Here is a 144,179-nt window from a genome sequence, read left to right as displayed (position 1 = left end):
TGAAATAGCTAAAACCATTAAGAAAACATACAAATCTTTTTTTAGATATATCAATGATAATATGGGTGCTACTATGGGAGCACAGAAATTAAAACTTGGGTGACCTATTATCCCTCTTTAAACAATATGGCCAAAATCTGGTGATCACACTTAAATAAGTTTGTTGGACATCCCACTTCAAAACCATAGGCAATAAGATAACATTGATTTCTCACCATTTGCAGCCATAATGGACTTCAATTGGCAACTAAGAGAGTAAATGGGAGTTAAGTGGAGTAAAGAGAAAAAGTAGATTTTCCTTGACCACACAAAACCTCACTTTCCCAAATAACACACCACACCAATTTTGCACTTAAAATGTCTGTCAAGCAGTCGATTTATTAACACATAACATAAATAAATGACTTTATTAATGCATCTAACTTAAATCAATAACCTGTGACTTAACATGTAACAAACAAATGCATAAACAAACTCAATAAATAACAATTATGATTCAAACTTTCTTAAATCACTTGTTTAACCGCATAACATTAACTTTAATTATTATAACCTAACCACAAATTTCCTGAGATAAAATTACCCAACCATGTTGCAGGTCTGATCCAGCAAGGCCCATTCCACCACCATCTTCCATTCCACCATTTACCAACAGGCCCCTAGCCACCCAGCACCGCCTCAGGGGCCACTGACCATACACAAATTTTAAGGGGGACCCTTCCTCCGAGAATCCCGCTTACCATCATGCACTATTTACCACCATCAGACCCTTGCCTTTTCAGACCTCAACCGCCACAGCACTCAGGTGAGACCCCCCACACCACCACACACGTAGTGCCCTTTGGACTCCATTTAAATGCACCCAATCATTCCTTAAATACCTCCATGTCTATTCCTACAACTCCCGATGCCTCAACATGATTCCACCATTTCTATCAACAAAATGGCCCACTTCCTTATTTACTTTTACCTGGGCCGTATTTATTAGCTTAATCGACCGCACTCCCCTCCAACTCCTCCTCACCACAGTGTCCGACCAAACCACAATTTACCCCGGAAACTCTATTTTCAAATGCAAAACATCCAGCTTCACATCTCTGATTAGCTCCCCCATACCTCTTATCCCAAAATCATGTCCCACTGCGTGTACCACCACCACCCCTGGAGGCCTATCGACAAGTGCATACTTCCGAATCTCCAGAACCACCCTGGTCCACAACATACCAGGAACATCAATCTACCGAAATGTAACTTTCTCCCTGGATATGCAAGCTGTCGACCATCCGGCATCATCTCTGCTCTCTGGGCACCCCACCATACGTAGGAGTGCCCTACGATCCACACTAAGCGTGACAGACCATCTACAAGAGAAAAAGCGTGAAAGAACAGGTACACTCCTACTAACACAGTCCTTTCCACCACAACAACTGAGGCCACACATATAAACGGAACCTCCTAGGCTCCCACCTTCCAATTTTCGGAATTGCTTCTTCACCCAACCCCCACCTAGCAGCTCCAATACGAAAAGAATGTGATGAATAGCCTGTCTCCTTCAAACCCAACCTCACACAATTCTTAAAAATTACCCCAAATTGAAAAGAGGACAAAAACTTACCATCCTCATGAATCAACAATGGGCTCTTGCCCTCCAGCCTCCAACCTAGCAATTCTTCCACAGCTCAAACCGGACAAACCCTCGACCATTCCAAACGAAACAAAAATACAGTAAAATCCCTCCCTGGCTTGTCAGTTTTTGACTGCCGGATCAGCAAACTCACCTGACATCCTCGGCCAAAATCCCCCCTGGGTGACATTTTGACGGGCTTATCAGCTCCCTGATCCTCACAGCCCCAAAAAATGCCAGCACGAAGGCCGCCCTAAACAAAACCCACTTATACTCCCCTATACATTCAACCCACAACCCATCCACCAAACCCTCCAGCATTTGAAACGACACCAGTCTCTTCACATCCGGTGTCTTTCTTCCCCTGTTATATTTCTTAACTGCTTGCTTCACCACAAACTCTTTAGTAACATCCTTAATACCCTGCAATTTGCACCAAAACGTCATACCCGCCAACTTTTTACTTAAAACCGCCCCTGACACTTCCGCCGTAAAGTCAATGACCAACCAATACATTAGCAGGTACACATAATCCTCCACCCTAACATTTGTCCCCACCTGCGACAAGAACACCTTCCATTCCCTCCAAACCATAGAATATGCCCTCCACATTGCCACACTCACCGACCCTTCAATCAACCCTCCAATGTTCCCTCCGCAATCCTCCACAACCAATCGGGACAAGGACAACCTCGCTGCTCTGCCTCCGATGCCAACTCGCAAAATTTGTCCCACTGGAAATGAGACAACCCATAAACCAACACATTAAAAACCCCTGGAATATGCCTCGCAAATACAAAAATATTAAACTTTAAACACCTGAACACCAAATGTCTCATCAAACGAATTGCCGGCCCAGAAGAAACAGATAAAGCATTAATGGCCTGCACCACCCCCAAGTTGTCACAATGGAAGCAGACCTTCTTATTGGCCAACTCAACCCCTCACAGCTCCACCGCAACCACAATTGGAAACAGCTCTAAAACCACTAAATTCTGCACCATCCCCGACTCCACCCATTCCTTAGGCCATCACGCCGCACACCACTGTCCTCCAAAATAGGCCCCAAAACCCGTGGACCCCATCGCATCTGTAAACAGGTTCAATTCCACCGAGTCAACTGGCCCATTCAACCCTAAAGCCCGACCAATAAACTTCTCAAAAAACCTGCGCCAAACCAAAAGATCAGCCTTTACCTCTTTATTGAGCTGAAAAAAGTGATAAGGCGCCTTCACCCCCACCATGGCCACCACCAAACGCCTGCAAAAAATCCTGCCCATGCGATCTACCTTGCATGCAAAGTTCAATTTGCCTAGTAAAGAGTGTACCTCCTTCAATCTCATCTTGTGCCTGCCACAAGCCCCTTTTACCTCTTCCAACAATGCCAACAATTTGTCCTGTGGCAGTCTGATCTCCATTGCCACGGTGTCCAACTCAATCCCCAAAAATACCAACGCTGTAGCAGGCCCCTCTGCCGCCAACGGGACCTCAAAACGCTCCACCACGTGCTGGAGATTGGCCAACAAAACCCTGCAAATCGAACTGGCAGCCCAATCAACAAAAAATCATCTGGATAGTGGATGACAGAATCCACTTCTGCCACTGTCTGTACCACCCACTCCATAAACGTACTAAACTTTTCAAACAATGCACAGGAAATAGAACAACCCATTGGAAGGCAACGATCAACATATTATTGCCCCTCCCACTGAATACCCAACAAACGTAAACTCTGGATGCACTGGCAACAACCTAAAAGTGGCCTCAATGTCCGCCTTGGCCAACAAAGCCCCCCTCCCATATCAATGCATCCATTGAATTGCGGCATCAAAAGACGTGTATGCCACAAATCTCCGGATCGATGCCATCAATCACTGAACCCCCCGGCGGGAACGACAAATGATGAATCATCTGAAATTTTCCTGCTTCCTTCTTTGGTACTATCCCTAAGGGAGACCCCACCAACCATCCAGCGGAGCCACCGGAAAGAGACCACACATCCTACCAAGACTTACCTCCTTAGCCAGTTTTTCCCCCAAAACCTCAGGATGTCGCTGACTTTAAATTCCTCGGTATGCCCTCAGCTTTTCCAAAACCGCTCGGGATATGAAAACCCTGCCTAAAGCCAGCCTCCAAAACCTGCGCCGCCTCCCTATCCGGGTATCTACTTAAAAAGGGGTGCATCCTTTCGACCCTCACCAGGGTCATCCCTCTTTCCACTTGCATCTCCCCCTTTTCCCCCCATGCTTAAAGCAGCGTGACAGGCCATGGGTCCCTCTGCACCCTGAACACTCTTTGTGTTTGCATCCCCCCCAAATTTGCATCCTCCCTCAATAAATAGCCAGCAGATTCCCTTTTCCTTGCTGGCCAGCGTGCCTTACCTGCCAAACCGTCGTCATTAGGTGCATCCACAAGCCAAAATCTTTGTAGTCCCAGCGCAGCGATGGACGAACAGTCTTCCTCTGACGAAATTGTACCTCACATCTCAACCAGGCCACCCCCCCATACAACCTGTATGCCTTTAAGAATTGTGTCCTCATAGGAAAACAGCAGAACACACTGGTCTGGCTGCCTCTCTCCAATGACGCTGACTAAAATACCAAAGGCCTGAAGCCAATTAAAGAACGTACGCTGGAAAAACTTTTACCACCGCAGTTCACTTTCCTCTTTGCGCGCGAATTAAACCTCTCAACCGCCAGCAAAAAAAAAAATTTCCACATACTCACCGCTGTAAGTCTTTTCCCTAACATCCTCCTTTAAATGAGCCCCCAATGGTTCCTCGTAGGAAACATAGACCTCCCCCTAAGCATTGTCCCTCACCTCCCCCCTCATCGTGGTTGCAACCAGATCTCCCCTTACCTGCGACCCACCACTGGCATTCCCCCCCACCAGGGGTGTCCACTCCAGATCCTGAGGATTCCCCCACTCCAGCCCCCCCAAGTGCCTTCCCCCCACCACCCCTGTCCACCTCCCGCCTGGCTCTTCCCCACCCCATCCAACCTGCAGACCACTTCCTGCAAACCCTCCAGGACAACGCCCATCCCCCTTTCCCAGGTACCAAAACCACAACCCGCTCGCCTCCTGTGTCACATCCGTCAGCCTGGGACATTCGTGGCTACTTCTGGCAGCTGCACAGCACCTCCTGGGTCCCAACCGACTCCCGGATGGAGCAGGGACTCTCGCCACAGCCACCATCGAGTTTCGCCCGATCCCCGGGGCCTCCTCGGACACACCCTTGGATGGGCTGGCCGCCATTCCCCGTCGCCGAACCCGCGCATTACGCGAGGCCCTGGGTTCAGGTAAGGCCTCCACGCCATAAGCCTCCTGCCTCGACGCCCGGGTGCTGCACCCCGTGTCAGCCACAGCGCCCGACTCAGGATCAGTCCTCCTATGAGAGGCCACAGAACGCGTGCCCCTGTCTTCTGGGAAGGGCTGCCCCATTTAGGCCTCACCACGTAGTGAGTGGGGGTTACACTCCCTGACACCCGCAGCCCCCCTAAGAGAGCTCCACCTAAGAAGAGGATTCTTCCCTAGCCTAACCCCCGCTCGGGTACCACCAGACCCAGCAGGCAGGCTAGTAGGGTCTCTGCAGGGGCTTCCATCATGGCCCAGAGCCCTCTAAAAATGATCCGGGCTCCGGCACACCGGAGCCTACGCCTCCGAGGCCGCAGCCCCACTACACTAGCTGAAGGGGGCTAACAAGAGACCCCCCCAGCACCTTAGATACCCTATCCTGCAGCCAGGCTTCACCCCGTGAAGCTGCTGCCCCTTAACTGCTGCATAAGGGCCTCAACAGACTGCATCACAGTAACCTGTGTCCTCGCTAGGCTTTTCCTTCCCACTTCCGATACAGCCCACCTCTCTCAGGCTTGACCAATCCCCCTCATACTCCCTCTCTCCTCACATAACCAATCCTTAACCCTTCCTTCCCCTGGGCTTTGCTGCGTGCCCTATCATGCCACCCCTGCGCTTATTTTAAAGCTACGGGTCTCACTTTCTTTTCAACTTGTGGCCTAAACATCAGTTGACTAGTTCACATTTACCTTAGTAAATTGCTCTTACTGAATGCTCAATCAGTTTCACATTACACTGGATTGCTTTGTGTGGTTCCTGTCTCTGCTTTCTCGGGTTTTTAAATGTGTTTTGTTATGTAAAAAGGATCTGGGGATTATATGAAGCTCCTGCTAGTAATATAGTGTTTCTTCCACTACAAATTTACTTTCACAAAGAAGTGAAAATAGATATACCAGATACATGAAAATGTACATCATGAAAAAGATAGCGTCCCTTTTTTTCACACGGCTGAATTTACTTCATCTGCCACTCCAGCCAATTTGTAAATTCTCTACTCACTTTGTCATATTTAAATACAGAGTATGACATTCTGCAATTTCCCAGGTCAAGGCTGTTTTCAGATAAATATTGGTTTATGTCACCAATTCAGAGCCATGACGTGATAGATCAAACTGTAATGACTCATAGGGTAATCGGAGATCAAATCTATGTAGACATTTTCCATTAATACAAGAAACTATTAATCTCAGTCTGGAAAAAAAACACAAATTAGGTTATTACAGAATATGTGAAAATGTGACCTAAAAATGTAGAACTGCCATGATAAAGAGAACACCTGGGAATTCATACTAACAACTAGTAACCAGAGAAAAACTAATGAGAAGAAACTCAAGAAAATAGATTAAGGAAACAAGATCTTCCTGTGAAAGTCTGTCACACAACAAATGCATGAGGACGGTTATTAACCAGACCACATTTTAATTTTGAAAGTTCTTGGTGAAAGGTGGAATGGACAATTACAGTGGGTGGAATATGATGTGAGTCTAAGAACAATGTCATGAGATACATATTTAAGCAACGTTGTTCCAGAAATTTTTGTAATGACATGGTAAAGTGGATTACCCACATTACCTCACTCTGCAAAAATATACAAGACACAAATGTTTTCTGCTTAATGTGCTTGTCACAAGTTCATTTGTTAATTGTGCTTTAAGAACAGTTTACATTACACTTTACCCTGATAGTTATAGAAGTAAAAGAAAATAAAAGTAAGGTTTTCAAACTTGCAATGAACTAACATGATATCCTTTTGCTTTATGATTGATTACTTTTAAACAATCTCAGAGGGCATAAAAGGAGCATGCCAGCAAAACACAAAAGTCATACAAACAGTATGTTTATATATATATATATATATATATATATATATATATATATATATACTGGCCTGCTAGCATTTGTATTTTAAACACTTAAAACTAACATTGAAAAAAACCTGACATAATAGAAGAAAACTAACTGCACTTTCAGGATTAGCATACCTATTTTAGTGTAAATAAGCTTAAAAATTGAAGTCAACAAAAAATGTGTTCAAAATTGTTCACCAGTGTTATTAAAGTTGTGTAAAGCCAAAACTTATTTGTTTTTAATTTAGGATAGAACATGGAAGAGTTAGAACCTCTATACAGTTGTTTGCTTTAGAAATGTTTCCCTTCTTACGCGTCTATTCTGAATGATTAAAACTGATGTCAAAACCAGGCTGCATTTCCCTCCAATGCCTGCTTGTTAATATTCTGGTGACCACTGTCTTTAAAAAGGGAGAGAAATCCAAATTTTTGTTTGGGGAGGGGTACCCTGTGGCCTTTAAATTTTGAACTTTTTAAGAAAGTATAATCCTCATGTTCTGAGATTTCCTCTCACTTCCTTTTTTTACTATGGAACAGGAAAGGTAAAACAGAAAGAAATAACTTTGTCTTTTGATATACTGTAAGACTGACTGCAGTAGGAAAAGAACGTGTTTATAAGTTTTCCACACTGCATTGTATGAGTGGTTACCATGATTGTTTTTTTTGATGCTTCTAAACTGCTTTTTTTACAGCGAGATATCAGAAAACGATAGTTGCTGTAAGTGTGGAGTTTCAATTTTTTTGGGGCTAGGTAATTAGGCTAAAATTAGTTACTTTGATTAGGGTTAGCTGTACCTTAACTGCCTTTAAGTGTTAGCTCCAGAGGTCATTTATAGATGGGTGACACGCACACTTGTTGCTCTATTTCCTATCCAGTAAAGTTTGGTGTTAATATTTATGGTGTGTGGGGCACATTGTTTGAAACTTTATGGCTCAGCAAATCTAAACCTGCATATTTTTCATTAAAACATTTCAGAAATGACAGATCATATGACAAATTTGTTTCCAATTAGGTAAACCAAATGTCTGTGAATTGCATTGATCTTGGTTTCATCTTGATCTATATAACAGTTTACCCATCTGTTCTAACATTGATAATCCTATTTTTGTTGCCTCAAACTGGGATTAGTACCTAAAGGTGAACTGTTAAGCCTCATTTTTATACACATTGTTGGAGGAAGCTGCCCAACCTAAATGTGGCAAAGGATTTCCATCCAAGAGAAGTGTAGTAAGCCTACATTTGGATGTGATACTATATAAAACATGATTCAGTATTATGTACATGATGATTTAAACCACTGTTAGGTTTGTTTTTGTTGTGTTCCATTGGGTCAATTTTCATTTCCCTCCTAACCAAGAGACACAATAGCAAATTACTCTTTGACAGTTTTAACATTTTAGACTTCCCATTATTTTCTGTCATGGGGACAGTGGTCAAGAAAGTAAGAGAATCTTCCATGACAATTTTTTTTTTCCCATTTATTTTTTTCTTTAGAACATAAAAAGTTTATTAGAGGTTGGAGCGTTGATTGTAAGCTCTTCGGGGCAGGGTCTTCTCCTCCTCCTGTGTCAGTGTCTGTATCTGTCTGTCATTTGCAACCCCTATTTAATCTACAGTGCTGTGTAATATGTTGGCATTATATAAATCCTGTTTATTCTTCCTCTACTTTTAAATATTATTATGTTTGCCCATGAGCCACATTGCCCATGCCCATGGCCATGAGGCTCGTGTCTATGTAGACATGTTCAGTAATTGTCGTTGAAAACTATCCTTCACAATCCTTTCCAACAACAAAAGACTGAACAAGTGCTGTACATAAAGCGCAGTTCTGCTCTATGGAGAGGGGAGAACGCTGGAGTGGCACCCTGCTGCACCTTCTCCCTTTTACTTGTATTAAGATCGTTTGTGGATCTGCCAGGATGGATCCATGGACGACGTTGGACGAGCAATGTACAAACACCAGATTCTCATCTGATAGTAGCTCTGAGGCGATTATCAGACAATCATCTGATGTGTGTACGTATCCTTACTGTTTGGAGCATGAAAATTTATTGGGTGTGCATTTTTTAATAATGTTTGTATTGTTTTATACTGTTTGCATCCTAAATCGGATAGGAGATGGGCTAAAGCCTTTAAGTAACAGCCACTGACCAAAATTATTTTTGCAAATGATGAACAAGCTTACTACCTGTTGGTTCTCACAACTTTATTTGCTTCTCAGGATTCCAGTCTGTGGTTAAGTTAAAAAAAAAAAAATTAAGCCAAGCACACAGGCAGAACAAATGATTCTTACATTGTGAATACAAAAGCGGAGTTAGAGGAGAATCTCTTATATAGTAGAACAGCTTTTCTCACTTATTCTGCAGTACACTAACCTATATTTTAAAATAGCTCAAATTTTCCTATGTAGGTTATATTAAATACTTAAAAGCTGCACATCAGTAATCACAGTAAGCATTACAAAGTTTTGCAGGAAATATGAAAATCAGAAAACACAACCCAACGCCCTGCTTAATCTGATCAAAAACATCTTTCCATCCAAGTAAGAAATGGGTCAGACACACAAGAATGTGAGTGCAGTAAAATGAGCCAAACTCAAAGAATCACTTTTTTTTTATATAATTTCTGTATTATCGATAATCTTCCCTCCCTCCTTACCACACACACACTATCTATCTATGTATATATATATATTGTACTGGATCGTAGGGTTGGTTCCTTGATGGAAGGTACATTTCCACTATATATGACTGGTGTGTCAGGAAAGGAGTTCGGGATTATTTTTATGTTAGGTAACTATGTTGCTGTGTTTTTCCTAGTTGTCACAGGACTCTGGACTGAAGGGGAAGGATTGGGTGGGCCTCTTCAGTCCATCCAGGTACACACCAGGAGTTGCACCTGGCCAGCAGGAAGGTGGGAATCTCATTACAGCTCAGGTGTGCAAGAGGGAAAGGGAGATGGAATTGCAGGAAGTGGCCTGCAAAGAAGCTTGTGGGGAATCAAGCTCAGAAGTGTTGTTGCTGTTGATGCTGACTGGACTTCGTTGATTTATGGACTGTGGAAACCCCAGGCTGGACCCCTCACAAGAGACTTGTATTGGACCTTATAATGGGGACATTCTGATGGACTATGGACATTTACACCACTAGGCTGATGTAAGCCATTTTCTCTATTGTTTATACCTTGCTGAGTTGCTGAAAAGAAGCTGTTTTTTTAGTTATGCCAATAAAGACTTGTGTTTGTTACACCCTTATGGTGAAAAGCGTGCTGGCTGAGGTCTGAGCTAATCCCCAGACTTTGCAATATATATTATATATGTAATTATTACTATTATGCAGTGTTTGTTTAGCGCTGACACATTACACAGCGCTTTACAAAGTCCATATTCCTGGCCCTCAAAGGGGCTCACAATATATGTCAACCATAATCCGGTCTTCATGACCTTATCATCTAAATAAACAAAAAGAAGATAGAGAAATAACTCCAATATTTTGCTGTCATAATGAATACAAAGATTTTGTAAGTGAAATCAAATTCCTACTATATACAAGTTCAATGAACCATTTGCTTTTGGCATGGATACTTTAGAACAAATTGGTATACCTTTTTGTATAAAATTGTCATTGTCATAAATTGATATACTACCATAAAAGTTTTGTTTGGGCTTTTGAAATGCTTGACATGATCGCATAAGCTGAGCTGTTATTACCATAATGATGTCAACAAAGGGGTAGGACCTAGTGGAAAAAGCTATAGCTTAAACAGAATGGAACTCCAACATGTTAACAAAATGGTGAACAAGTATTTAATTTGTCCAAACTGAAGTGGTGAAACATGAATGAAGTATTAAGATATTTCAATTATTTAACAGTGAGTGAAACAGCCCGATATATTGACAGCCTGGGCCTGACATTTATTCTAGCTCCATAAAGATAACAATTTTGGAAACATAAATGTGTGAACATGCATCTTTGTATATATGTGTGCCATCATTAGGATTTACAGCCACCCTATATAGCTTTCTTTTATGAACTCTGTTCATCAACTTGTCAGAAGCTCTGGAGTCTGAAAAGGCCTGCTCTATTTAAACATATGTTTTTTATGTGAGAAGTAGCTTTAATCAAAATAATACCTGGTAAACTTGTCACATGCACCCCTAATGGAGACTAAAAGTGTGCGGGCTGACACTGGGGATTGGGTAGGCATGGTCCACCACCACTTATAGTCTGGAATCTGGTTTAGAACAATAATAGGCGGCCAATGATGGAGTGTGTGCATGTATAGGTGAAGTGGCCAAAGGAGGCTAGAAGAAATCAGCAGCACTGGAAAGTAAAAAAGGATAATAAAAGTAAAAACATGAATAGCTAAAACCTCTGGGAAACTATTGTGAGTTCTACTTTATTATTCACTGAGATTTTAGAATGAGAGTCTTCTAACAGTCATTAAACCAAAAATATTAAAAAAGAAACCTCTGCACCAAATGCTTATGTTTTATTATATTTATTTTATACTTTATATTGGAAACAGAAGGCTAAATGTGGATGTTACTGTGCTAACAGATGATATGCGTTTATGCACAAGGGTGAGGTAAAGTATGGGCAAGGGTGCCTGCACTTCCTTGAAGATGTAATCCGTCAGGTCACGCTCAGATGTGTGAAGAGGGCACAGAGAATTTTGTGTTACGCTTTAGGTACCTCTATAAAACAATGGCATGTTTGCCTTCCTTTTAATGTTGTATTCGTGTGCTGGAACATTCTCTAAGTGATATTCAAACAGAATCATCTGGCTCAATAAAATATTTTATAAACTGTTAAGATGATATTCCTTGGAACGACAGTAAGGCATTTTGAAAAGTCTTTACCTAGTACACAATGCTGGACAGTATCTCTGTCAAGTCTTAAGAGCTTGCTGTGCTTCTCAGCTAAGTAACCCTAAAGAAACAACAGCCCAAAGATAGAGCACAATAGAAAAACAATTATTATTTAAAAACTAAACAAGACAACTTAGCTAAGGACCATTTTAGATCCTGGTCAATCACATCTTTTCAGCTGCTCGCTCAACCTCTCTAATTGAAGTAAATAGGAACGTTTGGGAGCCCTTTTTGGCCGCAGCATCAATTTACACTTTTAGTCACATGTTTGCTTTTGGAAGAACAACACTCAGACTCCAACCATGTGCAACAAAAAACTAGAGTGCCCGAGTTAAGGACATCGGACATACGGATGACTCCAGGGTACGAATGGGGCTTCTCTGCTCCCTCGTGTACAGGATGAAGGCTTGATGAGGGCAGGGGGGCAGTTTGCATGACTCGCAGAAGAAATCTTTTGCTAAACACAGCTAAGGTTGTGGGTAAACTTAAGGGCTGAGCTGATCTGTAACAACTCTTTAATGACCAAGATAAACTCTGCAGTTGTTTTTTCAACTTTTTGCATATCAAAGAACAGCTTGCTCCAGAACTTAATGAATGAATGTCTAGACCAGGGGTCGGCAAACTTTTATGGCCACTAGGCCATTTCAGGGTTGGGCGGGAGCACACTAGACAGGAATCCGGAATGTCGGAGCTACGGGTTGCCAGGTGGCATTAGGCCGGATCAGCCAGGAGGCATTAGACCAGATACCAACTGGTCTAAAGGGGGCATTAGACCAGAACGTATCTGGCCTAAAGGCCGGGGTTTGCTAACCCTGGTCTAGGCTTTCTAAAGTTTTTTTTTTTTGCTTTGTTTGTGATTAACTCCCAGTAAGGATTTTTTACAGTAACTGACACCATGCTGCCTAATATTATGTTGAGACAAGCATGTAATTTCATGCCTTTCTTTTAACAAAATTGCCCACTTCAGTAAACATTCTATGTAGCTTGTTTGAACAGGAAAGAGGAAGGCTATGTAGGTACCACTCTGTTTATATGCTTAGGAAATGTAAATGTACACTGCAAGCTATTCGCAACACTTTTTGCCCCAGTAGATAATAGACAAATGTTTCTACCACTGTAGCACATACATGCTTGGATCAACTTTAAAGTCTAGTCAAAGAATGAGAAAGCATGCATTTTTTTTAATTTAAAGGTTCATTTAGTATTTAGAGAGTGATTAAATTAAACAATGAAAAGCGCACTCTCAACAAGATGAAACAGTTCAGTATAAAATTCAGGACAGACAAGTTTAAACCAATTCACAGATAAAATTGAACAATACCCAAGATAAACCCCAAGTGAAAATATGAAATTGTGCTAACTGACCTAGACAATATTTCAGAACCCCACAAACTCCAGTGTTTCCCAAAAATATTTAATAATTTACCCCCACCAAAATCTAAGTAGGGAGGTGAGGAAGAAGGAGAAAAATACAGCTTAGCCAGTATTAGCAGTAATTTATTTTCCACCAGGGAAGGTTTCAGAGACTGTCTTATTCGCTGCTATACACATAGGCCCTGATTTATTAACGTTCTCCAAGGCTGGAGATAATACACTTTCATCAGTGAAGCTGGGTGATCCAGCAAACCTGGGATGGATCTGGTCCAGACATGAAAACATTTGCTAACAAATAGCTAATGACTTAAAGCAAATCCATTTCAGGTTTTCTGTTTCACCCAGCTTCACTGATGAAAGTGTATTCTCTCCAGCCTTGGGGAACTTTATTAAATCAGGACCATACTATTAAAGTAAAGGATGAATTTTAATTACTTGGATGCATCGTTTATCAGGGCAATCACTACTATATAGCCTAATCCCTAACAGAGCGCACAGACATCCCACTACTAGATTCTGCGCTAAAGACAGTAACCATAAGGACAATTCCCTAAACTCACCTCTACATTTCTTGCATACTCTTTGTCTTACCAAATTGAAACAAATGCAGGTTGTAGTTGTTTAGGATGAATGACAAATAAGGGTAAACTAAACATTAGTAGGTGAATTTTATTGTAAGGTTAGGACCTATGAGTCATTCATTTGTTGTAGCATTACAGTGAAATAGAAAGTAAATTAAAAATAATTGATTTCACATGCTGGGTCAGGGCTTTTTTCAAACTGAAATCTTACACCAAGAATTTGCTCTGTTGGTACAACTAACACAAAAAAGGAATCTATATCAAATTATATAATGACATAAAATTACAGAATGAAGTTCATATTTTACTTTAGTTAGCAGTAGCACAGTGGGGTCATTAAGTGTTTTTTATATTTTAAAAAAGATGTAATAAATATACATAAATTATAATATATATATATATATATATATATATATAATAAAATTATTGAAAGAGCAAGGAGGGCTTTTTTTTCAGTTTGACTTCTAGTAGGTAAAAAACAACTAACTGAAAAATGGAGCAGTCTGCTTTAGCCATTGAGGTATTACATTTACCTTTTAGCCTCCTCAAAATAATGAATACAAAGTTGTGCACATATAGGTTAACTTTAGCACATACCTGTACAGCAGAAATGTGTGTAAGAGTGACATCTTACATAGATTACTGAGTTCAAGCACAAATGATCATTCCTAAATGTCAAGAAGAAGAGATAGTTCCAATGCCTGAAGAAATTGTGGTGAGTGGCCAACTTCAGCCTAAATACTCAGGAACTATCCCCAAAGAAATTTATAAAGATCTACTATCTATGCACATGCTGGGCAAGGGTGATTTTTACCTAGATATTCTGAAGATTTTTGCATGCCCCAGTCATTCAATTTAGGGGATGTATCTAGGGCAGAAGAAGTAGGATTATATAAGGTCAAGATTAGGAAAAAGTCTAAAAAAGTACGGTTATACTTTAAACTTTAGTCCAGGAAACTTTATCTCCTAACCTTTCTTCTTAACTGTGCCAACCTATATATCAACTTTTAGGCCTACATAATTATAACATTTTCCTTTGCTCAGAAAATTAGTCAGTACATCTTCATAATAAAGCACATGCCTATTTCTGTCAATAAAAGACTGTTAGGTAATGACTTTTTATTCCTGCAAAATAAAATAAACAGTGGTACTAAACATTTTCTAAAGCTGACACAAAGAAAAGCACACTCTTCAGTTTTGCTGTAGAAAGGGATGGTAATCAGGTGTCTATTTTTATTCTACAAATTTGGCCATTGTTAAATATATCAGTCCTATTCTTTGGGTATTGATAGATGTGTGCAATAACATGTCAGGTTCATATTTATAGGAACGGTACGATCTTTATCTGTTTTTTGGCTTTAACCACTACCACATTCCATCTAGAAGAACAGCTGGATATAATACAGAATAGCTAGCCAGATGATCTCTGTAGTTTCTTTAGCCAGACACTAAAAATAAAATACAGTATTCCAGTAGACTTTCAAGCAGCCCAAGACAACTCTTTAACAAAATATCAACATTAGAGATAATCGAACTTTTATTAATCTACTCTGCCAATGATTTTAATCATTTAGCCCATTGATCTGCTTTGTGTTAGGAACATCTGCTGCAAGTCCTAATTTTGTCACAATGGTCTTTGCAGGGGTAATATTTTCATATTTTATAGGTTATAGATACAGTCTTATTATTGGACTAAAACAATGATTTTCCATGAAGAGGACAAATTCTACTTGAAGAATTTCTGGGAATAGGTAGTTTTCAGAGCCTAAAGACTTTCATCAAAGGCAATCTCCCCTATCAATTTTACCTTGAGGATCTTCCCCCTTCTCTTTAAAAGAACAGCAAATAATATGCAAGGCAAGCCTTCTGTTATAGGCAGCACACCAGCAATAAATCTAGGGGAGAGACTTGGGAAAGCCACTGCTATGTGAACCCATATGTCACCCAAGCAGCACAGACACTGACACTGGCATTTGAAGGGGTAGATAAAGAATGGTAATAAGGCCACAATAACTGCTAACAAGATGAGACCAGACTGGTCAGAGGAAAGATAGGGGTGGGGGGTGACAATCTATGATCATTTATGTGTTCATATTTAGATTATCATAGATTTCCCCTTTAGCCCAACAATTTACTAAATACCCAGCAATGGTGACATATTATTACTATTAATATTATTATTATTATTATTATTAATAATAATAATAATAAATAGGATTTACATAGCACCAACATATTACACATTGCTGTACATTAAATAGGGTTTGCAAATGAGACGAATACAGACAGTGACACAGGAAGAGAGGACCCTCCCCCAAAGAGCTTACAATCTAGGAGGTGGGAGAAGTATCACACAATAGGGGGGGAGATATGGAGTGATGGGATGTAGTGAGGGTTTTGGGAGACAGAAGATGGGTAGGCAAATTTGAAAATATGGGTTTCAAGTGTTCTTTTAAATGAGCAGAAGTAGGAGCATGCCCAATAGGATTAGGAAGAACATTCTAGAAAGTCGGTGCAGCGCTAGAAAAGTTTTAGGGCCATGCATGTGTAAGGAGGTTATTAGTAATTGGAGGAGCGGAAAGAGCTGCTAGGGGAGTATTTTTCTATCAGGTCAGAAATGTAGGTGGGACAAGAACTGTGGAGGGATTTGAAGGCAAAGCACAGGAGCTTGAATTTGATTCTAGGGTGAAATGGAAGCCAATGGAGAGAGCTACAAAGAGATGCAGCAGAAGAGGAGCGGAGGGAAGGATGAGTCTGGCTGCAGCATTCATAATAGATTGTAGAGGAGAGAGTCTTTCCTGACATTTATTCATTGTAATACATATATTAAAGCAGACCTACCAGCAAATTTTTAACATTATAGAAAAGAGTGGCCAACCTTTTTATAAAATGATTTATTTTAATACTTTTTTTCTGCAGGCTGCACTTTTTGTGCATGGCAAATCTCACGCATGTGCAGTGGGATCAGCACATTTTTTTTATATTATAAAGAAGGAGCGGTCAATCCCTCCGCAATCCTTGTCTAGTTGGTCCTGTCCTGTCTTCCATCTTCTATCTGACATGGACGGGACAACAGACATCACCATCTTCTATTGTCTTCCGGGTGACGTAAAAAAAAGAACCCGAGAGACAACAGAAGAAGATGGTGATGTCTGTTGCCCAGTCCATGTAAGAAAGTAGAAAAAAGAGAGGACAGCGCAGGACCAACTGAACTAGGATTGCGGAGCGATTGACCGCATTCCACCCATATTTTTTTTTTTTTTTTACTGAAAGTTCTACTATAAGCAGTGTATCTCTCATTTATTGAAATTCGTGGAAAATCTTCATGTCGACGTTTTTTAGAGGCAGTATTTCATTTTCTTCCAGGGAATGTATTGTTAATGTCAGATTCACTGTTTTATAAATAAACGCTTTTGAGTTTTTTAATAATTTAAATCTATTAAAAAGAATTATTTCTTTAACACTGAACAACAAAAAAGCAATTCCAGAGCATTTGGATGTTGCCATTGGCTTTTACATGACATATTAGAGGTTTCATTGTAGACTAAAAGTTCATCTTCTTAAAGAAACAAAAATGGCATCTGGCAGAAATCTGACTTTGGTAGGTGCATATCGACCCATTGAATTAGTTGAATTTCTTTTTACTTTAATTTTTATTTTATGGTAAAGCTTATCAAAATCCAAAATCATAAAGCAGAACTAAACCTAAAAATTTTAAAACTGATTAGGAATGTCCTTTATTGCAGCCTCCGCCATCTTCTTGCTTTCTTAATTGGTCCATCCTAATTGGCCCGTTGGGATGACTTAACTCATGCACAGGCATAGGGTATCACAGTATCCTTTTTTTATAACAGCTTAGAACGGTGATCAGGCAGAATTCTTATTGCAGAAGGGACATTTCAAGTTCCTTTTTACAATAAAGTCCTGCCTGTCCTTAAATTTTTGATAGAATGGAATAGTGGAACTATAGCTCCATTTATTATAACTGCTTCAATCAGCTTACTAGATTTTTACAACATCAATATTATTTTTAAATTTATAGATAAAACAAAACACTTCCAATAGTATATATAATAGACCTAAAGAGAACACATTTCATTGTTTCATTGTTAGGCATTGCATACACTAAAATATCACATATTGGTCCTTTATACAGCAAATAAAATCAGCACAAGGCAGCCAGAAGTGAATTTTCTTCTACAGTACACTTATGTATAACTGGTGTCTATTTCCAAGCACATCTTAAGAATTACACAATCTAAGCCATTTAGAAAAATAATGTGACAGAACTGTATGGCTACAAAAGTTCAATATGTCACGAGAAACAAACCTAAATAAGGAGCAGGAACAAAGCTCCATGGTTGTACCAGACCTCAATTTTCGATATCCTTGTTTTACATTAAACAAGCCAGACATTACACTCCCCTCTAAAATAGTAAATGTAAGATTGATATTTTTTTAATGACAAATCAATTGTACTGCTATCAATGAATAAAAGCAAAAAAAAGTGTGATGAACAAAAACATTCCATTTGATAGCTGTGTTGTGTCTGTGTGTCACAGAAAAATGTGGACAAAAAAGATATTACTACAGGATCTTCTCTGCTCTAACAAGCGCATCCAATAATTTTACCCTAAAGCAGGTAATATATCATTTTATCATAGCTGATGAAATGTAGAGTACTTTATGGCTAATTGTATTCTTATTGAGCATCACTATATATCTTAATCTTATCCAAAACAAAAATCTGATTTACTTTATTTGGAAAAGAATTGTTGTTTTTTCTTTTTTATAGTCTGGTCTTGTTGAACCACAATTACACCCACTATATTTATTTTTGTTTTTACAACAAACCTAATATACTCTTTCCTTACATGCTCTCCTAAAGCCCAGAGAAACCCTTCATTTTAATATAATTAGACTACATATACTGTAATCAATGTCTATCTCTTTTACTTGTTTTTTGTTTGTGTGTTTTTTTTGTTCAGTGCTTCAGCAAGATTTAAATTACTACGTGCTGACAGCACGTTGGAGAGTCAGACTGCTGCTTTCACACACAAAACAATAGTCATGATCTTCAGAGGTCGAACATCCCCTACTGCACACTGCTCCAACCAACAGAACTGCCCAGGCAGTGTTCTTGCAGCAGTGTGCAGGGGGTTTCTAAGACTGCTGTGTATCATGTGTTGTTAATGTTGCTGCAGCACTTAGCAGCTTGGTTCTACTGCACTGATGTCATAAACAACAATGAATAGATCACGGAGCGAATAGATCACGGAGCCCTGCTTTTCAAAATAAACTCTACCGATGACAGGAGTTATTAAGACCACCTTTTTATTGTTGGTAGATCATTTTGACTTGGTCATTTTAAAAGTAGCTTGCAAGCCAAAAAAGTGTGGGCATCCCTGGCGTAGGCGATTGAGAATAAATGGGAGTGCAGAGCCTCCCAGGAATAGGTATGTCACACATCCCGGGAGGCTTTTGGCTACTCCTTCTGAGCATCTCAGGCATGTGCAGAAGGAGCCCTTTCATCAATAAGGAAAAAAATTGCCAATCTCAAGCATGACCATTGAGACTGGCAAATTTTTTCCCAATCTACGTCACCCAATCTCGCACTGTGGTGGCAAGATCGCGTGACGTAGAAAGAACATGGAAGAAGAGAGGAGAAGATGTTGGCGCCTGGCACTCCCCCTGCACTGGGCTGAAGACGGATACTGGGACGACGCAGGGCCCGATGGAAGAAACCTCCTGACAGATAGACTGATCTGCGGGAGTGAAGGTAAGAGTGAATTTATTGTTTTGGGTTACTTTTAGGTTTACTTCCATGAGACCTCGTAGATTCTTCCATGAGACCTCGTAGATTCCTCTTCACTGCTGCAGCGGTAAAAAGCTCAGGAAGTAGGGACGAAATAATTTTTTTACATTTTCAGGTCAAAAGAAGGGTTAAAATATCAGATAGATCAATATAACTTATGTTTTATTATAACTTATATTTTGAAAGTCCAAACTGAATATTTGAGTTTAGATCAGCTTTAGGCATATCGATGTCCACTTCTATGTGAGGGTAAGTTGAGCTTTTCAGTTGTTCACTATCTGTACTTTCCCCATTTTCTGCACAATTGTTGGGTGTTTATGTATCTTTATTCTACCTATAATTTAGAATTTACACGTTTAGTTTTGTTTTAGCTGTGTTTTATATATTTCCTCATTAATTGTGTTATGTGTTGTCTATTGTACAGCTCCATGGGACATATCTCTCTATAAATCTGTAAGACTATGATATGTCTGTTATGAAAGTTTCTGAATTCAACTCAATGTCCACCCCAGATCAACCATTTTTCAGTGCTGTTTTGAATCTACCAGCCTGTGTTGCAACACATGCAGTCCTTACATTCAATACCTAGTGACATCACAAAGTGAAACATGTTGGTCTGGGGCAGCAGTCAAGGTTTAATAATTGAAGAAAATTTAAAATGCCATTATTAAAAGTCATATGTTTGCCCAGCTTCATTGTAAAGGTGACATAAAAAGTTCCTATTTAGTATTTTTTTGAAACCTCTTGCAAAAAAAGACCACACATATCATTAAATTAATATGCTATAATTGTTCTACTTTCTGCTGTGCTACAGGAAATCTTGACACATGCATTACAATTTTTAGCTAAGTCTATAAAGGTAAACTGAGAAATTTGCAAGTTGTGTGATTTTTCCAGTTATGGTGTCTTTTTTGGACAGAAAGATGTATGCATAGCCAAGAGTTTGTGTAATTTACAGGTGAACATCTGAACGTATAATTAGCATCTGCCAAGCAAATTTGGTACAATGTGTTAAATACATTATGTTGTATGAAACAAAGCAACACCCTATTCAGTTCAACCAACAGATATTTCAATTTGTTTTACGTTAGATCTAAGGAAAAATGGTTTTCTAATTGGAAAACATCTGTCCTAATGGTTAAGGGTAAAAAATTCAGACAAGAACAAGGCCTTGAAAGAGAAAAGTAAAAACAAATTCCTTAACATATAAAGAAGGAAATAGAGATCTGTTAGAGCCTCAGTGAGTTGTTTGAGAGGCTTAATTTGGCACTGTAAGCACGAAGTCAAGAGCAAGATTTCCGAAGAGGATTCATTCAGTCCAAAATCATGGATAACATACTGACAAAATCATGGATAACTAATATCGACAAACTTTTAAAGCAAAGGATTTTGTCCATACCACACAAGTGATTGTGTGATGTAAGCATACAGATGTGTTGTGAAATTTATTTTGTTAAATCTCAAATCCCAGTTACTATGTAATGCACAAGCCACATAAACTAAACAATAAACTTCCTTTACCTTCCTTGACTAAGCCAAATCCTTCTTCATTTGTGTCTCACATGCTCCTCTTCTTAGACACTGCAGGGAGGGTTTCAACAGCAGATGTACAACTGTGAATCTTGAAACCAGTGGGTTTGACTTGGTGATGATTGACCAGACAATGACCACAACCCTTGCAACATTTTCTTATATCACTGTAGTGTACGGTGGCACAAAAAAGATGAGAGTGGCAACTCTGCTCTGATGTCAGGAGCAGTGCAGTATCATTGCCATCACAAGAAGCTGAAATAGGTGGACTTTTCAAGAGGACCATAAGAAAACCGTAGGCACTAATGAACTCGTAGATAAGTGATGAAGCATATTTTTAATTGGGATGCCAAAGTCCAATATTAAATGCCCCTTGCTAATAGGGATGAGCAAGAAGGCCTCTGACAGTTGTCCGATGGGTCTGCAAAATTTCGGCGAACCTATTTTGTGAATTTCGTTAAGTCAATGTGCCGACTTTAAAAATTAATAGCAAAGCCCCTATACATGTTATAACCACTAAATTTGCTAGGTATGTTCAGAAGAACAGTGGCAACAAGGGAAAAAAAGTTCCAAAAGACCTTGTGGTTTTCCAGAAAATGGCAGCTAAAGTGACAGCAGGCAAATAGGATTTTTGCGTGATGGACAGCGTACAGAAGGCAGCATAAACATTAGGAAAATGAGAAAGGGTGGCGCTAGGTGTGAACTCAACCCGTTAAACCAGCAGGAGACCTCATTGCTAGCTGGCATCATGACCTGGATGACATGTCTTAGAAATGCAACCCATAAAGTTGTGGAGAAGTAGCGTGGTGACATTACGCAAAAGGTTGGAGGACCAGAGACGGAGCATGGGTAAGCAGTAGCATTGTGTGGCCTCTGGTCAGCTATCACCAGGGAGACCACATTGGTAAGTGTCATGGAGAGCTGGCTGTAGTGCATCGTCAATGCCACGCAGAAGTGTGTAATACAATTTTAGTGAATGGACTACCGACAGGCGGCAGCAACAGCAGCAGGAGGAGGAGGCGGTGGGTCCTGAGAAGGAGCAGGGACCGCATTGATAACTGGCATCTAGAGCTGGGTGTAGTCCATCGCCAGAAATATAACTGTACTAAACGGTCTTCTTTGGTAAATAGGAACAGGTATCAAACACTAAAATATCTGTATTTGTTTTAAAGTAGGACAAACATTTCACTGTACCACTGCAATTGATTTTATTTAGCGTTAGTGAATGTACAGTGTGAAAAAAGATGACTAACAGTGTCTTCACTAATACACAATATAGAATACACTAAATGTGCTGACTGCTGACAATTTACAAAACTGACTAGCTAGTAGCTCATGTAAAAGAAAATGCCCTATAAAACACTGATCTATGCAGGTACCAATGAACTGATCTATGCAGGTACCAATGAAGAGGCTCCTACACTGTCCCTGTCACACTACATGTCCCTCCCTGTGTCTATTCTATACACAGAACACAAGATGGAGTGACTAACTCCTCCCTCCTTCTCTGTATATATATATGCCTGGCTCTAATCTCCCCTGATTGGCTGCTGGGCCTTGCTGTGCATCCTGGGAGTAAATGATTTGCTCCCAGCCACAATTTCCGTCAAAATTTCCCGGCATTTCCGCCCCCTGCTTTTTCCCTCGTTAGTTTGGCGAGAACACGACCTCATGGCGAATTTAAGGCCGCTCTCGTTTACATGTTCGGTAAGCGAGAAAGGCCTGATTTTCCGTGAAATCGAAATTAAAAATCTTGCTCGCTCATCTGTAGTTGCTAAATAAAATGTTTAACTATAAAGTAGCACAGCTTCTTCTGGGTTGTGGTTGGAGGTGAACAAGTCACATTGTACATGCACATTGAACAGAGAGAACTACACAAGGCTGGAAACTTACATTGCTGACCTACTTTTAAAATAAATGGGCCATGGCGTTGGTAAACCTGCAACAAGTAGTAAAAATTCTTGTGTCCATCCTCTTATCCGGTTTGCAGAGGTTTATGGTGAGATAACAAAAAGACAAATTTCTGCTAATTAGTTAGCTGTACTTTAAATGCATACAAATAGTCTGAAATGTACTGAGATTGTAATTGAATCTTTGGTTTTTTGGGGCTTTCATGTTAGCACTGCATATTGTGGGTAAAAAATATAAATCTTTCTGACTGAACTGTGCAGAAAATACTATAAAGCCCATTATGGGAGGGGGTCAGGGTTAGGTTAATGTTCACTAATAATGATTTGTACTACTTATACGTAGACTTAATACATTTTCTCTATCTGCTTACTATTAACTTAGGCATGCAATGGCCAATTTTTAAGGATCACTAGGGTAATTTCAGTAAAATTGATTTCACTTTCTGTAGATTTTTGCTGATTTTTTAAATCTCTACTTGTTGTGCTGTTTACCCAAACTTAAAAAATGTTTTGTCTTGAAAGAAAAAATTGGGGGAGAGTGGCTAGGAATGGTTTGAATTGTAATTGCACTTTCGTTTATTTGTTTTAGTATTATTTATGCTTTTTCATTCACAGTTTTGTGAATTTAATTCTTACATACGTACTCTTGCTTCTCTTGCTTGCACTCTTTCCTCAGTCCGTTAGTTTTTTTTCCCCCTACAAATAATACTTAGAATAACGAGAAGCTGTTTTTATTTATTGTTTTAACTTGTTAACACAAGTTTCTATTATACTCAAGAGTGTCCGAAACCCTAATTTAATCTTTTCAATTACTAGTGTGTATTTCTGAAAATGTAGGGAAATTTGTTCACATGATACATATAAGTTAAAATAATAATACAAATGTAATTATATTATTAACTATATAAATATAATACACTGTCTAATATACATATATTAATCTTATTTAGATTCTTTGAAGGTAAAAAATATTTCTTGTTTATATTGCAAAGGTGAAGCTTAATTGTTCAGGGTAATGACCTGATTGACTAAGAGAGTTTATGGTACTTATCAAAGGATTGAATAAATGAATATATAAGGCAGCATGGTGGCCCAGAGGTAAGTGCTCTGGCCTTTACAGCACTAGGTCCCACGTTCAAATCTCAGCCAGGACACTATCTGCATGGAGTTTGCAGGTTCTCCTTGTGTCTGCATGGGTTTCCTCCCATATTCCAAGAATATGCAGTCAGGTTATTTGCCTTTTCCCCAAAATTGACCTTACACTATGGTAGGGACATTAGATTGTGATACACTTTGAGGGACAGCTAGTGACATGACCAAGGACTTTGTACAGCGCTGTGTAATATGTTGGTGCAATATAAATACTGTGAAATAATAATATGCCATCCACATAAACATTACCTAGTGGATCAAAGAAAAGTTGGAAAACCCCTTAATACACATATAGCCTACCTAAGCTGAGTGTGGCAGAATGATGGCTCTCAGCCTTGATGAGATTCCCAGTAATGCTGTGGCTTTATGTAACCACAGCTAGACGTAGCGGCAGCTTAACACATTTCATTACAAAGTCTCAGACACTGCCAACTGCACTATGGCACATCCTCATATTTCCATGAATGAATATGCAATGAGGCTGCAATAATTTAAAGCACATATTTAAAATGTGTGCTAAGTCCATTTGGCTCAATCTGTTGGCTTCCCTTTGTTGAAGATGTCTTCATAAAACTGAGCAGAGCATTTTAAAATGAGTAAAATCCCACTTTCTAGGCCAAAGCCTCTTACAGACCAAGATAATAACTACTCAAGAGAGATCTCCTGGCAAACAGCATTGAGGAAAATACTATATAGATTCTGCCTCATTGTTATTTATAAATACAATAATAGGAATATTTCCATTTAGTGTAGGCAGGCTGCACAGGACAGTTTACCTTTGGGACAAACTAATCCTGAGAGTATTTTTGTTGTATTTAATTGTTGCTTTTTGTGACACAGCATTACAACTTTATTGTTTTCTTTAGATGTTATGCCGAGTCCTGAAATAACAGAATGTTTATAGGAAACAGCAATGTGAACACACTCCAAAAAAATACCATACATTAAAGAGAGTAGCTTTTAATACTTACATTTGCATTAAGGAGCACTTATCATAAAATACAAGAGGAATAGGAAAACCATCTTGAAGCAGTTAAAGGATAGTACTCACTATGGCCCGAACTGTCTTCAGATTTCAGAGGATCTTTATGCAGGTCTAATTTCCTTGGCATTCAATTGTTCCTATTTCATACAGCCAGCATGGGTGCTTTAAAACTAGCCATGGCCACTGGTTGTTTTAACCCTTCAGAATGGTTACTCACACTAATGTGCAGGCATTAACTCTACATGTGCACATATATGTGTAAAACACTCTGTACAACATTATAAAAAAAGAGATATTTTTTGGGAGTATATAATAGCATCAATACCCCCCCTTATAAAAATGCTGGTTTCATAAAGCAATGATACATTCAGACCCTAACCTAGATCAAGAATGGAAAATTTCAGCACACCATCAGAACATAGATCACTGTTTCTCAACCAGAGTTGTATGGAACCCTAGTGTTCCTCCAGAGGTTTCTAGGGGGTTCCTTGAGATTTGAGCAATTTTCAAGCTTAGTCAGTTTAAGTGACACCAATGATCTTTTTTGCTGTTTGGGTGATGTTCTTCCCAATGTCCAGTAAGAGACATTCTTTCTTCTGACCATTGTGCTAGTGTAGTGTGAGTTGTGGATATAGTAATTATAGAAGGGGTTTCCTGAAGACCTGAAAGTTATTTCTAAGGGGTCCTCCATGTTAAAAAAGTTTGAGGCTGCTATAAATGCTAATGTTATAAACTCCTGACAGTTGTTATACCTGTTTTTAGGTAATCGTTTGTCAGTAACCGCCGGTCAATATGATCAAACATTTGGATTTGGCTTAACAGTGCTGTCTATGAACTAGAAAAAGGCACAGATGCCTAATCTTAGTTCTCTGCTGCAATAATACTTAACATGATTATTATTTATTGATTTATTAACTTGTGTGGTGGTAAAAAAATGTATTTATTCATCAATAGAAATGTGCAGCCAAAAAACTTTATTGGACAGCAGACAAGCAAAAAATAATAAAACAAATATTGCTGTTAGAAAAAGTGTTGTGTTATTCACATAAGGCTGAAAGGGGAAGTGATGAAATCCTCATAAACAAGGCTACTGCCTCTGGACCACATTTTGGGTTCCAGGTTCTTCTAGTACAGATTTTGTACCTTCTACAACAAGCAGCAACTGTATAATCATCACTACTAGATAAATAGATATTGTAGTGTTTGTTTTCCCCTGGCACATGTAATACTTTTAGACACATTCAAAATAATTTTATAAAAAAATGAAAGTCTTCATATGCCATCAGGTTGCAGTAAAAATCATTTATAGTACTGAAATGCTTGCATATAGCTCCAAAAATGTAAACCCATATACAAAGGTAACAGCACTGCCATCTGCTGGTAATAGTAACAATGTGCTTTAATAATAAATTACATCTCAGTTATACTATACATATATTGTTTTATTTATTCCATTTGTTACTTAAACTTCAAAATAGGTAGGGATTTGCTTTTCCTGACAAGAGTTGTAATAGCATGTAACAGTATACACTAATTGATTAGTTATAAAAGCAGAACGGATGACCCACAAATAGGTGTGTAAAATTTAAATAAAGTGGAGAGGAAAAAAAAAGAAAAGTACAAAAGTATTAGTAACTTTTATTGCCATGGTTGTTGTGTAAGCAGAAATGATGGTCTGGTGTTTTCTGCAAAGCTGTGCAGTAAGATTCAGACATACATCTTCACAAATATAGATTGATTGTAAGAGATCTGTAGAATCATATTGGACACTGTAGAATGAACATTAGTGCCACATGCTGGAACAGTAGCCATGACTTTAAAAGTATGGTAAAATAATGCCTAAGTCTGCCTTTTGTGTACACTGTTATAAGTGAATCTTGCATACACACAACAATCTCAGGACGAAAGAAAAGTTTTTATAAAATGACATACTTCACTTACACATACTTTTCTGCATACACAACATGTTGGTATTAATGGTAGGGATGCTGATTTTTATATTCGAATGACCATGGCATGAAAAATGCCACAGCATAGGTGTCAGATGAAAGAGGACTGTCTCTTATAGTCCAAGGGCAGTCTAACAGTGACATCAGCATTAAAATGATACAGCTACCATTGGTCAAAAACAGGCTGTAACATTGGGCCTCATTTATTAAAGCCCTCCAAGGCTGGGGAGGATACACTTTCATCAGTGAACGTGGGTTATCCAGCAAACCTGGGATGGTCCAGGATTAAAAAACATTTGCTTGAAAATAGCAAATGACTTTTGAGAAATACATTCCAGGTTACCTGTATTACCCACTGCTGAAATTGTATCTTTGAAAGTCTTGAAGAGCTTAAATAAATCAGGCCCGTTGACTCCATCTTGTTGGGTATCACTACCTAGAAACCATAGAGCAGACCCCTTAGAGAAAGTAATTTTTTCTTATATAAAAAGCTTTTAAAGCTGAATAAAAAAATCTTGACAATTGACCTTTTTTTAAAAAGTATAGAACAGACCTTCTAAGTTTGGCCATTGCTTTTCCATCAGACCACTAACATAAATTTTGCATTTTGGTAAGAACTTCAGAGTATGCTTTGTAGACTGTGTTGTATGTTACATACTCCTAAACCTGCATTCTGTAATCATTGCTGTATGTTATATACTCCTAATCACTGACTCTGTATTGGGATTTGTAGTTTGGTTTTGAAGGCTGTGAGGAATAGTTACAACTACTGTTTTTTTAGCTGGGTCTTTAGTGATCCCAGGGAGATGTTTTTAATGCTGTCACTGTGTACAACCAAAAATGACCTACATATTAGTTGTATTTGTTGCTACTTATCACAGTTTTTTTCTGTAGGATACAGTACAATGCACTAAATAAATAGCTGCCATACTGCTAATGAAAGCCAGCAAAAACAAAAACATTTCAGTAGAATAAAAGGATATGGGAACCCAACGTGGATATTTTGTTATAGGTAAAGCCTGATGGGCACCATAGTTCTTATATATCATAGATAACCCAAATGTAAGCTCAATCTGCCATAACAATCAAGTCGCCAAGATGTTCAGGGTATAAACTTCATGTTAAAGAGCTAAATACACAGATGAATGAAATTAAATACATTTATTTATACAGATTATAAACTCTTCTAAGCAGGGTTCTCTCCTCCTGTGTCATTTTTGTGTATCTTTCTGTCATTTGCAACCCCTATTTAATGTACTGTGCTGCATAATATATGTTTGCGTTTTAAAAATCCTGTTGATTATTATTATTATTACTAATATTATTATTATTATTATTATTATTATTATTATTAATAATAATAATAATAATATTAGTAAATATTTGCATGCAGTATACCTCTTCTAGTTTAAATCTTCTTAGGGAAAAATAAAAGACTGATACCAAGTCAAATGTATGTATTTACACTAGTTACTTTTAATTAAATTATTTTATTGATTTATTAATAATATCTAGTTGCAGTATTCTACATATCTTATATCTGCTGGAGTTCACTTTTAACTCGCCATCATCCACCAAGAACTAAAATAGTAGTTTTGGGTTAACTGCCTTTATAAAAATTATTTTCAGAAAACCAGTCCTGATGAATCCATCTGACTGTAAACTGAGCCAGGTCATTAGTTATATTAATATTCTAAAACAAACCCAAATGTCTTAAAGCAGAAACACAAACATTGAGATACATTGTTGGGGAAGACACATAGATCTTGGAGAAAAATGCAGAATGGAAAGCATTACAGGAAAGTATTCTCATCATTTAGTAACATAATGATTAGCTCCATAAATATTAGCTCCAGAAATATTTCTTACCTCAGGCTTTCACACATCCTTGTTCACCCTCAGCTTGGATCAAGTTGTAAAAACTCCAGGGAACCATTATCATTTGGTCTGGGTATAATCTAAGCAATATGTAATATGCAATGGGCCAAATTCCCCTTAGACTCTCCTAGTAGATGTAAATTCTTATGTTATGACTAGTCCACCTTTTAAATAGAATCCATCCCACTAAACGACTTTCCTTTGTAGCTGTGACTACTAGCCAAGGCCGGATTCTATCCCCAGAGCCTGTAGGCATACTGGATTTGGCTCCCTATGTAGCACCCTTCAGTTAGGACTCCACTTTTTTGTTGCCATAACCTGACTTGGAATATTATGAAAATGAATAATTAATTACATCTGAAATTACTATGTTTTGTGAATAATAAAGAATATGGTGCCTATAGGTAAATGCCTACTGTGCCTAATGTTAAATCAAAGTTTAAACTCAGCATCCAGCAGACTCACATATAGCACTAGACTCACATTTTGATAATCCACATAAGGTGATTAGCAAGGTGATTAGCAAGACATTGGGTGCTGCACATGCCTTACTTTGTTGCTGCATCTAATTATTATTGTGCTTATTCACATAAAACTTCTGCATCATTACATGGTATTTTCAGTCTATTCTAGCCTTAAGGCTCATAATTGTAATTAGACAATAATGGGGGAAGCCGATTAGCACCCGATCTAAACCTGTATTAGAATTACCCATGTTTTCAGTGTATACAATTCTTTTCACCTTTTTTGGCCTTTATTGGATTTCATTTCTACTGATCTTCAGCCTTTGGTGGCCACTTTGCGTCCTTACACAATTGTTACATTTTAGATGTATGTCTAGATAATGTGAAACATGTTCACTATATAATACCTCTTCTCTTACATCTATGTATCCATCTTCTAATTTATTTCCCTTTCTAATCAAGATGGATATCATCCTTTTTCAGCATCATCATATGTATGCTTGCCACCTTATACCTGTAAACCAAACACAGCTTTTTAAAGGAATGAGCTGATCACCCTACTAAAACATACCAGAATCCTGTACCTGGATGAACAAAAGTCTTTCTATTTTTGGTTGAATATGTAGTCCGTCACACAGATCAGCCCCTTGCTGCTACCTCTTATCTGGTGTGCTGCAGTAAAATTACAGTGTGCCGTCTGAGTTATTATTAAGATAGAAGCTAGTGAGGGCAAGCTCCCTCCAGTCTGCAGCAAGCTGATAACATTTTTTCCAAGACTGCATCACTCAGAGATACATTACCGTCTGGAATTCAAGAACTTAAAAATTTTAAGTTAAAAATATAATAATAAAAAACTGTATTTGTATTTGACATGTAGACAGTGATTTATTTAGGTGAATTTGCAAAATTACAGATAGGTCTGCTCTAAAGTATATGTCCAGCTAAAAATGTTTCTTTTTTATTTTGTATGGAGTAGGGAAAGGTTAAAACTCCTATTTGGATTTTTTTTGTGTCTGTTGTTTGCACCCAGCTAGAAAGAATTCTCTTTACTTCCTCTTCTAAAAACAAAAAGGAGGTTAGATAAATTCTCTCCAAAAAAAAAACTTTTTTTTCTTCGAGAGCTGTCTTCAGATCAGATGTCCCCAATGGAGGATTTTCCTTCACCTATTGTCCTGAAGACAACTCAGAATGTTGGGTTTTCTAAAACTTTTGGTCCTATTGATAATGTTCTGCAGTAAAATTGAAGGGGTGAGTCCAACCTTTCCCTGGTTTATCCAAAACTTCTGCATCATTACATGGTATTTTCAGTCTATTCTAGCCTTAAGGCTCATAATTGTAATTAGACAATAATGGGGGAAGCCGATTACTTTTCCTTAAAGTTGCCTGCCAGATGAAGTCTGTTTTAACGGTATATTTCAGCAAAGCTTGACATTCAAGTCTGAATTGCACACGAAGTTCTTCATCAGTGTTTCTCAACCATTTCAACATGGGTAAACGTTTTATAAAAATTTCAGATCTCCAGGGAACCCCCTACTATCATTTTTATATCCACAGCTCACAGTATATTGTCTTAGTGGTCATTGGGATGAATGTTTCTTATATTGCTGGCTGTTTGGAAGGCTGCAACCCTTACAAAGATCATTGGTGTCAGTGATAACTGACCTGAGAATCCCAAAGTGTTAATTTCTCGAGGAACCCCCCAGCAACCTCTGGAGAAATCCTAGGGTTCCATGAAACCCTGGTTGAGAAACACTGATTTAAATAATCTGCCAATATCCCTAAAACCTCAAAATGTCCTCGTTGTCAAAATCTGGGATTTCTGCCATGTGTCCTCCAGCATATATATATCAGCAACCCGTAGATCCTTCCACACTGGTGCTGGAGCCCCGAGCAATGCCCCCATTATTTTTTTTAACCTTTGCAGATAAATCTAATAATTTAATACAGCATCATCTGTAACCTCCACATTCTATAAGAATTAAACAATGCATTTCAGCTAGTGACAACAGAGACATAACCTTTCACAGCCTTGGGTGGAAATATTCCAGCTAAAAGCTGTAAAAACTTGTCCCTCTCCAATGAAAATAGAAAGAATGATTTAATGTAACAAACACTGTGTTCACTGTCACATATATCAGAAAAAATTAAATATAATTTTAAAAGTTTATATAAAAATCATTCAGTTACATTGATAAGCTAATTAATCATTTGAGGCTTGCAAGGCAAAGTGGTAACATATAAATATTACTGAAACAGTGTGATTGGTACAGGTTTATTGTGATTATAGATTTGTACAGCAATAATTTATTATTGGTAAAAACTATTAAAATATTTTGTTTCCAAATCAAGATCTTTACACATATAAAATAAATATTAAAGTTATATAAGAAGCTACATGATTGGATTCAATTCTTTATTTTCCTATACTGTTTAAACTGATCTGTGCATAAAAATAATCTACATAAATTGTATGTATCTTGGATCCACCCTTTAGCTGACCTCATCACACACAGGCATGTTTCAAAGCCTTTTTCATCAGGATAAAGTTTCCCTTGATTTAAGAAATTGCCTATAATAATTAACATTAACCATGGCTAATATGAGTTCTACTTATGGATGATTCAGTGTACAATTGAATCATACTGGAATGCATGTCTAGGTTTTTTTTTCATTATATTATTTTTCAGAAAAGACAAAAAAAAAAAAAACATGACTAGCTATTGACTCTCTATATCGACATCAAATTAACTTTTTTTTAGACCTCTATTTTTATAATGAACACATCTTTGATTGTAATCCAAAACAGGTCAAAGTACAGAACTTCACTACTACTGAAATCACATGTTGATCAGCTAAAAGTTGAATAGAAACAAGATTGTAGATGTTGTGGAAGCATCTGTGTCTTCACTCCTAGGGGGCAAGGAGTCCTCTTGCCACCCAGCAAGTTTTCTTACCAGTACCACCGTGTAAATAAAACTCCTACAGAAATATTCCAGGAGGAGTTCTAATTCTTTAAGTGAGGCTAACTTAAAAATGCTGTAATGTTATAATTTTTGTGTGTGTGTGTGTGCAGTGCATATGTAGGTCAATGTTTACTCTCATTCTTTCTGCCTCTGTAAAACGAAGAAGGGAGCTGCTGGGTACTGGGATAATCAGGGGTGTAATGGGGCAGGCACGGGTAGGAACGCTGTGCCCTCATTTTTTTTGGGAGTGGGCATGTGTGCCCATTCTTTTCTTACAAGGAATTCATCGGTGGTCCATGGCTCTGGCCGGTCCACCCGGAGGGGGGGGTGCGCTGGCCAGAGCCGTGGAGCATGTCTCCCGTATGGAATTGCAGGCTCAGGGCGGTGGGTAGGTTGTCTCTCTGAAAACAAACCCACTCTCCTATCGCAGGTCTGAGCTAGGTGGGCGGGTTCTGGTATCATGACGTCACTCTGGGGGAAGTTTTTTCCCCTTTGAGTGGCACAGGCAAGGGCGTAGTGGGGTAGGCATGCCCCCTCTTCTTTTTTTACAACTACACCCCTGGGGATAATATAACACCGTTGTACATGAACAGAGGTCACATCATCAGGGAAACAGGAAATATGAGTGGCAGCCAAGGGGAGGTATTGATTACACATTATAACATAGGCTGCCATTGGCCCCTGTGCTCCAACTACTTTTCAAATATTATTTCTTATTTGCAGTTAACCCTAGCAGCTAAATAGAATACATTTTCTTAGTATCTCAATTTCTTTCTCAATTTATCAGTCTTTTAACTGAGTATTGTCGGACTGGCTGCTCTATTTTTAATGGAGCTTTTAGTTCCATTCTTATCCCAGTAAAAGCTCAGATCTGCAATTATGCCTCTTTTTTTTTCAGCGTGACTTTCTCTGGTTTAAAATCAATCTCCATCATTTAAAAAAACTGCACTTTTAATGAAGGTGCTTGATAAATATACTCAAAATAGGATAAATACATAAAGTTATTCCTTATAGTAGAACTCTATATGCCCATTGTGGAAATTTCGCCAAACTTTGTTTCAGTAAAAGAGCTCAGAGAGTTTTGAGGTAAACCTAGAATGTTACAGTTTTTCCCCGCATCAGACAAGGGGTGGATATCCCAAAGAGCACCAATTCTGGTAAAAACTGTCAAAGGCTGGACTGTCCCTAAAGCTGCGTACACACGTCAGATTTTTCTCGCCCGATAATCGGCATCAGCCAGATATCGGGCGAAAATCTGGCGTGTGTACAGTCGGCGTCGTCCATCGTCCGAACGACCGTCCTGGCGGATCCACGGACGATGAACGACGACCGATCCTAATGCAAGTTAAGGGGGAAAGCGCGCAGCAGGGTGCCCCTCCATCGCTCTCCCCCTCCCCTCTCCATAGAGCAGAACGGTGCTGTATGTACAGCACCGTTCATGCATCGTGTAGTCCTTTGTCGTTGGAAAGGATCGTAAAAGATCCTTTCCAACGACAAAAATTGCACGTGTGTACGCAGCTTTAGTTTTGGAAATGTCTTTTTACTATAGTATACGTCTGCAGTGTCACTGATAACAAGAACAACCCTTCCCCACAGTACTGACGTATTCACTGACAATGGATTTACCTTGATATTTTTCAACAGCACTTGTCTAGTAAAGCTGCCAGATTACCAATGAGAAAATTTACTAAAATGTACTAATTTTGTTACTTTACTTTGTACTAATTTTCTCAACAAAATGATCAGTTCACCCACTAAAAACCAGTAGTGTAATATAAAGAACTATTGATTTTAGATTTGGATAGATTTAGGGATGTTTTGATGTTTTTTGCTTTTGACTTTCCCATTGGAGAGATTTCCCTTTCTAAAATCATAGTGGGTTGTGTAAGAAATTTCTCAAAAGTTAGAAGAATTACCCACTTAGTTGTGCATGTACTTCCATTGGAGGATTTCTAGTCATCTCCTGTTCTGTGAAACCTATAAAATTGTGGATATTCCATTACTCCTTTTCTTACATTTTAAGCATTTTAACTTTTAAAAATAATTATTCTCCAATCTTATCAATGACCAATATATAGATAATATATGTTACAATGACATTTTTGCAGCATACCGATGAAATATCACTGTTTTAAATAAGACAAAAAAGTGAGTTTTCTATGTATTTATGGATCTGATCATGCAACTCACTGCGCATCACAAGAGCTAGAACTTCTATATTAGGAGCGTCTGTTAATTTTTTTCAAAATACTGCACAAAATGATAATGGATGAGGAAAATCTTACTGATTTGTGCAATAAAACTATCGTTAATAAAAGGTAATGAGATTCAACAAGGTGTTATAAACATTCCTCAGGGATTTTGTTCCATATTGACATAATAGAAACATGCTGTTGTGCAGCTGCACCTCTGTTTTGTGAATCTTTCATTCCAATACATCCCAAAGAAGTTATATTAAATTGAGATGGAGTGAGTGTGGAGGCCATTTGATTCTATTTTGGGCCATTTGACATGGAGCATTATCCTTCTGGAAATAGACATTAGCAGATGGGTACACTGGCTCAGGAATAGACATGGTTAGCATCAAATCTAAGATAGGCTGTGGCATTTAAACAACGCTCAGTTTGTACTAAATAGTCCAAAGTGTGCCAGGAAATGATCCTCCTCACCATTACACCACCACCACCATTGTTACAGCATGATGGATCCATGCTTTCATGTTGCCTATGCCAAATTCCCACTCTACCATCTGAGTCACAAATCGGGACTCATCAGACCAGGCAACATTTTTCCAAACATTTTTGGGAATAGTAGCCTCACGTGCCTGTTCTTTGCTCACAGGATTACCCGCCAAATTTCCTGCTGCTGTAACTGCTATGAAATGTTGTGTGTTCAAGGATGCTTTTCCGGATACCTCTGTTGTAATAGGTGGTTATCTGAGTCAAGTTTGTCAATTCTCTTTTGACCTCCGACATCATCAAGGCTGTCCAGTATTCCAAGTGCAGAGGTCCCAGATCCACATAAAACTTTGACCCATGAAGCTGATTAGAATTAGGAGCCTACCTGCAATGTGTAGTAATTAATCAGTTCAACATATTTGCTTATTTGAATTTTGTTAGTTATTTGATTCAAATCCTGTAAGTCTCTTACTGTCTATATTAGTAAGCATCAACAAACAGATTAGCACTTCTCCAATCCATTTTAATGTCTGGTGTTCTACGTTACCAACCTCTTTACTCCTTCACTGCTGTCCCACTTTGCCAAGGTTTATACTTGCTGAGGATCCATTTAAACTATCTCTAACCTACAAAGCTCTCCATAAGCTGTCTATATCATACTTTATGAGGCATTGCCAAAGGCAAAAGTCTCCCTTCTCCTTGATAAATCATTAATCATTTAGTTTGTTTATGCATAATGTAATGTTATGTTTTCAGCCTAATATTTTGTCAATATCAAATAATGTTGCCTATGAGACATTTGGGTCTGGTACATAATGACATCATTTTTTTTTGTTGCACTTTTTTTTTTTTTTGCACTTTAAAACAAGGTATGTATGTGTGTTGATATGTTATCTTGCTGCAAACACATTCCATGGTGGAAAAAACATAAATACTATACATAAAGAAATGAATCAGCACTTTACACCATGAGGCAAGTGATGTATTTGTTACAGGAGAAGAACATTTTATGTTTATGGTTATATTCTGGGAATTTAAAAGAACAGTATACTGATTAAACTACTACAAGAATGTGGAAATGACACATCTTTCCTAAAAACCTGCTCACAATGATAATAAGATTTATGAATGTAAACATGTTATAGCAAGCATGCTAAAAATAAACACTGCTTATTTTTCTGTTCATACCAAGGACAATAAATGTGACAATTAACTTAACTGCATGTTTTGGGGTTTAGAGGAAAACCACGTGAACACAGGGAAAGCATACATACTAGTAGTGTTCTGGACAGGTTTTTTAAACCTAGGTCACGGCACTGCATAGAAAAGTAGGCCATTGTGCCTCCCCAGCTGAAGGAATGTTAATTCTGTAAAACTACTTTGTTAATATTTATAAGTATGAGTATAGCACAATACACATCCTTATGTTCAACCATGAACAGTAAATATATGCACTATGCACCACCACACCAAAAATGTGTTCTAGTGCACTGCAATGTTCAGATGTGAAACGGTTTGTATAGCTTGTGCTGAAAAAAAAAAGTAACACAGGCGAATTAGTAGCACATTCAAAATCAACTAGGTGCATTACTGCACACTAAAGTGCATCAAGTAATGCACTGCAGAGGCATCAACCTGGTCTTATGGTATAGGAATACTGGCGTTTCATTTTCCTGGTTGCAGCCTGCAGATTGGATTGAGAGGAGCAACAAGACATGGTCAGGTCATGAGTTCTACCCACACTTCTCTCTCCACCTCAGCATGTTCCCTGCCAGCACCTGTACATTCCATAGAGCTTGATTAGCACCTACCTCTGTCCCTGCCTCTGACAGTCTAATGTATTATGGTGCAGGGTGAAACATATAAAAAAAATGATCTAAAATTGAAAGACAATCTAAAAACACGGTTCTGGCATTAATAAATAGAAAAACTCACATGATCAAAAAGGAGTATTTTATTTTTTAACATGTTTATGCAATCTGTGTAGAGGTTGCAGTTGGTATTCAATATTTTTGACTAGGAGTATGGGGACATTTTTCAATAGGAGTATTATATTATAATCATATATTATATTACAGTTTTGAATAGGAGTATTATATTTTTTAACATGTTTTATGCAGATGGTTTTCACTATTTTTGACTGCACACTAGAGGGTAGTGGAACTCCCTGCTTATAAGAGCACTATCCTATGAATCATTGCATTGTGTATTATGGATGTGGGTGGTCTCAGCTTCCTACAGCTGAAAGAGGTGGCTACAAATGAAGACATTCTGAATGAAACATAAATTGTAGCCACAGACACTAAACATATAAGGTATTCGTGGGGACTAATTAAACACATATTTTCACATGAACAGGAGAAAGAAATGTATTTTCATTGTATTTATTTATTTTTACTTTAGTATTTCTTTACCTTTAGGCTGTTTTTCCTGCAAAAGCAAAGTCTTTAGGAAGCAGATGTTCAAATGTAAATGTTTGAACTGCTTAGGGCAGCTAGGATTACAGGTATGGGAGTACTAGGCATTATTAGCTGCGGTTCAACCACATTAACAGTGCAAAGGAGTGGTGGGCCTGACATGATAGGGCAACAGAAACTGTTAGATTGAGGGTTGCCACCTTTCCAGATAAAACAAAATGTAGTCACTGTGGATGAAGCGTTTCCATAGGGGTGTGGCCTTAGCTTGGTTTTTTCATAGAAATGTTGTATCTGCTATAGCGGAGGTCCCCAGCCCGTCTGACAGGTGGGCCGTGGCTCTGGCCGGTGCACCCACCAGCGGGGTCAGGAGAAGACCAGAGCTGTGGACCACATCTCCCTTACGCATCGCAGGATCAGGGCGGTGGGCGAGTTGTGTCTCTGGAGGTTTAGACCTGCGATGGCAGAGTGGGCGGGATCTGACATCATGACGTCACTCGGGGAAATTTCTTCCCCTTTGAGAGACACACAGCTCCCCATGCATGCACGATCCAAAGTCTCTGCATTTAGTGGTCCGCGAACTGCAAAAGGTTGGGGACCACTGTGCTAATGAATACTATTGTGTATTTATGAACTTCACTACTTTACAAAATGTGAAAATGTAATTGAGCTGGTCTTTATACACATACTAACTATTATATATATTATACAAACAGCTGCTTCTAATCATTTCTGCCAAATGTATCTTTTTTTCACTAAAAATATAAATTTGTCAGAAAAGCCTAGAAACAGAGGAGCCATTCATGTTGTAAAATACAATAGACAGTCTTGTACACTCCAAGGGGTTCAGGGGTCAGGAGTATAGAACAGACAGAGTACTGGGGTAATGTGATGGGGGAAGCTTAAAATGCATTGAGTAAAGAGGTCAGGTGTACAAAACACATGGGCCCAGGAGTACCCAGAACACAAATACAGAGACCATTCAGGTAACGGATGCCCAATGGTGCAGTCATGATAGTGGCAGACCATAAGGTGCTCAGGTGCCTGAATACCCCGGACCCAGCCTACCCACGCCCCTACTTTAACTGTCTCCTTATTATAAAGATTTACAAAGCTTCAGCACCACAGCTCTGCTGCACTTACATTAAGCAATAACATTTGCAGGTCTCTTCCCCAGTTTCCAAATGCACAGTGAAGGTAAATGCAGCAAACTGAGCATTTCTATGTCACAGAAAGGACCTGAACTGGAACCCTTACTACTGAATCCCCAAGTATTATTGTAATAAAAGATACAAACATGTAAAAAAGTGACTTGATACTTCATTAAAATGTTTTAGCTTTTTGAGATTTTAGTGATTTAAAAATTGTATGTTTTCAGAAATTCCACGTAGAATGTATTTATCAATACATATGCACAAATGAAGGTTTGAGGATGTAGAGACAGCACAATTATTCTGACCTTATGTAAACAGGATTCTGGCCCTGTTAGCAATTTTGCACACACACGGAGTATATAGACTGGCCATATAGGAACCCCTGGGGCTGAAGGAAATGTCACACAGATACTTTACTTGCTGTAGTTTTAGGAAACAGTTTAGTCCTGAGTCAAAATTAAATGGGGAACTCGGCTACATCGGCTACACATACCAAGATGCCATCACAGAAAACAACTTAAAAAAGTAGAATTGGGGGAGTAGTCAAAGACTGCATTTCAATCCTGACAAAGAATCCTAACAAATCTTCATTAAAAAGAACTCCCCTATAACATACATAAATGTTTAATGAATCCAGTCTTAAATTGTAAGCTCTCTCAGACAGGGTTCACTCCTCCCGTCCCATCTGTCTGTCATTTGCAAACTCTGTGTTGGCATAATAATGATAATATTCATGCCATCTCAATGGGCCGGTATATAAATGACCCCACTAATACATTTTGATTTTAGAATCTTCTAGTTATATAAAATATTTCTAAATTTTAAAACAGCCAATAGGAAAATCGGACCTCACCTTATGCAGACAATATTGCCCCTTTACAGTAGTATATAGTAAAAAAGCCTGACATGTGCTGTACAAAATTGTATTTTGGGCTGCCAGTCACACAATAAAACCCATGGTAACATGATTTCAGGTATAGTAATATTTAGGCAGCTAAGCAGCAACTCTTTCTGCACACTGATATCCCTAGCAGCCAGGATCATATGGGAGTTAGTAAATGATGGTCTCTGCTGGAGCCTAAATCTTTTGCAGGTCACTTTATGTGGGTCAGTGCTAATAAAATGTGTCAGCAACAGCACAGATTGTTACACACTACAGCTTGTACAATCATAAAACAATCTTATCAGCTTCTTTATTTATATACCTCTCAAAACTACCTCAATGAGTTTATATCTGTTTGTTACCTGTGTAATCACATGCCATTTCTAACACTGGTTTCCTTTCCCATTCTTCAATGCATCTTTGCTCAGGGATCATCCAAATCCAGCATCTACTTCCTATAGATAGGCTATGTCACCACTTTCTCCCACAACAACTGGCAAGCAGCATTTATTTTAAAGCAATTAAAAAAAAAACTTTAATAGCTAAATAATCTTAAACATTTACAAACATTAGCTCAACCCCTGCAAACAAAAATATAATCCACTTTCACTAAGCTCCCCTGACGGTAAGGTCCACAACAACAGAATTCTCTACACCCGACCAGCAACACTACAATGACCACCTCAAGGACTATAACCAATATTTACTTAATGGGCACCACACAGAAATGGTTTTCCCAACACCATAATTACCACCCAGGACCCTTGCCCTCCAAGACACCAAACCACCCACGACCAAATACTTTCTACAACAACACACAGCCATGAGGATGGCGTGGGCGGGAAAACTTTTCCTAACTTATCTAGAACCTTCTTCTCTCTACCCTTTATCCTTTTCCTTTGGCTCCTCCCTAAACCTTTGGATCCCACCAATCTCCCACTGGCCTTTCACTGACCCCTATTTTCTCTGCTTAACCCATACACTCCCTGCCTCCTCTTCCTACCCTGCCATGTTGGCCCTACACCTATCTTATCTATCCTATTATTATGCTTTTACATGCAATGTAGCCCACTTCTATTTTCCTATTTCACATATCATAAATTGATCATGATTTTATAAGTAGTGTGGCCAATTTTTATTGACTTACAATAGTATTTTTATGATTTAACTGGCAGTATGGACCCTAGTCATTGTTTTTATATCTGTGGTCTATATGTACAGTTTTGCTTAGTACAAAGCACAACATTGGTTGGTCCTCCATTGGAAGCACAGCTAATGCCCATGTGTTCAGGTCATTCAAAATATATTAAAAAACTTTTATGCATGAGGCCTCAACTTTTGGGACCCAAGCCCCTACTGGAGGAGCGTTATCCCATGATTTTGTTGCTGAAGAGGTCTTTGGACATCCAAACTTGATGCAGCTGTACAACCAACAGACCCTGGACAATACAAAGCAAGTTTTTAATTACGGGCTTACCCATCCAAGACTATATGTGGAGTGCACCTTTAGAGCCCTTGTCAACAAGTGTCTTGTACACCATTTATCTATAATGCTACTTCCTGAAAATGCTGTCTGGGTAGTGAGGGCAACATGTGTTCTTCACATATTTGTACGGGGAAAGGAGGATTGGATACAGATGACATGTCTGATCACAATTGGAATCTGTGACCTTGCTGTTTGCCCGGGGCACTAATCAGGCTGTCTTCATACCAGACAAATTTGCATCACACTTCATGCCACCAGAGGGAGAACTGCCATGATAATACAATCTAATTTAGTTCTCCCAGAACACCCAGCATCAACACTTATCTCCCATGTTTTTGTTTTGGTATTGTTGGGTTCTGTTTTTGTTTGTATTGTTTTTGTGTTGTGTTTGGTCTTGGTCATCAGATTTCTGTCACATCCTTTGTTTGTTGTGACCAGGACCTGTATGCTAGTGACAAGGCGTTGTTTCTTTTCCAGAACAGACTGGCACAATATCTGAGCACTTTAGGATGGGCATTGAGCCTAGCATTACTGTATAATAAATGTTTCTTGCCCAAAGCCAGTTTGGGTGTAAATCCCAAAAGTCAAACTTTATTTCTTTTCCTAAACAGCTTGGAACAATATCTGACAGTAATGGAATACTTTAATTTCAATGAACCAAATACAGACTACAATTGTATTTAAAATATAGTATGTTTGGGATGAAAAACATTTGCAATATAAAGTTCTTTAAAGGTTTATTTATATTTTGTAACATGCCTGTACTTTTTTAGAAAAGGTAAAATTATGTTCCATTCATGATAGTAAGACAAAGTTAGGTATATTTGAAAATAATTGGTATTGGAATAGTTTATGTATCCTGCAACGTATTGCCCGTGCTGGGCTCCTACAACCAAAACTATGCTATTGTAAATTCATGGGATCCTGCTTATTTACAACTTGTATTATACATAATTTTTGGGTTGGGCATTGCGTCTGGCTGTTCAGGTAAAGAAATGTCTTCAAATATATTTTGTGTTCTGTATTTTGAACTCTTTTTTTTCACTTATTCCTACTACTTGATAAAATAAAGTATTTATTTGTTTCCATGAAAAGACTTGCATAATGTCTGAATGTTTTGGTTGGACTTTGTGCCTATCTGCTCAGCAAAAAATAAATTCCTGCAGTATGTAATTGTGCAAGTGTAAAAAATCTAACCTATATTCCTAAATTCTTTATAGTAAAACAAATCACATATTTTTATAAATAACAAAATTACTTTTATTACAACGGTGTATAACTATTTTCATGATAAGTGGGGCATATATCTGTGTAAATATGAAAATAGATTTATAAATTAAACAGATCTTAGGAGCTGAAGGAATAGGACAGAGAATGGAGGGAGCTAGGGAAGGTCTGGGAGATGGAACGTATAGGATCTGGGATGAGCTGTATGTCAACTGTTGAGCCCACTGTCTGACTTAAAGCAGACCAATTGAATCAATTATGTCTAGAGTGACAGGTGACTTTGCAGAATAAAAAATCTACTATATACCATATACACTGTTACTAATGAATTCTGTTCTAATCAAAGTCCCCCTATAATCCATCAATCTTTCCAGCTGCCAATGCTCCACAATGACAGAATGGCAATGGTGAGCAGAATTCTGCATTGTTTACCTCAATGTCTTAGTGGGGTAAAAACTGGTAAAGAATGCAGGACTCTACCCACCTGTGCAGAGCTCCCTTCATTTCATTTATTTATTTATTATTATTATTATTATTATTAATATTACACAGTATTTAAATAGCGCCATCATATTACGCAGCGCTGTTCAAAGTGCAAAGTTGTGGAGCAAGTGCGGGCTTAACCCATATGGGAACAACGTGAAAGTGGTGGATGAGGCTTGTTAGCAAGGGAGCTAGGTGCACATTGAGACTGAACCTACACGTGCACCCGGGTCTCTTTTTAGGAAGCCGTCTTTGCCCTGACGCCTGACTCCCATGCTAGTTAAGCCTGCACCTGGCTAGTGTGAAAATTTGCATGGAAAACAGCAAAGTGAGCCAGGTGTGACAGAATAAATTTGCCAGCAAGTGTGCAAGGTGCATATGGCGCCTGAACCTACATATGTCCCAGCTTCTGGCTAGCCTGGACTACTCTTGCACCTAACTGCTCTGCTAGTTGAGTCAGAACCTGCAAATGCACCTGGTTGTTCAGCAAACGAGCCATGTGCAAAGGTGTGCATGGCAAAATACCAAAGGAAGCCAGGTGCAAGTGGCAGATCAGGCTTGCAAGCAAGAGAACCAGGTACACAGGAAACCTAAATCTACATGTACACATGGTCCCCTTTCTGGTTAACCTGACCTACCTTTGCTCCTGGCTTTCTTTCTGACATTAAACATCAAAGTTCTAAGCACATTTCTTACAGTGACCACTACAAACCGCCTATGCAATGTTAAAAGACTCTTCTTTTGCTGCCAGGTGTCCATATCCTTGTTATGCGTCAGCAAAATTTGCAGCTCCAAGGTCTCCCAAGCCCTCGGCTATAGTTTTCAGGCAAGAGTTGCTGGTGTCCCACAGCTACGAAAAGCCACAGATAAGGTTGGTTAGAATTGTAGAAGATTGGATCTTCTTCAGTGTGCTTTAAAGCAAAATAAAATAGTAAAATGCATCCAGCAGAAGTTTTGCTGCCCCTACCACCGTATGCCTCTTTCACAGTCTATAATGTGAGCAGATAAAAAAAAAATGTTAAGCTTTAAAAATAGAGGGTCCCAAAAATGCTTGAAAACTTACTTTGGTAAGCAATGTTTTTGGGAATTTTTGGAGCCTAAAAAGCTGCTCACATATTACTGTAGAGGTGGCAGGGGTGAAAAACTGCTCCTGGACACTACAATGTGCGCCCAAACACAGTAATGATGCCGCCTGTCAAAAACTGACCCATTCGGTCTTGTTCTCACCTTTTATTTCAAACTTTGTTGAGCAATACCACTTGGGACAAACAACAATGCAAACATAGCCATAGCAAACAAAGGATTCACTAATCAATATCAATCAGCTATCAATAAGGATTTGTTGGTGGTTTCTGTACAATAGGCATAGCCATTCCCAGAGGGAAATCCCCCATCCTTGTCCTGGAAATCAGGGACAGGTCTGTGGGATGCAGAGATGTTCAATCATTGGAATTGTAGTAAGATATCTTTGGTGTAGAACTGCCTCCATACCAGTGACAAGAAGGAGGGCTGAGCAGAAGGAGGAGGAGAGACTACACACTACAATCAGAGGATGAGAAGGAGGGAGGAATTATTGTGTGAGTGCTTTCCCTTCTCACACTCTGCATTAGACCTGCCATCCCTGCTATTACTGCACACTACAGCCTGGATTCTCTCTATTCTCCATTGATATCTCCTTATGCCTGGCAGAGCTGCACCTCCCCCTGGGCATCCTGTGCCCTATAAGCTGACACTTCATTCTTAGCCCATTTCTCCTTCCCATCTCCCCATGCTGGCATTACTCTCTGCTGGGCGCAGCAATCCTGTCGGATGACCAGTTTTCTGAGACAACTTACTTGGAAGTGGCTGATGTTGGGGGGCTTGCTGGACTGAGGGAGGCTTTACTGGACCGTGTCTGCCACAAGCATCGGAGCATAGCCCGGACTGGAAAATGCACTTGCTGGAAGTAGCGCTACTCTTTCTTTACACAGTTTTGATCCAGGGTGACACAGCTTATGAGTCAGGACAGGGCTATTACGACGAGCCGGACTTTGGGGGCTTCAAGGTAAGGGGATTTGGGATCCATAACCTATAAGTAACCAATCTATTAGTTTATTGATCACATATGTGCTAATGTTGTCCTGTGCGGAGTATCAAAGCACCAGGGGCAGCCAATGTAACAGCAGGTAGACCTGGCATGACTTATACCCCATGAGGACTTTTTATAGCCATTTATTTATATAATTATGAACCGATTCTAGAATGATCAGTGAATGGAATACTGATCGATACTTGTTCCAGCCACTCATTACTATTTGTATTGCAGCTCCTTATGGGCACTTAGTGATCAGCAGTAAGAGTGGTGTAACAGCACTGATCACTATTCTTCCTTTGGCAATACCTGGCAATGGTGGTGATAAAGCTGATCAGTACCCAATAGGTAGGGTGAACAGGTAAATATAAAAGTGATCACTAATAATGATGAACATTTTTACCACTTTAACAAATAGGTGAACAAGTAAAGCCTATGTGCCCTGTTTATACATTTGTATGTTATTTGTATAATTAGGATTTTTTATTTTGATTTATTATACAAGGAGCTTTGCTGCCAGTGCAACATCACCTTGACTTTTTACCCCACTGGCAATTAGAAAAGCCCCAGAGAAGTGCAGAATTAATGGGCTAGCTTTGCAAGTGTCCTGATTATTATTATTAATAAACAGGATTTATATAGCGCCAACATATTACCCAGCGCTGTACGTTAAGTAGGGGTTGCAATATATGAAATGTATTCCTACATTCTAGTCACGTCTGTATATGTGCAGCAGCTAACAGGTTAACACACATTTTATGACATCCTAGGAATTCCTTCCACTGGACCAGCACGTGTTTTCACTCACTCCAGGCTTTCAGAGACAATTTGTTTCTATAACCTACAAAACTTTTATGTTTTGGAGAACTTTGTGACTTGAGATTGATTAGTCAGCAAAACAGACTACATTGAGATGGCATGGGGAATGGTAGATAAGTCTTTAGGTAGGTAGTGTATGTATGGATGTAGGGGATGGTACTTGGTGGTTCCCATTTAGAGCTAAGTGAAGTTGTTATTCTTAATTACTATTAGATAAACACAGACATGGGTAGATAAGGGCTATTTACTCTACTGTCCAGTAGCTAGAAATTTGGATTACAGATTGTTCTCTTAATGTTTACCTCTTTTTTGATCTCTCTGCGCATTTTGCTATTGACTTTTAGTAAGGTCAGCTTATTTAACCTTGCTTTGATGTTGCTGTACAAAACTCTTGCCAAAATATCTAAATATATTGAAAAGGTTTAGCTTTAGTGTAATAAATAAAAATAAGAATATTTGTGCATTAAGGAACAAATTTACAGTTTCTCCTTATATATTGCAGCATTTTGTTTGATTGTCTATATATTGCTTTAGTGTTTTGTTGTAATGTCACTGTTGGGTTTGATAAGATCTGGGGAAGTTTTATTAGTTCATGGTACATTGCATATGCTGTGGGGAATTTGTATGTAAGAATAGTGGAATTTCGAGAAGTCTCCTAATCAGTCAGATTGCACATTGTCACTGAAACAGTTGTGTTTATGTGGGCAAGTCTCCCAAATGTCTAGTCTTTGTAACATAGTTAATGTATAGAAATGCTATGTTTGTCTGATGCAATTATTTGTCTCTTTCATGTATAATGTCTGAAAGACCTTGAGTTCCAAAGTGCTGCTAACTCATAGCGCGCTGAAATATGCACATTTGCTTTTTTTTGTGACTTCCTCATTTGTGTCAGCGGTTTTATCGTGACTGGCAAAGTTTTCGGACAATGTCTTGGGTCTGATGTACTTTTTGTAACCATGTTCTTCCTGGAAGATATTTGTAAACCATACATGACTGGCACCCTTCAATTAGGCATTTCTTATCTTTGGAGGTATTTAATGACTTTAAAAGACATCATCAAACCAAATGGGTGAAATCTTTTCATAGATGACAGTTGGATGGCTGTATCTGGCATGGTCTAATGATATTGTTAAGGATGTATATGTCAGTCGGTTATGAGATTTAGGGGGCAACCTTCATCCACCCACACTTGGCCTGATATTTATTATGATTCAACCAATCTAAGCTTTGGGGTTGACACCTGATCTCTAAACCAATTAGGTTTTTTTTTTATTTGCACTTGCCCCTTGTAATTTGCCCAAGTCAGATGCATTGTACTATGGCGGTCATTCCATATATATGGTACCCTGTTTTACTATACAAATAAATAAAAGTAAGAGACAGAAATCCATGTCTGTCTGTTTCTGCGGCACTGTGAGGAATGGTGTATCTGTATTGGAGCATGAAATCCACACGTTTAACAGTTCCTAGAAAAGAAATGTGCTGCAATCACCTGTCACCAAAGTCAGCTCAAAAGTACCTGCAGGTCCGGTTGTTCTGTGATCACTACAAAGATGAGTAAACCTAATCACTCACAGTTCCTGGTGAGAAGTCTGTCCATCTAAGGTAGTTATAGAGTGGAGTAGAGTGGTTTTATGATGGAGTAGAGAATGTTTCAAAACTATGCCAGGTTTTTTTGTGGTCTGCCAGGACATTGCAGTTTGCCTCTCATTTTTGTCATGCTAACACACACTAAAAAAGAAAAAAAAACTATCAAAACTAATAGAAAGTCCCACCTTAGTTGGCAACCCCTAACAGTAAGCTTTTCTATCAAGGTAGATTCAGTTTTCACAGTAGGGGTACAGCAATAAACTCTTTGCAGATGTTCTATACTTCTCTACTATCCAAAACTGAGCTTGACTGCCTTTTGGTTGCTTACAGTGCACCTGTCACCAGTTATAGTACAGTACAAGGCACTAGAAGGTGTATTCATGTACCTTTTGACAGTTCTAGGTCTTCTTTGTGTGCTGTGGAGGCTGCTAATGTTCTGTTGCATGAACTTCATGGAGTTTGTAAGTTCTCTACTTGGTTTTATCAGTTTTCTTTTTAGTCCAAAAACATGGAATTGTACTCGACCCACCCCAAAATGCATGAAATAGGCATCTAATAAAATAAATGAAACACCAGACACATGAATGTGTAAAAGTTTTGAATGTGGCCCTTGTATAACCAACAATCTTAGTAGCGCAAGACTCAAGCACCATAAATAAAATAGAACCAATGACCACCCACAAAGTGGGCAACACTGCCCAACAGGCTGGGCTTTGAAAAGTCTGAAAACCAAACAGAACAGATCATCAAAGTGGACAACATTACCTGCAATGAGGAAAACTGTGATAGGGTGGGCAGGAAGTGTGTATCTTGTTGTTTCGGATAATAATGCCATTAGGACCAAACTGACAGCCCTGTGTAAATGGAGGACTTTATGATTGGATGTTTACTTTCCCACCAAAATGTAAGTATTCAGTAGTATTCACACCTCATTATCCAATATACTCCTCTGGGGCCATGTCTTTATATTTAAGGCCCTGACATCTTGTAAGTTTATTAGCTTCCTCCTAATGCATTCAAAGTGTGTGCATAAGTGTGGTACAGCTATGGGAGTGCAGGCACTAGTGGTAATGTTTTATGTACTTTGTAAAATGCTATATAGTAAATTACAGTTTATAAATACTGTATGTACAAAAAACAAATACAAATTAGACCTGTCAGCAACATTTTAATGTAAAGCATAGACGTGAAATCGTCATGTATTATGGATAAAATCTACCACATTGTATAAAGGTTATCTTATTTCCATGAGTATATTTAGGGAAATGTTGCTGTAAAACATCTGAATATACTGTTACACTATGATTGCTTTGTGGACCTACAAACAATAGAATGTATCATCTGGTGGATGTAGCAGAAACTCTTCCACTTTCTATTTACAAACAGATGACTCCATTCTCCCATTCCAAACATTTCATGTGTAACTAGCCAGGAGCAAAATAGTAAAGTGACAGTTTGAAGGGTGGCCTGTGGAGCTGTCAGACTGAACCGGTTGCTTAAATCATGCTTTTTTGTGTGTTAGGCTGCAGGAACGCGCGCATTTTAGCAGTGGAAATTTGAATAAACTGAGATTAGAATGCTTACAATATAGTACAACCAAACCGGAGGATTATTCCAAGTCTTCTGACCCCTGTTCACATTTTTGGTAATGCTTACAGTCCTCTTCCAAAAAAAGCAATTTGACATTTAGCAACTTTTCTTTATATTCTTGGCAGATCCAAGCATCCCTAATCTCCAGTGCTATGGGTTTATGTGTCATTTGGCGTTTTCAAGCTTTCGTATGATTATCATCTCAGATTAATCATTTTACATGCAAAAACAAAACGGCTCTTAAGGTTTTCAGCGAATGTGAAATCCCTTTTCATTTTACACTCGTGTCTTGCTGACACTTCACTTTATAACCCTGAAATGAAATGCATGTCTTTCCTCTATCTCTACTCCAGAATGACTTCAACACAAATGGGAGTGCCAACTGGTGTCCAGTACAGGGTTGTCTCCTTTTATTTTCCTTGGAGAATAAAGGAAATCAAGCCATTGAGGAAATTGTCCAGGAGCTGTAAAATAGTTGGCAGGAAAGGAATGACAGGAACAATGTAAGGAATAATTAGGAGACAAAAGTCAGATCTGAGTCTGAATACAATTGTAACCAGCAATTGTCTTTCATTATGGAGTTGTAGCTAAAAGTCAGTTTTAACTAACAGCACAATGTTTAGTGAGCCAGAGAGCGAATGTACTAAGGGTAATGACCCGCAGCAACAATTCAGCAACCACTTTTCATTGTTCCAGCTCTGCTTCATTGATGGCAGGTTCAATCTGTTTGGCTGCTATAGATTACTACATTAGCATTGCTCGAAATAAATTTAGTGATGTGAACAGAAAACATTTTTGGCAATGTATTGTCAGATTAGCAGATTAGATTTTTTTATTGCATTATAATTACTATGTCATTGCTATCCCTTTAGGTTATTATTTATTGAACAGGTGCAGTGGAGAAATGTTTATCTAGCTCTAATCTATTCATTACATATGACTGATTCAGCTGATTTATTAGGGTTGGTAAGAGGTAAAAGCAAACAATCAGACTCTTCTCTAAGTTTAGTGACAATTCCAAATGATGTGATGTTTGATCTTCATACATCATTAAGGTTTTTGGTCAAAGGTTAAATTAGATTAGCGTCGGAGGGCACTCTATATATGCTTATATACTATCTCTGTCCTGGTGACCATTTTCAGTAAGAGAGAAAGTAAGGGAAAATAGAAAAGTTTTAGGTTGATTAAACATAAAATAAAATTGAAACAGGCTTTTTTTTTAAGACTGTATCTCTTCCTCCAATAATGTTTCCGATCTTTTGTGTACACTGAGCCAATACCTATCAAATAAACTTTAAAATGAATAGCTGGGACGGATGGTGGCTCAGAGGCAAGCACTTTGGCCTTTGCAGAACTTTTTAGTGCTAGGTCCTGGGTTCAAATCTCAGCCAGGACACTATCTGCCCTGTGTTTGCATGGGTTTCCTCCCACATTCCAAAACATGCAGTTAGATTAATTGGCTCCCCCACCCAAATCGCTCTTAGCCTGTGTTAATGACATATGACTATGGTAGGGACATTAGATTGAGAACCTCTTGGAGGGAGAACTAGTGACATGGCTATAGACTTTGTAAAGTGTGGTGGAACTATATATATACTGGATAATAATAATTGATGGCAACCCACTTCTAAAAAAAGAGTCAGCCCAACTGACCACCAGTCAATGGGAATCATACTGGTTGTGTACTTATTAGCCCCCCGGGAGCTGGGCTTCTAATGTGAATAGTGGGTGTTGTTTCCAATATTAAGTGGCAATGCCCATAACAACCACCAGCAGAAAGCAATGCTGCCCTCAATTTACTTTGGAAAACCACATGATGGCCAGTGTTCCTATTGGATGGTGAGTAATATCGACAGTATTGCCTCTGACATCCACCATTTGCAAAATAAACAACAATCTTCTCTGTATTTGCCATTTGATAACGTGTTTGGGTGCAAACTCAAGCTAGAGCAAATATGAACATGATCTCTACTACACAAGATGCAACAAAAGTAATTATGGATATGGAAAGGCAGAGTATACATAAAGTTATGGGCTCACTGGACAGTATACATTGTTAGGATTTACAAGCACTTTACAAACATCATAGCATGGGTGGCTCAGGGTATTTTCACTGTATATAGTACATTGTAAATCCGGAGTGATCTATAATAAAAGGAAGTGGTACCTACAAAAACAGACAGGTAGTAGGGGATTAGCTGCTAAGCCCTATAATGTTCTGGCCATTTTTCCAGATCAGGTTTGAAAATAGGAGACTCTAGCCAATTGTTTCCTTTGGATTACAACAGCAACCGCAAATGTCTGCATATCCAGTTTTTTAGGGGGCCTATTTATCTTGCTGCAGACATCCTTGTAGTTGTTTTAGAATTTTTGTAAATTTAAAGCATAAAAATGCTCGGATCTAATGTTCTTTTGTTGACTTTTAAACCACCTGATAACATAGCTTCACCATCCAATTTTAGAATAATTAGAAAATTGGAAGCACCTAATTTATGTGCCTAGTTTGTGCCAAGTAATATCTTTGCACAATCAGAATTCAGCAATTTCTGGGAATACTTGGCCAAAACTTTTCAACAGATCATCTTCCCAATCATGATGCAAGGTACTGCTAGGAATGAATGTAATATTCAGTTTGTATTTGGATATCCCTGTATTACTTCATCATATAAAAAAAGCGAGAAAGCACAAAATGTATCCTATGAGGAGATTTGGTTGAGATTTGCATAACATGTATTCTGCAATGAGGCTGGTTTGAGATATACATAAATGCATCCTATAATGAGATTGGTTTGAGGTTTACATTTGGAGGTATTAACAAGTAATTGGTTTACAACATGAAAAATGAATTGGCTACTGTCTTCATCAATGTCAAATTAGAGTGTACATCATGACATGGAATAGTAGAACAGATTAGGCCTATGCATTGATTCTTTTTTTCTTTCATTTCACTTTTTACTTTCATGCTGCTACGGGTGAGCAATCAGCAGTGAACATTCAGCAGTTTTCACATTTTTCACTTTTCACTTTTATCTTTTTTTTTTTTTTTTTTTTCAGACACTGTAGAAAACTGTGTAGAAGTTGTTCCAAAGCTAATTTGTGTGTCTGAAAACTTTACATACTTGTTCAGCATAGTGTAAATGTTTTATTACCTTTCTGCGTGTCTTGAAAAAAAATTATCCGCAGTTACTGTTTCCTAACTTTCCTTTAGAAAATGCTAGCTGCCTGGCTGCCATGATGGCTATTTTACTTCAATACCATGATTTATGGGCCCAGAACATGTATGCATATTAAGCTTCAAACTTTGTATAACTTTCCTTAACAGCATACTTGGCAGTAACTCAGAAAGTAATGGCAAATTACAACAGCCAAAAAACTAATTTTTTCAGACAGAGGCCAGTAATGGCAGCCTATGCCTCTTAAATTACAAATGTAATTTACTGATAATACTTAAAATTAGCAACTTCAACCACCACTTCTTAAATGCCACACAGCGGAGCTCCACATTCTCATCAGCATTTTCCTATAAGTCCAAGAAGGGGGGTAGTGGAGCCTTGATGCAATGTAAAGTTGAGCGTCATTCAGGCCAGAAGAAGAGCAGGGTCATCTTTCTGGAGTAATGAACCTGCAAAAGGTGAATATAGCAGCTGGAATTGCTTTTTTTTTCTTTTAAAGTTAAAATTAACCAGGTTTATACTCATCTGTCCCCATTCTGTTGCAGGCCCCTTCATCATCCACCCTATTTCGTCCATCTTGAGTGGTTGGGCTGGGATGACATAACTCCCGCACAAGCATGCAGGAGTTCTTTATGTCCCGGCAATCGTAGGGGAACCCAGCATGTGCTAGCAATCCCAGATGAAGAGAGCGATCAGGCAGGTAAGAATGCTTACTGCAGAAGGGACATCGTTTGGCCCACTTTGCAATAAAGCCCAGCCTGATCGCACCTTTTGAAACTTAAGGAGCTTCTGGGTAAAGGTCCAATGAAATGCTTTTTTTAGCCAAGAAAACTGCTTTTCCTAAAAACTACTTGTCATTAAAAATGAGGGGAATCATATTACTGTCCTGAAAAAGATGTTCAGATCTCACTTAACTCCTGTATTTCCAGCAGGACAGGTTTACTTAAATTAATTTCTTTGCTGGTGACAGGCTTTTTTTATTTTTACTTGAGCTATTTTGTTCTGTCTTCTGGTGCTGTTTTTTATGTTTTGTTTCTGATCTAAGACAAATTCCTGGCATAGTTTATTATGATTTGGATGTTACTCAGTACTATTCAACGTGAAACGTGTTCAAACTCCATAGACTAGACAAGACAAGATAAATCCGGCTCTCATAGCAGTAGTGCCATCTGCTGGTTATTCCACCTCTTTGGAGCCTTTCCATCGCTCTATCATTGTCCTTTCCAAAGCAAATTGTGCAATGCTCATCTTTGCACAGCTCATTACTATTCTAAACTATCCATACTGTAAAATACATCAGTTTTTTTTCAGTAGCTCACAGATCTAACAGCTAATTTGAAGATAATGGATCTTGGACATGTGTTGTCCAAATAAAACTAAACTGTTACTGTACAGTATTTAATGTAGAGGGAAATTAATACATAACTTCCAGCTACAATATGTACAAACTGATGTTCTAAATGTTAATAGTGGTGGGACCGGAATTTTGTCTAGGTGAATGTGAATATTAAGTATTAATGATATTGATGACTGTGCAGGGTGTATTTACTGGCACAGAGCACTCTTACTTGCCATGCTTCTAAGAAACTTGGCTTAAGTATACATTTTTCAGCTTGTACTGTTTCCTTTAATTGGAACAAGTATTTGAGTGTCTGATGACAATAATTGCTTGCTTGTGGCCTTCTTTGATGTTCTTGAGGTCCTCCTTCACAAGCAAGCAAGAAGCATGAGGTGGTAAGCATTTCTTTAGTGCAAGAAATGTCTGGGTTGCACTGCTGTCTGTGGATGCAATTCAGCATTCCCACTGTTAGGTCTTTATCTTATTTGGAAGGGGATAAGTCTGTATGCTTAAAATATGACTGGGTTTGGTAAGGTTGGAGATGATTTTAATTGTAAAAGTCTTGATTTTAAAACAGGGAAAACCTGTAGTTCATACATTTAGTGGTCCATGAGCTCCAAAAGGTTGGGGACCACTGCCTTAAAGTGCTCCCTAACTCAATTTTTTTAAATTGCTGTAGGTGTTTTTTCATGCCATCTTTTTCTCAGGGAGATTTGTTTTCACATTCTCTCCTATAAACTCAACAAAATGTGATTTGGATATTTTTCCAGTTCTTGTTCACAGAGAAAAGAGTAAAACAAACTACTGTGCTGGCAAACTTGTAAGTACCATTGGGGGTAACTAGATGATATGGCATTTGTGGACTGACCATCCTGACTATTTTGGCCTATTCAAGAAGTATTGCCCTTATAGAGAATGTCTATAAGCTGCTGTTGGATTTTTGGGCTGCTTTTTCTTAATCTTCCTCTTTGCAATAAAACAATAATAATCACTATAAAGTACCATGTTATTGGCATTATGACCTGTACTCTCCACCAGGCTAAGCAGTGTTTTTTTTCTTATATTTACGACTGTGAATTCAAATTGCCTATGTATCAGGAATAGACCCATCCATATTGTTTAATGATTTTTTGATGCTAGTATACATTTAGTAGTTCCTCTACTGTAGCATTTTGTGGCTGTGACTTTATTACATATCCAACTAATACCTTCTGTAGCTAACAGATACGACAGCACCCCAGAGATTGGTTTCATAGGAATAACCGTACACAAGGTATCATAAAGCAAACCGGCATCACATATGCAATGTAAGATATCAATTTTGATTATAGACTAGCAAACTGAAAGTCCTTAAAACATATATTCAATGGGTTAATAATATCTGGTTACCATCACAAGAATCTCTGATAAAATAGAGGTTACAGAACCGTCTCCAACAGCCTTTATCTATTCAGCTGACAAATAGCAGATGTTTTGGACAAAAAGAAAGAGATACCTGCGTGCCAATTTATTCAACCTGTGGTTTGCGGTTGTAATTTAAACATGATACATAAATCCACATCATCTACTTTTATGCCCCATTAGAAAATAGTAAAAAATTTTAAATGGGTTTTCCAACTTTTTACAAAAGAACATGTTTTCTCTCCTTCAACTGGCCTCCTCAAAGCTGAACTCCAGCTTTTCCTTAGTGTTTGCATGCTGGTAGATAGTTCTCACCTGTGCTAAAAAGTGAGTAGTCCCTTTTTTGTTGCATGCTGTGACTTTCACATAACAAGGGTTAGAAGCTGCAGCAGATATACTGAGCCATCCTCATTTCCTGTCTGATGGAATGCAAGGATCATCCAACCCACGTCTCTCCATTTGTGCTGCCCCGGTCCTTATCTTTGATATAGCTGACAGTTGTAGGATGCTGAACTTGGAAAGCCATAGAAAGTGCTTTCCATATTTTCCCTTTACTGAGCTGACATGGCCCCATAACTCCGACGGGTCCCTGGCCACAGAACCTGACCAAGGCTGTGGACACTTTCTCCTGGATCATGTAATGATGTTGCAGGACAAAAGAACATGGTCTAAGTAATTTTAAAAGTTCCATGTGACACTACCCGAGACAGAAGATGACTATTTGAGGGTCTTTTAGGTGTTGAATAGTGTTCCCTTTTGATTGCTTTTTTGAATAAAATAGAAACAGGAATTACAGTTTTAGTCTTTAGTTGCAGAACAAACAGCAACAGCATACCTTTGGCACCATTCTAATTCTAATAGTTGTATACAATCTGATTGCACAGATTCCTTACAGTACCTTACAGCAAGAATTATGTTGATTAAGCGTGTACGTTAATAAGCATTTCATTTATATCTGAATAAATATGCACATACCCTACTTGATAATTTCTAAAGTAAATGGATATTGTACAATCAGATTGTAATATATTTTAACAGTTTTATTGTACTAATAAAAGCTTCAATTTAGAAGTACATAAATCCTTACTCAACCTAAACTTTATTTTACGATTGTATAGTGAATGTGATTAAGCAAGATTTCCCAGCTGTGAATTATAAATTATGTAATTTCCATACCCCACTCATTTCCATTTTTCTTTACCCACACAACATAGTAAAAAGCTAACCTCAAGGTAGCTAAAGACATTAGAAAATTACTGCCAATTTTAAAAAGGATTGGGTGGTATGTATATAGTTTTTTGGAGTTGAAGTTTTAGCTGGTCACAGTTGTTTCCTAAAGGATAAGGTTGGAACTGGAGTTGCTTGTCCACGTTTCTATATTACAAAATTGTCGTAAAATGACAAACTGATATGACAGTTTGTGGTAGATGAAGTTTTCATGTTATCCAAAAACTATTGGTGAAGTCCATGAGTTTCATTGTTGAGATCCCACTACAGATGATAGTGCTTCTACAGTTCTAAATTTCATTTTTTTTATATTGTTAGTAATGTTGCTGGAGTATTAAATTATCATGGCTATGACAGAAGGAGTAAGGTTCCAAATTCTAGCATTCTATTCTAGCATTCTATTCTATTCTATATTCTATTCTTAACACTACTGGGAACTGTGATGGATAGATCTTTCAAAAGATATTTCAAAGGGGTATAGGAAGGCAATGAGTAAATCAAGCAAGCAGATTTTACCTAGAATATGAATCCTGTGTGGACTAAGCCTAGTGCTTATAAAATGAAAAGGAGAGAATGGGTAGTATGGGAGGTAACCAATAAATAGTACAACATTAAGAATGATTAAATTCTCATCCAGCATAATGTTATATAACCAACATACAGGCAATTTTTCACACTTAGAGATACCCAGTAAAAAAAGATTTTCCTTACTTTCTAGTATTGAATTCCAGTAAACAAAAATGCAAAAATGCACTACCGATGCAATTCAGGACTTAGATTGTATTTTGTGCCTGACTGTTATGTTTCACCTGAAAGGCTTTTTCAGCATAATACTCCATGTTTCACTTTTGCACTGTATCTTGAGGTGGTTAATATGATGGTTTATCTCCACAGTTGTCAGTACCACCATATAACTGCAGATGTTGTAAAATTATGTAGAAAACCAGTATAAATGGTCGATCCTATTGTAAGAGAGAACATTATTTGCAATGCCCCTGTGTAAAGAGACAGACCTACCAGGGCTACTGATAAAGGAATTGACTTCCTTTTGCAAAGTGAGTTTTTGCTTTGTAACAGAAACATTGCCAAGCGCCTTTAGTAAATTACCCTTACATGAATAGGTGTTTGGGCATCAGTTTAATAGGGGGGAGAGGGTAATATCCTTGACTAGGGACCATGTAAAGAATACATCTACCACTGTAAGTAGGCTGTTGGCCATTTCTTCTGCTTGACACAAGCTTAACTAAAGCTGATCTTTTAATTTTGCATAGAGTTACTCTTTATTTTCAAAGCAGTTTCCTTGTTTAATGCAATAGGTTAAAATGCATACTTGTATCTTTATTAAATGAGCACTGTTACCTGTATCTGCTAACTAAAATCTGCAACTTTTGTGTGCTTTTACTTACATTTTTCTAACCCTTTTAAGTACATTTACTTTGCCATGGTGAAAAGCAGGCTTAGGTAAACAGAGACAAACAGCTACTGTACCGTACTTTAGTCACTGAGGAATTAGAATACAAGATCACTATAGCAGACTCAAAGTAAGTGGGCCAAGTTTCAGTGACCGTGCTGAGATTTATGAAGTATAAGAGGAAGTGGTCATGTACTGTGAGAAATGTGTTACAGTCTAAAAGAGAGACAGCTAAACCAACTGTATGACGACAAATGTGGTGAAGTGCCAAATAGTTTGTATTGTGGGATTATTGCTAAAGCATCCAAAAAAGAACCTGACTTCTAAAATAAAAGAAATGTCAACAGACTTTAAATAGTTACACCTCAAAATTATATTTTGGTAGATGATAGAAAAATAAACTGCTAACAAATTCTTGAGGCTCTGTTGGTCAGATCTCCCTACTTAGGTCTACACGCTAGCCATGACCACTAGAACAGTGGTTGCCAACCTTTTGGACGTCACAGACCACTAATTTCACGGACTTCGGGCTGTGCATAAGTAGGGAGCCGCGTGTCAGAGTGAGTCTGCGATCCATACGGGAGAAATGGTCCGCTGCTCTGTTACATGTTCCGCAGCTTACTGTTCAAGTATCCAAGACCATTAGTCTTCCCCTAACATTAGAATATTACTGTAAGTTGGCATGGCCCTTTAAAAGAAACTTTGCTCTGCCTATTTTGCCTATATTTCTCACAACAATTGTGAAAGGTGTCAATAATGTTCTAAATTTATATATAGGCTTAAAACAACCCAAAAAGTAAAAAAAAAACTGTTTTTTATTAGCTCACCAATATAATATGGTGGGTTGCCTTGGCTAAAGGGTAAAAAAGCCCTGCACAAGCATGATTTGTTCAGGACTTACACAAGGCTAGGAATTCTCTCCCCCACCCCCATGTGACAGCACTGGAATATTTGCAGTGTTTTTGTGTGTTTGTGTATTGGGGGAAGGGGGTTTTAATGGCCTCATTTGCTAAACCTTTTGACTGAAAAAAGTTATATCAAGCATAAAATGCACATGTATATATTGATGTGCATGAAAACTTCCAAACTTCTTTGAGCAAAACCCTTAAAAGGGATTGTACAAGTAAATCCAAAACTTTTTTTTAGGTTTTGGATAGAATGTGAAAGTGTCAAACTCCTATAAAGCTTTTATTGTTCTTTGTGCCTCCACTGAAGAGATTAACCTCACTATTGTTCCTGGTGATCCTTGGGTCCAGTACAAAAAGCAAATCCAAAATTTGTGAACCCCTGTTTCCATTAACAGGATTGATTTCCATTCAAGATGGCAGAGCTTAGCAGCAGTCTCAGGGCCTTTAGATGTCTACACAAGAAAGGCTTTTACAAATAACTTGTAGAATACATTGTTGAATTGTCTGGTGACAGATTCTTTTAAATGCCCTTGCATATCCTTTCCTATCATGCCAATGCAGTTGATTCTTTTTTTAGAATACCTGGTAAAATAAAACTTAATAGACCATGAAATGACAGCATTTAATAGCTTCTGTATTTACTTCTAATTCCTTAAAGTGAAACTAAGCTGGTTAGTTTATATTGCAGATTGAAAATGATTATTATCTGCTCTAGTTGTATAGTTAATAGTAATAACATACTATGCCTTCTGAGGCCTACTCAAAAATCCTAATATTAAATTTCACATGTGGCATTTTATATCACCTTGGCATGACTTTTATTGCAGCATAACAAATAGTTGTGTGCAAGCATACTTAAATTTTTCCCACATATGAAGCAAGACAAATCTCAGTGACAAAACTTTGCATTGGCAGGTAATAGAGCAAGCTGCTGTAGATTAACAATATGAAAAATGTCACTTGGGGACCAATCCAAAAGAATTATTACATTTTTTTTTTTTGCTGTGATGGGAAATGTAGCCAGAAATAAAATAAAGGCCTAAAATGTATACAATGAGTGCAAAATAACCATTAAGTAGGTCTGTTTTTTTTTTACTTTTAGATATTATTGCTCTCTATAAGTCTTTCGACCATGGACAAACTCACTGGTGAACCCAGTTGAAACCTCTTGCCAATGTATCACATTCAAACTTACACAAGCATATGATAGGTGATGCTATGGATGTATATTTCTACTGATGATGTATAGAGATGTGTGTGTTACTGTGCAGGGAATTACACAGAACTGAGATTAGTGGTACTATTAATAGTTTACTTAAAGTTTTTACAGGATTGTTCTGTAATTGAGTGGAACTGCTCTTTATTTCTAGACTTTCCATGTAAACCCTTTAGGCTGGAATTGTAAACTGTTGTTTTCTTTACTTTTAGATGGAATTTAAGTTTGTACAGTTTATTGCTCTTACAAGTAACTAGTAGGGCTCAGTTTATCTAAGAGTTTGATGCCCAGTTCTTCATTGGTGCAGTAAAAGTTCTCTTCACCTGTGACAATAGCCATGTGACTATAGTTGTTAGGGGTGTAATCCCCATTACAGATTGTTTTATTGGAAACTTGACTGTCTGCATTCTATGTTATTACATCAGTAGTTTGTACATGATTTATGACAAAAAGTCCCCACTTCTACAGTTAGTTACCATATAAAAATATATGCATGGAAAAAAACAGAGCATAGCAGACATACATTTCCAGTGGTCTGAAATCTTGCTAAAACAATTAAGTTATTAGATGAAATTTGGTTGCAATGTTAACAAATACAACAAAACATATTGTGTATTGTACATGTATTAATTCAACCAAAACTAATATCACATGGTGATGTGACAGCCCTCTGGATGTCAAAGATATGAATCCTCTTCGGGCCTGTTTTAAATTATGAAGACTCTTCGGAGATCTTAACTTTTTCCTTGCTGCCTCTGTAGCCAGCCTTGTTTGGCTTCATCCAGTGTGCATCCAGCAGGGTCAGAATGGGGCCATAAAAAAATAAATGGATTTAACAAGATGGATTTTTTCAATTATTGAGAGGGTCACTTTTCGTGAACACCCAACACTTCAGGGGGTACGGAACACTCTGCTCCTTGCTTTTCTTATTACTCGCCTGGCATTCAAGCAAATCCTTCACAAATGTTTGTTAATCAAGCTTAACAAAGTGCAATCAGAAAAACAGAGAGATGTTAGAGAGCAGAGTCGTTTACATTGATTATGGGTCTGCTTACTATGTAAGAAAGCAAGTATGGACCAGTAGGGTAGTCCCATTAAATACAAAAAATAACCTTTGAAAGACAATACTATCACTCCCCTATGCACCCCTGTCAGCCCTTTGTGAGTTATTGTCATCTTTCTTTGAGGATCCTGTTGTTATTTTGGCTGCAACTATGTGCTTTGTATTAATTCTTGTATCTTTTGTCCCTTCCAGTAAAAGAATACATTCTGTATTATGACATAATAATCATAAAATCCTAATTCCGAATTGTACTAATTATTCCAAAGGGTAATACATTATTGTGTTTATTGGTGTGTTTTTTTTTTTAATCCATCTGCATGATTCTGACTTAGTGCTGGACTTTAACACACATCATTTTGACCCACTTTTCTCAAATGATAATTTGTGGCTAAATGTGATTTAGAAAGTGGGACTTTCAAAAGGCTACATAATTAAAAACAGCAAATTTTATTTTAAACCAAAATTTTATATACAACAATTGGTAAAAACAGGTAATGGCGCGATATTTTTCACAGGGTAAATTGATCAAAATCTTACTGTGAATCAATAATACAAAATCACCTCCCTAAAGGATATCCCTTGAGTAAATAATTCAATAGAGGGGGAAAACGTTTTTTTCATTCGACGCATTTTGCAGCACTGTAGCTGCTTCTTCAGGAATAAATTATAATATTCAGGTTTATAACCCCCTGTATCCAAGAGATATTGGTTGTAAACTATGCATGCAACACCATTACAGAAACAGATGTCAGAAGCTCAGACACAGGAGATTGCAGTACTGAGGTCCAATGACTACCCTTAAGATTGATAGGGAACCACCAAGGGAATATATTTCACTGTCAATCTGTTATAAGCATTCCCAGAATGTTCCAAGTGTTCAAAATGAGAAGATCAAGGTAAGTCAAAAGGTTGCCACTGTGTTCTTCGGTCTCCTGGGTGTTTTATATTTGTTGGATTTTTGATTCACAGCTAAAGTTGATGTAAATTAGATTTAAAGTCTTGCAATGTATTTGCACAGTAAACATGCAGTTAGGTTTATTGGCTTACCCCCAAAGTTGACCTCATACTGTATTAAAGACATTTGACTGAGGTAGGGACATTTGATTGTGAGCCCCCTTGAGGGACAGCTAGTGATATGACTATGGGCTTTGTAAAGTGCTGTGTAATATGCCAGCGCTATATAAATACTGTGTACCACTACTTATAATAATTAAACTCAATTCATCTAAACAAAAAATATGGGACAAATCTCCTTTTTTCATGAATGTTTTATTCAGGGTCAAATGACCACTGGATTCCCCTTTCTTACAGTTGCATGTGATGGGGCAGAGTTTTAACAACTATACTACTCTCCCACTGACCACTATAGCCATAATCAATAAATTGGAAGGAAAAAGGTATGCTGATAATGCTGAATGAAAGTGGAATTCAATAGTAACAATATACTGTTTTCAACCTGCTAGAGGTCATCAACATGGGCACCGAGAACTGGCAGGATCATTTTAGAATTATTGAGTATAAGTTACAAGAATGGTTTAAATTTAAAATCATGTACAAGCCGTGTACAAGGCGTTAGATATATTTTTTTGCCTGGAATTTCACTCTAATGTAACTCTACTGTTTTTGACTTTGTTATGTAAAATATTAATACTTGTTTTGGTTATTATTGCTATAATATCTTTAGTGTCCTTTGCTGTTGGGTTGTTGAATCAAGTTCTTAGCATTTAGGTGCAGAGGATCTGGTACTGGAGTGATCTATAGTTATGAAAAAACTGATGGTGATTCAGGTCACTAGCATTTAAAATTAAAATCTCAGGTTTGATCATTTGGCTAAAATAAGTTTGCTTCACAAAATCTTGAAAGGAATTCATATTTAATATTCAATATGAGAACTTGCAGTGAAGACACGTGTATAATACAGTAGTTGTTCATGATATTTGGAAAATGATGTGCATTTGGTCTCCAGATTTAGCTATGCATTATCTATATGTTCCATGTATTAGTCATAAACTTGACTGATGAGTTGATGGCAGGAATTTCCAAAAGAACACCAATGCTTTAAATTAAAATGTCATTCTGTAGTGATTACCACATACTTATAGTGTCAGAATCTACAATACTTTTTTCTATCAGGTTAAAGGGTTTGCTTTTCATTCTTACACACCCCAGACAAGCAATGGGAGTCATGCCATGTAAACTTTAGCACTGAACTAACTCTTAAACTTCCATTGATAGTCTAGCAGTCTTGGACTTCATGCGGAATTCCCCATACCTAATGCAGAAGTACAATATCAATGGACATTGATAACATTTCCCAGGGTCCCAACTTGCTCAGGGTTGGTATTTGAGGCATGTGTAATTATTCCATGTGTTATGTGTAAATCATTTTTCAGGGAGCCCTTGTGGTTAAAAATTCTGGCTTGAGTTCTGGTCCTACGTTTGAATTGCAGCTGGGACACATTTACATTGAGTTTGTATCTTATCCCCGATTGTGTACATTACCTCCAAGTGGCTGGTTCAGCCCACTCCTATAACAAAACATGGAGGTAAATAATTTGCTTTCCTCCAAAACTGGACCTAGCAGCCTTGATTTATTAAAGCTCCCCAAGGCTGAAGAGAATACACTTTCATCAGTGAAGCTGAGTGATACGGAAAACCTGAAATAGATTTCTTAAAAGCCATTTAGTTGTTAGCAAATGTTTTTAATCCTGCACCAGATCCATTACTGGTTTTCTGGATTACCCAGCTATACTAATCAAAATGTATCCACTCCAACCTTGGAGAGCTTTGATAAATCAGGCCCAGTGTAAAGGTGCGTACACACTTCCAATTTTTATCGTTCAAAACGAACGAACGATCGATTGGGCAAAAATCCTTCGTAAAAAAAGTAACCAACGACGCCGACGAACGAGGAAAGTCATTGGAAACGAACGACCGGACTGGCGGATCGGATTGGACGACGATCGTTGACCATCGTTCGTGTGTACGATCGTTCGTTGATCGTCCATGGTCTGAGCATGCGTAATGAACGAACGTTCGTTCACTTTCCTGTCGTGCACATAGTTCCTCTATCGCTCAAACGATCGTATCTATTGTGTGTACAATATCTACGAACGATCGTGTCGTTATCTCTATGTGCAGGATCGGTGCTATACGATCGTTCGTAGATATCGTGCAGGATCGTTCGTCGTTCGTTTTCCAACGATAATGATTGGAAGTGTGTACGTAGCTTAAGTAGTAGTTTAGTGAGGACTTATAGTGGGAGTCCCTGCGGAGCACAGAGACTGATGTGAATGGTTCTCTTTACGCTATGTACTCTGTAAGTCACTCCATCAAGTGTTCTATATAAATACTGTCAATATAGAAATACTGTTGCTTGCAAAGTAAATTAGTGTGTTGTTTGAAATGTTATCTATTCCGTAAGGTTCTGTTCAGAAGTACACCGATGGTGGCCACTAACCCAGCATTACCCATGCAGCACAACTCTAATACCACCAGCACATTTATCTCTGAGGTTTGGATGCCAGTATTTACCACCTATCTGATAACTCATGAGGATTTCTTCTCCATATAAAAGGAGAAAATGTTCAACATTGCTATGGAAGACTGATAATAGGAAAGAATTTTACCACCAATTGACAAACAATGAAGTTGTCGGGGGCAGGTTTATTGTGTGCTACCTTAGGCTTATCCTTCACAGACGTTTTCACCGACATTTAACCTGAGGCTTTTAAAGCCCATGTTTGAAATTCCCATGCATTCCAATGGGCTAATGTACACCAGTACGTTTCCTTGAGACACGTTTATGATCCTTATCTTAAACGTTACTTGCAACGTTTAAAAAATTAAAACACTAGGTTAAAGTTTGAAAACGCCCAAAAACACAGGAAAACGAGGGTAAACACTCCCATTGATTTCAATTGAAAATGTTCCCGCATTTTTAAGCACTTAAAATGTAAATGAGTTAAAAACGCAGGAAAAAACACGGCATAGGCATTTTCCAGCATTTTAAAGGCAAGCTTTAAAATGCTAACAGTGCATTAAAATGCATATAAATGCAATAGGAGCATGCATTTTTAAAAACGTCCGTGCAGACCCATCCTAAGATTGGGACAAGTTGGACAAATTTTTAAGTTTGGGCTGCAACCTTTTAAAAAACATGTCTCATAATCTTTCTCATTGCTCCTGTTTAACATTGCCTCACTGTGCAACAGAATTTAATAATGTTCCCCAAAGGTTTCTGTTATAATTCTACTCTCATCTTCTGGTTTTAAAAAAGAGGACTAATAATTTGGTCTAAAGTTGCAATCTATTTAGTATTGGCCTCAAGATTGGCATCCCAATACAAACAGTCAATCATCAAATTGTGTTACTGCATCTCATTACATAAATATATAAATCTAATAGGTACGGTCAAAGGGTTATGTGGTTCAATCAGACTTCAGAATGGAGTCAATGCATGATCTAAGTGACTGAGGCATGTTTGTTCATACTGCTTCTAACTTCCATATTACTATCGTCTCTAGAGTTTACAGGGCATGGTGCAGAGAGCAAGCACTTTTGACATAAGGGCAAACAGATTTTGATTACTGATATGACATGTGGACTGCAAGGTCATACCTGGCATACACAGCAATCCTTTGGGAAACAATGGTATGTGAGATTCACAGAATAAAATGCATGGTTAGACGATATGCAGAAACTGCTTTTAAATCAACCCGAAATCCCATATGAAAATGTTTAGTACTATTTTGAATCCACTGAAACTTAGCTTGTACTGACAAACATGGTACTATTAATATTATTATTATTATTAATAATAACAATTTTAATGAAAATAAACAGCATTTAGATAGTGCCACTATATTATGTAGAGTTGTACATTAATTAGGGGTTGCAAATTACAGATAGACACAGACAGTGACACAGTAGGAGGAGAGGAACCTGCCCAGAAGAGCTTATAATCTACTAGTTAGTAATAGAGAGAAGTATAAACCCTAAGACATTGAAGCTGTTTTTCCATACTTGTTTTTTATATGCAAAATAGCTGTTGATTTTGCCAGAGCTGATAACTTTCTGTCTGCACACAAAGAGAAATTATGAAGATGAAGAGGGGGAGCAGATGAAGTCTTTATTCTTTATTTTTCTGTACTGTACTATTTATAGGGATCAAACATGGGGAATGTGCATCATCATAACAATCGTAGCAGATATGTTTTAAATAAATATACTACCTACTTTGAACCACAGCTCTGGCATTTGTTTGGGTTTGAGATTTGGAAAAGTGGGAAAGGATTAGAACCTCTGTTAGGTTTCTGTCACACTTTCTGTTCACATTGTGGTGATCTAATACCTTGTGTGGTCACCAAGTCAGGATTTGAGGTGAAAACTTCCCAAAAGGGACATAAACAGTAATGAAGAAAAACTTAAAAATATAGTTTGGTTTTTATTAAAGCTGTGAAATACACTTACCAACCACTTTATACAGTAGGCCTTGCTAGTACCAGATTGGACTCCCTTTTGTCATCAGAACTGCCATAATTCTGCATGGCATAGATTCCGCAGGGTGCTCAGGGATTTTGGTCCTTATTGAAATGATAGCATCATGCAGTTGCTAGAGATTTGTCAGCTGCACATCCATGACTCTCCTGTACCATCACATCAGACAGTGAACTAATTGTCACATTGAAGAAACCAGTAAAGGTTGATTTAGGCTTTGTGACATGGCATATTATCCTGCTGGATGTAGTCATCAGAATATGTGTAAAGTGCTATCATAAGGGGATGGACATGGTCCATAATAGAGTAAGCTGGCATTTGAATGATGCTCAATTGGTACCAAAGGGCCCAAAGTATGCCAAGACAATATCTTCCACCACCAACAGCCTGACCCACTTATCTGGTTGAATAGATCCATGCTTTCATGTTGGTGAAGCCTAATTCTGACCTTACAGTCCAAATGTAGCAGCAACAATTTGGACTCATTAGACCCGCAAACATTTTCCTTTCTTTTCTTGTTGACTCACGAATTTTGGTGAGTTAGAAATTTAAATGATAGTTTGGAAACGTTAAATTGGTTGTTTAAACAAATGTATGCTTTTTGGCTCTGCATTTGGAAGTATATTATAAATATCAAAAAAAGTGTTGCTCCTTATAGCATATGTAAGAATAATGAGGTGAACTGTCATTTCTACAAAAGAACTATTCTGGCAGTTTTCTCTTTGCTGTACTGAGCTTTCATTCTGGATGTACACATATGGCAAATAAGTCAGTACGGCGTAGCTTGGATTCATTAATGTAAATGTCTGGTTCGTGTTGTACTTATTATGAATTTACTTTAAAGCAATCTCTTCATTATTATGTTTAAGGAAGAGGCAGTTGCCATGAAGGTCATTTATGAGAGGAACTATACATTCTTATTAATACACTATACTTTTAGGTATTACTGATAGATTTCTAAGTAATATATCCAAGGTACGTTTTCAAGTCTATGTTTAATAGGAATCTTATTCCCACCCCAGGCCCTCCAAGTACTGTTAGTCATTACAATCCTCACAATGCCCATCTTGGCCAAACCCAGTCAGTGCTTTTATGGCCGTAGACCCAGACCTTTCACCATACTCCAGTCTCTGTACTCCAAACTGTACCGCTTTACATTTCACATGCCTGGGAATTCCACATGAGAAGGGTCATTACTTTCCACAGATGTTTTTTAGTGCACAAGCATGCAGTTTAGTGTACAGGACCTGGAGTGCATTGGAGAAAAAGTTGGGTCTGTCTAATGAATACAGAACACTGTTCAGCGCCGGGCAAATCCAGCAACAAGGCTGGATGACTAAGTTGCTCCTATAGTTTAAATAACAGTGATAATGATGGATATTAGGAATATCAGGAACAATATTGTACGTTTAGACGCTACATATGGGACTTTTTACTTGAACATTGATGATTTATTTTAAACAGGTGCTTAACAGACATCTGGATTCTGTAATATATTAACTATTAACTATTAAGCTAGAGTGGAAGAAATACTGCTCTTTGATTAGACAATGAGGTGGGCAATCTGTCGGGCACACATTATTCGGTAGTTGCAGTAAATGTGTTCAGAAAGCTTAAATACCAGTAAAGCTCGAGACCTATCAGAATTCTTCATGTACCTAGAACATCCTTTAGGAGGAACCCCATTAAAATTGGACTGCTAGTCTCACAAGTGTATGAAATTTCTAGTTACTGTGATCTGTTTATGTGTCCAGCATATGTGCTGGGTGCTAAAAAACTGACTAATTAAAATATCAATAATAATAATATGTATACTACATGTATGCAATATGTATGTGTGTGTGTGTGTGTGTGTGTATATATATGTATATATATATATATATATATATATATATATATATATATATATATATATATTTTTATGTATGTACAAGCATTCAAATTACATCAAAGTACTTTGCAGTATGCAAGCTTGCCAGATGCTGCTGGTTTTATCCTGACAATAATCTTTTGCATTCATTTGTCCTTCTAACTGAATATTTACATTTGATCTGACAGCATCATCCCTCAAACTATAAACCAGGGCCAACAAAAATGTCCATTTCCACGCTCCTATGAGAAAGATGCCGTACCACAAATGACAAGAAAAATAGCAGCGTACCGGTGTGTGGTAGCGATAGACCACACGAGTAGCCAGTTAGCCAATAAGAAAGTGGGAGAGGGCAGACCAGAGCCAGGGAGCGTATTATTTATAGCATACCAGAGAACTCCAGTATTTAGGGGTCCCACTCTACTCTGGCAAATATAAAAAAAAACTTGGAGGTGTCTGCTATTTATAGAACATATGGGGCCTGAACTCATTGCTAAAAAAATAAAATGTCATCACTTAACCTGTAAATGTTTTTCTTGGTCACTTATTGGTCACTTAGGCTGTCTCATTGCTGAAGAGTTGCATTATGTCAGTGCAGAAGAATTGCAGACCTGGAGCATATATACAGATCATATGTTCTGATTTAATTCTGGTTTCACTAGCCACATGCTTGCTTACAGCATTATAACATGGTTTCAAACTTTCTTTGAGCACAGATTTGCTTTAAGATAATCTGTATGCAGCAGATTTTAGTAAATTTGCCTAGGTTTCCAAGAAAAAAGAGAGGCCCATGTTATGTTTACTATCTGAGAGTAGCAATGAAACCCTACATCCATCATACATATGCAAAAATGTTGGAAAAATCATTAACGTACTACACCGCATCGATCAGTGTAGAGGTACTGTGTTTTCCTTGGTGAAAATACAGTATGTCATTCATCACATTGAGGAAATCCTGTTTCATTCATTAAATGTGTTTTACTTGAGTATTTCATTTCTTTACAATTTTTCTCCATGGGTATATTTTTTTATAGAGTGTTCATGTTTATGCAAATGTACCAGGGCATGCAAGAAGATTCCTAAATCTCCTACATATATTCTTTTGTATAAAATTAGAACAAACTACTGGAGGAGTCATAGTTAAACAGAGAAACTGGTAAGTTTTACACCCAGCTGGCACCGGTGCAAAAAACTCACTCCCCAAAATCCCTGTAGTAAGATCTGCACCCTAGTAAAATTCTTTAGTACGTATGCCCCCAGTGGGATCTGCATCCCAGTACAAACAACCCACTTCCCAGTATCCATGTTCTCAATGTGATCTGCACCCCAATACAATCACCTTACTCACCAGTCCAGTATACATTCCACATGTATGATGTGCATCCTAGTACAAAAATCTCAACCCCCCCAGTATCATGGCACCACTGAGATCTGCACCCCAAAACACACACCTCATTCCCCAGTAAGTCACTAGTAAAATATGCACCCCAGCACAGGAAATTCAGTATCCATGTCACTAGTGTGCACTTTCAGCATGTTTGTTTTCCAGTGCCAGTGTCACTAGTGAGATCTGCAGGATTTGGTAACATTTCATCAACTAATATGTTAAATGTATTCCTAAAGCCATGAATGAAACATTCTACACTTATTAAATTTTGAATCGTCTTTGCTCACCTTCTTTTTGTATTAAGTTCTGAAGCTTCCCCTTGACCATTGTAACCAACAGATCCATCACCTATCACTATATCATGTTAAGTCAGAAGAAGGATCCCGCTTGTGTCTCTGGACACAACCCATCCACTCTCCCATCGCAGGCTCAGACCTGTGATGGGAGAGCGGGCAGGTTCTGGCATAATGACGTCACTCTGGGGGAATTTTCTTCCCCTTTGAGTGACACACCGCTCCCCATGCATGCGCGGTCCAAAGTCTGTAAATTTGTGGTCTGGATGTCCAAAAGGATGTGGTCCACTGGTCTAATACAACCCTTCTTAATCTTTTTACCTTAGAGGACTTTTTTAAATGATTTCCTGGTCTCAAGAAACCCCTGCTAAAACCAATTCATTAGTTTACATTAGTGGTCACTTGGAAGAATGTTGCCTTTACAATGGTATTTCAATTCTACCCTAAATACATTTAAAACCATCTCTTGTGCTTTGTTGCTGGCTTAAGAACTATTCAAACTCCAGCAAATGAGAGATCTCTCTGGAGGTTCATCTGAACCCTGGTTGAGATTGGTTGCCCAAATAGTAACAGTGATATGTAGAGGGCAGTAGCCAAAAGCAACCAGATTTCAAACAGGAACATTTCCTACTTGTACAGAGGTAGTCGGTCTGATTTATTAAAGATCTCCAAGGCTGAAGAGGATACTCTTTCATCAGTGAAGCTGGGTAATCAAACAAACCTGGAATTGATTTCTTCAAAGTCATTTGCTAGCAAATGTTTTGAATCCTGGGCCAGATCCTTCCGGGTTTGCTGGATCATCTAGATTCAATGATGGAAATGTATCCTCTCCAGCCTTGGAGAGCTTTTATAAATAAGGCCCAGTATGTAGGCATTCAGTGATGTTCTCCCGTCCTCACAATTGTCTGGCTGTTGTACTGATTCAATGGTTTCAGTACTTTCTGAGTCACTGATCTGGAACAAGTTCTGATTTTCCTGATCACAAACTTTCAAGTCGGTGATTTACAAAGTCGTAAAGCCAATGGATCAGCATAACAGCCAGACAACCAGCATCTTCAGGCAGAGGTCTGAATAGGCAGTTTCAGTATTTCACCCAGCAATGGTGACTAAAATCTGTTTGAAAAAAATTCTGATCAGTCATCATTTACATTTCTTACCTTTTGTCATTTACATTTTGTATATCTATACCTTTGTAACTGCTTTGTTTATTAGTAAAATATCCATGCCAGAACATATTGTCTATTTCTTTATTTTTTATTCCCGCCAAGTATATTTCTCTGTTATCTTTGCGTGTAAGTAAATTCAGAACATTTTGTATGTGCATACTTTTTCTTATCTGTTCTTTCACTAAACTGCACACTGCAATTTTTTGTCTGGTTTCATATATAATGTGTCATTGGCTATCACATTCTTGACTGGCAAAGTCCAATCTATCTCACCAGCTCCCATACTTGCACAGTCACGCTAGCAATACTTACATAATTCTATGACGTATTTTTCCCATTGCTTGGGGATATGACGCTTCAAGCACCTCAGCAAAGATTTATGATTTACATACACTGTTACACAAACAAATGCTTTTATATTTCATTTTCTGGTTTCATATATAATGAATCATTGGCTATCACATTCCTAACTGGCAAAGTCCAATGCATCTTTCCAGCTCCCATACTCACGTTAGCAGTACTCATAAAGTTAGCAGTACTCATAAAATCCCTTGACGTTCTTTTCCTTTTGTTTGGGATATGACACTTCTTAGGCTAAGATTTACATACTCTCTTACACAAACAAATAGCTGACAAGCTTTATGCTTTATGTCAAACTCTTGTTATTTTAAGCGACCCTTTGTTCTTTTTAAGGGAACACCAAGCTTTTTTTTTTTTTTTTTGGGAAACCACAAACTATTTGGCTGGGATTCTGAATCTTTCAGAAAAATCAGCAGTATGCCTAATAAAATGAATTTTTCTAAAATATGAGACCACATTAATAATATGTGTGACATTTGTGAGATGAAATGGGACATTTTAATTGCATTATTTTGGATATGACTTTTTAGCACTGCATGGGGTAATTTCAGGTCATGCATTTAAAAATATGTATTTACTTACTAAGAAATGGTTGCAAAATGTTTTGCCATTGTTAGAAATGTTTTTATGATTCTGCTTTCCAATATATTTTTTTATGTGGAAACTTTATATATATATATATATATATATATATATTGTTGCCTGGTTTACATAAAACATCTATATTATCATTTCTATTGTAAAGTAAATATTTCATATAATTGGGTTCTCTTTTTACTTAAGACAGATAAATAAGTGAACAGAAATATGTTGTCAAGTTTTAATCTTATGGAGAAAGTTCAGGTCACTAGTGTCCATGTTTTCTATTCATATACACTCTTTTTCTTGCAGCATTGCAGTCATTCTATAACAATAGATCTTAGTTAATAAAGTATCTGAAAGTAAAACTACTCTTACTACCCACAATGATGCATGTTTTTTTTTAATCAGTATTCTGCATTCCTTAGTAAAGCAGCATGACATTGTTGTTTTGTTGGGAGACTATGAATAACTACAACAGCATATTTATCAACAATTTTATTTATAAGGGTCTACAAGGTCTACTTCTGTCAAAGATGTTTAGTTATAATTCAAGGGCTGGTTCGGGAGTTGCTAGTGGAGTGCATGAGGGCCCCGGACACTCCTCAGCCAGCAAGGGCCCCCCACAGCTGCCTACACAATCGCCCTTCCCTCAGTGGCCACATCCTCAGTTGTTCATGCAGCCCATCTGTCCATTCCTTGGCACCAGGCTAGGGAAGGGACGTGCACCCTCCCCCCCCCCACTATCTGTGGCAGGTAAGTAAATTATTTCCGCAATCCCTGTGCTGGCTGCTTCTTATGCTCAGGACTGGTTTAATTTTGCAGGCCTTTGCTATGCTGCTTACTAGAGAGGGGCGACTGGGAGGGGTGGTGCTAGTCAGTTCAGCACAGGGGCTCCACTAGTCAGTTTTGCAGGGGCCCACTGTTGTCCACCACTGAGTGGGACCACTGGTAAAGCTGTGGTAGAAGTTGACAAATGGCTGCCTTCATTAAAGCAGTGATTAAAAAACTGAAAGTTACAGGATACCTCAAATGCAGCCCCTGAAAGCACTTAAGGCCACACATAATATTCAGTGCTTGTAATGCAACAGAAGAAAGTATTGGAAACTTGCATACTAGAGAACATGGTCAGAGACTGTAGATATGCAACATAATATCTCTTGATCTTGTCCTTGATCAGAAACTTCCCTGGTATTGGGGACAACTGTCTTCCAGTTGTCAGACTGTCAAATGTACCCTTGACTGACATTAAAAGCAACCATTCCAAAACACATTGCTCAGACATGGTCCAGCTTTTTCACCATCATCAAGCCAGCCCAGAGCAATAATATTAAGTTAATGCTAGAATAATGTACTAAAAGAAAAAAACATGCATGACAGGGTTATTTTTTGCAGGGATCAGAATGAATGCCCCAACAGAATCCTCCAGCATTTTAATCTCACCTATTCCAGTCCACTTGGGAGGTTTTGTGGTCTCTATTACCATTGAGTGTTACAGCATTCCTGAAGCCTGTTGCAGTGTAATCCAATGAGGAGACCAGAACTTCTCATAATGGTCACAATGGTCTAGGAACAAAAGATGAACGATCATGCTAATAGAATTCCCAAGTAATTTACTGTCAAGTAGTTTACCTCTCCAGCCTCTACCAAAAACAGAAATATGAATTTTTGGGGAAAACTATTTCATTTTGTGTGAAAAAAAAAACAGATTAAAACTTTGCCAACCTGATGGGAAGTGTAGCACGTTACTGTTGCATTTTGACCTTTTGCAGTCAACAGTTGATAGAGATCAAGACCTTGTTAATAGGTTCTAACTTATTGTACAGCCTACATTAGTTCATGGAAAAACACCAGCCTAATGTATTAACAGTAACACAAATGCCAAGCATATATCAAGTAACAGTGGAATAAAGTGTTTAATGTGAAAAGCTTTGAGTTACCTTCTTGGCAATAAAGACTTCCTTCCTTCCCTTTTTTGTCATTAGCAAGGGTTACATTGGCTTTTGCAACAAAAATAGTATATAGAAAACTACATAGAAACTTGTGCTACACAACCACCAAATGTATAAATATTTGAAAAATGCAATATTTATGTTTTAAGATGGATCATAATATTTAGATGTGCTTGTGTTTATTCAAGTTTTTATATTTAACTATCCATGATCAACTTTCCCTAGTTTGTTTTATGGAAGCTGTCGGTAGATCTGATTTCATGGGCAATGTGGTCAGAGATCCAATATATTGGCATTTCAGATCCAGGACTGCATGTTAGCTGATCTGCCAGTACTACAAAAGAAAACGAAAGGGTTAAATTATATGTAATATCTTGAGATACAATGAGAATTAATGGAAATCTTCTCTGGAATAAATGTCACCAAAGCAAGTGTCCTAATTGGTATTTTTGTTCTGTTTTAGTGACCCCCATAGTATATTTAATTCTCCTTTAAATTAAGTCTCAATAAAAATCTTCTCAGTGGGAACAGGTGGCAAAAATTAGTCTCTAAAACCTTCTTGCTTCACCCAAAAGCCAAGATCATAAATAATTTCTAACTGCTGGCATTTAGTGATTTGCAGTTCCTATTTTTAAAACAATGATTGTTCCATTTGTTGATGACTTGAAGGGTTGTTCTTGTAACTGCATAAAGCATTTCTTTAAGCTATAAAAAGCTAAAAGTGTCTATTGTTGAAAATGAAAGAACTCTGACCCATGGAACAAAGAAGAGTGTGATATTGTATCTCGTTAGGTTTTCAAGCCTTTTGTATTATTTCTCTGATAGTGAGAGAACGGCAGCTGTCTCATTTCAAGCAGCTGATACTCAGGGAACTGCACAGTGTCATGGGCCTCAGACCTCTCCACCAGGCAGAACAGATCAAGCTGATACAGGATATGATTGATACCAAGTGATTGCTTCCTCTCACCGCCCACTACTTGTCTCTATCTCCAGAATTTCAACTGCCATTAAAATTCTTAGCAAATATTAGCCAGCTTGTCTGGGTTTCTAATATACAATAGGCCTCTGTAAACTCTGCAGATGCTTTCAGTCTACTGCTTTGATTATTGATTTTTAGGTAGTTTAGTTTTCAGGTTTCAAGGGGAAAAGAACATTGCCTCACTTCAGCTAATCATGGAGTGTTTTATTAGGTATGCCTCCTCATAATTATTGTACATTTAAGTTTATATTCTTTAGTAAATCATTTAAAGTAAAAGAGAGGGTACCACAAGATGTCTTTATTTGGAATAAATTGTATGTCTGTCCTTTTAGTTTGTGATTACGGACCAAATAAGGTATCTCTATACAGATATCCCTGTATAACCCACCAGTGAATTGCTATTGTGAAAGAGTACATTGAGGGTTTGCTGTGAACTATTTGAGCACTATTTGAGTTAAACCTAAATCCTGATTTATTCATCTTTGAAATGTTTAATAAATATAAAGCCCCTTAAAATGATCATACATTTTTCCTGTAACTTCAAAGAATTAAAAGAATTAAAATGCTCCTGTTACAGTTACAAAATATAGCCTTATAAAAAGACCATTATATTTAAACCAATATTATGGAGAAAGCCAACTCCAACACTAATCTATAATCATTTGTAATTGTAATGTTATCAATTACACAAGAAAGACAGATCTAAATACACAATTCAAACATATTTTTTCGTAAACAGAATCACAATAGTCATACAAGCATATACGTAGGTCTGCTGCTTGCACCTGGGCAGTGCAATGAGATTGTTTCCAGTACAACCTATAGAACAGGGATGTCAAACTCAAATACACAGAGGGCCAAAATTAAAAACTTAGACCAAGTCGGGGGCCAAACTTGAAATTTACTGAAAAAATTGAGGAGGTTTACTACTTCATCCAAAACTAACAAAAACAAACCCCTCTACACACACTTCAGTGTTGAAAAGACTAATTTCTATCTATCTCTGCAGGCTGTGTGTTGTTCATCCTCTCACATCACAAGTTTGTTTGACACTAAATATTACACTATGCATTCTCTAATCGATTGAAACAAACACAATGCCCCTGGTAGTCAGGCACCATGTGATCATTGCCTAGGCTTTGTGTCACATGATGGGTGTACAGGAATAATGTATATGTATTGCATGTATTGAAAATGATGATGTGACGTGGTAATGCGGTCGGGCGGGCCAGATGTAGTTTATTTTCAGAATTCTTTGGGGGGCCAAAAAAAGGACCCTGAGGGCCAGATTTGACCCACAGGCCAGAGTTTGACACCCCTGCTATAGAAAATAGTGGTGTTGTAGTGTTGAGGTGCTGGCAGCAAAACTGCAAGGAACAAATGTAAGGACGAAGGAGTGGGTTAGGTTAGGTAAGGTCAAAGTGTGTGTGGAGTGTATTTAAATAAAAAAGGATTCCCCCTATTAGGAGCGGCATTCATTTTTATATCTACCTGGAGTTTGACTTTAATGATGTGTTTGCTGCATGTCCAAGCACATCGGGACAAATTGTACTGAGCTGTAGTAAGAAGTTTGGTGTCTCTATTCAGCCACACTATAGTGATTTGTTTTTAGTCCTAAACATCCAACTCTTTGAAACAATTCCACATGCATTAAAGAAATGTATTTACTTTAAATTACTGCAGTTGCTAAGAAAAGAAGGTTTCTGAGGTCAAGGCTCTCGTAGGTTTGAATTAAGATTTGACGGATATTTTACAAGTATACTAGGATCTATTTTATCTCAGGGCATCCATAAATCTGCTCCTTATTTAATCATTTTTCTGCGTGTAAATGTTGCTGTGGATATACACTTCTTGAATTATTGCCAGTTTAAGGATTTAGATACATTTATTCTCCACCAAACTTTACTTTGTTTCTGTCTGAAGATGCATGCTTTATGTTTCATGAATAAAGTTTAAAAAGGTTGTTAAATCGGTTTAAATTAAACACAAAAATAAATATACCTTAGGACAAAGCAAGTTGCATATTTAATAATCATATTCTTGTTTCACAGTTGTGATATGTAATGTTAATGTTATGCATACATGCAATCATGTGTTTAACATCTTTTTTGAAGTGTTCTCCAAATTTATCTTTATAATTATACTAGTGCCATGGATTAAAGAGTTTTCATATCCATTATTATTGTCAGATCATTAGAATATTTTATACATGAGGTTACCAAGGTGAAATCCATCTCCATACAGAACACATACTACAATTCCTACAAATTGTATCTAATATCATCATTATTACAGATTACCAAAAATATCTGTTTGAGGGGGTGCTGAGAATTTCCTGGCTTTGCCCTCTTACAGATGAAATAGAAAAATGAGTGTGGGGGCATATGACAAAATATCTTAGTATGCAACTGTGCAAATTTCAGGCCTTTGCGATTCCTAAAACTTTTTTCTTTTAGTGATCAGCTGTGATGGCAGAGGCACAAGCAAGTTTCACATCGTTGGAGTTAAGGGCCGTCATGAAATTTTTGTTTGGCCAGGGAAAGTCAGCAAAGGACATTCACACTGAGATGTCACAAACACTGGGGAAGAAGTGTCCTTCCTACAGCACTGTCCTGGATGTCTCCTTTCAGCGCCACAGCAGGTCCCCGTGCCCGAAGATGTTCCGAACCCAGAAATCAGCCAAAAAAGTAATGGTGTCTGTTTTCTGGGATATTCTATAAGACGGTATAATATTGGTGGACTACCTACCTCAGGGCTCTAGTATCACCGAACAGTATTATGCTAACTTCGTGGACCAGCTGAAGGAGGCAATTAAGACGAAACGCCGTGGAAAGTTGACCAAAGGCCCCTGGTCTATTACTGTTCCCAGGTCTATTACTATTGACCTGGCCCCTTCGGTCTATTACTGTTCCCCAATTTGAAGAAACACCTGAAGGGGCAAAGTTTTGAGGACATTTCTGACATCAAGGTTGCTGTTGAGAGTTGGTTTGTGGCCCAACCAAAGGACTTTTATTAACGGTCTAGAAAAGCTGCAACTATGCCATACCAAGTGCATCAGTCTCAGGGGGGAATATGTTGAATAAATGTGTTATTTCATAACTCTGGCTCTTCTTTAGATATCAGGCTGCTTTACAGTCACCCAAGCCACTTAAGTAATACATATAAAAATTATAAACTGTGAAACTTTCAAACCTAAAGCTCTACCAGAACAAGAAAACCAGTAGGAATATACGTAAAATGACATTTGGTATTGATCAGTTTCTTCTTTTACTGAATATCATTTATTCCAGAAATGCAATATTCCGTCTTGGTTGCATCTCTGCTGTTTAATTAGGCCTCAATTGGCCTTTCTTCCTATACCTTTTTTTAGACCTTACCTAAAATCCAGTTGCTTTTCTGTAGCACACCAATGTCCAGAAGGTAGGAAAACAGGACTATAGACCATAGTGATCCAAAAAGTATGATAACAATGCAATATTCTAAAATTTTAGCCTTTCTAATTAGTTTACTTTCTCCCCCTAGTTTGATAGAAAAAGTAACATTATTACTCTGTTCTCTGACTTTATAGTATTGTGCTGGTTCTGTTTAGGTTTTTTTACTGCTGTATACCTTGGATGCTGATCTAAATAAACAAACAAATCCAGTAATGATAAAAGATTCAGCTGTTTCCTGCATTAGTTAGCAGCTGCTTCTAAGTGTGAGTAGGAGTGATGATCACTTTAGGTGCAGTGTGTTGATGTTATCCATCATGATGTGTTCAAAGATGTCAATCTCAGAGAGCACGCTATAGGGTGATGAAAAGGGGAAAAACTATGACGTTGACTTTTTGAAGAGGCAATACTGTGTGCATTTATAAGTGTATAAGTAAAAAAGGAGAGGTTGAGAAAATGTGATACCAAGAACCATTTCCATGATGCATAATAAATAGTAGTATGCAGTGAACAGCTAACACAAATTATGTTTATGTTACACCCTGCGTGGTACTATGCAGAATACCTACATACCTACAAGAGAAGAAGTAGTACCCAGCACAGAGAAACAGAGAAGTGCTATTGTGTGCCATCCATAGACATAGATATTATTTGTAACCCGCAGATATGACAGGTTGACCTAACCCGGGTGGTTGTTTAATAGCATATTTATTTGACAGGCATGCTCAAGCATGTACTAAAATACAGGTCGCCTGACAGCTTTGCATTGGGTTTGGCAGGTTCTGACTGTTGAATGAGCACAAACCATGCAGGGTGACTAGATGGCAATAAGCTATAGATTTTGGAGTTGACATAGCTGGAAAGCATTACAGCATTTAATTACCTGAAAATCTTGAAACATATTTTTTCAAGTTGTTGTATAGTATGTCTAACCTTGGCTACTTTATTGTGGCCTTCTATTGCCTAGTGTTGGTCAAATTCCCAGCTAACTGAACATGGCTGTTCTCCTTTCCAGTACTTATGAGTTTTTTCGTAAAATATAGAAGACAAAATCATTTTTGATGGAACCAGACCCACAAATATGCATTAATGGATGTGGTTATGACCTATAATATTAGCTAAACAGACATTATGGCATTTCACTTATGTTCTTGTAACCTTGTATCTTACACTAATTGACACATGCTGTATCTACAGCATGGGGTCCTGTGTGATTTTATTTTCATTTTTTTATAAATGTTCTTTTCAATTTTGATTAATGGTGAGTTTGAAACCTATTCTAAATGAAAATGAAAACGCCATATAGGGAAAAAAGCCTAGGTTGAGTAACCACTAAGGAGAATTGGGTAATATATGAGGCTAAGCCAGGCCAATTTATATATACATTTTCTTTGCAAAAACCAGAAAAGAATCTCTTGAAATTAATTTAGCAATTTGTTAGAATGAATATTGTAGAATACCCTATTGTTGTTTAAAGCTGAGGCAGAAAATAAGTAGTAGTTAATGATACATATTCATCACAATATAGTATCCCTTGAGGAGTTTAACTGGAAGGAGAATTAGGCTCATCGTTCTTCAGTATGTACATAAATTGTGTAGTGTTGTGGTATGAGAAATAGATTGAGAGCAATGTCTGGCTGCACAGACAATGCCAAGTAATACAATAGGTGCAATTCAGAGGAAGATATAAAAAAGAGTTACATAGTGACAGGATGAGGAATGGGAAAGATATAAAGCACTTTAACCATAATCGAGATAAATGGCTTACAATGCATCAGGGTATCAAAAAGGATCATATTTAGATGCTTTTGGAATATTGTAACAAAGAAATAAAATGTAATGTCTATGCCAAGCTGAGCCAATGTACTTTAGAGTTATGAATACATATTTTAAATGCGTCAATTTCCAATTGAAAATAAATCTTTTTGAGCTTTATAAATAAAGCTGTGACAGTGAATAACAAAGGACTCATTCACAACACAACATATATCAAAATACATAAAGAACACACTTCCTGATTTTTTTTGTGCTGCGCTATGATAAACTGTGTTTTTTCTTTCCCATTTATTTGAAGGTTTTTTTTTTTAACTTTTTTTCTGTTTAAAAACATGGACCTTACAAGGTTCCTATTCTGAACAATTGGTCCTGTCATGAAAGGGTCACTTTATTAGAAAGGGTTTTTTATTTTATAAAAAAGGGTTTATTATTCTATAATAAATTCAAATTTTAATATATTGACATGACTGTAAATGAAGTTTGTTTCCAATGTTTTGGTTTTCCAAACAGCTGAGTTCACTAAGTGGATGTGATTTTCTGAGCAGGAGGTTTTTTTTTTAGAATAACTGTCCAGCCAAATGATCTTACCATTCCTGAATGCTGGTTCTTTCACAAATAATGATATGCTTGAACTAAGTAATTTAATGACTTATTATTTCAATTTTTGGTTTGTTATTGCTATTTTATTATCTATACACCACTATGCATGCCTAAGTAAAGTTTGATGGGCTAGCTGATGACACTTTGGCCCATATCTCACAGTTAAGCACTCAGACCAGTCCACATTTTAAGTTTTGGATTGAGGTCAACAAACTGACTCATTCTTTGGTTTGTTGTATCCCCTGAAGATTATGGGGTTACATCTGACTTTTCAGTTTTCCCTACATGCAAGGATTATAACAAGCTCACACTTTTCCAGTTATTTTTAAACTATGTCAAAGGAATATGTGGAAAAAAGATTGTGTTGTCCACATAATGGGCCTGATTTATTAAAGCTCTGCAAGGCTGGAGAAGACATACTTTCATTAGTGAAGCAGGGACATCCAGCAAACCTGGAATAGATCTGGTCCAGAATTCAAAACATGCAGGTCCCTGTAATTATTTTTTTACTACTAGTTCAGCTTGTATGCACTTACACCTTGATGCTGTAAAAATCAAATTTGAAGATATTTGTCATCCATATTTATGTTTATATTTTAGATGTTTCATTGGTCACATTTTTATCTTTTTTTTACGACTATAAATATTTTAGATTAATGTGTATCTTCAGCCAAAACCATAAGGATTTCCTTTCACCCTGCCTGATTTATTAAAGCTCTCCAAGGCTGGAGAGAATACACTTTCATCAGCAAAGCTGGGAGATTCAGCAAACCTGATAGATTTCCCAAATGTAACTTGCTATTTTTTAGAATTTTTTGAATCCTGGACTAGATTCATTCAATGTTACACAAACGTTGATTCCTGTTTTGTAAACAGGCTTACAATAGACAAAGGAGACAAAGAAGATCCTGGAAAATAGCTTAAAGGTCTACTGGCTGACTGGATAGAGACATTCAAAATAGCAATATGCATTATTTTATATTTACCTTGTAAATCAAATTGTATTATTTAAGTCTTGACCAGGAATAGAAATACAAATGTGTATATAACCACAAATACAAAACCTTTAGGAGGTTTCTAGAGTAGGCATTGGGTATTATATGTTGAGGCTGCTCTTGTTTAATTTGAACCATAAAAATTGTAAGTTGCTCAATAGTTTTTCTTTCTGTGGACAATTTGTCATTAAACCACTGAAAGGTATAAAAAATATTATGCATGCCTCTGGTCACTCTCCTAAATTTAGGAATTGCACTGGAAGAGATGCTTGAATATACTTTGGCTTACAAAATGCTTTAGTGTCATCATATGTATGTAGGTAGATATATCATAAGCAATCGATGCTTTTCATCTATAAAAGGTGGTTTGCTATACAGACATCACTCTTTTGATGGACTTCCCTATATTGGCCGTGAAAAACACATACTAAAAGTTATTCCTAGGCCAATTTTGTTCTCCTTATATGTCTTCCTTTGAAAAACCCCAATTAACCTTTGGTTTGGCAAGTGTCTATAAATTTACAATGAGTAATTGTGTAATTTATACTTTATTTCATAAAACATGTCATACTTAGGTTATATTTAGAGCTGAAAATATTCTATTTTACTTGTTGCCTCGATATTGTTTGTGGATTTCCAAAATTATTAAATTGCATAAATCCAGGTTCACCATCTGTTTGGTTTTCTAAAATGTATCTAATAGGCCTATAGTTTAAAGATGAATAGTAAATGTAACTATTTAGTAAGGAACCTAAACTTTTTGTATTTTATTTATAAATGTAACACAAATTAGATTGTAAGCTTAACCGAGGGGATCCCCTTCCCTTGTGTTATAGTTTGTACTTACTGTAGCAATGAGCAGGATGTAGTGATAGAGTGGGCACGGGCACATCATTTAAATTTTTGCTAGTTTCCTGCATATTTAGTTCTTGGGGCTTAATACACCAAAGGTGTAAAAAACATCCTATGGCATCAGTGTAAACAAACTCTTTTGTGCACATACAATGCAGGTTTGTGATGATTCCCATGTATGAATGGTTCTTCTTGTACCTTCAATAATTGTGTTTAGACCTTTGTGTGCAAACAACATTCACTGTAGAGTTGTGGAGGGTTTTTTTGTCATGAGATGATGCCATGAGGCAAGTTGCATGTTTGTAGACACTAGTAACAGGTCATGCTACTACAATATTTGGACATCCATAAAGGAAAGTTGTTATGCTTCATGTACCATGTTCTTTAGATAGATACACACTGTACACTGGCACACTGCCGTGTAATTTATAAAAATTATCATCTCTTTGCCCAGATGACAAAAACTTTTCTTACAGAACGTGTCTGTTCAAGTTCTAATGATGATATATTAGTTACAGTGTTTTACATGTTTGTAAGGCAGAAGGACGATGCAGACTGATGACTGTAACGTGTTCATGTGAATCATTGATTTCTATAATTGTTAAACAACGTGATGACATTTCTGTACTATTGTAAATGAGCAGAGTGTCAATGTGGTTTCAAAATGGAAAATTACACTAAACCTTTACATGATTAACATGTACTCATATTAAATACCAGTCTTTCATCACACATATATAAATTCATCCCAAGTGCAAACTCACATAATGATATTTGGCTGGATTTCTTTTTAATTTAACATGAACAAAATTCTTGTTCTCCCTGCTATACTTATGATGATCTTGAAAGATCTTTATTAAGAAGATTAAATGCAAGAGAGACATGACAGTGTATCCCAATGAAGGTTCCAAAAGACATAGTAATAGAGGATGGCTCAGGGGTTAGTACTGTTTTCCAGAAGCTCCAGGTCAGAATCCCGTCATGTATTTGTTCTTCCAAGGTTTGCTTGGGTTACCTTCAGTCGTCCCTGTTTCTGCATTCTGTAGACATACTGGGCCAGATAATTTGGGGAAGCTAATTAATCTATTATTACAGTGGCCCTAATTTAATAAAGCTCTCCAAGGCTGGAGAGAATACACTTTCACCAGTGAAGCTAGGTGATCAAGCAAACCTAGAATGGATTTCTTAAATGCCATTTGCTATTTGCTAGCAAATGCTTGAATCCTGGACCAGATCCATCCCAGGTTTGTTGGATCACCTAGCTTCACTGGTGAAAGTGTATTCTCTCCAGCCATGGAGACCTTTAATAAATTAAGCTAATTTAATTAAATTATTGGTGTCACCCAATACAGCTATGCATTCAATAATTTAAAATTTACCATATGTTTAATGTTGCCTTTTGCATTTCCAGTTCAGGTACCTGAAAGGATCTTGATATGAGACTTCTGCAATCTAGACTGGGATATTAGGAGCAGAATGGGGGGCCCATCAGATGTTCTCAATGTAAATATGCTTACAAAGGACATGCTGATACAAAGAGAGATTAGAGGAAAAACCTCATCAATCAGTGCTGTCTGGTTAATGGGATAGGTGAGATTGATGGTAAAGAGAAGACACAACTTCAAACTTTCAAACTTTAGGCTAACTTCAAACTTTAGGCTATAACTGCAACAGAAAAGTATTTTCATCCACCTGGCTGTTTGATTTGACAGGGCAGTATTAGCATTGATGTACAGAAATATAAATGGTTTGGCAGGTAACAGAGCTCCCTTATATAAAGTATTTCATTTATTGCTGTTTGTGTAGAGTTTAGATCCAATACAATACTTTCCAGGATACTGCTTGACTTAATAGGTTTATCATTAGAAGCTACATAAATCCCAGCTGGATAATATATTTTGTGAACTGATTTAAGGGCAATTAAACAAACATCTACAGTCTTACAGATTTTCATTTATCCCTCTCATATTTCGGTATTATAGAATAGAAGCATTGTTTTTTATGACGCTCAGGCTATTGCAGAACGACTGTCTCTAATTGAATTCAGATCAGCATCTTGACCTTTGTTTCACTTCATTTGCAGCTTTCTACACGTCTTGACAAAGATTGTTGTTTTAATTACTGCATTCTGCAAGCCATACGTGTGCTATATTTGCAGCATCAGACATCAATTATTACCTCATTTATTTATCTATGAATTGACTTTGCTTTAATGTGCATATCCGAGTAGGAAGTTTGTAGTTATACTCTGGGATAAACAGGAAAAACTATTTATATTGTGATGGTTTATGGAAGTGTACCAGACAGTTTATTGGATAAGTCATGTCCATTTTAGGCTGATCCTGCCTGTTTTAAACATTGCAGTTTAGCACCAATAGTTGTAAACAATGGCTGTGTATGACTTCGAAAGTATTTTAAACAGGTCTTAGACAGAATGTGTAAACTGATAATTTAGTAAATTGAGAAATGACATTAAGGGCTTTTAGCCAGAGTTTCTGATTACTGTTTAATGATGATATTGTTGTTTCTACATTCTTCATCCGTCTTGCTGCTGTGGGTCTGCTTACTTGTTGCACATGGCTGTGCCAGATATTTTTTAAGATGCAATAAAGGTTTTTTGACCCCCTAACCCTTATAACGTAAATCATTCTATGCAAATCTATATCAAGCTAAACTTTTTTAAACCTTACCTTTTTGCTTCATTGTCTATTCAATGAAATGTAGATATGACTGGAATATCAAAATGTTCAGATTACTATGTTAAATGTTTGTGGGGCAGGGTGACATTTGTCTCTTCGCCCAGTCCAAGCAGTATTTGTTGGGCTGGTGTTTGTGAGTGGGCATACTTATTTTTTCAGACCTCAGAGTGGGACCTATAGTAGGTAAAGTTCTTACAAGAACTGCAAGTTAGACCAATGGAACAATGCAAGAAATGTACTACGATCTTTTGTGGAAAATAAGCAAAGTTATAAGGATTTATTGAAATGTTGCCATATTATTTTATTCAGAATGTTATATTAGGTGTGTTTGTAACATAATAAAATCTTCTTCAGCTTATAAATTATTTATTGATTACATGTCCTCTGCTACAATTTCACTTTTGTCAAACTAATGGTTCATATGGTTTGGGCATATAATCGACTGTCTCAGGTTGAGGTTGTATTTACCTAATTTTAAGACACGCTAAGGCCTTGATAGACAAAAACTCTAGAAGACTAGAGAGGTTACATTTCATCAGTGAACCTGGGTGATCCAAAAAGACTTAAACATTTGCTAACAAATAGCAAATGACTGGTTTACTGCATCACCTAGGTTCACCAAAGAAAGTGTATCCTCTTTGGCCTTGGAGAGCTTTATGAAATCAGATCCTTAAAGTCTAGTATAGAACATATCTTATTTTATTACTTTAAATAAACATGGAATGACTAAGACTTATCTCCTTTAGGCTTTTATTATTGGTATTTCTATGTTTTGTTGGTATCATCATTTGGTGGATTAAAGTTGTACATGAGACTTTTTTCTGACGGTTTTCAGTTACCAGAATTTTTACAACCAAATCTTTTTTTTTTTTTTATCAATGATAGTATACACCAAACAAATTATATAAAATAGGTTTTAAACAAACATTGCAGGGTTTTTATATGCACTTATATACAATCTGATGCCTTTTATATGTTCTGGATTGTTTTTGGAATTACATCTTACCAGAGGCATGTCCAGAACTTGATTATGACCATGCTATATTCAAACCTTAGGACCAATAGGACAACATTAGTTTTGTATCTGATGCATTTCATGTATTATATTATCTGGAGCGGTAATAAGTGTCCAGCTGGCTGATTATCAGTGTTGAGATTTATGACTTCTCCGTGTTGTAATTCTAGGTTAGTGACATTCTGAAAAGCTGTGTTACCCTTTGAATTCCATATTGAGAGGTTCTGTATCTGAACAACTTTAAATTTTAAACCAAAGCTTAACTTGGTATATGTAAAATGAAACAATTTTAAGAGAGCCCTGTTTTAAAAACAAGAGTACAAATGTACCTGAGCTTTCTATATTTTTGAATACATAGTATATTATATAGTATAGCAGCCCTTTTTTAGTAAAGCAACCGCAATGTCTCAATAAAACCATGGGCAGACAGGGTGCATTGGCACTTTTTTTTTTTGTCAATTGCCAATTTTTTTTTATTATTTATTAGGTTTCCACTGTGAATAAAAGAATTAGCTCATCACAACTATGTGTAGCTATTTATAACATTGCATATTCAGTGTTTAAGAATTTTAGTTTATTGTAACTTTGTTTTATTTTCTGTTTAACTTTTTCCCTTCGTTGCTTAATACAAATGCCTCTCTAGAAAGTTATGTTTATTCTTGATATGTCCAGATCGCCCACATTCATTTTTATTTATGTTGTCAGGGGGGAAAATTTGCAGATGTTTTCTTTCCAGTGATAGCCTGGATTACATGGGGTGGCGAGAAAATGCAGAGTCGAAAATTAGTTTTACAAATTGTTTTAATTGAGAAGCTTTCGTCCCATTACCCACTGAATGGTGCATTTCCAAACTGATAAATGCAAGGTCTGTCTGTTATTGCCATTACATTGTTAGTATTTTAAACACACCTCCAATGGCCTGAAACCTTGAAATGGCCATTATTTTCAGCACGTCACACGCAACAATATCACTGCTATGTCAATGATGATAGAGTGCTTATTGATACGTGAAAGAACATTTGTAGTTTGTCACGTTGTAATTATTATAAATGGAGCACTGTCAACTTACTACCTATGCTTTTTAAACATAAGTTTTACATGTGCAGTCTATTAACTGTACATTATTCAAGAGCCACATTCATCCATCTCAGCATGTCATAGACATGTCAAGTAAATAGTGGAGAGCTGTGATCGCTTATACAAGTCAAGGTTTTTTTTTTATTTTTTCCTATGAAGTTAGTAAAAAAGCAAAAGACAAGCACAAGAGAATCATATAAAAACATCTATTCACGATGTAAACTATACTGTAAAAAATATTCTTCATAAGGTTGCCTAACATCCTTCATTATATACATGTCCTCAAACCCATGAATACAAGCTAAACTTCATGCACACTAAAATATATTGCAGATTACATGTGGTGATTGCATTGGGTTTCTTCCTTTATTTTTACTGCCAATAACACAGCTCATGTCTCAGGGTGATATCACACACTAATTGGGCTTTATACAGTATATAGAGGACTATTGTCACTCTCTTCACACTTTCCTGCATAGAATAATAAACACCACCCCTCTTCCCGTTGGCATAATATTGGTAGAGGTGTGCTAAAGTCCACAAAAGATAGCTTGGATGCTACCCTTCTTAAATATTCTTCAATTTAACACTGTGGTTGTTGTACCAGCCATAGTTCAACCTCATTTGCACTTAACCTCAATGTCAGGCAGGTGAAGTTTGCTGCTGTGGGCTGCAGTTGAAGAGAGTCGTTTTCAAGTCAATGGAAGCAGCTGGCTCCTCAAAGCAAACAAGATGCAGCATGTTGTGTTCAGAAAAGTGGTTACCAACCTCCCAAGTCAGTTGAATGGTAGCAATTGGGAGATCAGTTGAGCCTGTGGCAGGCCACTGCAGTCAACTGCAGGTCTAGAATCAGCCATTAACATGGAACAAGGCTGCAGATATGAATTTTTAACATCAGCTTGATGTCGTCATTTGCTGCATGCTTGTACCAGGTCAGGCACCCATTAAAGCCTAGGGTTCTATGAAATGTTAGACATTTTTAATAGCTATTTGAGAAGATCATTGTTACTGATGTATCACTCTTATCACATACAAGCTACTTGTGATAATAACAGTACTTCTAGTAAGAGTAAATCTATTAAACCTGATCTCCAGTCTTACCTTCTATATTGCACAGTTGTGCTGGCTTCTTCCCTCTACTGAAATAATTTACGCTCATTTCATTGCACACTGTGGGCATTTTGACCAGCATGCAGATGCAATCCACCAAGGAATGTCAACTCTTCCAGGCTGAGATATCAGCCAAGCTACTTTGATGTTTGTATATTTTCTGCAGAGCTGAAGTCTTTTCTGAGGGGTATTAGGGTATAGCTCTGTGATGAATTTACAAAGCTATGTACAACATTCTATTATCTCTTTACACCAGCCATTATCTACCTGCATTGCATTGAGAAAGGAATGAATAACCAGAGAAAACCAGAGAAAGCAAAATAGCTAAACATAGATATTTAACTGAAATATACTTTAAGTTGTATATACTGTTATCAGGTAAACTTACATCAAAACGAAATTACAGACACGTCTGGCTCCAATGAAACATTATAGACATAAATAAATATATATAGATATTTATAGACATAAATATGTTTTCTGCAACTTTTTGTGCCCACTTATAGTGTGTTTTTTTCCTTAAAAGTTCTATTTATAGCACAACCACAAAAACAGCCCTAAGCATATATTATCTGTTCCTTTGTTCATTTTATGTCTGTCTGACTATAGGTCATAGTATATTATGCACAGTGGTCTATACCATGACAGTGTAGGTGGCCTTCCTGGTTACTAATAAAAATCAGATGCTTCAACTATGTGCAGTTTTTTACAGTTCAAAAGAAATAACTGGTGTTTATATACATGGTTTCCTAACCAAAAAAAGATTAATCAACCAACTTTTAAAATGCTCTCTGTGCATTAATGTCTAATAGGGTCCACATTGCAGTTAAGCTTAGATACCAGTGATATTGGTGTCTCTTTCTGGAAGGCCCCCTAATATTACAAAAAAGACAGTTTGTTTCATATAGGGTTGTCAGAACCTCAGACTCAGAAATTGGATTTTCAGATAATAAAGGAATACTTTGCCTTTATGCATAACTGTTTATTGAGCAAATATATTATTTCAGTTTTTTGTGTAGCCTGGTGGATTGAATCACTGGACATGTTCTACAACCCAATCTGCCCAAGTATTTCAAGTTCTTGTCTTATAGATACCTAAAGAAATTATTGTACAGTCTTATAATGCTAAAGTTTAGTCAGGAGCTGTTTTTTTTGCAGACAGGAGGAAAAAAATACTTAGCTTTGCCATGGGCAGGGATGTGTATAAAATAGAATGTGTGAAGCCAGTACTAGTCATACTCAATCTGAAATGCCAGTTTTGGGGGAGAGAGGTCTTTTATCAATTTTTAACTGTAGATTAATTATAGAAGCTCCATACTTTATCATTTAGTTGAATAGAATATGTGGTAAAGTGTAAGGGAACTACAAATGTTCTAGTAGAACTTATTCTAGCCCACATGAGAACACCAATCCTCCCCAGACAAGTGTTAGAGCTTCTAGAGTCATATTTTGTAGAGACCAAGTAAAAGTATGCACTTCTGGAAGGGTTGGGCGCAATAAACACTATACAACTTCTAAAATATTACTGAAAAAATGATATTTCATACTGAAAAACTAACCCTAACCTAACCCCAGATCTAACCCCATACACTTTAAATTATTATGGTGTGTAAAAGGTCTTTTTATTTTGAGTGATGTCAGGAAGTGTTATGTGCCTCCCCATAAACATACCAACATAAAAGGAACTTCTAGTGTAGTCACTTACAGTATATCATTGTTTCAGACATTTGTCTAGCTCAGTGGAAGTTACATGAACACTGGATTTCTAGTAGGGAAAATGTATTTCTTTTCTGTACTTGCTAAAAATTAGTGAAGGAATGTTAAGCTGAAATATATTACATTTTAGTTTTTTAGTTTAGATAAACTTTAAAGTATAACTAAATGTTCACTAAAACTAAACAGTACATTTATACTTGTCCATGAAGCTTCCTAAAAATGGAAATATGATTTGTTCGTAAACAGAGCTCCTTCCTGGGTTTGTGTGCATTTGGATTTACTTTACTTGCCAGGATGGATTTTCTTTTTGGGTTGCGATCAGTTGTTGACAGATAGGCATATAGGTAAATACCAATTCAAATTGCACAAGTCAAGTGCATGAAGAATCAAGTACATTTAAACTGAATTCCAATCATTTTCTATTGAACTTCTTATTAAGAAAAATTATTAGAAGAGTGCGTGATTGCACAGATTTTATATCAAATATCAATTGGATGAGAATATTGATTGGATAAGTTGTTTGAGCTCACAATTGGCAGCTAATGTGCGAGTATATACTGAACCCTAGGGGCCTATTTATATAGTAGTAAATCTGGCATTCATCAAACATAGTAAGGAATCTTAGAAGTAATGTGTTTTGAATGACAGGCATGGATTCTCTACCAGTTTGTTAAATGTCAAAATCACTGCATTATAAATAAGATCCCTTAAAATTCAAGTTTTTTTAATTATTAGTACAAAGGATAAAAAGATATTCTAGCAGTGTAGTAGAACCTTGTATTACTCACCTTTCCCAGTTTCCTTGCGGGGCGGTGCCATCTTCCTCATTCTTTGCTTCATCTTTGCGATCTTTGGCCAGGTGAGGATGACATAACTCACACGCAAGCATGCAGGAGTTCAATAATTCCCGGCATGAACAGAGGAAGCCAGGAATGCCTGGTATCCGGACAACCAAAGCTGGCACTGCTCATACTTTTATCAGGCAGGTAGGAGAAATTATTGCAGAAGGGACATTGCCTGCCTGATCATGTATAATAAAAAGTGGAACTTAAGATCTGCTCTAAATTAGATTTTACAGTAACATACTTTACACATATTGCTGTCATGTGATGTCATTCATTCATAATAGCAACCTAAAGCATCTACACTGCTGTACACCACAACAGAGTTGATCTGCATTGGAAAAATGTTGCATGTCCAATTGTTTGATCATTTTGGTGCATTGGATACTCATTTATTTGAATTGGCTACTTTAAAACAATGCATATAAACCTTTTTTTTTCTCAATGTGTGTTAATACATGTTGGCTCTAAAGTGCTACCAAGATGTAATCAGTTTACATAGACTTATGTCTAGTTCTGCTGCTTCATTTATTTTAATAAAAGCTTGTTAGGAAGAATCTATGAACCTAGGAAACATTTTCACATTATCTAACAAAATATCATTTTTTCCTTTGTGACACAGCAATATTTACTTGGATGAAAAAAGAAAAAATCTTTTTCCTATTAAAAAAGCTGCATGGTTGAAAAATTTCCTAAGAGAAGATGTAGTTCCATGATATGGTAGTTGATGTAGTTCCAATGTCCTTGGAAGTACAGTAAATGAACCTAAAACATGCATGACACATCAGCCAAATCTGTAAACTATCAGATACAAGATGTTTGTTATATATTACAGAATCCAGAAACCATTTAGATTCTGTAACTTGTACAGTGGATGTATTAAAATGAAACAGTTGGTAGTACCTGTTGATGCAAGTGATAATTTTGTGATTCTATTTGAGATAGGTATAAATTAATAAATTACAGAACTGCTTTTCAATAAAAAAAACACACTTTGGAAGAAGGGTTAACTAGTTGCCAAATTTTATAAAAATAATAATAATTTGGCTGGAGATCATCCTGCCTAAAGAGGAAAAAAGGCTGAAAACAAATCCTCTTACCTTTAATCCCGCAGCACAGTTGTTTGGTCTGAAGGTGTCTTCCATAGGGTCCGCATCATCCTGGCATCCGTCTCCAAGCCGGCGCGCCAGGCGCCGCTATCGTCCCCTCTTCTTCCGGGTTCTTCTTCCTATGTCACCTGACCCAAGCACGAGATCGGGTGACGTAGGTTGGAAAAAAACTTGCTGATCTCACTGCACATGGGTGAGATCAGCAATTTTTTTCCATTACATGAAAAGGCTTTTTCTGCGCATCCCGGGATGCGTGACCTAGGTATCCCGGGAGGCTTTGTACTCCCATTCATTCTGGATCGCCTTTAGGGGCGGTGCTGCACCCTTCTTTTATTAAAAAACGGGTGTTACACTTAAAAAAACAAACAATCAAACAGAACTTTTACTTTATTCAAAAGAGTTGTCTACCTTTTTATGTTAAGTAAAATTTCTGAGTTTAGGTATGCTTTAAGTCTGGAGCATCACAGATCCCGACATTTCACAAAACTATTGTAGCGGGTCTGTTCAGAAACAAGTGAATCTAACATTCACCAAACATCCTGATTGAGAATCTTCCAGGTCCATGTGTTTTTCAATAGTAGTGATTAATTGGTGAATATTCACTGCTTGATAAATAGACCCCTAGGATATATTATATAAATGACTGTATCACATTGCCCTACATGGGAAATTTTTTACAATACAAAGGCTAAAGCTATTAGTGTTCTGTACAGGAAAATTTAACCCAAGCATAACTTATGTTAGATGTTAATTAAATATCTCTGTAACCTGAGGGCAGCCGTGTAATAGGTTAAGTTCCAGAAATAACTTTAGAGAAAGGTTTGTATTTTAGTTAGTCTTAGATAAACATTGTACACATATTTTTAACTATACTGAAAACACTGAGAACTTTTAAACATTTAACTAAGAAAAACAATCAGTGTAATGTATCAGTTGTAACGAATTGGTAGGACTAATGGAAATATGTAATCATATTTTAGTGTTCACGTTTATTTTATTAAAGAACATACTGTAGCTTAACATAAACCTGTGTTTTGCCAAGTAACAGCTTCACCAAATTGTCCTCTATTCTGGGCTGATTTTACTCACCTTGCTCTTCCAGTTTTTTGTTTGCCCAACACATAAAAGTTTCTGTGTTAGATTCAGGTTAATCTGATTGTAGCTTACACAAGGCTAAAGACTTCATCTTGACATTCCTTGACCTTGTGACCAACCAGTCTGGCACAGTGAGGAAACAAGGAGACAAATGCTCCATTGTACCTTAAAATATCTGGCATTTCACTTTGTTCTGTATAGCATACAAAGCAGCTGGGGAAAAATGTAAAGATGTGCATAGAGAACAGGGATTTAGGAAGTTAATTTGCCCTGTACCCCTGTGGTGCCCTGTTAATTTGCCCTGTTAATTAATTACACATGGAGTAGGATGGAGCAAGTTCAGAGTTGGCTCCTGTGAGAGAGACAGACATGCAGACTGCAGGTTGGATTTTAGTTATTCTTTGTGAAATTTAGGATAAATGTGTCTTCAGTCACTGTAGCTGCAGAGGTTAGTAAGGGCATGCTCATTTCTTGCTTGCTAAGCTTAAAAAATGCATATACAGTAGACTCTCGAGTATGTGGCGGCAGGGGAGGCGGAATAACAAAAAAGCTGGATAGTCCAGAGTCCCATTAATAAAGTACAATACTCACTTCCACACATGGGCAGTGTTCCACTCTCTGTACCTGCGGACATTTGATCACAGTTCCAGAGAGCAGGCAGCAAGGACGTCTCAACGGGCACCATGCAGGAGCACGGCAGCGGACGTCTGCCCACACCGCCCTGGCATTTTAGAGTGAAGATTTTTTTTTCCCGAACTCCGTACTAGGCCGGATAGTCGTGAGCCGGAAAAGCGAGATCCTACTGTGTGTATGTGTGTGTGTGTATATATATGTATATATATATATATATATATGTAGGTATATATGACATTCATGTTAAAAAAAATAAATAAAAGTAAAGCAGAAAAGCAATTGAATCTGTGAGCATCATGTTATCTGACACATAGTATCCTGCTGCAGACTTTTAAGCTACGTACACACTTCCAATTATTATCGTTTGTAAACGAAAGACGAACGATCCTGCACGATATCTGCGAACGATCGTATAGCACCGATCCTGTACATACAGATAACGACACAATCGTTCAAAGATATTGTACACACGTATATATACACACAGTATCTATGAATATATATATATACACACATACACAATACAGCCTGTATCGATCAAATGTTCGTTCATCGCGCATGCTCAGAACATGCACGATCACTGAACGACCGTACACACGATAGATGGTCAACGATCATCGTCCAATCCGATCCGCCGGTCCGGTCGTTCATTTCCAACGACTATCCTCATTCGTCAGCGTCGTTGGTTACTTTTTTTACAAGCGATTTTTGGCCAATCGGTCGTTCATTTCCAACGATAAAAATTGGACGTGTGTACGCAGCTTTACTTTGCAACTTGCTACAAAGGTACAATGTACAAGGTTATAATGTTGCAGTTTGATCACTGGAGAGAGAGAGAGTAATTGCTTTGTAAATAATTTTATCAACGATAGATGTGTGGAAGGCTGTTGTCATTAGCATTTCAGGACATTCTTGTAACAACCATTTCATTTTGTTAAGCAGCTATAAAAAACACTGGCAGAAAATAGTGTATGTGTATTCTAAATATGTAGATATGGAACATAATATGAATCTTTATATGTGCAAACACACCTGGTTGTGCATATGGTCATGAATCAGGCAACCATAAGGATCTGTATGCTTAGAGAAAAATGGTATTAAGATGTGTTGGACATGCCCTCAACGTGTCAGACCTTTCTGTCATATAAATTACTGTTATAGTAATAGACCAATAATGAAGTAGTAAGCAACCATTACTATAACCATCACAAATGAGGATAATGTTTGCATGTTACAGTGTCCAGATCTTTTGGGCTCCTATGGGATTTCTATATGGTAAGACAGTGGGCCTGCAGTCAATTTCTAAAAAATATTTGCTAATATATTGCAAATGTTTTTTATATAATTACATTCAAGGTTTGTTTGATTACCTAGGTTCCATGATAGTCTATCTTCTCCAGTCTTTGAGAGCTTTAATAAATCAAGCCCAATATCTCAGGTGTCTGCACGTGTGCTTGAAATTTAAGACAAGTGAAAACAAGTTCACTATAATGTGAACCTTACAAAATATATAATATCTAATTATGACTCAGGAGTGAAGGGTAAAAACTAACTTAAAAATGACTAATAAAGCTTATGTTTTGAGTCATTTATGCAATATGTATGGCTGTAGGGTAATCAATGGTTGTGTGCTTTGCTTAATAGCAGATTTTTAGATTGTCATCATATTGCAGTCTAACCAGTTGCACAAATTGGTTGCCCTTAGTATAATTTTCTAACACTCCATTTGGTTAAATGGTATCTCTTGTTCTTATCAGTCCCAAGTTTTTATTTTTGATAAGTGTGTGTTACCTTTCATACAATAGCATACCCATACATTCAATCTGTGCGAAGTGACAATTCTGTGTTTGCAACTTTTTAAATTACTTTAAGGAAAATATTGTTTGAAAAATGCTCTCTATAAAAGTTTGTTTAATTAAAAAAAGAATCTTTGTGATTTTGCACAATATTAACTGTTACTTTCATTATTTATTCACTCTACCCACAAAAATCAGCAATTCTTCTGCACACATGGTTTAGATTCCACACCACATTACAAACTCTAAATTCAAATTATTCACATGTACTCTTACTTAGTCAAGTGAATGGATGCAAATCTGCCTTAAAAGAATCTGTCACTTGTACACAGCTGCACATTGAGCAGATTTCCGTACACATATGTTAGATATAGTGCATAATGTGAACCACGCTGCTGTTTTACAATGTGCACAAAGTCACCATGTAAGTGTAGACGTTCTTAGGTTAATGTAGTGCTGTGATTTCCCTTCCCTGTTGCCTCTTCAAGACAGAAACAGAAATTTATTGACGTTCACCTAAAGTCTTTTCTTATATATAAATTTTGGTAGATGCTGGAAAATTTAACTGACTTCTTTATATATCTTTCCGGCACACATGGCGAGTTATCTCTGGTTGAGTTTCTGATCAGTGTATCTGCTATGTCTATTATGAAGTGTTTCTCTTCATTCTCTTGGATTATTTTATATTTATTGAGAATGTAATGAGAAGTGCTAGAACACAATGGTTGATAGGAACATTAAAACTGCCATTTTGAACGTTAGGACATGAAGATCTTACTGTTGGATTACTAAACTGGCCTTTAAAAGAGCATCCTAGTGGTTCCCCAAACTCCCCCAGGTAGCAGATTGAAAAAAGTATTGCTGGTATCAATGTGTAAGGGATCTCTATGCAGTGGTCTGACACCGTCCTTCCCCCTATGTGCTGAAACTAGAGTTGTTTTGTCTTCATAGAGTGTGAGTTTTGCTGATTGCAGTTCAAGCTCTGCCTGGGGGGAGTCCTATTGCTAGAGGTCAGGCATGGCTTGTTTTAAAGACTATTTATTGTTATTAAAAATATGTAAATATTTCAATGTCCATAGTGTAGCCACAGATTCTTTTAAAGCTGGCTTTACATTTTTGATTTGCGGTAGTGTGGACAGTGTACAATGTAGTGTATTGCAGACAAAAATGGAGTTGAGAGTTAAAGTAAAACTTTAAAACGGCTGAAGATCTTAACCAGCTATACGGCTAAAAGTAATGTTTACATTGCCCACAAAAGTAATTGCTATTCTAGTTAGCCAATTTTTCAATGTACACATCTCCTTTACATTGCACAGGCATCACAGCACTGTTCTGGATGTGGGAATTTAAAGATCTGAAAGTTTTTTTGCACTCAACTTTTAGGAAAACCTTCGCAAACCTATTTCACTAAATAAAATTATAATACTGGTAATATACCAGATCTTAGATTTCCAAATTGTAGATATCTTCTCAAAGCTTTTGTAGATGGCACTATTATACCAGCACTGAAGTCGCAGCCTGGCCTCTGTCCTATAGCTTGTAAACCCCACCACCCACCCCCATATCAGATGTTATCATCTGCATTGTTGCCTGTTGTAATTAAAATTCTTTTCATTTAGCAAGAAAATATTTATATTTCAAAAGAAGACAGCAGCTTGAAATAAGCAAGCTGATGACATAATAGACATGTTTATTGTGTCCATCCCCATGACACAGTGAGTTAGCCTTTATAAACACTGATAGAAATATTATACATGATTTTGTAATAATTCAGGCAGCAACCATTGAATAGTACCATTTTTTCAGTGATGGCATTACAAAACATGACACATATTATTAGCATCAACCTTGAACAGAACATTTGCCAAGAAAATAATAATTTTGACCTTGCTGAGGGAGGTATGCAGAAAGGCAGTGAAACTACTACTATTTCAACCTAAGATATCAATGTCTGTGGATTTCATGTCTTTATTCTTCCACAAGCAGATTCATGCCTGAAAACAATGGCTCATAGCACACAATTTTATTTGTTGAGAAATAACATCTGGAATCTACAAACAGCCCTGATTATTTTACAACGTTTTAAAAATAGCACAAATTGTATAATTTCTTGGCAAGTCATGTGCTGAACACGTTTTAGGGTATAGTTTGAAAGCTTGCCATCCTCACAGATAGTTGTGACAAGTGCTAATTCTGGTCATATGCGGTGATACTTCACATCCAACTTTGTGGTTCTTTATATGAAAAAATATGTGACTTTCTGACAAAAAAAGTTCTATTCTATCTTGGCTAAATTCCTTTGTTGACTTACAGATCCTAAGATGAGTTTACCACATGATGACATAAATCAGTAGCACAGCCATTTTATTTTTGTGAGATATCACGGCTGCTGTGGTCGTTATCACTCTACATTTTGTCAACTGTGTTATAGCTAATAATTTTTTTACCTGTCAAATTGCAAAGGAAATAACAGTGCCCGATATAGTCTAATGTTTTCCATTGGCCAGTTTTTGCCCTTTTTCTTTGAAAAGGTTGATTGCTTACTAGTTTATTCCTGCCCAGACATGATTGTTCACATGCTGCCTGTACCTTGATCTGTGGTCAGTCTTTGGGATTTGGGTTATTACAGAAGATCTGTTGAAAAGCTTCTGTAGATGTGACTCTTAGCAGTAAGGATGGTGGTGGACACATGGCTGAGCCATTTTTTTTATTGCAAGATAACCACCACATAAGGACAATAATGCAGCTCCACCGGAGAGAACAATACAGAATACAAACATTATTCATAACACTACCACCTTGCTGAACGCTTGTTTATAAATCCGAAAAAAACAACTTTTCAAATTCTAGAAACTGCATTTTGTGATTGTATTAAGAATTCTGCTTTTCCATTTTATAAAAGTAAAGGAAGGTTTTTGGATACCTTTTTGCTTAAGTTAGGTCATTGTGAAATTTTATCTATGCATATTCACATTTTCAACTTAATAATGGTAAGAGTTGAATTAAAGGGTGTTCTCAACCGCCTTATAAACCTGTAAATGTATTTAAAAAAAAATCATCAAACTCATGATAGTTTTCATAGTTTAGATTTCATAGTAAGCATATTCTTTACATATTCTGATATTATAATAGTATATTTTCCTTTACTTACAAACAATAGAACACATTTAATACCCCTAATTTCATGGCTTAAACATTTAATATGTTGCATTGTGTTTGTTACTGGAAGTAGATCTATTATATTTGGATTAAGTGCACAAGGTGGGGGGGAGGTGAATACAATTTGCCAATCATAATCAATCTCTATTCTATCAACGGTTTTTTCTTGTACCATAATTTTGAAAAATATATGTAAAGTCTGAATCAAGCAAAAAATCTAACTCATCCTTTTGTGTTTCCTAAAAGGATCATCCTGGCAAGGAACTGGAGGAGCAGCTTCGGGCCGTGTCCAGCGTAGATGAACTTATGACACTACTTTACCCTGAATCCTGGAAGATGTTCAAGTGTCAATTAAGGCAAGGAGGACAGTCCGGCTCTGATTCTAGAAGAGATGATAGTGTTAAATTTGCAGCTGCACATTACAATTACAATGCTGAAATCTGGAAAAGTAAGTGTGACAGAGGATAGTTATAGTGGTGACAATACTGCCTGATAATTGTAGCACAGCAGAAATGAGTATACACTGTTGGGACTATTTTCCTACTTGCTGCTTTACATATGTATAGTTCATGTTTTACATATGTTTAGCAGCTGCAGACATGAGGGACCCAAGGAAGTGATTGTACATACAGAAGGAGTGTTCATTTACGCTGCCACAACCAAGCTGTCTCCAAGAACCACAACTTGGTTGACAAGGCTATTATCCATCTGCTTATCATGGTCACATTAAAATGATGCCTGGTAACTTGGTATTCAATATTACTAAGTGCTGCCTTTTCATAAAAATACAATTTTTCCATTTCAATTTTTCTCTTGTTGTACATAGTAAAGTAAGTCGTAAGGCATAGCAGCGAATCAAAATTGATTGTCAATGCTCTTCAGCAACCCAAAACCTAGGTGCTCTAATTACAGCACTCTCACTTCAGCTTTGCTCTATGTTGCATTACTGAACAAAGCTGCAGTTAGTTACAATATATGCAATTATCAAGGCCTAATTCAACAACTATTAAAAAAAGAATTCAACTGCATCCAAACTCAATAACAAAAATGTAATACAATATCTTGTAGTCTACCATTTCTTACATATGTTGACCTTGTTTATTTTAGTTTCCAGGCTTTTCCCACTAATTTCACTTAATAATCCTGGCAGTAACACTTTTCTTTTCATATGGTAGAAACAATCACTCACTGTACTGTATCTATGGAGGATTGATGTTGTCACCTTAGCTCAGGAGGTGTGTTAGGACTACAGAAAACCTCCCTCTCTCCTCTTCTCCATACCATAGAGAAAAGACATAACAGATAACTATCAGCAGAGGCACAGAACAAAGAAAGTATTCCCAAATTACCAAATCTTCAAAAGCTGCATCCTGGAGAGCTCTTAAGTAGAAAACGCCCCAGGCTGATATATTGTTTCCCTTTAGCTATTTTTAGGAATTTTATCAACTCCATTTTGTTCTTCTATCACCACAGAAACCTACTGCCTATTAAAAGAAATTAGACAGGCTTTAGAAACCAAGCTGAGTATTTGGCCTGATTTTCTCATCATGCATAGATCTGATGGTGGCAGGCTCATGACTACACAGATGCATTCCACTGAGGACATCAGGACTACATGCTTTGTTTCTTATTATTAAAAGAAATTACAAGTACCCAAACCCTTTGGGAGTAGGAGTAGTACATAGAAACCACTGCAATAAAGGTCAAATGTTTATATTGTGATCAGCGTATACAAAACTGAAACATATGTTGTCTCCTTACCTATCATAGCCAATCAGGTTTTGTATTTAAAGGCCAGAATTCTGATATGGTTATCAACAACTATTCCTCTACACCAAACTGAGTTTGGGATACTTACAATTTTTTTAGAATGTGTTACATGTTGGGGGTACAATCATTTAAGTCTAATGAAAAAAAAAATGTTTTTTTTACTATAGAAACTCGGTTTTGCCTATTATTTCCAACTCTATTCTAGAAAAATGAAAACATAAGTTGAATTGGTTAAGTATTAATATAGATAATAGATGATAATAGAAGACCCTTATTATAAATCATTTTAATTAATTAGGTATGAAGATTGTGTGGGATTGACCACTGTCATCTTCATGAAGTAGGACTGCACTCCTGTGAAGATAGTAAAATTGACCTTAGACTACATTAATGACATATGACTATAGTAGGGACATTAGATTGTGAGCTCCTTTGAGGGACAGTTAGTGACACAACTATGGACTTTGTACAGCGCTGCGTAATATGATGGTGCTATATAAATACTGTGTAATAATAATATTCCCTGAAAAATAAAATACAGCATCTTCATCGCCTAACACTCGTATTTAATGCAACATGATTCCTATGCCATTTTCTTAACTTCTACTAGCTAGAATAAAGTTAAATTGAAATTATTTAAATAACACATTCATTAAATAAAAAAACACACACCTACCCTTCATTGCAGTACAGTACTGTCTTTGATTCTGCTAAAGTGTTTTTAACCCCTATCCGATCCTTTAGCTTCATATTGCTATCCAAGTACTGGTGTGATCCCCTTTTATTGGTCCGCAATGAGTCCCTCAGAGTTACATTGTGGGAGCATTTTTGTTTCTAGCCAGCCAACATGAATGTTCTACACTGTGTACATAAAAAGAGGGCCTAATGGTTGTTAATATACTTAGTGAGGTACGTTATTATTGGGATATAGTTAGAGGCCGGAGTGTTCCTTGCCATATATCTCCCCATTGTGGAGAGTACCACCGGATGCTCATACATTATCTATCCTAGTAAACAGCATTCCTTGTTCTCATCACTTTTTTGGTATCAGTAGGGATAAGCGAGAATGCCTCTGACATTCTCACAAAAATTTCCACGAATTTCCGATGGGTCCGCGAAATTTCGGCTTGCCCTCATTTAACCTCTAGTGCCCGGGGATCGCACACATGTGGATTCCCGCAGTTCTCCTCCTGTCAGTGTGAGTACCGCGGCAGTGCTCATCAATGAATGCAGCCCTGGGAATCATCACAGGATGATTCCCACGGCTGCATTCATTCATGATGAGCACAGCCGTGGTACTCCTGTGTTCTTGGATAGAGAATCTATACATACTACAGAAATCACATAAGAACACATACTACAGAAATCTATTCCAGAAAAACCCAACTTCACTGTGGAAAGTGTATCATCTCCATAGAGAGCTTTAATAAATCAGGCCCATTGACTGTAGTTCAGTTTTACTGATCTGATTAGTAGGCCAAACTTTTTTAATGGGAAATAGCTAAACATTTTTGAGGTTTGATTTTTGTCTCTGTCCTGCTAGGGTATTTTCCCTTACTTCTCTCCCAGATAGAAACACAACAGAAAGTAAGAGTAAATCTCTCCCCTTCAATTTACATACAATTAATGTATAAAATAAGTGTCATATATGGGAGCATTTAAGACTTTTTTTGAACATGGTTGTCCCCCACCATTAGTTGGAAACCATTGTTTCCACACAGCTGCACATGGCAGATGGTGACACAGTTCCAAAAAGGAGTCAAGTTTGTGGCCACTCTGTTGCTTTTGGAAGAAGCTCACTGCTCTGTGCAGTTTTCAGCAGTCTGCCATGCACCCAGGAGTGTCATACTGTCCAGTTTTCCATCACAAGCATGAATAGAGTCCTTCAGTATTTTGTGCAGGATCTGTCTTTACTATGAACAAACTTCAAATCTGTATTAGATAATAAGCTGCATAGACATATACTATTACTATTAGATTACACTATAAAGTAACTGGAACATTCTTTTGTACCTGTTTAGGTATTGAAAGTGAGTGGAGAAAGACCCAATGCATGCCACGTGAAGTGTGTGTAGATGTGGGGAAGGAATTTGGTGCACCAACAAACACGTTCTTCAAACCTCCATGTGTGTCACTGTACAGATGTGGGGGATGCTGCAACAGCGAAGGATTGCACTGTATGAACACTAGCTCCTCATATGTCAGCAAAACGGTGAGTTTTAATAACAGCCAGACATTTACTTTTGCAGTAGAAGAAAGTGAGTTATCGTTGAAGCTATACAATATATTTTTGATATATGTTTATATTACAAGGACCATTCCATCTGAAGCTTTTTAATGTGCCTCTAATGCATTTCTATTTCATTATGAAATTAAGACTACAGCCATGACATTACTTATGGAGCTTTGAAGTAAATGGTAATGCTGGAACCTGAAAACCTCTGTGGTTTTGGATTTAAAATCAAATGTATCTGAGTGAACCTTAGCTTTGGCAGTGATTTGTGGACTTATGGAGATCAAAGCAAAGGAAGACATATTCTGTATGTTCACCAGTCATACAAACACAGTCTAGTAAGTTTCAAGCTTACACTGTGTCATGCTGACCACTTTCACCCAATTTGCTATAATAAGCACTACTTATGTCGAAAAGCAAAAACTTTGAAAAAGGTTCTGTTTTCAAGATTAAAGTTCTTCTGGCATTATGTATGTATGATTGGCTGTATGAAAAGCACTATCACATGTACAAGGGAAAACAAACCTAAGAGCATTGGTAGAAAGTAATCGCCTAATTTCATTTTGATCTAACTAGGAATAACAGATACCAATCTGGTTGCAGGGTGTATATGTTATCTATTCACAAACAGTTATTGCTGCCTATGAATGATCAGTTGTTCCTGCAGCTTCTTTTAATAGGCATTATTGAGATGTTTATCATTTCAAATACATTTCAGAATATTATGTATTTATAGAGCACTAATATATTATGGGCTGCTTTAGCTATATTAGATTGTGAAAGAGGTCCGTAGTCCATATTTCATGTCACTGTACTTTAGAGGTGATAAGTACAGCCCAGGGAGCGTGGGAACTTGCAGTCACAGCTGATAGGAAGCACACGAGTGCTTTCAATCAGCTGTGACTGCAGATGAACTCTCAATGGAGAAACTTTATTGAGAGTTAATCTGCAGTTCCCCTGCGATCCTGAGGCACTAGGAGTTAATTAACCTCTAGTGCCTGGGGATCGCAAACAGGAGGACTCCAAGGGATGCAAGAATGATTGCAGCCCTGAGAATCCACTGCGATCCGGGGCAGTAGAGGTTAATTAACCTTCAGTGACCAGGGATTGCAAACAGGTGGATTCCCTTGCAGCCCTGGAGGATTTGCAGGGCTGCAAGGGAATCCTCCTGTTTGCGATCGCTGGGCACTAGAGATTAATTAACCTCTAGTGCCCCGGGATCGCAGTGGAACTGCAGATGAACTCTCAATGGAGTTTCTCCATTGAGAGTTCATGTGAGTTTAGTTCCCACGGTCACCGGGCTGTCAGCTCTGCTCCCCTGATTGCTTTTGCAGTTCTACACAGTCTCGAATAAAAAACAAATCCCCCCCCCCATAGAGTTTAATAGTGTTCGAATTCGGTGTTCGTTCACCTGCAAAAATATCAGGCTTTTCGATCAAATAGCTGCCCAATTGAACACTCAGCTGTTTGACCAACAATATCTATACGTAAAACCAGTATTGCTGGGTATACCTGGCAACAAACGTTGAGCAGCGAAATTAGGCAGGCAATAATAGTTATTGCAGAAAAGTTGAAGAGACCAAAGTCATGTTGGCCTGATTTTCATACTGAGAAGGTACTAGTTGTATCTTCAGATATGTTAATCCTCACATCTCTGCTACTAATAGGGCTCTGATTCAAGGTATATAGATATGTTTCAGATAATCGATCAATCATCAGATCATGAATCATTAAATCCTGGAAAAGAGCTACTATTTCTAAAATAAAAAAAAATAACTCCAAATCTTTTGAAATTAGAATGATGGGTCAGTGAACTAAATTATGATGCATTTCTTGTTTCTTTCATTGAGTAGTGTAGAAATTTATATATGCCTACATAAAACATAATGCAGAAAATGTGCGTGCAGAATCCTTTTTGCATATATGCTTACTCTGCATTTATGAAAACAAGGGCTTGCATAATTTGTAGGAGCTGAACATTTGCTCCTTTTCCCAGTCATAAGATCTATGCACTAGAAGTGGAACTGGCAAAGGGAACAGTTAATGGTGACAAAATCAATTTGGTATGTTAATCCAGTTCCAAGCTCTTGTAATCTGTGTATACAAACTCCTTTCTAATAGCTGGTTCCTCCTTAACATTCCAGTGTTTTGAAAACACTTGAATTGTATGCCGTCATTTCTAAAAAGTTATATAGTAAGTTTCCCTTTAAAACTATTTTCGTATGTGTTCTTTTATTTTGCTGTTATTTGCTTGTTTTACATTTACAACCTTATGGTAAGACTTGCCATATATTACATGATTATCGGTAGAGATGCCATGTATTGAGTGGTGTGCGTGGACTATTTTCTTCCAGCTTTCTGAGAAACCTCTGGGACTTCTAGGATTGTCCACATACTCAATTTCATGTCAAAATAGTGACAGCATCCAATTCTCAACTTGTTTATCTCATATATCTCATAAAGATAAATATGATCTTTGCTGGACAGATTTATTGTCTGTATTTAAAGAAAACTCTTGCATAATTTTTATCTAATTTGTTTGTCCACACAAATATAATACTTACATTTTAGAGAAACTGTGGACAAATTTTACATTTTTACATTACAACTTTATTATATTTCTGTTGAACAAACTTGTCCTACATACTTGTTGAAAAAAATACAACTGGGGGAATGTATGAAAAAGTGACTGGAGCAGTTAGGAGGAGCTGGAACGTTAACAGATTGCTTCCATCAAGGGGTCTTTAAGGATTGTTCTGACCTGGACCTATTCAGCTACACCTGGTAATGACAGTAGTTCTAGAGAGAGATGTATTCACCATTGGCATGTGAAGATTTAATTGTAAATTTAGGCAGAATGTATTTTTACATGATTATTAGCATTTTATGATATGCAGAGAATTGTATACTCATCCTATTTAAATCAAATATTAAGTAAAATTTTATCAATATTCAAGTAAAAACTTGAATTTTGATAAGCTGATATGGCATAAAGAATATAACCCATTGAGGTATTTACCATTTAAAAAAAGCTTATATTTTTGCTAACATCCCAGGTAAATTTGTAAGCCTATTTATTTCCAGACCCAGTTCCATTAGCTTCATCTAGGAGAGCTTTCCAAAACTTGGGTACAAGGTGGTTTAATTATGTTTTCCCCCTTTCTAAATCGTTTGTAGTTTAGTGCAAGGTTTTCGTTGAGGTAATTAATGCAATATTAACTTACTAAGTACCCTCACTGAACATACACTATACTCCCCCTTTAAGGCTTACTCTTCATCTTTTCCTATTCCCTTTCTCTTTTGAACTCTTGTAGCTACTAGTTAAACACTTTATAACTTATAGTGTCCTTTTTATCTTCAAAGCTCTTCATTTAGCTACTTCCTCTTCCATATCATCTTTAATCTCTCCAATGATTTGTATGCATCTCCCCCACAAAATACTCAAGTAATAGCTTTCTACTGCTCTCACTCCAGTAGCCTTTGCTGTTTCTACTCATTCACCTTAACCTTAGAATTTCATTCTACTTCTAATCTGTTCTTAAACTTTACACATATTGTACAAAACACAAAATAAATCATATGATTTAATATAATCTCACATTCCCAAATTAGAAACGTTAGGCTTGCCAGTATGGAATTTGTAATCAGCAATGACTTTGGAATTGGCTAGCAAATCACAAAATAAATTAACAAATGTGACAAATGTAAGCAGGAATATTCACAAAGTGCTAGCTGGCCTAGTCTGTTAGAGTTAGTAGTGGTTTGAGAGCTGTGACGTTTTGCTGCAGCTTTTATTAATGTGTATATTTAGCCAAAATATTTGTTTTTGTTTTGGATAGAGAAGGGTGATTTGAGTTTTAGCTAGTGGATGTTTTGGCTACCTGAGATGAGCATTTAGTACAATGGATAGCCACAACAGTCTTTTGAAAGAGTCCACCACCAGAGTGGAATTTATTTACAATACTCGTAACAAGCAAAACATGGTCCAAAAATAAACAACTGGGTTGTTAACTACCTGGGCATTACACTGAGGTCTAGATTTCTGTACCAAAAGCGTTACAGGTTTTAATGAATTTTTTTTTTTTTTTTTTAAATTGTAGACCTGTAACTTACAGAAATATGTCCGAACAAGGGTCTAGTAGATATCATGAATATAAAAAATGTTTGCAGCGACGTCACCGGGAAACCCCGGTGATCGTCACTGCACTCGCCGGATGAAGATAGAAGAGAGAAGACGTGTCCGGAGGAGTGGAGGGAGAAGGTATTTTTTTTTTGCGATCGACGCTGGATCATCGCACGGAGGGAGAAGAAGCCGGCCGTCTTAGTTTAGAAGAAGAAACTGGCCGGCCGGCTTCTTCTTCCCGGAGGGGACACCCGACGCTGGAGGACGACGCTGGAACACGACCGATGGACGATCGCAGAGGGACCAGGTAAGTGATCGATAAACCCGAACTTTTCTCACTGTATTTTCATACAGTGGGAAAAGTTCGGGGTTATCAAAAATAGTAACTTTTTTTAGCCCGTACCAAGGGCTTATCGGTAAGGTGGTTAAAAAAAACAACAAAAGGATGTCCATAGGAATGGTTTCCCCTGTATACTAATTTAAAAATTCAATTAAAACCGATTGTAAACCCTGAGTCTTGTATATAGTGTTGGTGTTCAAATTCGGGTTGTCCTTTTATTGGACCAATATATGGCTGTTCGAATTTGGATAGACCCTAACCGGGAAACACAGGATTCGAGTTTGGGATTTGTGTGTAAAAAATATGTGTAAAAAAAAAAAGAGGCTTTAATGTTAAAGTAATTTATTTAATGTGTGTGATTTGTGTAATTAACTTTTATTTTTTTACAGGTTATCCCACAATGACAGGATGATTCCTGCCGCTGCATTCATTCATGAGCCGTGGGAATATTCCTGTCAGTGTGGGATCGCCAGGCACTAGAGGTTAAATTAACTTCTAGTGCTCTGTGATTGGCTAAGGAAAGGAAAATCCTGATGATGCTTGAGCTGTCACCAGGGTTTACCTTTCCTCAGCCAATCACAGAGCATTAGATTTGATGAATGTGGAGACTTGTTCTCATTTAACCTCTAGTGCCCAGAGATCCCACACTAACAGGAGGCTTCCCACAGCTGTGCTTTATAATGAATGCAGCTGTGGGAATCACCCTGTCACATTTATTCATGAGCACAGCCGTGGGACTCCTATGTTCTTAGAGAGAGACTCTCTATCCAAGAACACATACTACAGCTCCGCTCCCCTGATTGCTCTTGCAGTTCTACACAGTCACGAAAATAACCCACATCTAACCCCCCCTACCACCATTGACTTTAATGGTGTTCAAATTCGGCATTCGATCACCCAAAAAATATCGGGCTATTCTATCAAAAAGCCGCCGGATCGAACACTGATATATTCAACCTACACTAGTGGAGAGCATTTGCTGGGGGTTGTCAGGGGCAGAAACTCCCTGCTGTGTAATTCCTCGCAGTGAAAGGTAAGTTTTCCCGTCATACACCACCCTAAATTGTTCTCATGTCCATGGCACTGGCACTAAAAAAGAGTGTGTGTAGGGGAAAGTGGGAAAAAAACAATACTTTTTCAATGTAAAAAAATAAAGTCTTACTTGCCTCCCTCTCATCTATATACACCGACTTTGTATGAAAGCAGAAGGCATGGGAAGTCATCAACAGCTATATTTAACACCTATTGAACAAATACAGCTAAAAACTTTTAATGGAATACAAAGCAGACCAAAAGAAAAACCTAAGAGGCATTTATTGTTAGAATTTACATATACTCTAATAATTGTATTCTAATCTTAATTTATCTTGTTGATTATTTGAACCTGTTTGGTAATTTTACAATCATGTACTGGAATATATACCTGCAATATCCTTAAAGGGGTAGCTGTAAGATACTGTTTTAAATGACATACATACCAAATAAATAATTTGGTTTTGGTTTATTTCTGTTTATGTGGGTTTTAGGTTGTACATACCAAAAGAAAAATATATTCATATCGTTATATAAAAAAGTATCCAGTATTTTTTTTTGCATAAAACTTTAATTTATTGCTATTTTTATATACATATATATCTAACATTTTACTTGTACATTTTTTGCTGCAATTACTTTTTTAAGCACCTCGCTATTGACATTTATGAATGTATAGGTCAGCTGTTTTTAATTTCTTTTTAAAAAATATATATTTATTATCTATGGACTGAGATGACCTTTGTCATCAACTTAGGAAAATTACACCGATTGGCTGTAAAAAATATAGATCTTTCCTCAAATAAATGCCTGTACTGATCTAAATGAAGCTATAGAATTGATCTTTGCCAGTTTGTCCGGTCATTGAGAAAAAAGGCCAGATTTATCATTTGGCATAGTATTTAGCTGTCTACAAGTGGCAGAGGAAAAGAGGCTGCTTTGTCCAATATAGGCATTTACCACACATTTTCCTCCATTATTTTAATCATTTATATGTATATAATTTTTTTTATTCTATACCAGGAAGAAAAACATCTTTGTATTTGAAAATTGATTCCAGCAGTGTTTTTTAAATATTAAACCTTTCTTGTCTTTTATAGCAGTTTCAGGCATAAATAGTCATTCTGATGTCACATTCCACATTTAGGAAGGATAAAGTGGAGCCAATTGTTTCAAATACCCATATTTCTTAGAAGAAACAAAAAAAATCAAGAGACTTTTCTGGTCAATCAATCTCCTTTCTCATGATTGGTCTACTTAGATATTATTAGTATTACTAAGTATTGACATAAATTTCACCTGTATTTAAAAAAAAAAAATCAACAACTTGGAACTGTTGTAGATTTTTGTATTATATAACAGTGACAAATATTTAGCGGCAATTATAGTATCCCATTTCCATATCCAATCCCAATCCCATTCTAACAGTATCATCTGTGATCTGTGGTCATTGCGGCACAACTTTCCAAAGCATAACTTTGTATGCACCTACAGTGGTATAATACTTACCAGAATATTTTCTTAATGTGACTTTTTGAGGCTTCATTTTTTGAGCCTGTAAACTACTACATTTCAGTGTTTGTTTGGAATCCCAGCTCCTTGTTAGGGTTAAGTTTTGAAACAATTGTTTTGCAGACTATAAAACTATTTTCAGACAAATTCCAAACTGTCTTTTCAACACACTGAAACAATCAGTGACAATGTACTTAAATAATGTATTTTACCAGTGTTAATGTCACCACATATGTAGCATTGCATTTTTCTATTATGAAGTGATAATGCAAACAGAATAACACATCTGGGCTCATTCACCTCTATCTAGTGTAATATTGTGGTATAATATATTCATGTTTTAGGAATCTCAGGCTTTCACTTGTCATAGCCAATTAGAATGCTGTGCACGAATTCAATTTAATTTTATTTTTAAACATGTGATTTTCACCATGTGTTTGACTTGGGATGCTGTTAAAAAGAAGCTATGCAAAGCTACAAAGAATTTGAGTATATATTGAATTTTTGCTCTGGTTTCACAAGGTAAGGCAGTCTTTGTTTGCCTTTTACTCAGAAAAGTTGGACATGGTTGTCTAAAATCACTTAAAGACCAGTTCAGGAACAGTTTAACAGCTCTGATTTAAGGACACAATAAAACTTTTTACATGTAAAATGAACTTATCTTATAGATATAGATACTGTGTTTCCCCGATGATAAGGCAGGGCCATCAAATAAGACAGCCCCCCCTTTTTAGGACTGTGTACTGTAGTCTTCTTCATGGGTAAATAAGGCATCCCCCTGAAAATAAGCCCTAGAGCATATTTTGGCCTTCAAAAAAAAATAAGACAGTGTCTTATCATCGGGGAAACAGGGTAAGTATTGAGGTGTGAAAAATAATATGCGTCGGCCAATCAAATTTCAGTTCACTTTAGTTATACCAGTAAAACAAGAATTTGCATTGGTTGGTATTAGGATTCTTTGACTTTTCCCAACAATGGTACTAGTATTTGGTAACCTTTTAATTGCCTTTGTCATAAAATTCTCTTTTTATTGGAAACAAATATTATTGTTACACTGTGTTAAAGCCCTGTCAAGTAAATGTAGTCTTTGTGGTACTTTGTATGTTGTGTAATAAAATATTTGATTCTTAGAATAGTTTCTCAATATCTGTGCATTGTACCTGATACTTGCACTCCAGAAAGGTCAGTTGTCACAAAACAGTAGTGGTCTCAGCATTACATGGTATAAATACTGTAACTTACATGGTAGGTCCTTTAACATGGGGGAAAAGTGAAGGAGTAAACATTTTCAAACTCTACTTTGTCATTAAGTGAATCTAGAGATCTAACCATATATGTTCTTGATTGAATACCAGATAGTGAAACTTGAGACTTGTGTATCTACTGATATAAGAATAACGGATTGCAGGGCCTAGTTATGAAATCTCTGACATTACCGTATGATGCTTTTTGGTGGGCGGTATTTATGGAAACATTCAAGTTTTTATAAAGACCAAAGTAAAGGTGAAAGGCTGTGTAAAAACCCTCAGTAGCTGATAATAAAAATTTGTACCTACATTATTTTTTTTTCTAATAATATAATTATAAATATATAAAATGGTAATCTAGTTTCAAAGGACGTCACTGTCAGTCCTAGCTGGACTGTGTTAAAATTGGCTAACAAGGAGTTAAAGTTGCACAGGGATTGATAACAGAGGAGTATTTATGCTAACACTCCTAAGCTAGTATGTGTGTTTCACTATAGCAATCAAATCTTCTAGTCTGTAAGTGAATTGTCAGTTTTGCTGTATTTAGTATATCTGCCACAATTTTTCTGAGCACTGTGATGACTTGAATTTTTTTTTATCCTTACATGCCTCTTTTTTAAATAAATATAGGTAGGTAGGTAGGGATCCAATAAACCTTGACCATGATAGTCTATCTTCTCCAGTCTTGGAGAGCTTTAATAAATTAGACCCTATCTCTTACACCAGTAGTCCCCAACCTTTTGGAGCTCGAGGACCACTAAATGCATGAACTCCGGACCCCACATGCGCAGGGAGATGTGTGTCACTCAAAGAGGAAGACATTTTCCCCAGAGTGTTGTCATGATACCAGAACCCCACTCCCTCTCCAGAGACACAACCCGCCCACCTCCCTGAGCCTGCGATGTGTATGAGAGATGTGGTCTACGGCTCTGGCCGATACGCCCTTCCTAAGCAGGGTTCTTCTCCTGAAGGGACCCCTGTCTTACACCACATGAACATGGTTTTAACAAACAGTAACTGAGCCTAAAACAAGCTCTATTGACCTCTGTAGTTGAAGGCACCGAGGAATAAGATCAAAATCCCTTTTACCATAATGTGAAATATATGGGGGAATCTGATCTTACATTACAGTGCATTCAACTACAGAGGTCAATAGAACTTGTTTTAGGCTCAGTTACTGTTTGGTAAAACCATGTTCATGTAGTGTAAGACATAGGGTCTGATTTCTTTTATTGATTTTTTGGGGCAACAAAGATTTCTCAAATTAGATGTTACCAAAGACATTTTTATAAAGGGGATTTAGGAGCCCGTTTGGTGCCCAATTGTTTCCAAATCCTGAAGCACCATTAAGAAGATGTTTGCAATTGTAATCCACCACACAGCAGGGTTAAGGAATAAACCATAAAACAAAAATATATTACAGCTTAAGAGGCTTTAGCTGTTGAAGGTTGCATTTTGAAACTATTTTCCCCTTTTAAATTTCATAAAACCACACTACTTGGGTTGACATGTTCATTCATCCTCTTGTATCAGGGCAATAGAATAGGATCACCAGACCCCGCTTTATCCTTCTCCACAGCACAACAAGTCCAGGGGATACGTAGTTCTCAGGAATAACTAGAAATGTTTTTGCATGAAATTCCTTCAGTGGAATTTAGAACAAACCAAAATGAAACAAGAAGAGAATGTTCATTTTAGGGTTTACATATCAATAAAAAAATAGGGGGTTGTTCTTGAACCTGGAAAAAGTTTTCATATATCATTTAAGACTGCTTACAACATTATAAAAATATACTACTAGCTAATTCTAAAATAGAGCAAAATAATATTCAAGCCAAAAGTATGTATACATACATCATAAATAAATCATAAATCTGCTGCTCCATATATAAACCATACAAATATACAGTTTATTTACACAGTAATAACAGTGAAAAATGTGCTGTTAAACATCCCTCTACAGGCCCTTTATGATATATACATATAAGGTATAGTATAGTGTCCCAAGATAGCCATGAATATAACTATATAAACTTCACATTATAAGTATATATTCCAATGCTCAGTTTACAGTAATATTTCAATATCCAATATTTTATTCATAGTTCACAAGGGGGGCACTTGGAAAGCTTAAAAATCTTTTGTATAACTATAGCAGTCATACAGCTCATGTTTCCTTAGCTAGAAAAACGTTTCACATGCAGAACACTGAGCTGGGTTGGGTATGTGGCCTAATTTTTAGAAAATTGTCCATTACCGGATACCATGTGTAATTGTGAGACGGCACAGAGTATGACAAATCACATTGGTTGGGGCAAACAGGTCAAGAATTGTTACTGTAAAATCGTTAAGTAACAATGGTTTAGTGTAAACCTAAAAGTGTACTTTTGTTTGCCACCTTGTTTTGTTTTTAGAGTTTAAGTATTTAGAAAAACCTTTGCCTTGATCCTGCCAACATCTGCTTCTTTCAGCTAACAGTAGCCAAAGTTAATCACAAAGACTTATTGATGTGGTCGTGGCCTGCTATGCGTCCTTCCAAACTTTGGACTTCAGGACACCATGCCCTAAACTACTGGCAAAAATAATCCACTGTTGGCCCCTGTGCAGAACTGCTTTGGAGCCTCCGTGGGTATGGCACCTTGATGCAGCAGCACACTTTACACCTTCCTATCTCCAATCTTGCCCTAACCCTACAAGTGGCCATACCTTGGGGCACTGGGCTGTGGGAAAGTTTTTGGCTGGGGAACTGTTTCTGGGTGTTTCACTGTGCCTTACTACATTGCACATCTTACTATATAACCCTAAGTGATTGGACATGATATTTACCAGCACTCCCAGGGGTAAAAAGAACAGCCTTTAATAACCTTTACTGATATTATCATGAAAATTCCTTAGAATTTGCAGTTGGTTTGTTGAAAACTGTTGAATTTTACATCATTTGAACAGTAAAATGTCAGAATTTTATTGTCTTCCAAACATTGGGAAATTACATGTATTATGATTGCTAAAGAAACTTGCTAAATCCATGAATTTTATCCATGAATGACATGTTTTGAAGCCAATACAAGGGAAAGCAATGTAAAAAGATACCCTCTGTTTCCATAATGTTGTCAGTATTTTGCCCTTGTTTTTCTTTATATGGTGTGAAAATATCCTGCTGTATGTGGTTTTAATCTCTCTTGCTTATGAGCCGTGTCAAATGTAAAAGCTTGTATCAGGCTTCCCACATCGGACACAGATGCTTTGCAGAAATGACTGAATGCCAACAGCTCCAAGCTGTATGAATTACATAGATTTTACTGCAGCATCATATGGAACATAATGTGCTAAATCATTTAATGCAAATTCATCTATGAACACTTTCCCTCATATTTCTTTTTTATGTGTAGCTAATGGGTTACTCAACGCTACAGCTGGTAATTACATTTTGGGTAGATGCTAGTTCCCAGCTTCACCCGCCTACCATAGTTATTCCAAAGACACTTTATTCTCTCTGTTTAACATTTATTATATTTACAGAAAATGCATTAGAAGCATTGAGCGTATTGCTGTTGTATTTGTCACAAAGATCATACCGCTGCATGTCTAAAAGATAAAACTTGATAATTTTGCTCAGTAGGAGTAATGAATTTATCAATATGCCTCAACCTGTTTTTTTCACAGGGTTTGATGGTGTAATGCCGCCATTTGGAGTAGGTGAAATCCATGGATAACATGAATCAAAAGATTTTGTCTTATTGGAAATTAGTAAAGGGGTAATAGACAAGATCTAATAGGGAAATAGTGACCTTTGGTCATTTACGTCACATTACACTATTTGAAATGAATCATATCACCTTGTGAACTGAGTATTAGACAAAAAACAAAGTATTGACCCGTGATCAGTTACATCGCAGGTTACAGGTGCCTGTAGTGTGGTATTTACAGCTTAAAACAAAGGGAGATGCTCACTGTGCATAAATATAGTATCTTCCAAATTACAATCAGCTTTGTATAACCATCACCACATTTCCTGGTCCACTGCATATGTTATTATTATTAACCACATGAGAAATATACAAGCAAAGACAAAGTACTACTACTGGTCTCTATATACTTGTGGTCTGCTCATGGTCACTACATTCACTTATCTTTGTTCCAGTCATAAGATTTCCTATTGCAGAGCGATAGTTCCCTTTGTGGTAGATCTAATAAAAGGACTTTAGGCTGTTCACTTAGTATGTGGTTAAAAAGCCAGTTTATTCTCTGTTTTATTATTTTGAGGTTCCACTTTGATTTGATTTCCACAGTTAGTAATACCTGCTGCTTATGCTTGTCTTTTACTTCACCTTGTTGCTAAAAATATATGTCATGAGCCAGCACACATTAGACTGGAACTCTCTAATAATGGGAACTTGTTTTAAGGATCTTGCAGTTATAGAGGCTTTGTTTAATTAGGCGTGCAGAGAGCATACTCATGGTTGCTAATTAGCTTTTATCTTTCATTAGCTTAAGAGATGTAACAGGAAGGATTTTCAATTAGTATATTATAAGTTACACTACCATGTGCATTGCACTTATCCTTATTAAATAAATTGATTACCTACTTACATACTTACTGCCCTTCTATGAACTGTTACTACAATACACATGTAGCTTGCTCTGTTTTATTAGTCTGTTTTATATTGTTAAATGTTGCTGATAACGGAAATTGTTCCTTGTTTTGTGCTTTTTCTAGTTATTTGAAATCACTGTCCCGCTGTCTCAAGGACCAGTTAAACCAGTAACAATTAGTTTTGCAAACCATACATCCTGTCGGTGCATGTCTAAGTTGGATGTTTACAGGCAGGTCCATTCAATTATCAGACGATCATTGCCAGCTACACAAATACAGTAAGTATCAAGAGGCTTTTCATTCCATTATGTATGTGTTGTTGGAAAGATAGATTCTATTTCCTAAAAAATGATATGTACAAAAGACCAGAAACAGAGCATCATTACCAAACTTTGTTAGGAAAACTTTAAAGGAGGTGTGTGGCTAGGAATGAAGTTTTTTCTATACAGAGAGCAACATCAAGGAAGGATGTTACATTGTGGGTGGTAATAAAAGAAGGCAAACCAGGTGAGGGAGGGGTGCACTGGTGCAAGAAGTGCGGAGGTGATCTCTGGAAGCGGAGTGCAGGGGTACAAAGGTGAGCTGGTGAGTACAGAGTCACAGTTCATCCACATCTTAGGTCTGTACCTTTTGTCTACAATCTATGAACCCTTACCCTATAGCTAATATGTGCGCCCAAATCTCACATAAATACCACTCAGCTCTTGAGATTTGGGCTACTTAGCATCCTCAGAGATTTAGCTGGCATAAGGATTATGTCTCCTGTACATACGTTGGCTAAAGTTAAAAAATAATATCTAACTACCCCCCTTTTCCCTACCTTTATGCACCCATTCTAATAGGGGATGGGGGCCACAGAGATTAAATGACCTTTGTCTGAAGTGCAAGATGTGGGTTACTTAATTAGTTAACCCAAAGTATCAGCCTGCCGTAACAAATAAAATTCTGAAAAATATAGTGGAATTGGCCAGATTCTTAGACCGTCATAACATGTCTATGAGCAACTGAGGTAATTTAGAAGAGAGAGATAGGTGTTTTAAAAGACAAACAAATACATATTACATTTATTTAGCAGCAATATTCTGGCCTTTTCCAAATCCCCATGGCAACATACTTTGCATTATCATTTTCCATTTTTTTAATCTATATTGCTTAACAGCAATCATGTTTGAAGACTAATGGATTGTCTGGTTCACATTGCTAAAACACCGGCAATCTGTCTGTCATGTACTTTCAGCATTCCACATTCCATTGTCCTGACTTGGTTTTATTTATGTTTGGTGTAACACAGATGGTTCTGTAGAAACATTTTCATTGGCTGCTGTGAACTCCTGACAATGTGCTTCAGTTTATGTTTCAGGGCTGCCCCAGTTTCATGTGTTGAAATCTCAGTAGGGTAGTTCAAATGTTCAGTGGCAAGCTCTTGCTTGTTTGCTAGGTAAAAGTCCTGAAAAAACCTGCAGCATTAAATCTGTGTTTTAGTGTTAATGGTTTGTTATAGATTATATAGCTATAACTTGTAAAATAATTATTCAGCTAAAGCCATACATTATGGGAAGGCTTTGTACAATAACATATCAGGCTTCACATTAAGCTCCTCTGTGTCACAAGGTACATATTAGAAGCAGAATTACTATCTTGGGATCTGCTGCAGCCAATCAAAATCTTTTGTCAGAAACATCTGTGCTGAGTTTAAGATAAATGATACTCATTCAGAGCAATGAGACGTGGGATATTGATTGGGAGGTAAAGTCTCACACAGCTTCATGAACACGTAATAAATGGGGCCCTTGGGATTTTCTCAAATATCTATATGTGTATAAGTAAAAATGTTTTAGAGTGTTAACTGATTTGTAATGATTTCCTTTAAAAAGTGAGGCAAATATGCAGGCATTCAAGGTACTGCACATCTTGTTAAGTACTAAATTCAAAATAGCCAAAATGTTGCCTAAAAGATATCTAAATCCACAAACAAAAATGAAATATAATGCAGTTTACCAGTTTTATGTAATGGTTGTGTTCTTCTGGCTAAGAAAATTTTCTAGAAGAACAGAATCATACCTGTTCATTGTGCCAAAAATACAGTGTCCATGTAATGTTGTTACCTTTTTAAATATGTGAAATAAAACTGTAGTGTCGTTTAAAATTTTTATATTGTTATTTATATGAAAATGTGCCAACCAAATATCCCAATTTGAAAGATTAATTCGTCACTTCCCATATATGGGATTGGCCTTTTATAATATCATATACCACAAAACATTATTTTTTCATCTTTGTGTGAATTAAACATAAATCCAAAAAAATCAGCCTTCCTAGTATTTCTCTGTGAACAAGTTTTTGTGGCTACTAAGTTGTATGTACAGTGGAAAAAAAACAAAAAGTAACCAGGTAGAGGTTTTTGTCAGAAGAGACATGCAAAGTTTTTTGCCAAAAAGGGACTGCATGTCTTTTCTGCTTCTGGTGGCTTTTTTTTTTCGTTCACTGCCACAAACAGACCCAGATGTTGGCGACAATGTTAATCCTACCCATGCTAAGTAACTCAGTGGCCATCCAATGGCCAAAAAAGATCGACATGAACCCAGAAGTCTGCTTTGGGTATTGAAGGCAAAGACAGTGGCTTTGGGGCATGCAGCAATGACCCATTCCTGGTCATCACTGCAGGGTGAAGGCAGGCTCCAGGCAACAAAAAGAGAAGCGTGTGCCAAAATCAGCAAGTATGCTGTGAATTTAGTGTTGCTTTAAATATACACACTTCTACAATGTTGTGTATTACCTGCACACAATCGTGGCAGTAAGAATAATATGATAAAAAAAATGGGGGGGGGGGGTGCTGCTTTCCTGGTAAATCTACTAGTTAATTCAAATATTTGCTGGTGGAGATGGTAAGTGTTTTAGTGAATATCAGATTCACCGCTTTATAAATAACTTATGTATTAGTATAGTATAGTGTTTAGTAATATGATAATTTACGTGCTTGGTTTTCTTTATTAGACCATTAGACCATTGTTTTTAGTTATGGTAATTTTGCAGTGTTATTTTTGAAAGTCAACAACAGATGCAAGCATGGAACTAATGTCTGCAAATTTGTATTATTAAATAAAAGGAATCTGGAGATCATGTTCTTCTTGAATGACCTACATACAGTATATCTTTGGGTTTCTCTCATATGATGGATGACTAGAATAAATATTTAGCATTTCAGAAATTGGTAGTAATGTGTAGTTTCTCTGCAATTACATCATAATGATTAAATGTATCCCTTTAGGACATGTGGAAAGATTTGAATTACACCAAAACCAATTATTTTTGTAACAAACATGCAGTTCTGTCATTAATAATCACAGTTATGAAACAATGTAGGAATCTAGTTCAGCTGGATTAAAGTCAAACTCTTCTTTTACTAAAAAAAAAAAAATATTCATCTCCAGGCTAGTTACATACAAATCAAACCTAACTGCAGATTCTTACCTGCTTCTGTTCCTGATAATGAGACTGGCCAAGACCCTAATTACTGGAAATGGAGATGACTGACTTTTGTAACCATGATATAAGCCCCTGTTGTAATATTGCAGAAAAACATTCATGATAATTCTTAATACATTGAGCCTTGTTTAATAAAGCTCTCCTAAACTATCATGAGAAAACCAGACAATCCAGCTAACCTGCAATGGTTCCGGACCAGGATTTAAAAAAAATGCCAACTAATAACAAATTACTTAAGCCCCGTTTGTATCTAGGAGTCGTCCTTATGTCGGATGTCCTTAACCCAGGGACTACCTGTAATGATCCTGTAAAGAAATAAAAGTCACGCCACTTTTTGGTAGCGGATGTCATATATTGATCAGGAGAAGCGAGATCTTGCTTTTCATTTGTGAGCTGTAACTACCAAGAATCTGACAAGTGGGGCTGCATGGTGGAACTGTGTAATCATTGATTATTACAATGCCTGTTTTTTTGTAAATTTTAGAACAAAATATATAACTCTCTACAATTACTAATGGCACTTAGATGATAGCTTCTAAACCAATGTTAAGTGTAGTTAAGTGTCCGGGCGCTTTTCTGTATAAAGCTTTTCTCGTAGAAATAGATTCCAATATACATGTTTTTTCATTTGAAGAAATATTAAGGCTCCATAAATAAATATACATGTGTTTACAGGGTACTAGTAATAAATGTCAACACACATTTGAAGATATTTTATATTCAATAAAAAGCCAGGGGAGATATTTGTTCAACATTTAGCAGATGATAATAGGTCTGCTGATGGTGTGTCTATCTGTGTGTAGAAGAAGGATAGAAATATAAAGTAAAAAACAATGGAAACTTGCAACTTCCAAATTATTCTCTTGCAGATTACTATATGTAACTTCATATTTTTTCTTTTTTTCAGATGTCAAGTGGCAAATAAGACATGTCCAAGAAATTATGTGTGGAATAACCATTTGTGCAAATGCATAGAACAACATGACTTTGGATTTTCATTACATCACGAGGAATCAGGTAAAAGATTCCCACCATGCTGAATGCATTAGCAGAGAATTTTCTTCCTGAATGTAATGAATTATTTGCTGTACTGATGATATTCATTTCCTTAGGGAAAGGAGAGTTCCATCTGCAGAAGAATTGTCATGTTAATAACTTATAATGTACATACATCATGTAGAGTATAGGATAATAAGGCCAATTAGAAGGTGGTGACGTAACATCACATTACTGCTCTGTGTACCCATTATAATGAATAATGTGTGCAATATGACAATTTTTTTGCATCAGTAAGATAAGAAAATTACAGCATGAAATATGATCCATAATATATTCTATATAATAACTCTCTAGGTTTCCCATGAATGGTCCTTTGACATCTATTTATTTCAAAGAAAACCTTTGTAAATATTCTGTGGACATTTTATTAGCCCATCACAAATGGTATAGCAGCTGTAAAATGTTGTAATTTGTAATAAGCAGCATCCCGATTATTTGTTATGTCACCGTTAAAAATTACAACAAAAAACAGTTCACTAGTAACTGCGCCACATTGATCAGAAAAGTCTAGGTGCAGCAGCAACCAATGACCCAATGAGCTGCCCAATTGGTGTTTGTTTTAAATGATCCTCAATCTAATTCACCACATTGTGAATATAGTTTAAAATGTACAACAACATATGGAAGATATAAAGTACAGTAAAGTACTAGGGTGGGTATAGCATCTAGTTTTTACATAGTTGCTCAAAGCATCTCAAAAAACCTGATGCTGCCAGCAGGGCATATAGCCAAAACACTGCACTGTGGGATGTGGTCTGGGTTATGTCTGTGTTCCAACTTCCACATAATGAATGTTATAAAAAAGTCAGTTTTTCAGGGTCCAGGGGGAATTTTAAAGGTTTCAGTGGTTAAACAGAAGATGTGCATGGTGCCTTATGTTGCCTGTGGTCCTGAACAAGTGGTATTTTACAGAATACCCCGTCTCCCGAGTCTGTCTGGAACTTGACCTGCACTTCTATTTACATCACTGATGGAGATCTCTGACCAACTGCATATCTCCCCCTGCTCAAAAATAGAATGCCAATATGTGGAGTTTTCCTCTGCACATAAATACCAATGTATTTTTGACACCTGTTATGTGCCAAAAACTCATATACGTGAAAATGCATTACTGGGTTTAGTGTAGGAAAGACATTGTCAAAGACATGGTGCTCTTTGTTTTTTGGAGACCTCATCTTTTTGACAACTGCTGAAAATGTTCTTACTTCTTTAACTTGTTTGATACAATATTTAAAGAATATTTCATGTTAAATATATTTATTTATTTTGTTTCTGTTTGATCATAGAATCTGGGGAGGAATTCCATGATATTTGTGGACCAAATAAAGAACTGGATGAAGAAACATGCCAATGTGTCTGCAAAGGGGGATTGCTACCTTCAAGTTGTGGCCCTCATAAAGAACTGGACCGGACTTCCTGCCAATGTGTGTGCAAAAATAAACTTCTATCCACTTCCTGTGGGCAAAACAAACAATATGAAGAAGAGAGGTGCCAATGTGTCTGTAAAAAGACCTGTCCAAAACACCAGCCACTAAACCCTCTAAAGTGTGCCTGTGAATGTGTAGAATCACCAAACACGTGTTTCCTCAGAGGAAAAAGATTCAATCATCAAACATGCAGGTACGCAGACATGAAAATTGGTGAGATTTGCCATGAAATGAGCTAAGGGTTGTAGAATTTTAAAAGATTGTTTAAAGAAAATCCTTCCAACTATTACGTTTGTGAACAAAGGGGTCTAAATATAAATGTCTTTACTCAGATGGGATTTAACTACAATTTTGTGAAAAATATGTAATTTTTGGATAAAAATTGGGTGACTCTTGGATGAAAACTTTTATACATCCATCCCAAGAGAAGGTAATTCAGTAACAACCTGTCTTTGGTCAGGATTTGCGAACTGAAGTCTTACGCTGCGTACACTCTTGCAATAATTATTGTTGTAAAGGAACAACTAATGACCGATCGTCCGATAATCATTAACAAAAAAAGTGCACAACGACGCCGGCAAATGAGGATTGCCGCTGGAAACGAACAACCGTCCCAGCAGATCTGATTGAGCGACAATCGCTCACTATTGTGTGTACGGTCGTACAGTGATCGTGGATGTTTCTGCAGTACACCTTCTCCTTTACATGTCACTGCATCGTTCAAACAATCGTATCGTATGTGTACATTGGTGGATTATATTTAAACGATCGTATTGTACAACATGTACAGAATTGTGCACAATATGATCGTTCAAAATAATTGTGCATAATTGTTCATAATCGTTAGTCGTTCGTTTTCTAATGATAAATATTGCAAGTGTGATGGAGGTGTGATGGATCTGATAAAGGAAAATTAAGTTCCCTGACAAACAAATGTAAACTTCAACTGTTAAGTTCCAGAAACAAGTTTATAATTATGTGACACTGACCAAACTTTTAATGCAGATAAACTATGCTTGATTTATTACAAATGCACCAGTGAGCAAATTTGCCTGCAACGAATGTATAGTAAATGTCCCATAATTTTTATATACTATATGTATGCCCCTTTCTACTTATATATCGTGTAAGTATATGTTTCCTTTAACAACATTATATTGCTTCTTGGCAGTCCATCCTATAATACCTAGATTTGCAAGATTTTAGACTGCTCTCAGAATTTTTTAAATTTTTTGTTTTGTAATGTGTATACTAATATATAATGTCATTGGTTTAATTTGGCATTCATTATTTCATTTGTTCATTTCAGTTGTTACAGACCACCGTGTAAGTCTCGACCGAAGCGCTGTGACCCTGGTCTATTTTATAGTGAAGAAGTGTGTCGCTGTGTTCCTACATATTGGAAAAGACCATAAAAACTGATTCTACTATCAGAGGATATGTTTCATTTGCTTCTGGATGTAGAGAAGACTGTATTATTCTGACTATTGGATCATATTTTCAATTAAGAACCCTGTTCAGAGTAGAGATGGTGCAGTTTGCATCACCTAAGTCCAGGATCCAAGTAAAGATCGACCAAGATATTTTCTTTTCCATTTTTAAGGGCTTGAAAGGACATTTTTCTCCAATGACATACAAGCCCATGTTTTCCCTGTGATTTTTTTATCAGGATAATGACTATATAATTTATTTCCACTAAAAATATTGTGCAGCCTCTCTGTTTATGGCAATATCATTGTAAAAGCGCACTGTGATTAATATTTTTATATCATGTAAAAGATGTTTAATAAAAAAAAAAGAACAGAAACTTGTACTATAAACCACCAAACATGCCCAGCTGGACTCCTTTCTGCACCTCGAGAGTACTTGTATGCAAAGCATTTTATTTTTTTACTTTGAGCTATGTTTTTTTTGGATATTAAAATTAAGAGACTTACATTTTATGGAAGATTACCATAAGAATTGCACTGGCATCATTTTTCCAGGCCATACAATGCAACTCTACCATACTAGTCTGTTTATTAGTGTAAGACAGAAACATGAAATCATCAACTGTGTGAATAGTATTTTTTGTGTTTATTTCTTGTTATGTGTCTGTCAGTCTTTAGACTTATTTCACTAGGTTATATTGATACATCTAACATCGATTATTTTGAGAGTACTTAAAATTTATCGCTCTCCAATCTAAAATAAATGAATGTCGAAAAAGTTGAACTTAATTTCTTCTTAAAAGTGAGTATCAACTATTATCGTTAGTTACAAACATTAGTTGTAAATCAAAATAGGAGGTTCGCGATTGTTCGTATTGGAAAGGTTGCTAAAATCCATAAGTAGATTATAAAAAATGTTTTTAAATAATTTTTTTCTTCAGATAAATTTATTAAAAAATAATTGGATCAAATCTATTTAATTGGGCATCACTTTTATAACTATCATATTTGCAATAAAGTAGAATTGCATCTAAAACTTTACACCGGTACTCCAGTTCAAACTTTTAAAATGAAAATCCAGCCAAAAAAGGGATAAAACATACTATAAAACTTTCCTCTGCCCATCTTTGATTAGGTGTTACTTTAATTCTGGGGCATGACTAGGCCCTGACACTCCCCTACACCTGTCTAATAAGAATGCCATAGTGGCCAGTAAAAGTGTTCTCATTAGACAGTAGGATAACAGCTGGTGGGGCCTAACCATGAAATTGGGAAGTCCAATTCTATTAATTTCATTTATGTGGATTGGTAGAATCAATTCGTGTTTATTTTCAGTAATTTAACTTGTGTTTAAAATAATTTAAGGCAGGTTCAGGGGTAGTTAGTGTGAATCTTACAGCTAGACTTTTAGCTGCAAACTGTTCTATTTCCGATGCTTTGTGAAAAGTGAAATTCAGTATTAGCTTTTTTTTTTTATTGTAGTAATTCATGTGTAGCTGACTCAGACAGGTCAAATTTCTGGATTTACGTTATTTTAGGGCTTTGAAACTTCAGTTAAAATGGAAAACCATTTTGTTTTGATTTTAGCAGAATAGTCATGTAGTTTCGATCGGTCATTAGTTTGGACTAGTTATTTGGCAGTCTGAATCAACTTTTGTAGTTTTGTAGGGCTGCTTTTTTTCAAGTCTTGCTCACGCTACATTGTAGGCATGCACTTGCACTATTTATTTGTATGCAAGAATAAGGGTCTAATTAAGGATTCTAGAAATTAGAATGCAAAGTAAAATTACCGGATACATTTCAAGTACAAATTTTTATTCTGAAACTGTAAATAAGGTTTAAATATAAATATAATTTTATAAAACAAATCTAATTTTAAATGTAATGTTTGATTATATTATTCCACAAGTAGATGTTGGATTATTAGTCAACATCAGCAGGACTTTCAAAAAGTAGGAGCTGAACTCATTAATGATAACATGTATTTAAACAAATTTATGCACTGTTGTTTTGGGAGCAAATGCAGCTCTGAAATCTGACCTGAGCCTATCAGCAATGGCGAAATATTGAATATGCTCCTTGTATGCAACAAAGTAAACTTACAAAATATAGTGTCATCTGTTAAAATATGATCAAAAGAATAAACAATTCACTGATATCCTTATATTGGAAATATTATTAGGATTGGGGAGCATTTTGTTGTTAATATATATACAAATCACTAGCTCCAAATATTTTTTAACTGTCAAATAATATTAGAGATGAGTGGAGAGATTCAAACATGTGGACTACCATTCATATCTTTTTATGTACTGGATGTTCATTCTTTAACATTGTTTGATAACTACCAGGATTTTACATTTTTACAAATAGAAGACAGTGTTGTGGTTTGTTGTAAGATAAACTCAAGTGTATTATAAATTTGCTCTTTAGTATTTATTTCAAATTTCATTGCTTTGGTAATTATTTTTTATGCTTTTTTCATTTTCGTGCAAACTGCAGAATAGTAAAGTAAAAAGAATTGTGAATGTTTGGTCTTATGTATAAAGACACAACAAAAGGAGTATTGTTCTTTAGCAACCATACGTATGCATCCTTTTTTTTTTTGTTACAATTTTTATAACCAATAATGGGACTTCGTAATAATCCAATTTTTATAACTATCACACCTATTTTTTTACTGCAGTACAGACAGGGAAGAAAATCTGCAAATGAATTAAAATCAATCACTTAAACTTGACTAGTGTACATATACTTGGACAATGAAAAATAATTGTCCAATTGTCTAGTTAGTTACTGCACATTGTTCTTTATCTGCCTTTTTACAGTGACAGTTCAGACATATATTCAGATCACTATTCTGGGACAATATTAATAATGTTTTGCCAGGCATCAGAAAGTTGATCCAGCTAAGGATATTCACTTATTTATTTTATCTCTGGCAGTAAATGAACTTTCTAAACAAATTTTCACCAACCGCTGTAGTTTAAGGAACTGTGGTGTTATTCACAGCAGAAGCACTGGAGTCACTAAAGTAGTTGTCTCAGCAGGTTAGGTCCCCCTTCTTTCCCCTCCTAGGGATCCTATGTTTACATTAGGACTTCTGCTTGAGGATAAATTGCTCCATATTGTCTGCAGCTACAAAGATTTATGAGGATTTATTTAAATGCCCATTTACCCTTGTTAAGAATATGCAAACACAATGTACCTTACCTAACCTAAAACACATGATACAAATGTGAATTACAGGGCAACCAACTATTCTGCCTGAAGTCTACATTAGCTGCCTTACATTATTATACATTAATGTTACCTAAAAAGTATTTTGTTTTTATATGCTAGAAATGCCTCAGTGTGTGGGGGTAATTGAAATAAATGCACAATACATAATTGCACCTAAAGAAAAAAAGATAACCTTTGATGAATAGACAACAAATTGTAAAAGATAGGTAGCATCCAAAACATTTATTGCTGGTATGTTTTCCTTACCTACCCTTAATTTTTAAGTAATTAAGGAAATAAAAGAATTGTTAATAAAATTTCTTCAACAAAGATTTTGTTTTTTAATACTATTAGAGTTTTTCAGATGATTAATCCTTGCAGTGCAAATATTACTGATATGCTTCAGGTATTACAATAAATAATTCAAGAATTATTTTACTACTTATACTACTTTTAATCTACTTTCTGTGTACCTATAGTGTGTTGTGTATCAACTACAGTGTCTATACAATTGTTTCCAGACACGCATAGATGTGGATCAGTACCTATAATTTCCAAGGAAGTTATTTTGTGAATATTTGTGTGTTTACTGTAAACCTGTCATGACAGAAACATCAGACATGCTTTTGCTGACCTTCTTCTGAAAATATTTGTTGCCTGGAAGATATACTGTCTGTTTTCCTTTAGGACCTTGAACAATTATGCAGATCAGGTAAGTAAAGGAAAAATCAGACCAGCAGCTTAATAGTCATACAGTTATACCAGGAGGTTTATCCAAAGATCAAAAATCAAACCCTTGCACCCACCTTCCTTAATTGCCAATGGTGGACACAGTCATCAAAGAGCCTTTGTAAGTTAGAAAGCTAGACTGATATATTAGATTGATCTGACAAAGAGTATGCTATACAATACCCTGATCATTTGCTTCATTTCCAATCCGAATTTTGTTATGAAAAAATGGGGCAAGTATGCTGCCCATCACTGCCAGCTAGGCAAAGAACCCAATTAAACATCACATATCAAGGGCGCAGTTAACTGAAGAGTGTCCTAGCACCTAGCAAACTCACATTGAGAATAAATAGAAATAGAATAAATTGAAACGTGTGCAGCTGCACAGTCTATGAAAGGGCCACCCCTTCTGATTGCCAAATAAGCTCATTATTGGCCTGAATACAAATTCTAAAGGTATATTTCTGAACCATTAGTTCAGAGCCTTATACAATGCACCTGTTTGGCAAAGATCCTTTTGCAATTAAAACAAAAAACTGACTGCAAATTACAGCTCATCATGCTGATCATCCAGTGGCACCCTGGTGTGTCCAGTGATTCTGGAGTGTAAAGCTACATAGACACGTCCAATGGTTCTCGGCTCAGGGTCGATATCTGGTGAAAATCTAGCTTGTGTACAGCGCCAGTCGTCCATCATTGGAACGACTGTCCTGGCGGATCCACGGATGATGAACGACTAATGATCCTAATTCAAGGGAAGGGGGAGAGCGCACAGCGGGGTGCTTCTCCGTTGCTCTCCCCCTCCCCTCTGCATAGAGCAGAACAGTGCTGTACGTACAGCACTCGTTCATGCATCATGCAGTGCTAGTCGTTGGAAAGGATCATGAAAGATCCTTTCCAACGTCTATTATTGCACATGTGTATGCGGCTTTAATGTCAGTAAGATATAGAAATCCTTTTGCCTCTGACAGCTCACCAGCAACAGAGGTGTTAAACAAACCACCAACATCAGTACACTGTTGATGGCTGAAATACTGCACAATCTTGTTTGCCAGTGATAGAACAATACCTTGCTGGTTTAACCTGACAGGTAGTAATGCCATAGCATTTTGGTTATTGCTCTCTTTGCATGCCTAAATCTCCTATTCCTGGCAAGTTGTCATGTTTCCAGTGTGCCAGTATGGTGCCTAGTAACTTTTTGTAAATGTTTTTGGTTGTTGTCAGTTACTGTACGGTTTCTGTATCTGTGTGTCTGGTGGTGTCCCTATACTACTGATTTTGTCTATGAAGGTATGTTACTAGTTGTGTCAGTATAGGATGTATTGTGGGTAAGCGACTTTTCACTGTGTTTATTAGCAACATATAACAAGGTGTGTCTTAGGGGGGCAACATTTAGAGCAGTTGTACTTGAGGAGCAGGAGGCTTAACATGACAACAAAGAATTATGCAACAGAATGTATAAGGGAGGAATTCCTCTTACTTAAGGAGACTTCCTTTGTTACATCACTGGGTGAGGAAGTGAAGTTTCCTCAAGGGCAAAAAACAAATAACCTGGGAAGTTTTATCAATTTCCTACTTTATCTGAAATCAGAGATTAAAGTTACTTAAAAGTAACTTAAAAAATGGTTTTGGAGTTAGGCCTTTGGTGACAAAGTGACTTTCCTGTATTGAGTTGTTTCTATTGTAGAAGGAAAAATAAATAAATAAGAGTGGAGAAAGTGAGGCACAAATTACATTGACAAATTGTCCCTGTCAGAGTCTGTAGGAGATATTTAGAAGTTGTTTAATCTTGCAGTAGACATGACTTTTTTTGTTTTGGGTGGAGTTATCATTTACCAGTCACATTTAGATTCTAAATATTATCTTGAAAATACAATGAAGCAGTCTAGCAACTGGATTGTTCAGGGTAAGCAGGGCTAATTGACTAAATAGTTTTTGCTATCTCATAAATGGTATTTATAGGGTGCAGTTTCTGTCACGTAATGTTTAATATTGATACTATTTCGCCAAGCCCAAACTAGAACGTCAGTTCACCGAAGAGGTGGTGTTCGTTAAAGTATTTCTGATACCTGCTGCCAGGTGCCACAGCCCTTTCTGCGTGTTTCCTTGCCAAGGCAGTGTTTTAGTAAATATATCACAGAACTTACTTCTTACTTCAGTTAGCTAAACTACCTCTGCTTCTTTCGGAGCACTCATATACTCACACATATTAACAGTGTATGCAGAACATAGCTAAGCAGTGTTTATAATGGAAATGATCACATAGCCTAAAATTATTGCAGATCATGAGTAAAATGCAGGTATTTGAAAATCACCTACTTTTTACTTTTTATTTACACTTTTACAACCACAGAAATTTGAAACTTTGTTTTATGTATACTACCCTTACTGCTCAGTGTGTCATATTTAAAGCAGAACTTCAACTAAAATAACAACATAAAATAAATAAATTCAGTCCTATGGAGAGGGGAAGACAAGGGGGCGAAAAAGGACAGCAATTGTCTACAGTCAGACATTTTGTGTTTTGCTACAGCATACTGCTAAAGGACATCAACCTGGGCAACAATATTTAAGGATGTTTACATAGATCTACTGGACAGTTATGTTTACCCTGTGGCTGTGGGAAGAACTCCTCAGGTGTTTTTTCTCATTTGTGGCATGTACGGCCACCGCTGTTATTTAAGATAAGGCTTTTTCGTGATGTGGTCATTCCAGGACAGACTGCATTAGACCACAAACCGCCCAAGATCCTGGGGGCCAAACCTTTAGCTCTAGGGCAGCTTGCAAGCCATTGGCACTAGTTGTGCATCCCTTTGGCTTCTATATAAAAATCTTTATTTAGTGCTTGGGTAAACCATTGACTGGATTTAATGTAGTCTTTAATCTACTATAGTATGTTTGTAACCCTTCGACCATCTCTTCTTGCATGTCTGGAGCCTTTGACATCTCTCTGTAGCATTGCATTCAGTGAATATCATGTGCATACCATTGGTATTGTCAAAGGGCCAGACAGAAACCCCTTTTATCAAATAAGTTGACCACCCTTGACTCAAGGTAACCACCTCACATTTTGCTGCCTTGAGTTAAATGACAGGTTAGAGCATATAGATGACTAGGCCAAGGGCAGTGCAGTTCAGAAGAAAATGGCTGGTTAGGACTGTAAATTCATCACCCCAATAATAGGGCAGAAATATATGGTTTGCAAGAAATTTTGACAAGAATCCTTGGTGTTTGCTCACATTAACAATGAGGTTGAGGTGTGGGTATCATTTTCTCATGCTAGAGAACCGCTGCCTTTTAACAGACGCTACATGTAGCTTCTCCCGGCAGCAGCTTTACAGTATAGAGAATAAATTGGGGCAGCAATGAGGGGTATTAGTACCACTTACTGCTGTCAGCTGTCAAACGTGAAGACATTGGTTCTTTAAGAACCAGCGCTGTGGTGCAAGTGACCAAGCAGCAGGCAAGGTGCCAGCCAAAGGAAGCCACACAGGATCGCTCAATCCCAAAGCAGGTCTGAACCTGCCTGTAGTGTGCAAGGCACAAACACTACATCATCAAAGGACAGCAGGACTCTCTACAAATAATAATAATAATATTACCATGGTAGGCTGCTCAGAGTTAATGTTACTGAAATTTAAAAAGATATATGCTTATCATATCTACACCTGACACCTGGAAACAAAACTCAGCAGCAAGGAGTGACTAGGGGTGCCTAGGTAAGGATTGTACTAATTGGTACAAAAATGAGAGGGGGAAATAGGAAAATACCAAATACACTAAACTTCAAATACTAAACAAGTTGCTGTACAAGCACCATGTGTTAGGCTGCTTGGATGCAACTGATTTTAAATCATGATCCTGAGTTATACTTATATTTAAATTTTCAGAATTGTGTTATACATTTACTTATCTACTTGTAGGGAGTTTTGTAGGGAACAGGGACTTTAATAAATTATGTTATTGTTTTTTGCAGTTGACAGTCATTACAGAAGATATGTAGGTCCTTTGTGAGTCATGTTGCCTTTATCTAGATATGTAACAATACAGCAGATTTGTTTACATTGTCACATTTGTTTTTTGGGTTAACACTGCTTGTTGAAACTAATTAGGCTAAATACCTTAGGCCAATCTGTGCCAAAATGACTCATTTCTTTTAAACAGTATGATTTAAAACTTTGACAGGTTGTTATTCACTTTAGTCATCTATACTTGCAGTTTAATAGTCTATAAAGTAACATTAAGAATGCTGCCAATGAATTTGTAATTTTTTGGCTCATAGTATCTTTACCAATCTCATTAAATATTATGCTAAACACACACAAAATCTTGTATTTGTATTGGTTCTTTATTCCACAATGTGCAACTCAGGAATGGACTACACAAAGGTGAGTATTTTCTATGGTTCTGGCAACAATTCATTAAAATGGTAAAAGTTAACACTACTCACAAAATGAGCTTCAACAACTAGATAAATAATGACTGCACTGGTATACAGTTCTAAACCCACATTTTCTTTTTTTCCTGTACTATACTAAAATCTCTGCTATACTATCCTAAAATTTATGCTTTGTAAAAGTAATTTGCAATCTTTAAAACTCTATTTTTCTAAATCATAAATAAAATAATACCTGGCAATCCTGCTACTACGTTTAATATTCAAACACCTCCTGTTATGGGGTGACAGAAGTTTTTCAAGTCTCCTGTGTTGTCACATGTTTTGAATGTGCTACTGCTGGACTCTATAAATGGTTTTGCCTACTCTGATAATCAGGCATGTTCTGCCATTTTCACCATGATGAGATCTTCCCTGAACAACTAAAACAAGCTGCATTCAGCACACGTGCAAAAAGACAAAGCACCTTAAATATGCTAGAGAAGATAGGTAGGGCTGGGATGCAACAATAAAAGGGAAATAAACTGCCACTGTATCTGATGCAAAGTCTTTTGCAAAATGTATGTCATCCAGCACAAGTATACATCTAAAGGAGGAACTGGCGCTGTCACTTTGCCCTCCCTATATATGGACAGGAGGCAGCATCATAAAATGAGCAGCATTCTGCATCTTATTATCCCTAACGCACATAGAAATATTGTTTTAGAAGTCACAAAGTAAATAATGATAACCCATCACATGGAGGCTATTATTTGTAACCTCCCCTTCTGAAAATATCATATTGACACTCTTGCCTCAATGCTTTGCATCACCAACACAGAACAAGTATGCAGTTAAGGATATCAGACACTACAATGTTCCGGATTTGTGTCACTAATAACGTATTGTTTAAGCCGGTGAGTTAGCCAGGAAACCAGTATTCTCTAAAAAAGGTCAGCAAAATAGTTGTATATTGTTTTCTACCGGCCATATTTAAAAAAAATTTCTCCTCCTATACAGTACTAGGTGGGTAAAATTAATATTTCTTTATCAATTCCAAGCCTATGATATGGCAACAATTCCTCCTACCCCACCCAGTGCTGCCCACTCCCAAAAATCTTTACTTCCTGTTTCCCTTTCCCAAAGGTGCAAACCTACATACTGCCCTGCAGTCCAGGTGTGTTAACCTGTTTTATTGACGTCCCTTTTGCCATAATGTAATCAAATAACTGCTTCTTTTAAAATATAGGAACCAGGTGAAAGGGGCTTAAAGAGCCTTTCATACCACAGACCAGAAGAAAGTGTTATTGGGGCCTGGTTAGCCATGTTAGGCATATAATTGTAACCTAATGAATTTTTTAAAAATAAAGTTGAGGTAGTAGGGGGTGCAGTGGGGATGGGGAATGTATTCATTTATTTATGACTGGACATCTATAACTATGCATTTGTCATATGTACTTGACCACAACTATACATGGGCATTTTCCATTCCACCAGCACACTTGAACACCGGCCTCCATTGTAACAGAACAGAACATGACTGACTGCCACTCTGCGCACTTTTCCACTTTTTCCACATTTACAAAAGTAAAAATGAAATCATGTGCAACCCTCAAAAACCAATGGCACCAATGGCAATTCTTTTTGCTTTAACCATGCAAAGGTTTTTTTTCCAGAAGCTGTCCAAAGCCCTGAACACTAGCCCTGTGACATGACCATGTGTTTCATAATTCTGGCTGTCAAATGTTTTGCTAAAAAAAGAAGTCAACATATTTTATGTGGTCAGATGGCATTTATTATGTACACTACATTTTTTTCTTTTGATAACAGACTTTGCTAAGAGAAGTTAAATACTTGAAATAGGCTATGCAATTTACAGTTTTGCAGTATGGTCACAGATTTAAAAACCTAATTATGACCAGAGCTGCAGAGTCTGGCTGTGCAATGAGGTAGTGAAAAATGTCATGTGGCTTGTATTTATTAACAAATTAACAATTACTCGTTGACATATTAGCTTGAAATAGATCCAAAACCAATCACTAAAATCTAATAAACTGTATGGTTTATTATGTTTATGAAATTTATAGTTATTCTGATTTTTATAATCTATAACTTTCAAAAACTAATACCTGGTGACCCTGACAAAAATGCCTTTGTTCCAGCTCTTCTTGTTGTCTGTCAAATTGTCATTCAGCTTTGCTATTCTGATGTTATGCATCAAATGGACATTCTGAATGTTAGTACACATGTGAAATATTCATTGTATTTGGTAATGCATTCATTTTTTGTGCACTATAATGTCTTGGTATCTCATAACCCTAAGCTACTCTTAGTGAGTAAAGCTGCGTACACACTTCCAATTTTTATCGTTGGAAATGAACGACGAACGAACGACGAACGACCGATTGGCCAAAAATTGTTTGTAAAAAAAGTAACCAACGACGCCGACGAACGAGGATAGTTGTTGGAAATGAACGACCGGACCGGCGGATCGGATTGGACGACGATCGTTGACCATCTATCATGTGTACGGTCATTCAGTGATTGTCCATGGTCTGAGCATGCGCGGTGAACGAACGTTCGCTCACTTCCTGTGGTGCACGTCACTTCCTGTATCGTTCAAACGATCTATCGTGTGTACAATATCTTTGAACGATCGTGTCGTTATCTGTATGTACAGGATCGGTGCTATACGATCGTTCGCAGATATCGTGCAGGATCGTTCGTCGTTCGTTTACCAACGATAAAAATTGGAAGTGTGTACGTAGCTTAAAACTAACAGTAAATCATCAGCAATCATCCCTTACCCTCATTTTGCTCACTGTTTGGCCCTCAGGGAACAAGGAAAGAGGCCCTTTATGGGCTTGAGCACAGAATTGAAAGCTTACACAAGGCAGTGTTTTGTCTCATTGCCCCCATGTGACGAGCGTGCCAACCACCAAACATTACCTCTTTTATAAATATCTCTTCTAAAGCAGAAGTGCATTAGAAAGGTAGGCATGTGATGCCATGGAGGAGAAACATTGAAGCAAAAATATTGCTTTGCCTTACCAATTGATATTGTCCTACCAATCATCGTACCCAACTTAAATATAACGTCTACATTGAAATTCCTTTCCTTGTGACCATGTAGACAAGACATTAACTCTCTTACTGTTTTTATACTTGCAGTCAATATTAGTTTATGGATGGAATTTAAGATAAGCATTCAGTAACACTGAACAAGAAACAGAGACCACTTAGTAATATAAATGCTTTAAATACAAAATTTGTCACCAATGTTCAGTTTGTATTTCATCTTACTTTTGCTAGTAATTAGTTGGATTCATTATATACCGTAGCTATGATCCTGGAGTAAAACCAGACTGCATATAGTGTGCATTCCTTAGACTGTGCAGTGCTGGAGTTTCCCAAGGTACAGAGATCAATACAATCTTTTTTTGGTATTGTTCTTTTTGCTATAAATTGCAGGATACAGAAAAATGAAAAGAATTCTTGCAGATACACTTGACTGAAATCCTATATTTTGATATATTATTTAAAAACTGTTGTAGTATTTTTTATAATTATTATTTTTTAGTTTACTTTATTAAGATCAATCAATATAAAATAGACAAAAATTGGTATTATAAACTGTTACAAAATTATCTAAAAGCTAAAAAAAAAATCTGATAATTACAGCAAAAGTTTTAATACTGATGAAAGAACAAGGATGTCAGCATAGAAACATATAGGAACAAAATGTATCCAGTAAATACCAAGAGCATGTAGTTAACAAAAATGTGAATAACCTCAGTTTAGAACATTTTTAATATTCTAATTATTATAAAACAAATATGTATATGATAAAATTAGCTTTTTCCTTTACTGGTTGAGGGTATTTAAGGATTGCCCTTAGTTGAAAATATATGAAATATATAGGTACGGGTATGTTCTGACCTGCTTCTAAAAATTGTGGCAAATAACTGCACCTGCAGAGCTGGGCATCCAGGATCATTTTACAGGCAAAATACGCTTACATTTGCAAATGCCTATACAAGAATTTATAGGCATCTGCACTGCCTTTTTAAAAAACTGAAAAAGCTGTGTTTTTTTTATTCAGCATGAACTCCTGCAGCAAAAGCTCATAACCGCCTGCACATGCATTTATGAGCAGTTGAATGCAAATCTTTGGAGGTGTTTGGATGGTAAAAGGTAAATGGTAAAAGCAGCATGGAGCTTGTAAATGTCTAAAACAAACTTTTTGACATGAGGGAACCCTAGAAATAACCTTAAGGTTTTCAGGGAACCCCTGCTATAATTATTATATCCACAGCTCACAGTATATTCACAGTGGGAAGAATGCCTCTTAGATTGCTGGCAATTGAGAAGAATGTCACCCTTACAGAAAGCCAAAAAGATCATTGGTGTCACTCAAACTGTCCTGCGAGGCACAAACTGCTCATTGCTCAAGGAACCCTGAGCAACCTCTGGAAGAACCCTGGTTGAGTAAAAGCATGAAAATGTTTGCAAAAGCCTGCACAAAAAATAGACCCCTTTGTTTTCATTTAAATTATTTTTACAAGGTAATTTTAAGCATTTTACAAATTGTAAACATATATTTGGTAAAAAGTCCTCACACAAATAATAGTGAGCAGTCATAAAATTACAAGTTTTATCAATGGGGAACTCAAAACACAAATTGACCTTAATTCTGCTAACCATACTCCATGTAGTCTGTTGGGCTGTCCATTGCATGTGCGGGAAAGGAGTGGGGGGATGCAGAAACATGGAAATGAGCTTTAAAACCCTTTTTATTATTTATTTTTCGCTAAATACTGTATAATACATTGTGTTGTATGTATTACTTCACAAGATGTGCATTATGTGTCTTGAGCAGTAATCAGTCCCTTAGTCTATGAACTGTAGTTAACCCCAGCTGTAAACGGAGACCTTGAGGTCACGTATATTCATTTTTTTCCTTTTATACAATTTCAATAGTTATATGTGCCAAGTTACTCATAGCAGTTGAAAGAAAGCATATTGTTTGATTTTATTACATGTAGGTTTTTCTGTATATGCTCAGATTTCTTAACTATTCTTGATCATTTTGTTTAAGTTTGGCTCTAAGATTCCTGCTTACTTTTTATCTGGTGATTATATTATATGGCTTATTAAATGGTGATTTCATTTTTTAGTTAGAGAAAATTATTGTATTCTGGTAACTGTATGGCATAATATTTATGCTTTATCATGTGTACAATTGCATTTGTAAAGGAATTCTGATGTTTTAATATATATATTATAATATATATATATATATATATATTTTGTTGAAGATTATCATGGAGAGATATTTTCAAACTCCAGTTCAGATTTCTGGGTGCTTTGCCCCTTTTATTTGGAAAAACTCCAACACAAAGCAAAATTCCAGGGTTTTCTCTCGCAGGGGATTGGTGTCATTACAGCAGACACGTTACATAAAACCCACAAATTTAACAAACATTGTGTGGTTTCCTGGGCTCTTCCAGCATACAGGCTGCACACAGCCTGTCCACCTGAGTCACCTGGTCTCAAGCTACAAATCCCCGTCTCAATTATTGGCCAGGTGCTACAGAACAATCCTCATTTTCTAGCCTGGATAAAGGGAGGAGTGACTGGCCCACCCATTTTTTTTTAGGACACTCTGGACCTGTATCCCGAATAAAGAGTTGCAATTCTGCAGCGGCACAATTACTTATGGACCCATCAAGGCCCTTTAATGCGTTTTCCAAATTGAGGTACATGATACCAAGTACCCCCTGAATTTGGTATCTTTTGTTTCAGTCTACTACAATATCTATGTATATATTTTTTTCATCAAATATAATTGTAATTACAGTTATTGTAATAATTGTCATACACATACATATTTAACACAAGGCACACCACAATACTAGTTTTGCAGAACATTCTTAGCTCTCTAACAAAAGAGCACAGCTGTAGCTTCTCTTTCTGTTGTCTTTCCTAAGTATTTTTTTTTTTATATGAAATATTAATTATTTTTTTACATCCCATATAAAATAAAGACGCGACAGGGATCAGTAAGAGAAATATATCAGATACATTTTCCCAGCTGAGACACAGACAGCAATAAACAAAACAGACAGTGTACTTAATTGTCCCATGCTTTATCCAAAGCTAAATACAATGGTTTTGGTCTGAGAAATGCTTTAATTTCATCTACACATATAATGACATTGTTTTTCTTCGTCTTTTTGCATCCAGTACATTTGTAATGCAACTGCAAATATTTTAAAGCATAATTACAATAGTTATTTATGTAAATTTAAAATTGTATGGGTTCCTTTCTAACAGAAATATCTAAACGCTGTGCAGATTGTTGTAATAAGTCTGACTACACAGAAGGGGAAATGGCAGGACACAGTAGTTGGTTTGTGGGATTAAATGAAGGTCACTTGATATCATGTAACAACTGCCGACAGTTCCTCAAAAACTACCATGGGAGACATTACCCAGACTATATATTTCCTTTTTTATTTTATTGCTATTTTCTCTCCTCTTTTCTTAAAAAAACTTATTTCTGGCTAAAGAATTACTATCAAGATGAACAGCAGAAAGGAAAGTTAACTGAGTCTAAAACAGTGCTTTGTGGGAAAGGGGCAAAGGTGACGCAGAATTTATTCTGGGCCTTCAGTTGGAAGTGATCTCTGTTTTATAGGTCTCATTTATGTTCACTATGCAACACTGCATTTAGACTTCAGATTTCTAGGGTGTCATTAGGGAAGACAGAAACAGAATCACCTAAATTATATGTGAGTCTTCATTGACAAGTGCTTACAGCAGTTTAAAAAAACATAATGTTTGATATACACAGGTAGGACAATTTACCAAACATTAATTTAAATTTTTTTTCTAATAAACTCGTTGACATAGCCAAGATTTGTCAAATTAATGTAAATGTCATTTAACATGATCCATCAGCCATTAAAGTGAAACTAAAGGATCTTACATGAATCTGAAAGGAAGTCAGCAACTTACCCATTGCAAGCAACCAATTTTTGGTTTTCAATTGAACATGGATAAATTGGGTATGTTAGTTAATACTGGTCAAAAGTGGTGCCATGGTATGTGTATGAATGATTAAATCACTTTGGAATTAAGATTAATTGTTTATTAAAAAAATATCTGAAGGGCAGAATATCATACATGTGTGTATGCCGCATTTTTGGACTAGCACAAGTTTGGCATATAATCTGAATGTAGTATATTTTAGCACTGAACAGATGCATTCAGAGACCACTCTTCACATTTAAGACATGACATTTAGTTCTGTTCAGGTAATGCATCCAAATGACACAATCCTTTACTGGTGATGGGGATTTAGCTCTGCATAGGTAGTGCACCCAGAGGAAACATTTAGCCCTGTACAGTTAGTTTAACCAGAGGACAACTCTTCACTGGTGGTAAACATTTATCCCTGAAGAGGTAGAGGACCAGAGAATGGTACTACACTGCTACTACGTATGAATTTTAATGCTTATAAACATCATATTGGCATTATCCTGTGTTCTGCTACCAAGTGATCACCCCCCAATGAGTGCTGCCATCCTCTCTTATTGTGGGGTATGTCTCAGAAACCTCTACTCTGTTTTTGACAGTCATACAAACATACAGTCTGCAAAGCATTAGACCTACATCAGCAGCAAAATGTAATGAGGACCAACAACTGTTAAGCCTGACTATGATTCACTCTGTGTTCACTCTGTTAAGCTTTTAGTTGAGGAATGAAAAGCTTTATTTAAACCCCAACTCCTGGCATATTGAATATTACATTTTTTAAAGCCTTAACATAAACTGTCATTAAATTCACTGTTCACATGGTTTCTTATTGTATAGTTGTATCTAACTCCCCTGACTGGCTCACAAAATATACAGTGGCAGCTGAGCTTCGGGCTCCAAGCCAAATTAGAACTCCATTGTTTTCTAAGTTAGCGGTGGTCTACAGCTCTGGCCGTTGCGCCATGTCCCCCGTATGAGTCGCAGGCTCAGGGCAGTGGGCAGATCGTGTTTCTGGACACAACTCACCCACTCAGTGGGCAGAGTGGGCGATTTCTGGCATCATAACATCACACTGGGAACAGTTTTTTCCCCTTTCGGTGACACGTGGCTCCCTGCTCATGCACGGTCCGGAGTCCGTAAATTTAATGGCCTGTGATGGCCAAAATGTTGGCAACCACTGTTCTAAGTAATATCCTAAATCAGTGGAATATTTCCTAAAGTAAAGGTATAGTGTCTTCCTAAACCTGATAACCATCATTGATAAGGGTAACCATAGACTAAGAGTGTAGTCATTTAAGTAATCCAGATGTTGAAAGTCCTTGGTATAAAAAATTTGAGTTGTGACTTTTTATATAGCGGAAAAAAAGGCCAAAGTTTTCAATTGAAGTGTATCTGTCTGAGAAAAAATAAAGGTCAGGACCACAGGGTGTATTTGAAGATGGCCAGAGATTGCTTTCAGACTTTAGCAATTCTGGCAATTATCACATAATTAAACATAATAATTATACATATAAAAGTATGTTACATCAAGATTACAGCTAGAATTATGAAAAGTCTTGAAATGTACACACCCTTTATTTAAGTCACTTCTACCCAGGATGGAGCCACCTCCTATGTTTAAACATCTGCTAAGAAAATGTAAGCAATGCATTGTTTAATTCATCTCTGTGTATCATACCAGCAATACCAAGCTGTGTAATACCAGTGGCAGCCGAGTCTGATACCAGTCTGATATCATTGTTTAAAGAGGAACCAACTGTCAGTCTATCATACTGTGACATCTTCTAAATTATTCAAAATCAAAGGCTGAGAAAAGATCATTGCCAAGTATTACTGGTAGCAGTGGAGTATTATCACTTCTTCAAAAAGTCCTAATATTAATCAGTAAGCTGATTTACTAAAACCTTTCCCATATTCACTCCCAGGAAGAGAACAACCCCCTGTACAGGGAGCCTAAACCTGGGAGAGAGGGAAGCAGGAAAAGTAACCAGTCAGTAGTACTACAATACTAAAAGGCTAACAAGGACCATGATAAATAAAGAATAGAGTCAGAGAGAAGAAAGCCTATATGTCAGTTGCTTCTCCTTCAATGCATTGTCACAGGTTTGGGAAAAGAGAAGACCTGTAGGTATAAAGGTGGCCATAGACTGGACATTGGACACATGACCAGTGTAATATATCTATTTTTTCTTGATAGCAATATTTTTCCTGGTTAGTGCCAATAGCACAGCAGCTTCCAGTCATCAAGAGGGCCATTTATTACATCTGATTATTTTATTCAATACAATTGAATGGGAGTATTAAAGGTCATAATGAAGAAGATGAGCCTTGGGACCGCTCATTTGGGGTCTCAATATAGATGTCAAACGCCATTTTGTCTTTTGACTTTATCTAAAGCTTCTAACCATGATTTTTCGAGCTTCAGCAACAATACTAATTATGCTGTTTTTATGATCTGTCACAAATATCAGTCATTTGGCATTTTTTTTCAGCTCCTTCTCCATTTTAAGTAGCTTGTTATGTCAGCGTATAAGTACAGCTTAACCCTCTTGGAAATGTCCTGGCTATTTAAGGTAATAATAAGGAAAAGTAATCTTGGTTTCATAGTTAAAATTTGTTCTTTTATCCAGATCCAAATGTACTTAGCACAAATCAGCAATGATGCTTTCATGTGCACTCAACCTGCATCTTTCAAAATGTTTTCAGTACTGTCCATTAATGTCTCATAAAATCAGTGGCACATTCTTCTGCTATAATTTTAGATGAGTTTGCAGAACTGATTTCAGGAAGCCTGTGCCCATCCTTTCATTAATGGCCAGATTAGGCAATGCAACAAGAACACCATAGTGTACTTAACAAATACCTATCAGAAAATAGGACCAGTAGGTCCAAAAACCCTAGAGTTGATTAATATTATTTCTGATTTTCTATTAGAAAGGCACATTATTGGGCACATTTTTACTGAAAGGGGAGTTTGTATTTATAATAGATCTGAACTCTAAACTTAAGGTTGAAATAAAAAACACCAACAGTACAATTAGTCGATTAGCATAGTTTAGTTTTACTTATTTGCCACACTATTCACTTTACCCCTTTTCTTTCCAATTGCATCCATTTACATTATGAGGATAAGAAGCCTTTAGTGAACGTTCATAAATTCTTTCACCTTCCTCTTTCAAAAATAGCTTCCACCTACTTCCTGAACATAAGAATAAAAAATATTTGTATGCAAAATTTTATGTAAACCTGATTCAATATTTAAATTAAGTTTGAAGTTTTTGCTATACAATTTGAAGCAGTACAATATATATAAAACATCTATAATTATTATTATTAATAATAACAATAATAATAATAATCATATTAATAGTAATATATTCCTATAGAACATTGCAGGAGACATGTGCAGACCTTGTAAGAAGCCAAGCAGCCAATTGTTAGAGCAAACATGGCAGGCTGACAACACTGTTGCTCATTGAGAAGCAGTAGCTTATCATTCCCAACCTAAAACCGGAAGTTATGGTATTGGCAGGATTTTCAAGTAAAAAACGTGCAACAGATTAACAAAAAAAAAATGTTTGAGATCATCATACAGTGTCAAACATACTTAAGAATGGGTTTAGGATTTACATACACTTAAAATTCCAGATTTTCATGTTTGACTGACCAACAATTTAAAGGATATGTAAACTATGCTTGTTTCATGAACATATAGTAGAGGCTTTCTACGTCAGATGCTTGAAAATATCTCCTAGGAGATTTCACAGAACAATTAATTCTTGCATGAGGAAGTTAAGAGGAAGCACCAACCCAGTGGAAATTGCACATTAAATTTTACATTCAAAGGCTGCTGAAAAAACAAATAAACTACTTATTTAACAGGGACATAATGATGTGCAGATATCATTTCTTTATTCTGATTAAGTCACCTAAGGTTTCATAAACTAGGCTAAAGCAGAATATGGATACATATTTTGGAATATACTCTATAAGTATATACAATATGGGCACTAATAGCATGAAAAATAGAAAATTATTTAATATATTAATTTGTACACACTTTCCAAATGGTAAACAGTTTCTCACTTATTTATAATTTCTAAATGTAAGTGTATCAGAGCAAGCTGCGATTACACAATATTCTTCACTGGAGCACATCACAAAAGAAAAATAAACAAGTAAGATTTGTGAGCCTTGGCACTACATTCTGTACCCTTCTTTTTCAGGAATTACTGCAAAAATGTTGTATTTTTGTATTTGTACTTGTTGTGTTTTTCAAAGTACAACACATAGTAAAGCTGGTTGATCAAGCTAACCTGGAATGGATCTGGGACAGGATTTAAAACCTTTGCTAGCAAATTGCAAATGACTGAATAAATTAATTCTAGGTTTGTGGCTAAAATTACCTTTTTTATCACACATCATTCAAACACAAGCTACGTTCAGATATAACTATTGGAACAACAAAATCCCTGTATTCATGGAGCAACCATAATATTGGCCTAATTATTTTGTGGCACGTTATCATTTACTTTTATTCCTATCTGAAAGTAAATTTTAAACAGTCTTCATTTTATATTAAATCATGTTATGCTCCAAAGCACATAATCACTGATAATTGCAGAGATATAGAGCTTTTGATCTAGAAAGGGTCAGTCACTAAAAAGGTTCTCATCAAACACATAGGCAATATTCATGTACTGTACTTCACAGGAAAGGGAGGTGGTTTGTACTGTCACAGATTTGTCCTACAGGAATATCTCAGCTTGGAAAATATATTAGATAAAATCACACAATTACTTGGTGGGAAACGAAATTCATAAAATGATGGCAGAAGGAAAACTGGCAAGCCCATTTCTTGATGTCTTAAATGTCACCACTTTTAAGGAAAACTTGTGTTAGGATTAGCTGGAAATGCTAGCTGAATATCTTTGATTTAAATTTTTTTTTGAAGTCAATAACTTTGTTCAAGTATGCGGAAAGTATACAGTAGCTAGAGCTTTAGATCTACATATTTCATGAGAAATAACTTGGAAATGACTTGTTGAAGCTACAAGATCAGAATGACAGCCTAACATTTTCAGGGTCGGTAAAAGCAGTCTATATATTTCAACTTACTGTGCATAAGCCTAAAAGTGTCATTACCTGGGGGTGGTTTATTAAACAAGTTAATTGTACATGTCTCAGGAACCTTTAATCACCCAGAATACCCAATCATGTGCACTAATTAAAAAATACAAAAGAAGACTTTAATGAGCTGAAAAATACTCTTTTGATGAATCAACTCCATTGCTTCAAACATAAAAAGCTCGTATAAATTTACTTTTGTAAATTTTGACTATAAGGACCAACCAAATGTAGTACATTTTGGTACCTCCTTACAAAACAGTGTTTGCTTCAAAATACAACTAAACATAGGAAAATAAATAAATATAGCTTCTTACTGCAGATGATATTATAGGCAGCTTTGAAGGATACAGAAAACCACCATGTAAACCATCTAGTTTGCATTGGCCTCTTTATATTAGAATTATAAATCAGTTTCATTTTTGAGTAAATCTTCTATAGCTGCCCAGTAAACATACTGGTATCAGGCCTGAGAAACTAAAGTAAACAAAGGATAAAGCAAAATGGAACATTAGAGTAGAATATTTTATAATTCCACAGACTGGGATGTGGTTAATAATTGTTTGTAAAATACATAGAGTACATAAACCACACAATGGTCTATGCAGAGGATGGAAGTGTTTTAAAAAGAATGGCTTTGACCATCTTGGCAACCTAAAGTGTACAAAAAACTCATAATAACAGCAAATAAAATAAATAAAAAAAGGTTCCACTTTATGGGAAAATATATTTGTATTTGCATTTCAAAAGGTGTATTCTAACAGTACAGTCATAAGAAAGAGCAATACGAAAATAGAGCAATTGTACATCCATAAGGGCCATAGTAAGAAACACATATGATATAAAACAGTAATAATACAGGGTGGGTTGAGGAGCTAGGGGTGGGCAAACAGGGGGTGGAAAAAAGATTCCACTTTAAAGAAGACCTGCTTTAAGAGAAATACAGTGCCCTAAAAAAATTATTCAACCACCTCCGTATTAATTAATTTTGCTTTGTCATAATTAAAATTAC

At 36.9% G+C, this 144,179-nt stretch overlaps 1 protein-coding gene across 1 annotated transcript; it reads left to right on the top strand.

The window, feature by feature from the left end:
* Positions 1-44,181: 44,181 nt before the first annotated feature.
* VEGFC (vascular endothelial growth factor C) lies at positions 44,182-123,063 on the top strand. Its single transcript, XM_072406082.1, has 7 exons — positions 44,182-44,666; positions 98,667-98,868; positions 102,212-102,402; positions 115,395-115,549; positions 119,665-119,774; positions 121,103-121,436; positions 122,553-123,063. Exons 1-7 carry the CDS (start codon positions 44,553-44,555, stop codon positions 122,656-122,658), a joined length of 1,212 nt encoding a protein of 403 aa, XP_072262183.1. The 5' UTR covers positions 44,182-44,552; the 3' UTR covers positions 122,659-123,063.
* The last annotated feature ends 21,116 nt before the right edge of the window (positions 123,064-144,179 follow it).

This window comes from Pyxicephalus adspersus, chromosome 3 (assembly GCF_032062135.1).
Source record: "Pyxicephalus adspersus chromosome 3, UCB_Pads_2.0, whole genome shotgun sequence".
Classification (NCBI taxonomy): Eukaryota; Metazoa; Chordata; class Amphibia; order Anura; family Pyxicephalidae; genus Pyxicephalus; species Pyxicephalus adspersus.
The sequence above is the reverse complement of the archived record's forward strand: the minus strand, read 5'-3'. Positions and strand labels throughout refer to the sequence as shown.

Excerpts from the sequence above, each read along its gene's own strand:
- VEGFC (XM_072406082.1), top strand. The coding sequence starts at position 44,553 with ATGCACTTGCTGGAAGTAGCGCTACTCTTTCTTTACACAGTTTTGATC. Across the intron at positions 115,550-119,664 it reads TTGCCAGCTACACAAATACA|ATGTCAAGTGGCAAATAAGA; the intron begins GTAAGTATCAAG and ends TCTTTTTTTCAG. Across the intron at positions 121,437-122,552 it reads TTCAATCATCAAACATGCAG|TTGTTACAGACCACCGTGTA; the intron begins GTACGCAGACAT and ends TGTTCATTTCAG.